General features: G+C 42.2%; 3 protein-coding genes and 1 pseudogene across 23 annotated transcripts in view; 3 read left to right on the top strand and 1 right to left on the bottom strand.

Moving 5' to 3' along the window:
• Positions 1-1,050: 1,050 nt before the first annotated feature.
• Positions 1,051-66,263, top strand: CREM (cAMP responsive element modulator). 21 transcript variants are annotated; one of them, XM_030837027.3, is made up of 10 exons: positions 1,051-1,313; positions 8,721-8,818; positions 18,825-18,945; positions 35,017-35,163; positions 37,473-37,570; positions 37,710-37,852; positions 45,713-45,901; positions 57,016-57,051; positions 60,992-61,148; positions 64,371-64,670. In XM_030837027.3, the coding sequence occupies exons 2-10, from the start codon at positions 8,775-8,777 to the stop codon at positions 64,522-64,524; spliced, it is 1,089 nt and encodes a 362-aa protein (XP_030692887.1). In that variant the 5' UTR covers positions 1,051-1,313; positions 8,721-8,774; the 3' UTR covers positions 64,525-64,670. The 21 variants fall into 21 exon arrangements, with proteins under 21 accessions (XP_030692887.1, XP_060149155.1, XP_060149158.1 ...); XM_060293171.2 differs by lacking the exon at positions 64,371-64,670 and adding an exon at positions 64,687-65,240 and having other exon boundaries at positions 1,057-1,313; XM_030837030.3 differs by lacking the exon at positions 64,371-64,670 and adding an exon at positions 65,098-66,263 and having other exon boundaries at positions 1,058-1,313.
• Positions 66,264-70,853: 4,590 nt separating this feature from the next.
• LOC115842261 (heterogeneous nuclear ribonucleoprotein K pseudogene) lies at positions 70,854-72,252 on the top strand (annotated as a pseudogene).
• Positions 72,253-99,619: 27,367 nt separating this feature from the next.
• LOC132595187 (endogenous retrovirus group V member 1 Env polyprotein-like) lies at positions 99,620-106,146 on the bottom strand. Its single transcript, XM_060293199.1, is given in 1 exon segment — positions 99,620-106,146. A coding segment is annotated over 1 exon segment (1,059 nt). The 5' UTR covers positions 103,050-106,146; the 3' UTR covers positions 99,620-101,990.
• Positions 106,147-107,861: 1,715 nt separating this feature from the next.
• Positions 107,862-144,179, top strand: part of CCNY (cyclin Y) — a 127,930-nt gene continuing 91,612 nt past the window's right edge. The window contains exon 1 of the mRNA XM_030837024.3: positions 107,862-108,103. Coding sequence (XP_030692884.1) covers positions 107,950-108,103 — 154 coding nt within the window. The 5' untranslated portion in view covers positions 107,862-107,949. The remainder of the gene's footprint in view (positions 108,104-144,179) is intronic.

Raw genomic sequence — 144,179 nt, forward strand, 5'->3', positions numbered from 1 at the left:
CGGAAGGAAGAATTTCAAAACTCTGCCAATGTGGAAAGGAGGACGTGAATTTACCAGGTGTTTATCCTCTTATCTCCGCTAGTACGCATTACAGCTGCCAGTAGTTCGGACTGGCCGTAATCTAGCACTGAAGAGTTCAGGATTTTCCCCTCAACTCCACTGGGACTCTAGTATTTCACAAAGCTGCCCTTCTTCACCTGCACTACGTGGATTATGCTTTTATTTTCTTTACTCAGCAACTTTTCAAGTAGTGTCCTTGACGGCGGTTCTCGGCGTGACCCACTCCTGAGAACCGAAGGTCGGGCGTTGGGTCACCGTTATAACCGGCTTCCTGGTGTAAAACAGGTGACCGTTCTACCGGCCGGGGCCGCCCCTCTTACTGGAAAGCCCCGGGTTTCCAGCTGGACGAAAACGAAACTCTTCCCTCTTCCAGGCGGGGGCTTTTGCTTGTTACCAAAAAGCCTTTCTGTCCTCTGTCACATCACCAAGTGGGGACCCCGCTGTATCTCCGTGACACTGACGCACAGACAGGGTCGTCGGAAGTTGGCAGCGGGCGCGGCCTCCGGCCCTTGCGGCCGGCGGCGTTGAGGTGGGGTCCGCAGGATGCGCTCGCGGGCCTCGGCTGGCAGCTGGCGACTCCCCTAGGTGAACCGACTTCCACGCAGGACACCGCCGCAACCTCGGCTCTTTTCCCAATCGATTGGCTTCCGGGAGTGGAGGCCGAAGGACAGCTTCCGGTTTCTCCGCCCGCCCCTTAGGCCCCGCCCCCGACGCGGTCTTCCTCCCCAACCAGCCTACTTCCTCCTCCCGGCCTCGCCCCTGGCCCCTCCTCCCTCGTTCTCAGACCCAACTCCTTCTAGTCCCGCACCCTCAGGCCCCGCCTCCAGCCACGCTCCTCTTCATCCTCGGGCCCCACCTCCTCCTCCCCCACCTCAGACCCCGCCCCCAGTCCACCCTCAGCTCCGCCCCTCAACCCCCCTCTCCCGCCCCGTTCCATTCAATTGTTGGATTGTCGGCGCCGCACTCCCTCCGGCGGCCGGTAGGGGGCGGGGTTCGAGCGTGGATTCACGCGGCGTCCCCCGGGCAGGGGCAGGTGCGGCGCGGAGCTGGGCCGGCGGGTGGGCGGACTCGAGGCCGCGGGCTGGCGGCTGCGACGCCGCGTTGGGTCGCGCTCGGCGGGTAGGCCGCGGTGGCCGCATCAGTGCTGACGTGGGGCGACGTGGGCCGGCGCCGGTCCCGGTGGGGCTTGTCGTCCCACCTCCTCGCGTCCGTAAGCAGTGACGAGGCCCGCTACGTAAATCGCTTCGCGGCGGGTAAGTGGCGCGCCGGCCGGCGGGGCCGGCGGAGCCTAAGGCGGGGGCGCCGGAGCGGGGGCAGGGCGGAGCGGTTAGCCCCGGCCGCCCCCGCTGTTTGCCCCGCGCACCCGGCGGGCGCTTTCCGAGGGGCCACCTCTCCGGCTCCGAGGGAGCGGAGGCCGCCGGACAGGCGGGCGACGTGGCTCCGTCCTCTCCCGTCACTCGCCAGAGCCGCCGCCTCCCGGTCCTCGCGGCCCGAGACCGAGCGAGCGGGGCGCTGCCACGGCGCTGCTGGAAGGCGCGCCGCCCTTGTTCCCCGCGTCCCCTTTGCGCCGGGACCAGCCAGCCCGGCAAGGCCCCCGGAGCCGGAGCGCGAACTGAGAGGGACGCGCGTCCTCGGACGTCTTCCCCGCGGTCCCCGCCGGGGCCCGGACCCGGTCCCGAGTGTGAGCCTCTCACGCTCCCTGCGCGGCTCGGGAAGGGGCGGCCGGCCGGCCGGGGTCAGAGCGATGCTGACCCGCGGGACCAGCGTCGGTCCGCACTGGAGGCCTTGTAACCGGGCGGCTCACCGGAGCGGCTTCCGAACAACTTTTCCTTTCCTGCCTAATTCGCCGGGCTGCTGGGAGTGCAGCCACCCTCCCTGGAAACAAACACAAACCGAGATGCGCAGGGCTAGAGGTCCAGTGTGAAGATTAGATTACATGAATAATTCGTGTTCTCTAGTTTTTTCCCCGTGGGTTCCATATTTTTCTCCTAGTCTTGATACTGCTTTTGGATAACAAGCTGCTTTCCCTTCAAAGTCGTAGTCTTTGAAACTTTGAACTTAAAGGAACTTTTTTCCCCCAAAGAAAGGCAAATTGCAAACAATGTGTTTTGGCCAACTTATGCTAAGTATTAAGATACTGATGTTTAAAAAGCTGCTTATTGATCCAAACGCAGCTTTTCAATGGATTTGATCCTGGATGAGTAAACACTGAAAGCATTGTCATGTTAAGTGTTGGTAATGACACAAACATTTTTGGTGCATCTGTAAATAGTTCAGTGTAAGCAAATGCTTGCCCAGTGACTGTTCAACCTGGAGTCGCTTTGGTGAGTGTGAAGTTGTAATTACACGGATGTTTTGTGTACACATTTTATGAGTGTATGAATAAATTTTTATTGAACGTGTAAACACAAAGGAGCTCTTTAGTCTTTTTGTTTTCACATTGTTCCAGCAGTTTACTGAAATTGGGTGAGTTTAACAAACTCCAGACTCCATAGACTACTCTAGTTTCCTATTGGGGCAAATCACTACATGATTAAAATATGAAATCATGTTTAAAATTACGCACATTTCATGAAAAGTAAGGAAGAGTTTCAGGTTGTTAACATACGTAAGGAACACTGACTGAATCTTTACCAGTATAGACGTATATTCCTGATCCTGTTTTCCCCAACCTGGTATTCTCTACGGGTTAATATTCGGCCAGAAAAGTAAGTCAGGTTTATTGTTGAAGTGGGTAGTCTATTGGAAAGTGCTTAAATGTCTTGTCCCATTTAGGTAGACTTTTAAACATAAAACTGAACAATGCAAACACTTAACAGTTGAACCATTGATGTTTTGACATGCAATCAGTATTGGTCATTAAGGAAATAAACCTGAAATGTCTTTGAATTCTGTTAAGTATTTCTACTTTATTGAACTGATGTCGACATATATAAAAGTCAACTTTGATAATAGCAGTGTGTGCATTGAATACAATTTCAATATTATCAGTACAAGTATATATATATTGTAAAAGTATAGATTTCAAGGAAAGTGTTTCTCATTCATTATACATATGTAGAAGTAAACATTTAAAATCATTTTGTTAATTTCATTTTAAAGAGCACAGGGTGTTTAAAATACTTTTTACCATGGGAATCACACAATAAAGAGTGCCCTGTTCTTAAAAGTAAATCTCTCATTCATGGGTTTTCTTTTAATGATGCTGTAGGATATCCAGTAGCCAATAAGGGAGAATGAAGAGGAAAACCTAAGGATGACATTAGCTGGGATTTATCTTAATATTACTCATGAAGACAAGCCAAGTCTTATTGGTATAATAACAGTTATAGCAATTTTTTAAAATATCTAGTTTGCAAATCTTGACTGACCTTCCCAGGAGTGTTATGGGAAATTACTGGCAAGGTATATGTGAAACAATTTTGAGTGAAGGCATGAGCTAGTAGGTTATTTAGCACTGTTTAAATAACTATCTCACTGGTGAAGAAGGACGCTTGCCTCCAAGAAAACCTTACTAGCAACTTTTTGTGAGGCTCTTTTGAAGTCTCTCAGTTCTCCCCAAATGGGAAGCATCTTCATGCATACTTTCTGAACAGAAAAGTACAACCAGACCAATCAAATGTCAAAATGAAACCCTGTGAAATTTTAACAGTGGGGTTCATGTGATTCTGACATTGTTTACTTTTGAGAATTCCAGAAAACAAACTCAGTTTCTTCAAGGTTATCTTAGTGAAGTTTTTGTTTTTGTTTTTTTAACTCAGCAGATTTAAAATTAGACCATCCTAACTCAGAATGTCAAATGTCATAGAGTTGTGTTCATATTCTCAAACAGCCTCTTTTTTTTCATTGGTAGCACAAAAATTATTTTTTTGCCTAGAAATGCTTAGGAATTTATATCCTAGCATTGATTATGATGAAAGCTTCCAGCTCTGGAATTGGGGCAACTATATATCACGCATAAAGACACTTGGGATGCTTTTGCACCTCTTAAAATTGATGGAGGAGTTAAATTGAACTTATTTAGGTATGTTTCTACACTTAGGTACTAGTTTTGTTCATATACACAAGATAGGACCAACCTAGGTAAGTATAATAATGTTGAAATTCGTTTCTGTGAACCTTAGCTAATTCCAGTGTCTTATATACTCTTTCCCAGATTTTCTAGTTAGTAGTCGATGCAGTTGTACTTTATGTGTAAATAAATGTTTTGAAATGTACTTAAAGTGCGGTAATGAAGTGTTCTGTTGAAAGAAAAGCCCTACAATGATTAGCCAAGCAAATAACTTCCCCAATAGATTGAAAGTTATGTTTCCCTTCATGAAATGGGGCCGGGGCTCGGCCTGGCGGGGTGTGCTTGGAAAAGTGGAGATAGGCCATGACTATTTGAATTTCATTTTTCATTTCCTCCTTAGCAGTGGATTCTGCTCTTCATTGACTGAAATAGACGAAAGCAGGCACCAGGTGGGGAATGAACCGAAAAAGGGATGCTTGAATAGTTAATCCTTTGGTGATTTTAGTAAAGAGTTTAGATTTCTTAAATAATAATGGGTATCTGAAGCAATTAAACTGGAGTGACCTTGAATCTGTATTAGAATGCTGCCTGATTTTCTGTATGATTCATATTCAAAATAGTAAAGACAATATTTACAAGTGTTTCAAATAATTATTTAGAAGAACTGTTCCTGGCCACTTCTGTTTTTACACAAAAGTGTAAAACTTGTTATTTGAAAGTTATTCTAACTACTTCACAAAGATTACAAAACTTTGAAAGTGGCATAATTTCCTTATACTACTGTATTGCTTTGTTTTTCCTGTACTAATCTCCTTCCCCTAAAATGCATAATAACCATAGGCGCGTCCCTGTCAACTTCACATACGTGACGTTTTGTAATTACAGTTGACTCTTGAGCAGCGTGGGAGTTAGGGGCGCCGACTGCTGCTCAGTTGAATATCCCTGTATAACTTTTGACTCCCCCAAAACTTAACTACTAATATAGCCTGCTGTTGACCAGAAAACCTTACCAATAATGTAAACAGTTAAAACATGTTTTCTATGTTGTATGTATTATATACTGTATTCTCACACTAAAGTAAGCGAGAGAAAAGAAAATGTTAAGAAAATCATAAGGAAGAGAAATACATTTACAGTACTGTACTGTATTTATCAATACCATAAGTTTATGAGATGAATCATTTGTCTGTACCTACATCAGTATTGTCATATGATACAAAACACTGCAGATGTAATATGTATTACTGACACTTGACATCAAAAATGAAAAGATAATGTGAAAAAGAAATCTGTATTTATTTATAGGTAACGATTCATACATTAATAGCGCAGAAGCAGCAATATGATTGCCTAGTGTAATTGATACGATTGCTTCACGGTAGCCTAGCCCAAACACTAATGAATGAATCATTGTAGAAATTTATGGCATACAGTATTACAGTCATATTCATATTACAGTATTGGAAACATTGTTACTTTTTTAAAAAAAACCACTTACCTATGACGATAGCTGATTTGCAGTTCCTCCAACTATGAGAGAGAGGAATACTGTACAGTAATGTAGTTCTTTGAAAGCAAAGTTATAAAACAGTAAGAAAACTAACACATTATTTTTATTAAATATCACCTTATGCCTGTGTAAGGATAGACTAGTATCTACATATATTTTACACTTTCATGACATACCTTTTTCTTGTTTCAATAATTATAGGCTATGAGTTTCATCTGTGAGTTTTTCAACTTATTGCAAATCTCCAAAAATTTTTCCAATATATTTTAATTAATTTATTTATTTGTTTTTATTTATTTTTGCTGCGTCGGGTCTTAGTTGCGACACGCAGGACATTTGTTGAGCTGTGCTGGATCTATCGTTGTGACGCGTGGGCTTCTCTCTAGTTGCGGCACGTGGGTTTTCTCTCTCTAGTTGTGGTGTGTGGGCTTAGTTGCCCCCAATGACACGTGGTATCTTAGTTCCCTGACCAGGGATCGAACTCGTGTCCCCTGCATTGGAAGGCGGATGCTTTACCACTGGACTACCAGGGAAGTCCCTCCAATATATTTATTGAAAAGAATTTGCATATAAGTGGACCCATACTGTTTCAAACCTGTGTTGTTCAAGGGTCAACGGTACTTCTCTCTCCTAGCTAGCCTCCCTTTTCCCAGTTTCTTAATTGACTTGGTTGAGGAGGACCAGCTTTACAATGTAAGCTTCATATTCTTCTCCTACTTTCTTTCAAACCTTACTTGCTTTGCTACTTAAATCATAGTTAACTGCTGAGGATCTTCTACTTTCCCAAAAGGCTAAAACCTTTCTTCATCCAGAACTCAAGAAACAGATCATACTTTTCTGTGTTCTTTCTCTTCCTGCTTCCGTTAGAGGTGTACTTCCCTTTATTCCACGTTCTGTTCTTTTTGTTTTGACCGTGCTAATTGCAGTGGGATCTTTATTTTGCCTTTCTTGCAAAAACCATAGCTAATAAGGGGTAGAACTCAAGTTAACACCCAGATCAACCTCCAGTGCCACACTGTTTATATTGCACACTGCTATGCTACGACCACTAGACCGTGTTGCCACCTCAGGAATTGGGGACAAGGGAAGTGGGGAATGAAGAGAGAGGACTCCTGGATAGGGTGGCTGTGCCGATGGTGATGTCACTCCCCAATCGAGATAAAAGTACAGCAAGAGGTGAGATGCAGAGCAAGGGAGTTGAGGTTAGTTTTAAACATATTAGACTTGAGGATCTCTGAAGAAACCGTTAAGAGATGTCAAATAGGCAGATACATACAGGCTAGAGCTCAGGAGAGAGAGGTCCAGGCTGGAGGTGAGATTTGAGACACATCAAGAGGAGATGAGGCAGCCTAGGGGGAGAGTGTGGAGGTGTTTGTGACTGAAAGCCTGGGAATACCAGTACTTAAAGAGTGGGCCAAAGGAGACTAAGGCGAAGGACTGGATAACTTGGAAGGGAAACATGAACGTGGTGTCCTGAAGAGTTCAAGGAGGGCGAAATTTGGGGAGTAGGAAATGCTGTAGGCATGTTGAGGATAGGGACTAAAGATCATTCTTGAAGATTTGGCAAGCAGGTGATCAATCAGTGATGACTTCTTAGAGAGTAGTTGGAATGAAATAATTCTCTGATGAGCCTGAGTCAGGATCAGGTTTATCTGATGGTCATTATTCTGTTGTGAGGCTAGTCATTTGCTCTCTTGATGTCTTGTGATGGGGTGGCAGGAAGCTGAGACTGTCTTCAATGCTGGCAGCCTCTGGGAAGAGGAAATGGGTGGCTGTTCCCAGACTTCACCAAATACCTTTTTCTACTTTTTGAGTTCTGAATCATAATGTATTACTTACTCAGAAATTAAACCAAAGAATATGGTATTTCCAGGAGAAATTGGGAGTTACTTCTCTCTTCTTATATGGTGCCGTACTCATCATTATTATTCAGATAATATTATCATTATTCCTTGTTTAAACATCTGTCTCCCTCATTAGAACCGAAGCTGCTGGAGATCAGGGACATCTTGTTACCTGTGTCTTGGTGCCAAGCACAAGGGCTGGGGTATCTTGGGTGCCAATCACTGTTTAATAAATCAGTAGCCCCTGCCCTCATGGTTACACAGTTGTTATGGAAGATAAGATGTCCCCACATAAAATGCCAGTGTAATATAACACAGAATAAGGTTTAATCTGAATGAATGTCACCATCCTTGTTTCTTGTTCATGTTGTAGGTTGCCTGGTTCAAGTGCCTTACCTTTCCACATTGTCGCTATGGTTGTGTGGGGGCAGGTGGTAACAGTAACCATTGTCCTGGTGCCCGTAGTAAGTTGCAGCACACTTGCCTGCTGACTCAGTTTCCAAATTGGGTGGGATGGTGTGACATCATTTTAGAGAGACCACTTAGGAGGGAACCCCGGAAATAGCATGTTTGTTGCCAAGCATCTCTGTTGCTGGCATAGACGCCTGGAAGGAACTTAGGGATGCGGGTGTTGGTCCTTTCAAATCTAAAACAAATTGAGGGCTCACTGCTCTCCTTTTGTCTTTTTCTTTGCCAACTTTACTTCATTCAGCATGTCAAATGTGTATTTTAAAGAGATATTAGTAAAAAAAAAAAAGGGGGGTTTAATTGCTAGAGTGTCTAAAACAGCTTTTTTAATGGATTAAAGGCTATCAGAGGAGATTTTAAAGGAACGGTTACTATTTTGTTTGCAGTTAAAATTCTTTGACAAAACCCAGTTTTGAAGTTAAGGTAAATGAAAAATAGTTGACAAATTTGTTTCAGTGGAATGAAATTTGAGAAAATGATAGATTCATTCAGTTTATTAAGTGATTATTATTTTAAAATAGAGCTGATACTTAATGAGCGATTTGTAGTGTGTGTGAAATGATTTAGGCAGCACTGCACTCTCTTCAGTGGAAAATGATAAGTAGCACATGATTTAATTTTTTGGAATTTTTTCCTAAGAAAATAAGGCAATTGAATAGTAGTAAGTTTGAAAAAAATACGGAGTTGTTTTCACCTCTCTATGCTGTTTTTTTGTTTTATGGAAATTAGGGTATTCTGGGGTATTCTGGTGTAGTTTTGAGAGATTTTAATTTTTTTAAAATAAAATCTTATGATCTGCCAACTCGACATTATAATTTTACTGCAGGATAAATAAAGAAGAAAACGAAGGAGCAAAGCATTGACTACAAATGTCTTAATAATGAGCAAGTGTGGCAGGAAAAAATATATTAAAACAAATCTAAGGTAGGTGGATATATTATTTTTCTATTCTTTTGAAAGTTCTACTTAGAGAGCTTAAAGTTAAAATGATGGATAAATTAATGGTGTATATCTATGTACCATACATATATATGTGTATGTGTGTACATATATATACACATTATAATAAAAAATATAATAATATGTACCCAAATTGCTCAGCTACTCAATTAGGGAGTTTCTCTTCCACCATGTGCTGTGTGAGGCAATGCAGAGGATAGGTGGATATTCACGGGCAGCTCATTCTAAGCGCTGGCCTTTCCAGTCAGAAAGGAGATTGCACTTAAGGATGTGGACAGAGTTTTCGTTTTTCTGCTTACACTTGTACCTGAAGTTGTAAAACAGAGGGAAGTCTCTACCAAGCGTTTTACAGAAATCCAAATATTACTTTTCAGGTTTTCTTTTAGTTACTTTCAGAGATATTCTGGTTCATCCATTGGGTCTAGCATCAAAAAGAAAATGAATTTTCTTTGACAGTTTTGGTAAAACTATTTAAAAATAGATAATAGAAACAACTTTAATAATTTTTCCTTTTGCTGCTGGATCTTATTTTTAAAAGAGATGAAAATTTTTACAAGGGTAAATATAGTTGCTCTGCAGTGTAATTTGTCTTTGCAAATTGGATACAACTAAGTAAGATTTTAGAAGTTATTAGTTCACTATACACTTTAATTATAATTAGGAAACTGCCTTTGTCTTATTTTTCATTTAGATATTTTTGGTCTGTATTCCTTTTCTCTTCTTTGTTCCTATCTTTTACGAACACTTTCCTGGGTACTTATGATAGCATTTCTTTAAAATGTTTTTCCTTTTTCTTCTGGTTTTTCCTTCCATTTAAATATCTTGTGTGTTCTTGAAACATAGGTATGCTGAAATAACTTTGGTCATTAATTACCTCAATATTTCTATAATTGTAAATATCATTTTTACAGATATATTCCTTTGTATTCATTTCTTGAATGTATATTATACAAATCATATACAGACAGTACTGTACTGTTTGTTGTAGTTCAGTATTTTGGGGAGTTTTTGCAGTATGACATAGATGTTCTACTAAAGGCCTAGAAAATAACAGTAAGCAAACATACAATTCTACCCCCAACCCCTAAAAGTAGTTCACCCTGGAAGTCTTTGAAAATTGTGCTACTGGATGGATCCTATTCTTTTAAAACATTAGTTATATTAACACTTACTGAGCTGAATCCCAATATATTAAGAAGATATTGGGATAACATTTACTTTTCTGTTGAAGAAGAAAATGGTTTGCCAATAATATAAAAAAGATTTCAGAAGAAATATTTAGCTTTCATAAGAAAAGAATGTTACTACTTCCATTAATCATTTATAAATTTAAATATGCCCATTTTAGCAAATCCTTATCTGTTCTTTAGAATTGTGGAACTGAATGTTTGCCAGTATTTTGCTTACTGTTAGCTTATGGTGCTTAATGGACTTTTTAATTTGTTTTAGTGTTTTTATTGTTTTATCTCATATGTTTTTATTTTTAAATATTTTGTAATTTATATTTCCTAATTGGTCTTTTTCTGTCTAATTTGGATTTGTTTAAGATTAAAATATTACATAATTAATTAATTTATAGATTACTCTATTAATACTAGTATAACTATGATTAAAATTTGTTACAAAAAGTGAGATTTGGGGGAAAATATTGTATGTACACCTCTTTAATTTTCACTATAAAGTATGTAAGTGAATATACTTTAAAGTATGAAATCTTTCAAATCTTTCATACTCAAATCTTCACTCATACTTAAAGTATGAATCTTTCATACTTTAAAGTACGAAAGATTAAGATGGAGCTTTCTCTTACACTTTTTAAATAAATTCCATCAGGACTACTGAGGCTGACTTACAGATGTTAGTGTTGATGTACATCAGTTCCAGCTGAGGTCTGGGTCCTGTATTTCCTGCTGAGTTAGTGTTTGAAAATACCCAGTACAGTGCCTGACCCATGTTGAGCACTTAAATGTTAGTTGAATCTTCAGCCCTGAGTCCTGGCCTGGGTTGGTTTTTAGTGGGTTTAGGCGGTGGTACTGGAGAACAGTTGGATATAGATCAGCAGAATGAACTTAGTTGAAAATGACAGAGTGTGTAAATTGGTAGTGCTGACCTTACTCTTCTGTAGATGATTTTTACCTTCAAATAAATTGATTTAGTATCAAACTTTTACTGAATGACATGTACTGGGCACTGTACGAGGCACTCCAGGAGAATAAAATGGGATAAGATTAGAGTCTCTACATCCTAGTGGGAAAGACAAAGCATATCTAAATGAAGATTGTGACAACAGTTGCAGCATACTCAAAAGCACAGCATTGGTTAAGATGTATCTAAACGGGACTACTGCTCAGGGCACTGGCTGTGGAAGGACCCCTGAGGTCACAGTCACAAGACCTCTTGTTCACCCTCTATCATGCAGTCTGTTGTGTCCTCTGTAGAAAGTCACTTAATCTCTCTGAACCTTATTTTTATCATTTTAGTAACACCTAACAGTTGCATAGTCTTCCAGAATAGTTGATTAATTGGCTTATTTAATGATTATGGTAGATTCTGTACTAGGCACTGGGAATACATTGAAATCTAAGATGTGGTCTCTGTTGCACACACTGTGCTAGTACTTTGTGGACAGATGTGATATATGCTAGACAAGTGCTGAAATGGAGGGGATTGCACAAGATGCTTTGGGAACTCAGAACAGCGTAATTGTGCCCAAGGCTATTAGAATAGGCTTTGAAAGATGGTGTCCTTGAGCCAGGCTTTGAAGAACAAGTAGAAATGCGCCTGTTGGACGGAGAAGGAGTGAAGGGCATCCCAGGAACAGGGAAGAGCAGATATAAAAGATTAGAATTGGGGGAATAAGATGTGTATTTGACCAAAAAATGGCTCATAAGGAGGCTGGAATGCAGAGTGTGGGAAGGAATGGGGTGACTGGAGATGAGGCTGTAAAGATAAAATGAGGTCACATTGTGAAAGAAATTGAATGGCAGTTTGGTTTGGTAATTGAGAATATGAACTTTGGAAAAAGGCCTTAGTTCGAAACCTGGCTTTGCCACTCAATACCTTTGTGGTAAAATCAGATTCTTAACCTCTTTATGTCTCCTTTTCCTCACCTCTAAAAGAAGAACTAGCTATATTGCCCTTATAAAGTTGTTAAGAATGAAAACTAGTAGGCATTTACCACATGGTAAGCACTTGACAAACGGTAGTTGTAGTTAGGATTACTGTGAGAAGTTTGGGTTTTATCCTGTAGTCAATAGGAAGCTCCTGAAGAGTTTTAAGCAGAAATATGTTTCAGAAAGATAACTGTCGGCAGCACAGTGGTGGCAGAGAAGAGGACTGAATTGTTCTTTGCAAGGTAGAATCATCCCACCTGCTGATGGCACTGTAGGGAATGAAAGGGAGAGGGTTTCAGGATGACACTCAGGTTTCCACTGGAGCAGATGGATTGAAGTGGGGCCCCATTTCCTGAGGTGCAAAACTCAGAGAAGGAACATATTTGTGGAGGAAGAAAAGGAGTTAGTTTTGGACCCATTGAGTTTGAGGTACCTGCAGGACATCTATTTGGAGATGTTAAGTAGGCACTTGGATATGATTCTGGAATTCAAGAGAGACCTCTGGGCCAGAGATCTAGATTTGAGAGTCATAAGCTTAAAGCTGGTGCTTGAATCTAGAGAAATGGATGATATTACACAGGGAGAGATTTGAGAGTGAGGCCAGAAGGCTAACCAGAGTCCTAAAGAATGCAGTGTTGAAGGTTAACACCAAGTAGGAGAAGGAATTGGCAAAGGAGCTTGTGGAGAAATTGTCAGAGAATCAGATGGGAGCAGAAAATCAGTATCGTGACCTCAAGATACCCAAGAAGGGAGATGTCAGAGGTTTTGAGTGCTGCTGAGGGATCAAACAAGATAGGACTTAAAATGAACATTGGATTCAGTGACTGAGATAGATTACCCCTACTAGAGAAGTCTTCGTGGGGCAGAAGCCAGTTAGGGGTTGTCTGGGAGTAGGTGGGAGGTGAAGAAATGGAGATAGTGTTGGCAGTTCTTTAAAGTAGCTTAGCAGTGAGAGGAAGAAGAGAGGTTTGAGAGAGCAGCTAGAGAATGACTTCTGGTTCAGTGGTTGTGTGTGTGTGTGTGTGTGTGTGTGTGTGTGTGGGGTTGGGGAGACTTGAACAAGCTTAAACCTTGGCAGGAGGAAGCCATTGGGGAGGGCAGAGGGTAATTGTTAGTGTAATGCCCCCATAGCCTAATGAAGAGGGATCCCAAGGACAGACAGGAATTTAAGTCTGGGGAGTTGGAAGCAAGGGAAAATGCAGGTGTAGATGTAAGTGGATTTGTTGATTTGGTGGCAGGAAGTTGAGGGGGTTCTCATCTGAAACAGGAGGCAAGGTCTCATGTGGAATGTGATAGTAGGTGAGCTCAGGGATTTGAGAAGAGGGAGACTTGAAACAGTAGCAGAGAATGGGAGAGTAAGCTTCCAAGGAAGCAGTAAGATTGCTGCTTATTTGAGGTTGAAAACTGGATTCAGTAGCCTTAATAATATTCTCTTTTAAAATTTTGTTCAGTATTGTTCATTGGTGCATGCATAGAGGAGACAGAACAGGTTTTATCTGAGATTGGTATTTACTAAGCAGATAAAACAGAAGGAAAAGGGACAAGGGAATTTAGGGTATTGGGAAACAGCAGTTAAAATGAGAAACTATGGATTCTAAGCTGAGTAGGACGGGATGTGAAGAAAGGAGGAGGCTGATTGAAAGGGAGAAAGTAGTGGTCTAGAGATCAGTGTGGTGGAAATACAGGCGTGATGGGAGTAATTGAGGGTGGGTGTGAGCTGGGAGGATAGAATATTGGTAGAGTGGGATGTCAGAATTAATTATTTCAGAAGTGGAGCAGTTTTGGACACTGACAAGGTCCAGTGTACGGCCAGCCCCTCAGGTAGAAGGCTGTAGGGGAGGGAAGAAAGTCATTAAACTGAGGCATCAGGGTGAGGGATGGGTCCTTTGTTTTGAGGGTGGAACATAACACAGAATGGTGGAGAGGAAAGCTTTTTTAAGTCAGGTGCCAAAGTCTTCAGTGTCAATCCTTGAAAGCAGAAGCTGATGATTATCATATGGATGAGTCGTATCGGATGGTACACCCAATTACCTTGAGGCTCTGTGAACAAGAGTTTTTATGAAGGAGCAGAGGAAGCACAGCTGGGAAATAGTGGGGATCAGTGAGGATGCCAAGTCAACATTGGGATCTTGATTCAGTGTGGGAAGACAAACAGCTCCCTCTTGAGGGGGCGTGTGGGGGGTTTTGGGAGTTCCAGACAGCACATCGCAAAGGCTTCGGAGGAGAACAGGAGCGAGCAACTGTATTATGGGGGGAAAGGAAGCACTGGTTATGAGAGTGAAAATGAAATGTGGGAGGAGCTTGTATCTTTGACAGTGGCTGGGGAAACCAGAATGTGAGATGTTAATGGATACGATTCTGGCATAGGTGAAGGGGCATTGCAGTTTAGTCATGGCTTACAGGGGACCTTACTGTGATGTGTGAGTGGACGGTAGCAGTTGTGAGGAGCAGCAATGCAGCTGCTTGGTCCAGTGCTGGGATAGGAGGTTAGTGGATGATGCCAAGTGTGGCAGGGAGGATGAACGGGGGTGGCGGGGAGGGTGGTGCTGCTAACCTTCCATTTCTGCCTTTCCTCACTAGGAGGCTCAGGGCCTCATGGCATCCTGATCTGGCTGGTATTTAGCTATATGGATTTTTTGGTAGTTGGTGTGGTACTGACTCACATACAGACACATGATTCTAACTTTGGAGTTTGAATGGATAGTGATGCTCTTGACTGAAAGAAGGAATATAAGAGAAGGGATAGGTGTCTGTGAAAACTCCAGGTTAAGTTGCTCACTGTGGGGGGGAAGCACAAATACAGATTTGGGAGTCAAATGCATCTAGGATTAAGGAAGCCATAGTATGTAGACTGAAAAAAGTAAAAGGGCAAAGGATTGAACTCTGGGGAATACCCAGGAAAAAAAGGGAACAGTGAACGTGAGTGCATGAAATAGTGTGTATAAAACACTTTCATGTGTAAAAGAGTTTGAAATGTTTAATAACTTATGAAGTCTTTCATTATATCTCAAAAAACAACTCCTGAATAGCTTAGGTTTACCTTTTTAAGCATTAGTGCTTTTTTTGGTGGGAGTCTTCCTAGATTCTATTATGTATACTCCTCTTTCCTTAAATTATACAAAGTATAATTATTTTCTTAATGACTCAGGATAGTTATTGTAAATATCAGTTATTGAATTTTAACTCATAAATTCTTCAATTTCCTGAATATAAAGAACTAGGAGACTTTACCCTGTATGGGCCCAAATTGCTACACACTTGGAATTCCTTTTTTAAAAAATAATTTAAAAAAATTTTATTAAAGTATAGTTGATATACAATATTATATAAGTTACAGGTGTACTAATACAGTGATTCACAATCTTTAAAGGTTCTACTCCATTTTTACTTATTATAAAATATTGGCTATATTTCTTGTGTTGTACAGTATATCATTGTAGCTTATTTTAAACCTAATAGTTTGTACCTCTTAATCCCCTACACCTATTCTGTCCCTCCGGCTTCCCTCTTCCCACTGGTAACCACTAGTTTGTTTAATATATCTGTGAGTCTGTTTCTTTTTTGTTATATTCAGTAGTTTGTTGTATTTTTTAGATTCCACATATAAGTGATATCATGGAGTATTTGTCCTTCTCTGTCTGACTGATTTCACTTAACATAATACCCTCCAAGTCCATCCACGTTATTGCAAATGGCAAAATTCCATTTTTTATAGCTGAGTAGCATTCCCCTGTGTATACAGACCACATCTTGTTTATCCAGTCATCTGTTGATGGACACTTAGGTTGCTTCCATATCTTGGCAGTTGTAAACAGTGCTGCTGTGAACATTGGGGGTGCATGTGTCTTTTCAAATTAGTGCAGGGGGTTGGATATACACCCAGTAGAGGGATTGCTGGGTCGTGTGGCAGCTCTCTTTTGAGTGTTCTGAGGACCCTCCACGCTGTTTTCACGATGGCTGCACCAACTTACATTCCCACCCACAGCCACACTTGGAATTCTTGACCTGTTTATTATATTCTGTATATTTTCTCCTCCCCTTACCCTATCTCCAGCTGTCACTTCTTATATCCAGTATGTTTAGAAACCAGATAAATGAGAATTGTATTTAAAATTAAATTGAATGGGCTTAGAGTACCAACTAGGTACTCCTCATTTTAGAAGTTTCAGTTTACGAACTTTGGGCCATTTGTTTTGCCTGTTAACAGGTAACTCTTGGTTATTGTCTCGTTCTTGACTGAATTCTAAGATATCAAACAGTTGAAACGTTGTACAGTGTAGACGCTGAAGGACCTAGAGTAAAGGAGCGTCTGAGTGATGTGGACATTTCTTCTCTCCAGAGTATTAAAAGCAGTTCTTAATCTGGATCCCCCCTGCCTTTCTGGCCATACTTTCACCTGTCTGCTCTGCCTCTTCCCCGCTAGATGTAGATAGGCTCCCCCGAGGGCTCCCCCACGCCTCACCACATTCCCTACTACAGTCGGCTACTCTATTTTCCAGACATTCTCCGTATTTTCCTTCCTCTCATGGTCCTCCTGTCCTTTTCTACCTGGTGAAATTCTTCTCATCCTTCAGTAAACAACTCACATGGCCCCATCCTCAGGCCCACTTCAACATTCCTTCCTATGTTTTCCAAAGCATTTCGTACATAACATCCTTCACACAGTTTAAGAAGTGTTCATTACTGGTCTAACTGATAGAATTTACCAATAAGCTAAGTTTTTCTCAAATTTTAATATATATCAGAATCTCTTGGATGTAAAAAATTAGACCCCTCAGAAAGTTTGAATCAGTAGATTTGGGGTTGAGTCTGGGAATCTGCCTTTTTTTTGTCTTTACAAGTGTATTTGTTAATTCTGATACAGGTTGTGCGAGGACTATACTTTGAGAAACCAGGGCCCAAGTGGTGAATGATTTCCTTCAGGGCAAGGACTGTGACTTAACTTTTGTATTCTCAGGGCCTGTCATGTATTGTAGATGGTGCTAAAGGAATGTTCCCGAAGTGGGGAAGGCCTTTCAGCGTGTAATGTTTGAGTGGAGACTCAAGTTCTTGGCAGAGCCTAAAGAGAGCTTTTTTTTTTTTTTTTTTTTGGCGGTACGCGGGCCTCTCACTGTTGTGGCCTCTCCCGTTGCGGAGCACAGGCTCCAGACGCACAGGCTCAGTGGCCATGGCTCACGGGCCCAGCCGCTCCGCGGCATGTGGGATCTTCCCGGACCGGCTCGCAAACCTGTGTCCCCTGCATCGGCAGGCGGACTCAACCACTGCGCCGCCAGGGAAGCCCCTAAAGAGAGCTTTTAATAATGGTGTAAGAAATAGCATAAGACAACATTTCTCAAGTTCTTCCCAAAACACTTCTGCTAGGACTTGCTTTGTGGGAAGAGGATCTAGGGGAGTCAGATACTTCTGGAAAATGCTGCCTATTGGATCTGCACCCTCCACCCTTCTCAAGTCATACTGAAATATTCAAGCTTCTGAGAAAATTCTGCAGCAAAGAAACCCTTTTAATCCCGGATATTTCGACCTCTAACTAAGCGTTTCCCCCTTACCCTCTTTTCTCAGATAATACCTTTTCATATCTTGCAGAATTAAGTGTTCTAGGTATTCTCTTTGGGAACTGCTCACAGCAAAAGTAGAACCGCAGGAATTGGCAGTTTTTGCAGGGGCATGGCCTCTACTTACCTAGAATTGGGCAGTCCATGTTGGGAAATAATAAGAAAAGAGATAAAGGAATTGGGGAATGTTGAGGGAAAGACATTTTTTCATAGTAGACTCTAGATTTTTATTTTTATAATTGCTCTAAATTGTCATGTTCAGTTGTAAGTATTAAAATGTCTTAATAGGGAGAAGTAATTCTAGGTGTAGTATAGACTACAGCAGACAGCTTTGAGAACAGAAGACTTGAATTCAGGTAATGTTTGTTGAAATGCAAAAGAAGGTATTAAGTAGATGAAGGATCTGTAGGGTCTGGTTACTAATCAAATCTGGGAAAAAAGATCTGGACATGTCAATTCAAAGTTCTGATTTACCTGCATACTTTCTGCATATATGTTTAGTCTACTAAGGTGAAAAAAACACACTATATTATTGACAACTGAAAAGATATACAATAGCAGGGAGTAGTTCCTATAAGTTTTTGGAATTTGATTTTGCTTATTTTTTGTTTGCATTTTATATTTTCTAGTAGTAGGGTAACATTATAATATGGTTTACCATCTATCTAGAAAGAGTCTATATAGAAATAATTAAATTGAAATTATAGGCAAAAAGATTATTGCATAAGTTTTTCCTGGAAAAATTAGATTCTCCTCTTTAAGTAAAGGGAGAGCTGCAGGACAAATGGTCAACTCTGAGTGATTCAATTTGACAGGCTTTTTTATCAGAAACTACTTAGTGCTAACAAAGCAGATACATCTTTATATTGTAACACATTTAATTTAGACAATGTGGAAGTTCTTTCATATTACATCATAATGTAAAGCAGGTTTATTAGGCCATGAGAGTCATAGAATATTTAAACTTCATGTAAAATATAAAACCTAACTTTATCACTAATTTATGCAAGAGGGCTTAAAATAACTATCAAGGAGGCTTTATTATAAGATTAAATTTTTTTTTAAATAAACTAATTCCATGGAACATTTTGTAGTGCTCCCTTGGTAATGTTCATACCCAGTGAGCAGAGAAGGTGCCTTTAAGTTTGGAGAGTTAGGACTCTGCCACTGAGTCTATTTCTTGAAAATATAAAGTAGTACGATTGGATGATAGAAATGAATATCAATCAGAAAGCCAAGTGAAAACAGATATTTCAGATATTCAGATAGGGCCTTAATACTTCTTCCTTTTTATTGTCTTTCCAGACAAATGACCATGGAAATTGACTCTCAGCAGGATGGAAGTATACCAGATTCTGTGGCAGAGAGCGAATCTGCTCACATGCAGATGCAGACTGGTCAAAATTCAATCCCCACTTTAGCTCAGGTAAACTTAATGTAGGCAACAGGCAGGCACCAATGAAAATTAGCCTGTATGGGAATGAGAATTGTGTGCAGATTCTGTTTTCTTGCGGTTGGTCTTAAGTTTCCCCTATTTCCCGGTTATCAGCCATTCTTACTGATTTGACTTGGAAGAGAAGATACGTGTTTGAATTACTTTTGCATTGTAACAGACACTATGTAAAGGAAAAACAAAATCCCCTCCATAGTATGTGTGTAATCCTAGTATCCATAGTATGTAATCCTCAATTTATTATTCGAGAAGTTCAGTAATTCCACATTGAATTCAATTCAGTAGTTTTATATTCTTAGCTATAAAGATGGCAGAAATCTTGCCATTTGTCCAGTGTATATTTGGTTTAATCTTTACTTTCTTTTTAGTTAGGTCTTAAACTTTGAATTAGTTTCATTTAGAGACCACTGATATGAGTTAGTGTTTGTTTTTCAGCTCTTATTTTTGGATATCTATAAAAATATGTAGTAAAAACAATCACATTTATTTAGTTCATCAAATACTTACTGAATCCTTCCTGTATCTAGGCACTATTCTAGATGTGTGGGGTATGTATTTCCTGGCCTTGACATCTCACGGTTTAGTGGGGTAGAGGTGTTTGAGGGGTAATTCTCGCTGTGTAAGAAGTATTGTGGGGAGGGAGGAAGATGCAAGAGGGAAGAGATATGGGGATATATGTATTCATAGAGCTGATTCACTTTGTTATACAGCAGAAACTTACACAACATTGTAAAGCAATTATACTCCAATAAAGATGTTAAAAAAAAAAAAAAAAGAAGAAGTACTGTGAGATGTTACATAGGAATGATTGAGGCGTGCAGCGGGGGAGCAGCCGGTTGACCAGGAGTGCTTTGTAGAGGATTTTACTTTTGAGCTGGACACAAAGCGTGAGTAGAGGTTGACGGGTGGAGGAGAGGGAAGCGTATTCTAGGCCAGGGAAGAATGTACAAAGGCAGAGGATGGGGGTGGGAGCTGCAGCGTTGAGGCCAAGTGGAGCCGCGTGTCTGGCCTGGGAAGTTGAGCTGGTCAGGGTAAGCAGAGGGTGGTAAACATTTGGGAGCGTGGACCATCCTGTGTTCTAAATGTTCCTGAGACATTTTTCAGTGTTCACTGTGTTTAAGACACCAGCGACTGTGTGCGGGTTGGATGGGGACCTCAGCGAGCTGGGAGCGGGTTGGGGGGTTGGGGGGTGGACATCATTTGAGTGGCATCATGGTGATGTGGGGTGCGAGCAGTGGAGAGACTCCTGCAGTATCTTGAAGGGAGAATAGAAACGACCGGATGGCTGCCTGGAGAGCCCTCGGGAGCGCCAGGCACCTCCTGGGTTGTCTCCGGCCAGACTGGCTCCTGTGAGGCCTCTATTTTCCCAAGACACCCACGCACCCAGCCTGCTTTTCTTTCCTCTTTCAAGTTCCCGACACCCACTTGCTCCCTGGGGTTTTCTCCTCACAAGTGCTTTGTGGAGCTACATCTCCATGGCAACACCCTTCTTTGTTACCCCGGAAAACAAGCATTCAGACCTTTGCTATTTTTTAAGAAAGCAGCCTTTTTCTTATTAAAAAAATGCATGTTCATTGTACAGAATTGATAAAATGTGTATTATTAGAAGAAAATTAAAGCTAACTATAGTCTTAACATCCAGAAATTTAATTGTTGTTAGCATTTTGGTGTTTATCCTTTAGTCTTTTTGTCTGTGAAAATAGAAGAGAATGCACATATATCTTTTGGTGAATTGGGGGTGTTCTAGAGTTTTTATAACTATGATTCTTGGTCTATAATTCTGCCTTTTTGCTGAAGTGGTAGTTGAAAGCAAATCTTCCTTCTGCCGCCACTTCTCTCCCTTTAGGTACTGGTTTCCTGTCCTCCACACATGCAGTTTCCTCCGGCCTTCTGGGCCTGCACAGTCAAAACAACAGATCTCCATTGTCTAACAGTGATAGTTGGCAGTTCTGAGGACCTTCAGCCGGGGTGACACCCAGCCCTGTGAGCCTCAGTCAGAAGTTGCTAAAGAGGTCAAGTAATATGAAGTCCAAAAAATAACCTTGGATTTATGAGGTTTTGGAATTGAATAGGTCCAGTGAACAGAAACCTAGCTTTAGTAGGTTAGAGAATAAATAAGAGGGAGAGGAAATTGGAAGTATAGATTCTTCAAGAAGTTTTTCTGTGAAATAATAGATAAAGATGGGTCTGTGAAACAAAGGAGTGAGAACTGGGGTGTGAGAAAGCTGGGAGTGTTAAATAAAATAGAAGGGGGGAATAGAGGCTTGTGAGAAGGCTGAATCACAGAACTAGAAAAAGGCTGTGGTTTACATTTACAATGTTTATTACTTCCTTAAAAACCTCAAATATATCAAATGTGGATAGTCATTAAATCTGGATAGCGAGTTCATAGACCTGCTATGTTATTCTGTTTTCTCTATATTTAAAATAGTTGATCAAAAAATAAATTATGGTTTTTGTCTTTCACATACTAGGAATGTTAAGAGATTAAGAAGAAATCTGTATGCTGAGTCATTGATTCTTTTGGTTAACTAAGAGTTATCCTCCATGGATATGAGGCCATAAATCCTCTATGGATCATGATATTTTGCAGAATTAGGACACAGTTCTTAGCAGTCAGAATTTTCTAAACGTAATTATTAGTTTAGATTCTTGTGATGCCTGAAGCAGTTTATTTATGAGTATTCATTATTATTATGCAGTATTATATAATAGAAGGATTAGAAAATCAAACTGAAATTTTATTAAGCCTATAATGTATGCTAAAAGTGACTGACTCTTCTGAATAATTCGCAATGTCATTGTATGTACTTGCCACTTACTTCATTTAAACTAGAGGACTGTGAATTCTCAGATGTTTTAGACTTAAGTTCAGGTTTGTGTAAAGAGGAATTTATAACAGTTACTTTCCTTTTTACATGGTCTAATTATCATTAAGTAGTGTCGGAACGAAGGGTGTAACCAGAAGGTTCAGGGTGTAACCAGAAGGTTCAGCGGGTTTGATCATTTGCCTCTGGTCATTTGATAGTGGTAGTTTTGAGTATCCTGGCCTTTCCAGAGCTTCTGTTAATCAAGTTAACACTGAAAATTGTCCCAGTTACGAAGATCTGAAAACTTGAGCTTGCTCTTGGCCCTCACACCTCTGCTCTGCTGACTGATTGAGGGAGGCTGGAGTTCTCAGTTTTCAGTTTTTCTGTTTTATAACTTCCCAGGTATCAGTGGAGCCTTTCGCTTCTAACTGTATCCAATAGTGAATAGAAGTCACGTGGTGACAGTGTCAAAGGGCTAGAGGCTGGAGTGGCAGATCATCGAGGTTGAGTACTGTGACTTGGATTTCTTCTTGCCTGAGTTAGTTTTTAAAGTAGATTTGTTTGTTTGTTTATTTAATTGAAGCTGGAATCTTGTCTGGTAAGTGTGTGTGTTGATACATATATAAGACTAGATTCTACCCCCATCCCCACCCTTCCCCCCTGGAAAAACTCTTGGTGGTAAATGGAAGAGTCTATTTTATATAACCAAGCCAGGAGGAAACCCTTTCCTAAAGCTAAAACGGTGAAAAGCAAAATTACTGTATATACAGGTAGTTTTTAAAATAATACAGCCTTTGGAAATAATATAATCCTTAAATGGGTAATGGGAAGTTATCATTTCTTTTGTGATGAAAGATTTCAAACATACACAAGAGTAGAATAATTCTCCCGCATATATATGTAGAAACTTAAAAATTACTAAGATTTGGTAGCACTTGCTTCATTTATCTTCTTTTTTTTCTTTTTGTCGAAGAATTTTAAGCAGCTCTGCAGATCTCAAACATCACGTCATGTCATTCCTACTTTCTTCTGGGTATGCAGCTCTTAAGAGGTTACGAACATTTTCCTATATAACCAAATGTCATGATCATACCTAACAAAATCGAGCATAATTCCTTGGTATAATATGCAGTCCATGCTCGCATTTCCCCATTCATCTCACAAATGTGTAATCTACTCTGAAGGCAACAGTGGTAGCACCTTGAACTTTTCTTGTTCCACGTCTCTTGGGAATTAATAATGCTGCCATGAAACTCAGGGTGAGCGCGGTAATCCAGATGGAGCCTCAGGAGACGATGTGCTATCTGGAGCTTCATGCCTTATAGCTGCTGATGCAGCCTGTGGCCTGAGTATGACACCTCGAGTTGGAAAGATAAATAACCCTATTTTGTAAATGGCCAATTCTCGAAGTTTCAGCACAGATAGGAAAGGAAAGGTGAAAGGAGCAGAATCACAGGGGTCATAGAGCTGGAAGGAAACTCGAGATATCAGGGTCAGCGTAGTGCTTCGAGAGAGTTAGTTCTAATATAAAATTTAACCTTTCCGAGAACCTCTGTATTTTTGGAAACAAGGAGACTCTGTGGAGCAGAGGAAGCCACTAGGGAATGTTGTTCAGAGATTATACTCTGCTAACCTCCTTTCTTTTTTTTTTTTTTTTTGCGGTACGCGGGCCTCTCACTGTTGTGGCCTCTCCCGTTGCGGAGCACAGGCTCCGGACGCGCAGCCTCAGCGGCCATGGCTCACGGGCCCAGCAGCTCCGCGGCACGTGGGATCTTCCCAAACCGCGGCACGAACCCGCGTCCCCTGCATCGGCAGGCGGACTCTCAACCACTGCGCCACCAGGGGAGCCCTAACCTCCTTTCTTATCCTCTCTGCTGTAAATGCAAACAGTACGTAAAGAAGCATCTTAGAAGAAAGCAGGCCTGGCGTGCAGTGAGGGATTGGAGTAGGAATGATTTAACAAGGGATAGGTTTCAGTGTATGACTTGTGTGTTTTCTGTTTCAAACTGGTGGAAAATTGGAATGGCATTTCTCATTATTTTGGCCAGCTGTGCCAAAAATCCATGTTCTTGGTCCTAAGTAGGACCAGGAAGAATATGGATGGCTATCGAAAAAAAAAGCAACATGCAAGCAACATTTGCTATTGATAATTGGTCAGCAACATCATATTTGTATATTAAAGTTGGTCTGTATCATGTTAGGTTGATTTGGTATACTTACTGTCGGCTGAGTACATCTAGTTCAAGCTCAGTGTTTTGTCCTGGTTCTTTATTGGCTGCATTGGACCTTCATTGCTGCGCGCGGGCTTTCTCTAGTTGTGGTGTGTGGGGGCTACTCTTCGTTGCGGTGCTCGGGCTTCTCACTGTGGTGGCTTCTGTTGTGGAGCGCGGGCTCTAGGCGCATGGGCTTCAGTAGTTGCAGCACGCGGCCTCAGTAGCTGCGGCTCGTGGGCTCTGGAGCACAGGCCTAGCAGTTGTGGCACACAGGCTTAGTTGCTCCATGGCATGTGGGATCTCCCCGGACAAGGGATTGAACCCGTGTCCCCCGCATTGGCAGGCAGATTCTTAACCACTACGCCACCAGGGAAGTCCAAGCTCAGTGTTTAATTGAATCTTGTTTTTTAAACCTCAATATGCTGATTCCCTGACTTGAGGGGCTCTTAACTGAAAGAGAAGAAGTTCCTCTTAAGATTTTGAAATAAAAATTTTCATTTTATTGTTGACTTTCTATTGCTTCTTAATTTTATGTATTCCTTCCCCTGGTTATTTTTAATTGCCCTAATTAAAATTTTTTGAACATAACATTTGTATTCACTTAGAATTAGTTCTAAAAATTAACAAAAGTTAGGAGGAAAAAAATAGAACAGTGAATTTTTTTCAGTAAATGCTAAATCTTTGTTGTTGCTTAGTCAACTAATGCAAGAAAATATACTGCTTTGAAATGTAACTCATTCTTGAAGGTAATTCAAGGTTAAAGGGATATAAGTAAAAATAATTTGTGAACTGTTAATATTAGTCACCATTTTATTCAATTTGAATAAGAATTTGTTATATAATCTGTACTCATATTTTGATAACTTTGTGTATAATAGCTAACAGATTTCTTTAAAGGTTGGCTTTTGGCTTTAGAATATACTCTGTGTTTTCATCCCAGTGTGTTAAATGATACTTTTCTTTTAATGAAAATCGGTGTTTCAAAGGTAATTTCAGTAGGTATAAAGCAGTCAAAGTCAAATTTCAGAAAAAGGTTTTGTTTTTATACACCTTATAATCAGAAAAAAAATGCGTACAAATCTGTTTTGGTGTTTGAGAGACTGTTAGAGATTTTCTGTCATTTGTAATGATTTTCTATGAGAGTTGGGTACTTTTTGTTTGATGTTCAAGTCTTCCTTCTTAGTTTTAGTAACAGGTAGTTTGTCGCTAGTGGTAATGGCAAAATAACTGAGAATAAACAGTTATTCTCTTTATCCTTTTCTCTGACTTTTTTCTAGTTAAAGAGTAGGTTGGGGGGAGGAGATACAAGGGAGCTGTTGTTTAAGGGGTATAGTTTCAGATTTGCAGGATGAAAATGTTCTGGAGATCTGTTTCACAACAGTGTGAATATACTTACTACTGAAGGGTACACTTAAAAATGGTTAAGATGGTAAATTTTATATTATGTATTTTTTACCACAATAAAAAAAACAAGGGCTTCCCTGGTGGCACAGTGGTTGGGAGTCCGCCTGCCGATGCAGGGGACGCGGGTTCGTGCCCCGGTCTGGGAGGATCCCACATGCCGCGGAGCGGCTGGACCCGTGAGCCATGGCCACTGGGCCTGCGCGTCCGGAGCCTGTGCTCCGCAACGGGAGAGGCCACAGCAGTGAGAGGCCTGCGTACCGCAAAAAAAAAAAAAAAAAAAATATCGTATCAGGACTTCCCTGGTGGTACAGTGGTTAAGAATCCGCCTGCCAGTGCAGGGGACATGGGTTCGAGTCCTGGTCCGGGAAGATCCCACATGCCGTGGAGCAACTAAGCCCGTGCGCCCCAGCTACTGAGCCTGTGCTCTAGAGCCCGCAAGCCACAACTACTGAGCCTGCGTGCCACAACTACTGAAGCCCTCGCGCCTAGAGCCCGTGCCGCACAATAAAAGCCACCGCGATGAGTCGCCTGCGCACCGCAACAAAGAGTAGACCCCGCTCACCACAACTAGAGAAAGCCCGCGCGCAGCAACGAAGACCCAACACAGCCAAAAATAAATAAATTTATAAGAATATATTGTATCAAAAATTCATTCTAAAGTAATATAAATCTATTTATGCTTAAATAGGCCTCCAGTGGGTATAGAGAAGAAAAGCTGATATGTAGTTGTTTTATAAGCAAAGTTCTGATAAATTGGTATATTTTATTTTACTAAATTTTATTTATACTAAATTTTTGTACTTCAGATTTATTTTAGAAATTTTAAAACGTTGCAAGCATTCCTTCGCAACATTTTGGCTCTGAAAATCTAAACTAAAATTTATTACTAGATTTTTGATTTCATGGTGAGACCAAGTTTCATTATACTGTTTTTTTAGGAGCTAAATTCTTAGACTTTTCTATTTATAAACTCTAATCTTTGGACTAAAACTGAAAAAACTTAAGGATGCAATTTGGTCTGGCCATGTTTTGTCACTGATTCAGATTTTGACTTCTACTTTCATGCAAATCCTTGATTCTTCTTTCTCCACCTTAATTTTGAGGAATATTTTTAAAAATATTTTAATCTTTCCAAATCAAAGGATTAATATCAATACATGTAAATTAAGCTCTACATACTTGACCAAATTATTTAAATGAAATGTAACAATAATAAAAATAACAAGAGTGAGCGTTTATTGAATATTCAATATGTGCCAGACGCTGTTCCATGCTTTACACATATAGCTCAGCTCTCACAACAGCTCTGTAGAAAGGTACTGTTTTTTTTCATTCTCTTTTGCACTTGAGGAAACTAAGGTACAGAGAGGGTGAATAACTTGTCATAGGTCACACAGTTAATAAAAGGCAGAACCCAGGCACCTGGCTTTAGATTTCATTAAGCATTTCTATTACTTGTAATACGTAGGTACTCAGTGTTGAACCAGACCATTTCAGATAGCATTACCTGGGAAAATGCATAGTTAGCAAAGAGTAATCATAAGTATATGCTACATCTAGCTACTGTATATATAATACTATATATATATGCACAGTACTATGCAGTAACTATTGTATGTATACATATATACTGTATACTGTTACTCCTTCATTATTTAGTGGCAGATAAGATAGTATCATATTTAGATCCCAACTCAGCTTCTGACCTTGGATATATGAAGAGCATAGAAAAGTTAAATTTTATCCATTTTGATGTATTAGTAACTGGTCCATATAAATCCTGGCACCAATAGCTAGTCTGTGTCTTGAGCAGTAATTCTGGGGCCAAGAGTACAGGAACACCCAGAGCTTTAGAATTATGTCTTATAAACTGATGGGGAAGTCAGTCTCATTGCCTTTGGTAAAATCAATTTATTGAGTATCTTCCTGGCAATAAGTCAGTTAATTATCATATCCACCAAATGTGGGGCAATAGTTATTGCTATTTTTTATGTGTGGAAAAAAAGTACATAAAATCTGCAGTCTTAAGTTCAGGTGTACAGTTCAGTAGTGTTAGGCATATTCACATTGTTGTGAAACAGATCGCTAGAACTTCTTCATCTTGCAAATCTAAAACCCTATACCCATTAAATAGCAACTCCCGTTTTACTCCTCCCCTCAGCCCCTGGTAACCGCGATTCTACTTTCTGTTTCTATGATTTGACTACTTTTAGATCCCTCAGATAAGTGGAATCATCAATATTTGTCTTTTTGTGACTGGCTTATTTCACTTAGCATAATGTCCTGAAGGTTCAGCTATACAGTATGTGATAGGAATTCCTTCGTCCTTTGCGTGTATATACCACATTTTGTTTATTGTTACTATTTTTTAAGGTTGCTTTTGCTTAGTCAGTACTCTTTAGGACTTATACCAAGTGATTGGTAGAAGAATTAAGGTAGAATAATTCAAGTGAATTGCAGTTTTCTGCATAGACATTCCTGAGTTGATTTTGGTCAGAAATAGATTAATATGTAGTTTGGAGAATAAGTGGTTTTAGGCATTCATTCTGTAGCTTCTGGCTTTTGGCACGTGCATTTCCTATTCATTACTAGAAATGATGTGTATCATTGTTAAGAGTCCAGTGTTTGCCCTTGTAAGACATCTGCTGGGTAAATGCCATTTTTGGCTCAGGATCTCACTGCAACTTACTTCACTATGTACATTTACTACTTTGTAATGCAATTGGCTAGAAAATTATGATCAGTTTTAGTTTCAGTCTTACGGAAACCAAGATATAAGATTGATTTTTAAACAACTAGAGCTAAAGGATTTTTGACTTCTATAAAGGTCATGTACGTGTTCATAGTCTTTATAAATACAAGTAAAACATCTAGTATTGGTTAGAATATAAAATGACGCTCCAAGTACTATAAATAGGAAATTATAAGGATTAGCTAGGGAAAAATTTCACTAGGACATTGTTTTTCAAAGCATAGGAACCCCTAATTTTGTCATCACTGATCATCACAGTGATCACCACTGCTTATTGGAAGTATTATCAGACTATATAATTAAGAATGAGTTGATTCCGACATTTGCTTTGCTTTCAAGAGGGGAATTTTTTTAAAGAGACATAATATTTGGCCATTTATAATTACAGTACCAGAAACAGAATCCACTTCTCCCTTTTTAAATTCAGGTTATAGATTTCAGATAGTATTTCTTCATGCCTTATACACAAAGGATTCAAAGATCATATTATAGTTCTAACAATTTTAACATAGTAAATATAAAAATATCCGTCTTACGTGGCCAACTCTGTTATCAGTGTTTTCAGTTGATATTCACAAGGTAAAATTTAACTCCATTGATTTTGGCAATTTGTTAGCTACACTGTTTAAAAAAAAAAAAGAAGAACCTCAATATGGGAAAGAAAAACACTAAAGACACTAAAATGATACCAATTCTACATTTTTCTTTTTGTGTTTGTCTTCACTTAGCACAAGTAAATACAACTTTTTTTTTTAAAATGAAGTGTTTTGCGTCTTCATTAAAGTGTTCACATTTAAAATATTATTTTCCTGTTTTCAGCCTTAAAATATTTGAAATATTCTTTAAATACTTCTTTTTTCCATAGAAGAAACAGACTGTTGAGAATCCTGTCTTAATACACAGAAATCAGTATAGTTTTCCAGCTTCTCACATAGAGTGTTAATTGGGTTTTCATTGTAGTCCTTGGAATTAAAATAGGTAATATATAGATCTGACTTTTCAGGCAGCAGAGTTGATAGCGAAGTCTGCTATACCATGAATTCACATTTTTTCATCCTTTATTAACTGTCTTAAATGCAGGCTCAGTGGCTCTGTGACATCATAAACCCCATCATAAGGGAACCTAGCTACAGATTGGAGCAAGTCCACTAGGTGCTAATCAAATGCTGTGTTACAACATTGTGAGGTTTTCCCAGTTATGTGTCATTAGAGTTTTTTAAATTGCAAAGCCAAGTAAGGCTGTCAATTGCATCATCTTAATTTATTTCTTCAGATTAACTATTGTCTATAGTGGGGTTTTCTGTAGATGTGGTGGCATCAGCACAATCTATGTTTCAGGCATCCTATAGAAGAGGATTATTCTTCAGGGGATCAGGAAGAAAAGGTAAACTATGTCTACTATGAGTTCATTATACTCACTTTTAGAGCCTCATAAAAAGAGGTATAAAAATTATGAAATATAAAATACATCCATTTTATGTGCTTGTTTTTTGAGCAGTTGCCTGCTTGGTTGTTGGAATGTGATGAATATAGATCTTCCCATGGCTTCCTTTCCCACTTTTCTTTATACAGTAGGTATACCTTAAGTAGCTTCCTTCCACCCTCCCGCCACCTCATCAGTTACCCTTCTTTGTTTTTCTTTTGAGAATTTAGCACCACCCCAAATTATGTTTTTGTCTCTTCATCTGTTTTCTGTCTCCTGATTGAGGAGAGCAGACTTTTCGTGTTCACTGCTATATCCCTGCTGTGTAGACTGGTCCACAAGGCAGGCTTCCAATAAACATTTGTTAAGTGAACAAAAGAATGAGTTAATTCATAAGTATGACTTGTTTCTGTGAGATTTACTTCTTAAAAAGTTTTGGAATGAGTATATGATGTTTATAAGAAAGATCTGTTTCTACGTGAAGTATGCATATTTTAGTTGAAGTGAACTAAAATTTGTGTCTCTATCAGTAGTGTCCTTTAAGAGAGACTTAATTCCCTTCTCTTTCCAGAGCTTCTTTAGAATTCTATTTGCACATTGTGAATAAAGTATAGTAGTCTTTATAGGTTGCTTTTTGTCAGTGTATCTCACATCTTTATTTCCTGAGCTCTAACCCAAGCATCAGTCCCATGATTCTCCTTGCCCACTAAACATTTGCAACTGGTTTCCTCCCATTGCTTTCACCCTAGCCTGCCTAAAACTGAATCTGCCACCTTGCACAAAAACAAAAAGATGCTTCTTTATTTACCCATTTTTGGCTTTGGGGCCACCATGCATGTTCTTGAATCATTGCCTGAGTTCCTTCTGTGCCATCTGTGGACCACATCCTACTTCAAGGGCGCCCTGTATTTACTTGTGGCTCATGTGATCAATAGAATAATAATAATGATAAGATGTTAAAGGTAGGGAGCCACATGAATTTTTTTCCTATGAATGATGATGTTTATCCTGTTAACTCTACCAGTACAGTTAGTTACAAGCTTAATGCTAGTCACAGATCAGTTTTGGCAAAACCAGTAAGAATGTAGAATGCCTGACAGGTTCTCTAGATCTAAGAGTGTTGTTGTTGTTTTTTAAGGATACATTGGAATTGTGACTCTAGGGTATGTCACTTGTGCTGCTTCTCAGCCTCTATTTCAACAGTTTAACTAAAGAGTTGTCTCATGAGCTTTTTGTACTACCCAGAGTTCAGACGTAAGAGTTTTCACTGTAGTTACAGATTTGTATAACTCATCTCCAGAATTCTAGGAATACAGTTTTGTACTAGTGGGTACAGCTCCCTTTCTACAGCAGGTTTTCTTCTCACTAAGCCTTTTTGATAGAGCGTTGTTTAATAATTTGAAGTCCTGAAAATTACACCCGAAAGACAATTAGAGCAACTTAAAGCATGATTTATACTTATCAAAACCCCATAAATCTTTCTTGAGTTGTTCTTCAATTCTTCAAAATATCTAATTTCTTTGAAGCTGGTCATTTCCCCATGAAAGTGAATGTGGCACTGTCTGCCATCTCAAGCCACAGGTCCAGTCTGCAGGAATACTAGTAATACTCTTGGGTATAATGTATATTCTGTTTTGCTCAATCTCTGCGATACGAATGCTCTATCAGCGTTACTATATACGGTGGTTTTGGCTGTGCTGCTGTGGTGGAGCTGAAATTGCCGCCTGCTTCAGCACTCTGCGCTCTGAGCTGTGAGCAGGGCTTACCTAGGGGCTGCGTGAGGATAGAGCAGTAGTTTTCAAAATGTGGTACAGGGAGGCCTGGAGGAGACTCCAAGGACCCAGTATTTTCCAAATAACTCCCACATGGTGTTACACAATCATGCCTGGAGGTTTGGGATGACAAACCTATTTTCACGGTAATACTAAGATTTATTTTCTTTTTTTCTCTGTATTGGCATTTGCCCTGATGGTGCAAAAACAGTTGGGGGGTAAAACTGTTGGCACCTTAGCACGATCAAGTCAGTGGCAGTGGTGCCGAACTGTCATTGTGGTCTTCACTACATTAACTTGCAGTTTTTTAAAAAAATGTCAGTTTCACTTAAGACTGTCCCTGATGAATCAGCAGACATTACCAATTGTATTAAATCTTGACCCTCGAGTACATGTTGTTTTAATATTCTGTGCTGTGGAAGTGGGACATTCACTGAAAGCATTTCTGCTGCGTACTGAAGACCAATGGTGATCTTGAGAAAAAAACACTTGAGTTATTGAATGAGAGGCAAGAAGAACTAGCTGCATTCCCCCACCCCCCCAAACAGAACATCATTTTTCTTGCAATAATGGCAAATAGCCAAACTATGACTGTTCAGACTTGAGTATTTGAAAAACATTTTCTCAAAAGAAAATGAGTGGATGAATCTAGAGACTGTCATACAGAGTGAAGTAAGTCAGAAAGAGAAAAACAAATATCGTATATTAACGCATGTATGTGAAACCTAGAAAAATGGTACAGATGAACCGGTTTGCAGGGCAGAAACAGAGACACAGGTGTAGAAAACAAACGTATGGACACCGAGGGGGGAAAGTGGCAGGGGGTAAGGCGGGAGGGGGGTGGTGTGATGAATTGGGCGATTGGGAATGACATGTATACACTGATGTGTATAGAATGGATAACTAATAAGAACCTGCTGTATAAAGAAATAAATAAAATGAAATTCAAAAATTCAAAAAAAAATGAAGTAAGCTTGTCACGTCAAGGAAAACAATTAACAGTATTTATTGCCAATGATGCAATTCAGGCTTTTAAGCAGCAGTTTTGAATTTTGGAAAATCTCCATCTGCCATTTTGAGCTTGATAGCTTCCCAGTATTTATAGTTTTCTGAAGAAGTTGATGTTGATTTTAATGAATGTGATTTTCTGATAGTGTCTCATGAAATGTGTCAGCGTTTGGGAGATCTACTTAACTCAGTGAGCCAGTATTTTCCAAATAACTACCACATAACGTTACAAAATCATGCCTGGCTAAAGAGTATAAGATAGATCAATGTATAAGTATAAGGTAGATGAATGGATTTTAACGTAACTAAGTTTTCAGATTCCACATGGCCACTAACCTTTAAGAAACAACCACTTGCTGAATTTTGGTGTAGTATCAAAGAAGAATACCCACATTTCTCTGAAAAAGCCATTGAAATACTCCTCCTTTTCTATTTATACATGTGTAAGAGGCATATTTTATTCACATACCAATTAAAATAACATATTGCAACAGATTCAGTGCAGAAATAGGTATGAAAATCCAGCTGTTTTAAGTTAAACCAGACATTAAAAGAATTTGTAAAAATGTAAAACATTGACACTCTTGTCATTAATTATTTTGTCTTGGAAAGTAGTCTTCATAAAATGTTATTTATGTTAGCATGTAATGGCATTATTGTTATTTTTAAGTGAGTTACTAAGTATTTTAAACATTTCTCAGTTTTAATTTCTAATGTGGTAAATATCAGTACATATAACCAACAGTGGGCTGAGCTGGCTTGTGAGAGCCGATTGTGTACATCTTTTTCCAGCTTTGTGTTCAGTGTCACCCATTGGTAGCTTGAAATCTGCCGTAGTAGGAGTATTGAAATTACAGAAATCTGCAAAAGTTATCCATAGCATTCTCCCTTCCCAGGAGCTGCTTGTGCGTTTACAGCGTCCTGCTGGATATAAATCACATAAACAAAAGTTATTTGAGGTCATCAGTAATTTTTAAGAGTGGAAAGGTGTCCTGAGACTAAAAAGTTTGAGAATTGGTCATTTGGCAAAGGAGTACCCTTTGGCAGTTGGTTCACAAAGAGATGGATCCTTTTTTATAATTCATACAGGGAACATTTGTAGAGTAAATCTAGTGGTTTTTAAACTTCTGGTTGTTAAATCTGCTGGCTCCATTGTGGAATGCCCTTTTTCTTTCCCCTGAAATCTAAAGTAGGCAATAAAACTCCAGGAGCAGGTGGGCTGAATTTGCCCCTTGGGCTACATGTTGGGTGTCTCCGGCCCGGTTTCTCGCTTTTCTGTCCAGCTATTACCCAGGCCACAGCAAGGCCCAGCTCAGTCGGCAGCTTCTACACAAGGCCTCCACTTGTTGTTCAGGCCTATACTGGTCTTTCGGTTCTGTGCTCCTGTGGTTTTCATGACCTGGACAATGGAGCAATTAGTTCTGTACTGTTTGTGTGCTGTTGTTTCTTAGGTGTTGGTTTTAGCAATTCTGCTTTCCACCCTAGGGCACCTAGTTCAATGCTCTCCGCATAGGTTCTCTTGCATGGATAGAAGAGTTTTTACTTTTGGATTGCCGAAGAAGTTTAACTTCCAAGAGAATGATGTTGTAAATAAATCTAATTATTTGTTATAAACCCAGTTTTTAATCATTCTTTTTAAAGTATTAGAGTAAGTAGATTGGAAATGATTGGTTTTCCTTAAAGTGAGGTCCAACGGAAGCTTTCTTCAAAATTTGTTTTAGATTCTGTGGTCTGCCACCACTCATGATAGAAACTAGTAGCTTCTTTCATGTCCAAAGTCTTCGGTGTTCTGAGTTAAGTCATAATGAATAGTGAAACTTAGTAAAATGAGGCAAAGTTTGTAAGATTACACTGGCCTCTAGGACAGTTGTGTACTAATTAGAAACTTGGCAGGTTTTGAGTCCAGAGAAGTGAAGGTTTTATTGTGTTTTACTGGTAGGGATCTTTGTCCAAAGCACCCCAAGGTAGCTGGTAAACGGCTGTTCTCTCCTGTCTGTGCAAGCCAAGTGATGGTTCTGGCCCCCCTGGATGCTCGAGTTGGGGGGAAAGAAGTGTGCCAGGGCCACATAGGCTCCAAGTCATGAGCTTTCTCTGGTTCAGAGGTGCGAGGGGCATGAGAGGTCCTGGAATTTCTTTGGCCTGTGCCCTTTTTGTGACTGTTGGGGCATAAAAGTAACCGCAGTTTTCATCAGTATAGAGACAAGGCATTAGCTTGTGTCTGGAGTAATATGATAATATCATATGTCAGAAGTTTCATTTATTAAAAAATAATTTACCATCTTTAAGTTCTGTCTCCGATTTCTCTTAAGAAGTTAAGGAGGGTGGTTTATACTCTGGCCTAAAGAAGGCTTCACTGTTAGCAGTTGTGAGGTCGCAGTGAGGTAGTTTAACTGCTTTAGAACTTTGTGCTTGGAACATTCTTAGCCACCAAAGCATGGGAACCGACAGTGAGGAGCATGGGTTCTTTAATATCTGTCACATCAGAGAATGACTGTTCCAGGACAGTAACCATCTCCTAATGGTACGTACCCCAGCTTGCTTGTCATTTCTTAGAAGCAGGAAAAATAGGCCAGTCATAATAGTGAATGGTATTTCTTTAAGAAAAACGTAAAGAACCAAGAAAAGGTCCAGCCTTAATCCTCAATGATGATCATTTTTGCAGGTTTCTGTAGCTGGGTCAGGCACCGGAAGAGGCTCCCCAGCTGTAACTCTAGTACAGTTACCTTCAGGCCAAACTGTACATGTCCAGGGAGTATTTCAGACACCACAGCCATCGGTTATTCAGTCACCACAATTACAGACTGTTCAGGTTAGCTTCCTTCCCAGATGATTTGTCTTGGACTTTCTTGAGCTTTTTTTTTTTTTTCTTTCACTAATTCATTTATCCTCATTTTCTTTGTGTAGCTTTGATGCTCAGATCTTGTTATTTAACATTTAGACGAATTTCCTTTTTATGTGTGAAGTGCATTGTGCCCTGCTAGATACATAGATTTGACTCGAGTTGTTTTATTGTCAGCTCTTAATTTACAGATTGAGTCATTCTCCTTTAAGTTGTTGCTCTCTGCTCACACTTAGATTTGTTTAGCAATGCTCTCCAAAGATGCTTAAAAGTATTTTGAGGATTCTTTGGAGATGTCTGATAAACATGGTAATGTAAATATTGTACTACTGATGCTGTTTTCACCAGTACTCACATTAGAGTGTAGAAATTTAGGTTTATTGTTAATTCAATATGTGTGACATGATATTATTGTTACTTGGTGTTACATTTATACATCAGATTAAACTTTGGGTTTTTTTAGACGTGGTTAGTGTTGTGGTTGCGATCCAGAGATGTGTTTTGTTATTTATTGTCATCAAAGTTGGTCATAAATTCTTAACATTTCTCAAAGCTAAAACATTTCTTTGCATCAACAGATGTAAATTATTAAGTATGCATTTTTAAAAGCATACTTTTCTCTTCTACTGAATTTATGTTTGTTCCTTTTTAAGGTCAGTTTGTTTTTGTCCTTTAAATGTTGAAATTATTTGAACCTAATTGATGACAAAAAGATCTCTGAGGAAAATGTAGTTTCTTATACTTAATCAGTCTTACCTTTTTCTGCATATTTGAATCCAGTTTGTTGCAGAATAAGGATGAGAGTTGCAACATGACACTTGAAGTAATAATAAAGCCACATGCGTTAAAAGCTTGGTTATCTTTTCAGCACAGGTGTCTCTCCTGTCTTTCAAAAATGTAAGAGTGATTCTCAGTATTGTCTTTTTTTTTAATTTATTTCCTGCAATGAACTTTGATTCCAGGACTTTCTGACTCTTTCTGACCCTAATTATAAAGCAAGAAAGTTTTTCCACTCTCCTTATTGTATTATGACTTTTATTGGGGTGCAGATATCAATATTTCTACTTAGTTTTAACCTTGCTGGTACTGGAAGAAAATGTCTCATATTCAGTAGGCTCTTTTGGATTTTGTTAAATGGATGATATGGTTATCTTTGTAGAGATAGGTGTCTGTGGATCTTGTGTTAGAATTCCTACCTGTCGAATGATGAACTTCAGTTTTCACTTTCTAAAATAATAGCTTATCTTGCATAAGGGAGTTGTTATGATTGTACAAGAGATGTGTGGAAGCCCACTTTACAGTGATAAATATTTGGTGATGATATATGGTTGTCTGATTTGCAGCGGCAGTTTCTCTAATAAGTTCTCCTCATGGATGAGTGTGCTTATGTGTAGGGTGTTCATCACCAGAGATGCAAGGTCATACGTGTAGGTGAACAAATATGTACATCCATGTGCCTTGGGAAGTATATATTCCTGCCTGCATTGTTGGTATTTTAATAAGCCTTTTTGATTGTGCCCAAATCAAATTCCCATATAATTGTAATATTAAGTAAAGTGAGTTTTGCAAACTCAGAACTATCCTAGCCCCTATGATAGATGGCTGAATATATTGAGAGCAGTCATGTTGTAGAGAGATTCATTATTTTAGTTTCCTGACTTTCTTTACTATTTGTTATTATACTATTACTTGAAAAAATGAAATTGTATTTAAAAATCTGATCTTTCTTTTAAGGAGAAATTCCTTATTTTGACCTTCAAGACCTACTGCCATCAAGCCCACCCCACCTACTTCTTGTAACTTTAACCAGGCTTGTTACCCACGTGTTTACCTGCTTAAATATTCTTTCTTCTTTGGACCTATCTAATGTCTAATTTAAAGACCCAGCAGCATAAGTCAGCAGTGGTATTGTTTTCTGCCTCTGTCACTCCCTGGCTCACCCACTGCTGGATTTATGAGATATTTTCAGGGTTGGATCTTAGGTCTTGTGTATCTTACAATGAGTGCTTTCCTGAAGGCTGCCTGACACTCATTTGCATTTCTGCAGTATATGTTATCTGTGCCATCCTTTGCACACAGGCTGGTTCTACAGCTAAGTGTTGTTGTCTGCGCTTCCTCTTCCTCTGCGCCAGGTTGTGAGTGTGGTTAGTGCGTCTCAGTGTGTTCTGTCCCCAGCTCCCGGCTTAGTGCTGCACACAGAGAGACCCTTAAGCACCGTGTTGTGAATGAAGGAGATACCATGGATTTTATGATGCATTTCAGGAACTCTTGTGTTATAGGTAGCAACAATTGCAGAGACAGATGAGTCTGCAGAATCAGAAAGTGTAATTGATTTTCATAAACGCAGAGAAATCCTTTCACGAAGACCCTCTTACAGGTAAGTTAAGTTTCCTACTGTAATGATACTTTTTCCAAAAAAAGAGAATAATTATATATCAGATTCTCCCATTATAGCTGTTCTGTTTTAAATCTCATTCATGTATCTTAATTATTTATATTGTTAAATTATATTTTAGAAAAATACTGAATGAACTTTCCTCTGATGTGCCTGGTGTTCCCAAGATTGAAGAAGAAAAGTCCGAGGAAGAAGGGACGTCACCTAATATCGCTGCAATGGCAGTGCCGACTAGCATATATCAGACTAGCACGGGGCAATACAGTATGTATGCTGCAATTCCATATGACGTACTGCTAACTTTAAGTCTCTCTAGTTTCCTTGAAGCATCTCGGGTTTTGACACTAAACTGACCCATTTTAAAATGCGTCATGATACCTAAACTGTGTATCATAGTGTGAAAAGTACATGTTAAAGAAGTGAGAGATTTGTACTGACAGTTGTCATATACTTTTGAAAAGTAAAAAAATTTTTTACTGAAAATAGAAGAAAACTTTGGGGTAAAAATAAAGAGAGGGTTTTTCTTATTTATATGTGTATATTCATATCTAGTAAAAGTTTAAAACTTACTGTTTTTGTCTCTATGATACATGTGAACATAATAAGATATAAATGTCTGTATTTCATTCTTGTTGGCTTTTGTCACCAACAATTACATTTTATACTTACTAATCTAAAAGAGGTGCATATGTTTTCTAAACTATGTTTTAAATGTAATTCTGTTTTCACTACTCTCTACTGTGTTAATTTGTGCTGCAGCTTTTTCTAGAAGAGAATGGAAAAATGATTTATTTTTTTAAACTAAAGCAATTGGACAGATCACTTAATTTGAAATTTTAAGTACCGAAAGCTGTAAATAAACAGATACATTCACATTTAGTCTTGTGCATTTTAATGGGCTGTTAATTCTGTGCTTTTTGCTTCAGTTAAAGTACTAGTCTTTTCCCAAATCAAGAATGTTTTATATATAAAAATACTTTAGTTTAAAATGAGAGCTAGAAAGAAAAGTTGGAAGGAAAAGAGAGAAAAAGGACAGAAGCAAAGTTTTTTTTTTTTAAACAAGCTAGTTAGGTACAGGAATATGTGTGACGTTAATTACTGTGTTGATCCAAGTACAGTGTTAAGATTTTAGGTGTATTTTCTGTTTTCCCTTTAAAAAGTAACAATACCTACAAAAGATCTCAAGTCTTAACTTATGACCTGGATGCTAAAGCAAGCTATAATATATGGGGAAGCCTTAGTCATTAGTTTTTTAGAGTTTTTCTTTTAATGGTGGTAGATTTGCAGTATTAAACAAATTCTGCTATGGTGATTTCTGTTCTTTGGGTAACTCCTACGCTGATACCTGACAGAACTGGTGTATAATTTGTCCACACCCTGTACAGGGCACTGAATGAATATGTCCAAAGTTGACATTAGGAAAAGAAAACTCCCCATAGTCTGTCAAAACTAGGCCTTGAGGTTTTCATCTTCATTTCTCTTTTATTACTGCACTGATTTCTGTGCCTTTTTTGTCTGACCCACTGGGAGTAGATGGTAGGAGTTTTAGAACTGGTATGGCTGGGCAGGGCTTGGAGCTGCTGGAACCTCCTGGCTGGTCAGCTCTGGCCTTGAGCAGTGGGCTGTACACCTATTATCATTTTCTGTTTTGTGTCATGAAAAGGTTGGAAATTACTGCTGAAATAATGCTAAGACATCTTAAAGTTTGGAGGGTGACCTAAGATGCTGTCTGTCGTCTGAAACATTTCTCTGGCATATCCTGATGCTGCTTAGGAATTGATCTCTTTATAAGTGACATGGGCGAGGATGCTGTGGTGAATTTGCCTACATTATTAGCTGAGAATTTGGAGAGGATGTTGAAGCTGGAGATGACGTGGGGAAGGTGGCACCTGGTCCTGCCAGTTACTACCTGGATCACAGTGAGATAGTTTCGAATCTCAGGTTTTTAGTCTTTGAAGTGTGAATGATACTAGATTGCCAAACTCGGAGGTTAATGTGAGGACAAAAGAAGATAACAGATTTTACCTGTTGGGGAAGAGAGGCATGCTACTTTTGACATGAAACAGAGAAATGTAAGCCAGCTGTGGCAGTGTCTCACTCCCAGTCATTAAACTGTTTCCCCCGGCCAGCATCAAAGCCTTTATTTCTTGTGCTCTTAGCACGTGCTTGCAGCTGGGGGCTCGATGTAAGTGTCACTACCTTGGGTGTGGGGTACGTGGGTGTGCAGGAGTGGAGTCAGGAATTCTGGTTGAGAACTAGAAAATCGAATGTTTAGAAGTTAGACATTTCTCTATTTGCCACATCAGAAGTCATGGACAGTTTCTTACTTCGCTTTCTTAATTTGGACCCATACAGTATGATCCTGGCAGTTATTTTAATAAAAAGTTGTGGTTGTCCTACCTGTGCTGTCCGCAGGTTAAAAATTGCCATTTTATTGGTTCAAAAGAAGGGATATTGCCTATGTTAAAAATGATAATTAGTGACACTTGTTTATGTTGATAATTCTTTCATTTGAAAAGTGCATACTAACATTTAAACTTTTCTTTAGAAGACATTTGCTTTAAATGTATATTTATACATACAAGATCCATTTTCATCAACCATTTCTTACTAGCAATAACTTAACAGAAATTAATATTCTTAAATATCTAGAAATAGAAACAGTTACTGGTGTCCTTTGATTTTTAGAATAGAGTTTATTTTACTAGAATTTCTGGAGATTTTTCTGTGTATTTGCATGTACCTATTTTTGAGACCCTTTTATAGCCTTTTATTGTAAAAAAATTTAAAATTTTCTTCAACTTTTATCCATGGATGACTTTCTCCCAAACTTTACTTTGTTTCTTTTTTTCAAAAATTATTGTTTTAGATCTTTTATTTTTAATTTGCTATAATGAGTTAGCTGGAGTTAAAAACAAAAGAACTGTAAAAGGAGTGTTCAACTTTGTGAGTCAAAGTTGAAGTAAAATAAAAATTCAGGTTTTCTCATATACAGGTAGTCACATTTTTAGTAGTTGAAAGTGAGATATTTGATGGAAGTTGGCCTTATTATTTCAACTTATTTTTTTTAATCACAAAGATAAGAAGTGAAAGTTAGAACAGGCTATTTCCCGGAGTAGGGAAAATAACTTAAAATAGGCAGGAATTCATTATTGTAACACCAAGAAAGTGACCTCGGCTTGAGAAACTTTGCTGGAAGTACAGATCTTAGTGATAGGTTTGCTGTATGCCAATTAAGTCGTTCTGGTCAAAGAAAACCTGTTTTGTCTCAAGAGAATATTTCTGAATGATAGTGGTTCAGATAGTCTTAGAATTAGCAAAGAATGTTACTTGCTGCATGACATTCAAGACATGCATTAAACGGGAGTGAATTCACAAACAGTAGTAGTTGTGGTTCTTCTATGTGTGCTGTTGCAGGTAAAGAAATTTAAATGTTTGAAGTTTCTTAATTCATTAAATTTTCTCTAATGACGGCTTTTTGGGTTTTTTTTTTAATCCCCCGTCTACTTTACCCTACTTCTTCCCTTACCAATTAAGGACTGTCACCTAAGACTTCAAATTATTTTTTCCTAAATATCCCTGTCTCTTTGCTTGCTCCTACTTTATTTTACTAGGAATCTTGTTAGAGTGAATCTCTATTAATTCATCTTTCCTGGCATCTTATACACTATAGGTAAGTGGGTCAGTCCTAAATCCACCATATGAAGAAAGGTATCTGTGAACTTTGTGGATTGCTTGAAGAATTCAGAATTCTCAGGAGACTCAAATGAATAAGCACCGATTCCATTTCTTTGTAAGAAGAATTTGCGCGATAGGCTTGCACATTCTAAAGTAAATGCAGTTGCATTTACTGCTCTTAGGAGTGACTTTTCTTACATGCTCCCAAGGTACCTTTCAAAGCAAACTTAGGACGGTATCTACTTGATGTAAATCTGGCTCTTTAACCTTGGTGTTGCTGTTCTTGTTACAGCAGGAGGCTGTTTTAGTCTTTATGCTTCTTTAGCATTTATTCTTTAGTCTTTATTCAAGAGGAAGGCACCTCTTGGCTTTAAGGCACAGGTACTCACAGCTTCTGTTTTGTGCTCACTTTTTGAATTTCAATCTAAGAATTCACTGGAATAAGGTCTGCTGTTCCTTTTTAAAGTTCATTCGATGAAGTTTTATTTATGAATCCTTTTATTGCAATGTGGAATAAAGATGGTTTTAAATCGTAAGTAATTAAACATTTACATGTTTATGTGTTTGGATTAGCTCATATATTACAGGTTTAGGGTTAAAAAGATGTTAGCATCACATGAAAAGAGGTCAGATAAAATCTTAATTTAAATAAATTCTGCTCCTTCCTCATTTGGTCATGAACTTTTTTTTTTTTTTCAGTTTTCCACTCTTATTTTTCTCTTCTTCCTTCTTTATTGATTATACAAGACTTTAAAATATTTTTTAATTAAAAAATTTTTTAATCAAAACTCTTGAATTTTCATCCTATAAGTAGTATTTTCCTTGCTTCAGTGATATTAATCGCTCTAGGAGAGAAGTGCTCAGTGGCGATGAGTAGTAGAAGTAGCAGATTATTTTAAACACAATTTTTTATACCAGGAATTTTTAAAGAATTTATTGCCTAGACTAGTTGATATGATAGCATCCTGGTTACCGTTGTATGTGGTAAGTTGGGCATGGGGAGACCATACTTGGGTTAATTCTGATTTGAGGCTAAATATCATAACTATATAAGAATGTGTATGAAGACATTTGTGTAACCACTAAAACTAACTTAGTAGAAAAATACTTAGTTAATTAACGAATTATACTCTCTCTAGACAAACTCTTTTTTAACGTAAGGTCAGTGTGTTCAACATTCAATCTGTGCACAGAGCGCGACCTACTTAATAATGGCGTACAGCTCACCCGAGACATTACGGGACGAAAAGTTAGGTACGTCCCAGAGCAACTAGGGCAACAGAGCTCAACTTCTACCCATCACTACTATGAGCAGATAACATACTGTCAGGCTTGAATCAGTTAATAATGGACATTGAAGTAGAATTTAATTGACTATATAATCTATTTGTTCAGTTTTAATTCAATTTAGATTATTTCATCAAACTGTAATGTTATTAGGATTATTTAAAAGAGGAACATAAATGTGCATATACTCTAAAATAATAAACCACTTTTACTTCTGCTTGAATCCTGATCAGTATTCATAGACTTGTGTGGACTCTTCATTACAAACAACAAAGTGGCCATATGTGTAAGCTTTTATGCCTCAGTTGCATGCATCAGTCCAAGAAAGCATTAATAAAACCTAGGTTCCCAAGGTAAAATTAGTAGGAAATACAGAGGTGTTTTATTTTCAGTGGCTGCTAATGGCCTTGATATGGGCCAGTGATTTTACTTTAAAATGATTTGCCAGATATGATGTCTGAGATTTGTTTTAAAATACTCCAGACACAGAAAAAGGTTTGGAATGAGTGGGTAGGGAAAATAAATGACACAAAATTCTTTCACCTTTTATGTTTGCTAGAAAAGTTCCATAAGTTAAAAAAAATAATAATTAGCTAAAACAAGACATGACTAAACTCATTCAGTTAATTTCAGTTTAGTTTTTCCTACTAGTTAATTTATATTGATGTGTATTTATTAAAAAAATTATGCTATCCTTGAATATTTCGTAACCTAAAAAGTTTCCTCCTCAAATCTTTTGAATACACACACACACACACACACACACACACACACACACACACACACACACACACACACACAGCCTATTTCTCGTATCCTGAAGCATTGGGAAATCTTCACGCGTTGGGAATATTGTCAACTGAGAGGCTACATTTTTACATGGGAGGGTCCACTGTCATTTGATAGTGCCAAAATCAAGAGTGCCTTTGGTATAAAAAAAGTTAGGCTAAACGACAAGACTCATCAGTAGAAACATTTTCCCCCTAGAGCCAGCTTCTGTGTGTGTGTGTTTGCCTTTTGTTTTCCACACCTAATTATATGATGACCAGAAAATAAAATGATAAGAGGAGCAGATTCTTGGTATATCAGCTTTGCACAGTATGAAAGCAAAGAAGTTTGGGTGGAACTATGGGGAAACAATGAAAAAAAATGAAAAGAATGAAGTATGAAAAGAAGAAAGTAAGGATTTTTATCTACCTATTTCATGGTTCTTATCCTTTGAAGCAATTACTCAGATTTTTTACTAGTTCAAAAACTCGGTAATTGTATTGTCAATATGGAAAATTAAGTTCTATCATTATAATTTGAAACAATACTTCATTTAACTCTTATGGATTCACACATGGCTTAAGTCATTTTTATATATTCTGTCTTGAAATGATAGCCATTCATTCATCATATTTATTGACTGCCTGCTGTGTGCTAGGCTTTGTGCTTCTTAGCATTGTGGTTACACTGCCTATGCCTGTTCTTTCTAAAGCACTGTTTCTTTGGCAACAAACTATCAACTGAAAATATTCATTCAAATATATGATAACATATGAAATTCATTCATGTCCAGCCATGAAGATCCAAGGAAGCAATATCTCTTCTTTTTCAGACTTCTTTCAAACCCTTTTATTATTAAGGGGTGAGTCCTGAGAGCTTGAAATCTTTGGAGAGTCATGGTGAAATCTTGTTTTTAAAATGTGTACGGAATATAATGCTCTAGATGAGCCAGACAAATAAAGTGAGGTTACTTCAGAGTTTCTCAACCACAGCGCTGTTGACATTTTGGTAACTGATTCTTTAGTTTCTGTCAATCGTATAGCAGCCTGCCAACAAACTAAAACCAGACAGCGCCTCTGTGTTGAAATCTTTTTAAAATGTTAACCCATCTTTCTGTGTTGGCCCTAGAACTGAAGATTTGTTGTGGTGGTGGTTGTTAATCTTACCAATAGTTCTGAAAGTTTTATTCGATCAGATTGTCACCTTTGCTTCAATGCCGTTACAAAGTTAGGGAATGACTCAGAAATATTCAGACTATATTTTAGACACTACTACAGCATTCCTGTAAGACATTTACATTGAATTATAGGTGTTGCGTTATTCTGATTATGTGTCATTTTTATCTTCATTGTAAAGTCTAACTAGCTGGTTTATATGTGATTTTTTTTTAAAGAATAGCCCTTGTTCCACTTAACCTTTAGTGTTTAAATTAAATCATGGAGTTGTCATCTTTATGTTAAAATATATAGGACTCTCATATTTTAAATAGTACTTATTTGTCCATTAGAGTGAAATTTAAAAACATAACATTTGATCAATTATTCTTTTGAAACTTTCTGTTAATAAGTTAATTTTTAAACATGGCCTGCAAGTCTCAGTATTTAAAGGAAGTCTACCTCATATCTGTTGCCATTAGCTACAGTTCAAGACACTTGGTAGAGGTAAATGTAGCACGAAGTCTTTCAATACAGTTACCTTTTAAGGTTCTTTCCAACTTAACATTTTATGTTTCAGGATTCTCCTGACATAGTCAAAATGGCAAAGGTTACAGTTTGTAGACTTGAGCTTTAAAACCTCAAGTCTAAAAATATATATAGGTTTTAATAAGTATAGAAATATATAGAAATGTATATTTTAATAAATATATGTTTTAAAGCTATATACTGTATATATATATATTTCATTAAAAGCTACTTTCTTTCGATGATAAATTAGACAAGTAGTTACCTGAACAAATTATAAATTCATTGTACTCATAATGCTCAATGGAATTTAACTGACCATTTCTTAAATGTTAGAAGAATGTTGTTTATCTATAACTGAAAATATATGAAAGACTGGAGAAAATCAAAACCTGGACTTTCTCCCCGTCTGATCTCCACTCTTCCTCTTAAATAATTTAGTTGGATGGATGCCAGAGAGGAGGACAACTCCATGAGTTCTGTGTATTTCAAACAGTTCTGAATATAAGATATTTTCAAGTGTTTTGAGCTTTTTCAGAGTGTTGCCCCATGAAGGAGGAGCCCCTTACCAATTCAGCATAGAGAATTAAGGATAACTTGAGAATGAGAAGCTTTGGTAATAAATAGATCCAGAGTATATTCTTCCTATATGGGATTATTAAAAATGAATCTTGAAATTCTCTAATTTTTCTTTTCTTTTTCTGTTAAGTTGCTATAGCCCAAGGTGAAGCAATCCAGATTTCTAACCCAGGATCTGATGGTGTTCAGGGACTGCAGGCATTAACAATGACAAATTCAGGAGCTCCTCCGCCAGGTGCTACAATTGTACAGTACGCAACACAGTCAGCAGATGGCACACAGCAGTTCTTTGTCCCAGGCAGCCAGGTGGTGGTTCAAGGTATATGTCATTCATCTAATACATTTAGAATACCCATGGGTTACTATAGCACTCCATTTAGTGATGATTTCATAGTTTTCTGAAATATACAGGAGGTAGATTTTCGGGGGAGGGAGGACTTAAAAAGGCTTGGAGAAGAAATATTTTAGTATATTAAACAATAAGTTAAATAAATTATACAGTTTTCAATTTTTAGCAGATTTTATTGGCTCTAAAGAAAAGTTAAATTCAGAGTAGCATAATGGAAAAAAGGAGTTGAAAATATGAATGAAGTTTTTAATTAAGTAAATATTCTTCATTTGGGGGTTAGAAATGTACTGAGTATGTTTTTAGTACCTAGTGTAGGAAGATTTAAGTATCCAGTCCTTGAGGCACTGAATTTGGGTTTTTCCCCAGTTGTTATACTCAAGTCTGCTTTCTAGACATCTCATTTCAAAACAAATGCTGACTTTGTTCTTTCTTTAGACCATTCTTAGTATATTTGAATTCTGAGGTACCTGTTCTACCTCTTAATGAAAGCTGAGTAGTGAAATAAAGCAGTTGGGATGTAGCCCTAAGTTTTTAGGGTAACCTAAGATTTCAGTTAAAATTGAATTATACATTATTTTAATTTCATTCAGTTGTGCTCAAATAACTATAATGTGTTCAATACAACTTTCAAAAATCCTGTGTTTTAGTTTAATTCTATTCCCCTTGGTCTATTTGCACTAATTTCAAAGGAAGTAATATCAGTTCTTTTAGTTTGAAAGTCTTGCAAGTATAGAAAAAAGCAGATTATAATTGATGAATCTCTTGATAATTAGCTTTACTCTTAGGTATTTGGGGAGCTTTACTCTTAGGTATTATATGGACTATAATAAAAGTGTATGAAGAGCCAAAGTGGTGACATCTATGGAGTAAAAAAAAAAAATCCATAGTACTTACCCAGTGCTTTAATGTTTTCTTTTAAATATAAATTTAAAGTACCCATTCTTTTTCCCCAGTACTCATGAACCCTATATGTCTAAATATGAAATACATCTTTTGTGAAAAATCATAAAGAATGCTCATTTCTTCCAATTTTATTTTTTTTTATATGGAAAATCTACTAAAAACTACTGATACTTTAAGAAGGAGAGTTTTTTAAAATGTTTTGTGTTTTGCATCGTTAATACATACATAAGTTTTATACTTTGGGGGTTTTAAGAACTCTTTTTCTTCCCTAAGTAACAAAGATATTTTTCTGCATTGATTCTGTTAGCTTTACGGTGTTACCTCTCACATTATGTCCTTAATCTACCTGCGGTCCACCTCTGTGTATAGTGTCGAGTGGGAACCCATTTTTATTGTTTCCCCGCATATGGCACCAGTTTTCCCTGCTAACGGTTTGTCCTTTCCCCGCTGACTTATGGGCATTATTAACTGTGCAGTAAGTAGGCCTCGTGCAGCCCCGATCTGTCTCAGCATTCTCTGTTCTGCGTGCCAGCACCACTCTAGTTTTGTTGTCACAGAACAAGTGCCCCTTTTTTGTCTTTTTAACTTTTTTTTAGCGCTGTTTTAGCTTTTGTGAACTGTTGTTCTCTCATATGCATTTGGAACAAGTTTGAGTTCCCAAATAATAATAACGTAATATAATAATAAAACCAATGATGAAATTACATTGAATTTATACGTTAATTTAGGGAGAACTGAAGTCTTTTTTCATTGTGGTGTAATTGACACATAACGTTTTATTAGTTTCAGGTGTACAACATAATGACTTGACATTTGTATAGTCACAATAAGTGATCACCACAATAAGTCTAGTTAACATCCTTAACCATATATAGTTACAAATTTTTTTTTCTTATGATGAGGACTTTTAAGGTTTACTCTTGGGGCTTCCCTGGTGGCGCAGTGGTTGGGAGTCCGCCTGCCAATGCAGGGGACGCGGGTTCGCACCCAGGTCCGGGAAGATCCCACATGCTGCGGAGCGGCTGGGCCCGTGAGCCATGGCCGCTGACCCTGTGTGTCCGGAGCCTGTGCTCCGCAACAGGAGAGGCCACAACAGTGAGAGGCCCGCGTACCGCAAAAAAAAAAAAAAAAAAAAAAAAAAGATTTACTCTTAGCACCTTTCAAATATGCAACACAGTATTGTTTACTGTGGTCGCCATGCTATACATTATTACATCCCTGGGACTTATTTATTTTATATCTGGCAGTTTGTACCTTTTGACACCCCTTTCACCCTTTTTGCTCACCCCTCATTCCCAACCTTTGGCAACCACCAATCTGTTCTCTGTGTCTATGAGTTTGGGATTTTTTTGTTTGTTTGTTTGTTTATATTCCACATATAAGTGATATCATACAGTATTTGTCTTTCTCTGACAGATTTCATTTAACATAATGCTGCTCTCAGGGTCCATCTATGTTGTCACATACGGCAGAATTTCCTTCTTTTTTATAGCCGATTAAAATTGCATTGTATAATATATACACCACATCTTTATCCATTCATCTGTCGATAGACACACTTAGATTGTTTCCACGTTTTGGCTATTGTAAATATTGCTGCAGTGAACGTGGAGGTGTAGATATCTTTTTGAATTGGTGTTTTTATTTTCTTCAGATAAATACCCGGAAGTGGGATTGCCGGATCATATGGTAGTTCTATTTTTAATTTTGAGGACCCTCCATAGTGTTTTCCACAGTGGCTGCACCAATTTACATTCCCACCAACAGAGCACAGAATGTCTTCACTTATCCAGATCTTAACTTCTTTTAACAGTTTGAAATTTTCTCCATACTTTTTGTTCAGTTAGTTTTTAAATGTTTAACCCATTAGGGTTTTGCTTTTTTGGGTTTTTTGTTTGTTTGTTTGTTTTGCTATTATGAGTGGTAGCTTTCTGTTACATTTTCTGGTTGTTCCTGGTATAGAGAAATATTGATCTCTTTAAGTTTACCTTTTATCTATGAACCTTTCTGAACTCTGATTACTTCTAATAATATGCTGAATCTTGGTGAATCTCCCTGTGATACTACATGAATGTTTGTATCAAATACAAGTAAGATGTTTCTTTTTTCCTTTCCAATCTTTATTCCTCTTGTTCTTTCTCCTTGCCTTTTCTTTTCCTTTTCTTTTCTCTTCACCTTCTCCATCTTAAAAATAATGGTGGCCAGGGGTTCTAGTTTTTTGTTAAACATAGGGGGGTCCACGAGTGTTCTTTCTTACTCTGTCCACCTTCCACCCTGTCATCTCCTTGAAAGGTCACAGCAGTTTTTCTGTGAGTCTCTGCCCTCATCTTGATTGATCCCTCCACAGCATTTAGCACTACCGACCTCTGCTTCCTTCACTTCCTGGATGCTTGTACCCCTTCTTCCAGTCGCCTCTGCCCAGCTTGTAGGTGCTGGTGGTGGTACTCGGGCTGCATCCCGCGCCCTCTTCCACCTGACTTGATTGCCCTCCCTGGATGACCTCATCCCTGCCCATGGCACACATCTCTGACGCCTGAAGTCCAAAACCCCACATCCATTTTTCCCACCCCAGTTCTCCTTTTGTTACCCTATTTCAGTAACTCTCCATCCTGTTGCTTCATGCAGAAACCTGGGTGTCACCCATCACTCTCCCACCCCTTCTCCATCCATTCTTCTTCCTGTAGCACACGTCTCTTCAGTCCTCTCCACCCCTACCGTCATAGTCCTCGTTCCGGCTGCCATGCCCTCTGACCTGTGTTACCATGATCCCTAGTCCCTGCCAGGTGGCTGCCTGGAAGCTGGTAGCTGTAGAACAGCATCCTGATTTTCCTAATCATGCCAGAGACAGCAGCTCCCTTTTTGGCCTGGTTTTTTGGGAGTTGCTTCTGAAAGTTTAGCTAGGCTCCCTTTGTTGATGCCTCCCAATGATTCTGGGAGCTACTAGTATTTCTTAAAAACAAAGTCTCTGCCTCCAGCATTTCCCTTTCCCCACTGTGTGCTCACTTCTACACTTAGGGGTGGGGCTTCTAAAATTCATATGCATGTAATTGCGTCAGCTTCCTGCTCAAAATCCTTCAGTGAATGCCTGTTACTTGTTAGACAAAGTCAGAATCCCTAACAAAGACCATACCTCTGTTTAATCCGTTACTAGGTTACTAGGCTTCTCCCTCAACTTCTCCCTCTTTTGTGCAGAATTTCTTTCATTTCCTGTGACATGCCATGGCCCCTCTCCACTCTAGGGGCCTCATGCAGAGCCTTGTACCCTGACAGGAACACCTCCACAATCATGTACATTATCCAGGTTTCATGTGGGATAGCACTTCTTTAGGAAACCTTCCTCTACCTTCCAAATCTGTCTGGTGTGACCCCTGTACCTTCTTAGGGCATGTATCCCACCATATTGTGACTCTCTGTGTCCTGCCCACATGGTGACTTCTGTTTGGACAGGTATCTTTAGTCCCTAGCACAGTCCCTGGCGTATGATAAATGTTCAATAACCATTTAGTGAATGACAGTGAAATACACTCCCTCTGTGAAAATGTTACTATTCCTGTGTGTTGATTAACAGAGTTTATCTGGTCCAGGGGATTTATTAAAACCGTACCAATAGCAGTAGTCAGCCAAGCAACCAACCCCCCTTCTTCCTTTCCTTCCTTTACCCTTTTTTACCACTATTAGTTATTGAGCACTTAAGAGCCAATTTAAAGAAATGTGGTTTTTTTATTTATTTGTTTTTTGCTGCATTGGGTCTTCGTTGCTGTGCGCAGGCTTTCTTTAGTTGCGGTGAGCGGGGGCTACTCTTTGTTGCAGTGCGTGGGCTTCTCATTGCGGTGGCTTCTCTTGTTGTGGAGCATGGGCTCTAGGCGCACGAGCTTCAGTAGTTGCAGCATGCGGACTCAGCAGTTGTGGTATGCAGGCCCTAGAGCATGCGGGCTTCAGTAGTTGTGGCCCGTGGGCTCTAGAGCGCAGGTTCAGTAGTTGTGGTGCACGGACTTAGCTGCTCCGCGGCATGTGGGATCTTCCTGGACAAGGGCTTGAACCCGTGTCCCCTGCATTGGCAGGTGGATTCTTAACCACTGTGCCACCAGGGAAGTCCGTAAAGAAATGTTGAGATTAAAATCAATTTGAACTTTCTCAAATTTGAAATAAAGTTGACTAGTAGTCTTGGAACCAAGCCCTTAGGTGTGGCTGGGATGGAAAAGAATCCTTCATGGACTCTCCATTGGTCCCCAGACTTTTTTACTTAGCCAGGATGTCTTCAGTTTATGTGCCCTGGAGAATTACTGTAAACATGGATCCTCCCTCATGTTTCGCCTCCTAAGCCTCTGAATGTGAAGTCCCTGCCTTACTAGAGGTACTTCATTGAATAAGGCAAGAATGTGGTGGAATGCCCTTTCACTGACATAAGAATGGTTTGGATCCTAATCATACAGGGAATGGGCTTTGTAAACCCATTGATCAAGATACAAGATCAGTGACATGTCACTTCTTTTTGTGAGTAGAGATGCAGATCATTTTTTCCCCTGGGCTGTGGTCTGTTTTACTGTTGAACATGTGCCACTCTTTGGCCTAACTTTGTAATTGTTAAATTTCCAATAGTGATCCAGCTCTTCATGTGCTGAACCTTCATTAAGTGATCCAAATGAAACTGGATATATTTTTTAAATTTTATGAATAGTAACTGTGATTTATTTATGAATTTTTTTAAATCACAAAATTCTTTCAAAGGATTTTAATTGAGCAAAATAGTGCATTAGATTGAGCCACATGAAATTACTGTTTTTGTGGCCCCCAAATGTTAAATATCAGCAAATTCATGTGGTTCCATAATGTTTATGGAGGAATGCTATATAATACTTACTGCTTTTGGCACAGTGAATTTTAAAAATTTCAGTATGTATGCCCTTCAAGTGAAATTAGCAAATTCTATGTCATCTTATAAACAGCTGGATTTTATGTCATTGTAGCAAATAAAAATGTGTCAAGTAAACTAAGGTGGCTGGGTATTTCTTGGTGAATTTAGAAGTGTCTGAAATACACTTCTGTGTGTTTCACAGCGTTTTTCTGGGTTGATTGTCAGTTGTTTTTAAATCTGTGTTTTTTCTCCTATGAGTTACGAAAAATATATAAGCTATATGCCTACTTTGGTTACTTAGAAACCTTGGACAGAACAATAATTTAAAAGTAGCCCCATAAGAAATAGCCATGTAACTTTTAATGCTAATGAGATGTATTTTTTGCCAGAGCCCAACTCGATTTTTATGTAAAAATAAGAAACAAGAACATTGAGATGATTTATTACAGGAAGGGTTTTTATAGGGTTTGGTTTCAGTGAGCTCGTCTGTGACAAAGCAAATTGATGGCAGTGATAGCTAGTGAGGTCACTGTGATGTCAGTACTCCTACTTACCCTGCACATGCTTGCTGGTTTGGAACACTTTATGTGGTCCTGTGATAGGGGAAGCAAGACAGTTCTGTATGCAGAAGCCCATCATGGCTGTAACTGGAGACGAAACAGGTAAGAATTTTAAAGGGATTGAAATTCCGCAAGATTGTTTTTGAAGTTTAGAAAAATTATTTAGGAACCTCTGAGTGTTTCAAAAAGTATTAACTTTCTAGTAGCTCAGGAGTAAGATGTTCCTTCTAATCTGTAACCGAATATACTCGGCACTCTGTGAAGGCATCTGAGTGTAACCGCTTCTTTGCTCAGTACTGTGCTGCTTCCCCTTTCTCTCTCTCTCTCTCTCTCTCTCTCTCTCTCTCTCTCTCTCTCTCTCTCCCCCTCTCTCCCTCTCCCTCCCTCCCTCCCTCCTCCCCCCTCTCTCTCTCTCCCTCCCCCCCCCGTCTCCATTTGCTCTACTAAAATAAGCTGTTGATTCATCTGCAACCTGTTGCAGATCCAGTGCAGCTGCAAGTCAAACACATTTTGTTCAAGTTGTAAAAAAAAAAAAAAAAGTCAGCTTCCGATTTTCTTGCTGTGTTCAAATGTAGTTGCAAGACAGAATAGGAAACACAGCGCGTCAGGGGTGTTTGTGAGCCTGCCGTTCCTTCCGTCCTGTTTAAAATGGTCTGCTTCTCAGCTAACCGGGTTCAAAGGGCCGACGTCATTACATTTCCTGGAATCGGTGCGGCGGGCAGTGGAAAGTTAAACTGCAGGCAGGCAGCACGCTGACGTCAGCCCGAGTCACGCTGTGATTGACTCAGTTCTTTCCGCCCGGCCGCACGCAGGTGGGGGCTGCCACCCTCTCCGCCGGCGCCCGTAGACCCCTAGCAGGTCCCGTGAGCCTCTCCTTAACGTTCCGCTCGAGGTAAGTGTGTGCCTGGCGGGGCCGAGCGGCCTGCGCAGGCGCCTGGCGGGGCCGGAGTGCCCGCTAGCGCCGGGTCCGGGGAGTGCGCATCTTTCAGTGCCGACCCGCACCCACCCGCCCCACCTGCAGTTCTTCCCGGGGGTGGTGCCCTCAGTTACAGGTAATGCTGGTGACTTAGTTACCGGCAGTTGAGTGCCAGCCTGGTGTTAAGCTCGCAGTTGAATTCCTGAAGAGTGAGTGACTGTAAACAGCTTCACCACACCTTATCTCTTCACTTAGTGGGTCTCGGCTCTCTTCCGGATGGGAACATTCCATTGTCTTGAGCAAGTAAAGCCTGTGTTAAATTGTTTTTCTCAAAGAAGTTTTCGTGAGGTTTTAGAGGGGCTATAGAATGCAGAAGCCCTCACATAACAGATTTATTGTAAGATATAGATGGACTTAAAATAATCTCAGATACTGCATGTCATATGATTCTTAGAACCAAAAGGCATTTTTATGCATACATGTATTTTCTAAAAATTATTAGTTGGTTTATATCTTTTTTATTTTTTTTAAACATCTTTATTGGAGTATAATTGCTGTACAATGGTGTGTTAGTTTCTGCTTTATAGCAAATTGAATCAGTTATACATATATATATGTCCCCATATCTCTTCCCTCTTGTGTCTCCCTCCCTCCCACCCTTATATCTTTCTTTACTAAGCCTTTAATTCCAATTTTCATGTCCAAACATGAGAGAGAATTATAACAAAAAATAAATGATTTGAGAATACCCAGAATATATTTAAATATTAAATTTTAAGGTAAAAATTTACATAAATGTTTAACCATTGCTTGAAAATAAATGAACATTTTTATGCGTTTATGTTTACAGAGTGAACATACCACTATCCTTGAAAATATTTTTTTTCACAGTTTTACCCATAATGCTTATACATGATTTACCCATTCTAGTTTAAATTTTTCAGAATGCTGAAATTTTTTAAATGTCACTTTTTTCGCAAGACCTCTTTGTGCCTTTGGAAATCATTATTTTTGGAAATCTGGTCAGTTCTCACAGAATCAGTTCTATTGAAAATGCTATTTGAAAATGAAAAGCATATTTTATTTGCTTTTTCGAGGAGCCCAAAGAGCACAGGATTTAAGGGGCCTTTTCAAGGTGTAGTAGAGCAGCTTTGGGGCCCACCTTTGGAGTCCCAGTTCCGCCCCCTCCCCGTGTGGATTGCAACCAAGTGGACCGAGCTAGATATTTGACTTGCAAACTTTTTGACTATGACCCACATTTTACAGCATGATGCCATAGACCTTGTGTGTGTGTGTGTGTGTGTGTGTGTGTGTGTGTGTATTTATATAAAACAAGTACATTTATATAAAACAAGTTTCAAAAATAGTGCTTATCCTTACTCTCTGTGATGTACTCATACTTGTCTTTTCCATTCTTTTTTTAATGCTATTCTTGACCCATGAAATTAATTACTGAATTACTCATGGTCTACAACTTATAGTTTGAAAAGCTGATCTGGACCAAACTCAGGCTCCAAAATAATGACTGGCCTGGTAAAGGTTTTAGGAGCATTTGCTTACAGGATCATAGAATCGAATGTGAAAGTGAATATCTTTGGTTTATAGAATTATATTATTGATTCTGTTGGGTATAGTTTAAAGTTTTATTAGAAATAGTTCTTGGCTTTGTTCATAAGCTGATTATGTTTAGGAGCCTAATTCCATACCCTTTAGTCTCCAAGTCTAAAAAACTCTGATGAATTGTATTCAGCCTGGATTTCTGAATTGTTAAAAAACAAATATTACAACTTATTCAAATTTGGAAAACAGTATCTTAGTGAATAAGGATGCGTTTTACCTTTGTGAAAAGAGGCTGCTGGAAAAGGTTTTTATTTGGAAATTCTCACGTAAAGGAATGTTTTGGATCAAGTTATAACAGCTTCTTGAAGTTGGTAGCGAAGCAAGTTATAATCATGTTAGAAATGAAAACAAGAAGTCACTCATCTACCTTAAGTTTCCATAAAACTCCAAACCTGTGTGGAAGGTATACTGAAATTGCCTCTGTGTTATTTCCTCACTGTTCCTGAAAAATTTTTAATGAAATATAGTTTAGGATAATTGTTTCACTTTGTCCAGTTTTATATGCCTATATGAATACGTTGCCTAATAAAATAATTATGATGATGCTTTGCATTTACATAAACTTTAAAATTAAAAAAATCACTTATGGGGTGAGTGCTATCCAAGAAGCTGTCAGATCACGAGAGACCCACAGGAAGCAGTGATATGGGTTAAAGGATCAGGGCAAGCCTCTGAAGAAACCATGTTTAAATACCGGAGAGGAGAAGCACTTTCCATGCATTCTCACTGAGGCACTTAGCGCAGATATTGTTACACTCATTTGCATGTAACTGAACAGGGATCGGATCGGAGTGGGTAAAGGCTCTCCTAGCTCACAAAGCTAGCAAGTGGTGAACGCGTTTGGGTTTTCAGACTCCCTGTCTGGTTCTGTTCACACCATATTACATTGCTGCTCAAAATCCACCTGACATTGGTAAATTAATGCTACGGTTAGATGAGTTATAATAGCATACTACACACTGCTTATAAAACATGCAAAATGAAGTTAGCATCATGTTAAGTAGTCAAAATGGATTTTTTCTAGAATATTTATTATTACTCTCATAGGACAATAGAGCATATATTTGCTATTATAGAGAACCTTAAATTTCAATATTCATAATTTCATCTTTTTACACAGACTTTTTTTGTCACTTTAAGAGTTTCACTTAATAAACAACTCAGGAAGGTCCCTTATATGTGTAACTTAAAATAAAAAATAGTACTGGCTTAATTCCACATGGTCTGTCTGTTATAGTAATTGTAGCAAATTTGAAAATGATCAGTACTTAGTTACACTTATATAGGATTTCATTTTCCTGGAAAAAGTGGAGCAATGGAGGAGGGAAAGTTTTTGACAGTGTGAGACACCAGGCGAGGACAAGCCTGATTTGGGCATTTTGAGTACTGGTGTAGTGGTGGGGAGGAGAGGATCAAAAGGAAAAGTGAAGATGTCCTTGGTTCGCTGGAGCCAGGGAAAGAAGCCCCTGCTAACAAGTACGGCTCCTAAGTCACCTCCATTGCGTGTTACTTCAGTGTGTTTGGGATTAGTGACGCAGAGCAAAATGACATATGAAGGGAGGAGCTGCACATAGAAAAATGTTTCTATTCAGCTGATGTGCTCAGAGATCTCAATAAACCAATAAGCAAGTAATATCACCATCATTTGGGGTGTTGATAAACTGTTTCACTTTGGAAGCTATCAAGATAGGCATTTGGCTGAGTTTCTTGTTTCTTTCTTGGTTAGAAAGAAACAAACACCTTTTACTTGTGAGGTTTTCAGTTTTCTTATTACCAGTCTGATGAGATTGTATCGTGTTTCTTTGTGATCCTCCATCTTCGAGGTTCTCTTTTAGGTGATTATGCACATTAAAAAGGACATTTTATATTATCTTTTAATGATTTATTCTCTAAAGGGATATAATAAAATATAGTAGAAATTTTAAAAGCTTTTTAAGGGGCATATTTTTTAAACAAAATAAGGAATAAGAGCCATACGTTTCAGTCATTCTATTACCTAGGTTTGTTAGAAGGGAAACTCCAGGGGAAAATATGGTTGTTATATGTCTTTTAATTATACAGTATAAGCATAATTTGGAACATTGTCTTTCAGAACTTAAGGAAGGGAAGAGGAAGGGAACTAACATTTGATGAAAGCCTACCATGTGCCAGGCACTGTGCTAGACACTTTGACATACATTATAGGGTTTATTGTGAGTATTAAATGAGAACATGTATCCCCATTTTACAGATGAGGAAACTGAACTTGCCCCAAGTCACATATCTGGTAAGTGGCACAGCTGGACTAGAACCCAGACTCCAAATCCCATGCTTTTTCTGCTGTACCGTGTTTAAAGCTTGCAAAGAGAGGTATGAAGTTACTGACCAGAGTTGAGAGTCCTAGGAATTTTCTTTCCCATGAAATATTGACACTAAACCTAAACTTTTTTTTCATGTCAGGAGTTAGATGGTTGGAACCACACTGTAATTACAACTCCTCTGTTTCTAAAATGCCAGGGTAGATAAGTAATATTTAAGGGAAGACTTAAGAAATAATGCCTTTTATCAAGAAAGGTCAGTTTGAATAAATATATGGCATCTTATCGGGCTTTCCATGGCTTAGTGTTAAAGACTTAGCTATAATAACAATAGCTAATTATAGTCTTATAATAATAAGATTGCTTATTTTAAACATTCTGAATGGCAGTGGGCTTTTGCAAAACCTTGAGAAGTTCAAAATTTACTTTGTGGTGCACATGTAAACTCACAAAGCACCCATTGTATGCGTGCTGAGTGCTCACCCGAGCTTGTCATCCCCAGGATGACTCCCTGGCACCTCCATAGGGAGTGTCCTGTGGGCCAGGACCTGTGGGGGCCCAGCCCTTCCCTGGGAGTGGGGTCGGGGGTCCGTGTCCCACTGATGGCCCATTTATTTTCAGAAATAATTTATACAGTGAAATTCTAGCATAAAAAATAATTTGGACACTTTCAGTAGTTAAGATGGAACAGGAATTGGCCTTCATAAGAGTACAGGGATCAGAATGTGTCATCGAAGAATGTAGTATGGTTCTCTGAACTGTGATCCTCAACAGCTAACCTGCTTTAAATCACCACTGCATCCACAACACTGGAAACGAAAGCTAAGATAAAAACTTTTGGATAACTTGTTTCAAAAACAAAACTTTTTGACATTTGGATTTCCTCAAAACAAGAGATTCTCTTTGCCCATATCTTATTAACATGCTTGCTAATGTGATCATATTTGAATATATGGAATTCATCCACTGATACTTATTCAGTGACCATTAGAATAGTACTGTCATATAGATTCGTTGGGATATTACAGAAATTTATACAAATTCCTACTAATTTATACTAATTCCTGTTTCTGGCTTGAACTGATGAGCTGCAAACTGATTTTTGTTGAAGGAGATAAAATGAATATACACTATGTCTGAAAAATTGTAATAAAACCCAGTTTGTTAGCTAACATCCAGAACTAATACATCCAAATATATCATTCCCTTCCAAGTTATCATTTTAAAGCGATATGTTTTCCTGAGCTGTTGCTCAAAATGTTTTAAGAATACTTCTTTTGAAAGTGGCATTGTTCTTCCTGGTGCCAAGTTTGGTCCTTGGAGGGTAGTTTCAGCTTTTGGAAATAGGCACAATTTTAGAACCATTTCTGGTTTTAAGACCAGTGAATGAACTTTACTTTTCGCCTGCAAAGTATTCCTGCCCACCCCGACTTTTTCCTTTTTTGAAAAAATGGTTACTCAAGCATTCTGCTTTAACTTACAGTACAAAAAGTACACACAAAACTCGAACAAGCACAGCAAACCCCTCTGTACCTTTCTATTCATTGTATTGCACTCTTTGTCAGCAGTGTTTGGCAAGAGCAACCCTAGACCAAGGTCTGCATCCCTGCTGCCTGCAAATGTCAGCATAATGACACATGGACTTCTTCTTCGTTGCTGGCCATTGTTCCAATTTTAGAAAGCCTCTGTTGCCTCCAGCGGGTTCCATTGTTTAACCTTTATTATCCCATAGCCACCTTCCCTTGATGTGGATAAAGAGAAAAGGAGAGAACCATGTTGTTCTGTGCACCGTTCTAGCTCCTCTGGCAATATGATTAAAATATTAAAAAAAAAATCTTTAGTAAGTTTACAACTGATTTTTAAAGTTATCTTCTTCAATATTTCAAAAATTTCTATGACACCTAATGAGACATATGTGTGTACAGTATTTTAAATAGTCATGAAAACAAATTTAGGATTTTTCCCAAGTTTATTAATAGAGAGTCTGCTGGTGATCATTATATCTATCACAGTTACTGTTTATTCACCATTGTTTATTAAATTATATATAGAAGGAAGAACCTTATAAATGATATTTTTGTAAACCTTATGAAGAATTGAGTGATCTTCACCCAAAGCCCTTTTTTTTTTTTTTTTGCGTTACGCGGGCCTCTCACTGTTGTGGCCTCTCCCGTTGCGGAGCACAGGCTCTGGACGCACAGGCTCAGCGGCCATGGCTCATGGGCCCAGCTGCTACGCGGCATGTGGGATCTTCCCGGACCGGGGCACGAACCTGTGTCCCCTGCATCAGCAGGCGGATTCTCAACCACTGCGCCACCAGGGAAGCCCCCAAAGCCATATTTTTATTCTTTCACCTAACTCTTGAGCCCTAGAGGGAAGACACCTGGCATTTACCCAAAAGAAGCACATAGATCAGTTTTCGATTAACATTTTAAACTGCTTGGCTATTTTCAGTGATAATATTCTACTTAAGTGAAAAAAGTCTCTGTCTCCCTTTGGGTAAAATTTTGTTTCTTACTCAATAGGTATAATACATTTTAATGACATACAGCAGTGATGCATTTCATATTTTGATTGGGATTTAGATCAGACCAATTTTTATAGGATTTTATAGGATTTTTTAACCTTTTTCTTGCATTTAGCTTTGAGAGAGCATGTATTTTGTAATATCTCATCAAAACGTCAAATTAATTCTGGACCATACATTCTCAAAGTTGACACATTGGTGGTAGAAACATTTTTAATCACTTAAATCCATCTGTCCTTTCTAGGAACCTGTGTTTATTGCAGTAGATAGACAAATTTTGAAATTAAATTATTACACTTTGGGACTTTTAGTATTCAATCTGAATACTAAATAAATATTTAAATCTGTCATTTAACTGTGATTATACTATAATTAGAAAATGCGTTTTAAAAAATGAATACTTAGAAATGTATTATTATCCCAAGAAATCTAAGAAAGACAAAAATTATCCTTCCCTAGAGAAACCAGGTTTAAGTAGAGCTTTCCTGTTTCTTATTTTGTCCTTGTTTTTAAGCTGAAAATACAGTAAGCTAGTATTTTCCTTCCAGTACCAGTACCAGTACCAGTCATCACCTGTTAATAAGACTTGCACTTAAAGACATTCAGGAACTGTTTCAGGCATGCTGCAGGGTTTAGGAAAATCTCTTAGCTGGGGTATTCAGAGGATGGAGATGTTCTTCTTAATTAAAATGTTTGCAGTGGTGTGCTAGGGCCAGCTCCCACTCATTTGCTGGAGCCAATTATTAAGTTTTCAGGATTTTTATGAACTGGTTGCAAAAACAGATATTATTAAAAACTAAAGACATAAATACATATATATTTAACAAATTACATTAAAAACAACATTAATAAATACTTAGAACTCATCATTTCTAATAATTGTATCTATGCTCTTGAGGTTATTTACATCTATTTTGTCTGTATGGTGTGCCACTTATTGTTGTATGTCTTTCCAACTCTACATTTAGTGAAGTCTTATCGGTAGCTTGAAATCGGCCATGGTGAAAGCATTTACATCATGGGAATGATAAACACTACGGACCAGGGCTTTTTTTTCCCCCTTAGAGAGCTGGTGGTTAAATATTTATCAGCACACCACTGATTTTAGGCTAAATGAACTATCAGTTGAAAAGCCTGTCTACTTTAGCCTTTGATAAAAACCTTTCAATTAAATGTATAGAGCATGCTGAGTATCATTGTTCCAAATGCTGAAGGGATCTTTGATACCTAAAATTTCTATAATGCTTAGAATAATCATCTTAAACATTAGCAAGCTCACCTCTTAAAACATGTAAAAAGAAGTATGTTATTTCCAGGTCAATTTTACGTAAAATATCAAGTCATAAGTTGTTTATATAACGTGATATTTTGTTTCATTGCAGCCACCACTGGTGACATGCCGACTTACCAGATCCGAGCTCCAACTACTGCTTTGCCACAGGGAGTAGTGATGGCTGCCTCGCCGGGAAGCCTGCACAGTCCCCAGCAACTAGCAGAGGAAGCAACACGCAAACGAGAGCTGAGGCTAATGAAAAATAGGTAAGATGTTTCACTAGAAACCGCAACCACTTAGGGGACATATCATTTATTACTGTGGGGCTTTTAAAAAATTAACTTTTCCTCAGCTATTTCTCCCAAGTTACATGTTGTGTGGCATTTTATGTGGGCTTGTGCTCTGAATGTTCTAAGTAAGTCTTCTAGTCAGAGTTCCAGGCATGAAACTGTTTCATCAGCAGGCCGTACATCCTCATGTGTTTTAGGGTAATGTCTAAAAGGTACATTCATTTTTTTTTTTTTTTTTTTTTTGCGGTACGCGGGCCCCTCACTGTTGTGGTGTCTCCCGCTGCGGAGCACAGGCTCCGGACGCTCAGGCTCCAGACGCACAGGCTCAGCAGCCATGGCTTACGGGCCCAGCTGCTCCACGGCACGCGGGATCCTCCCGGACCGGGGCACGAACCCGTGTCCCCTGCATCGGCAGGCGGACTCTCAACCACTGCGCCACCAGGGAAGCCCGATACATTCATTTTTTAACTGATAATGGAAGGACTTTATTACAAATAAAGATTCATTTTGTACTTGGTATTTACTTTGTGAAGTAGGTGATATGTATAATTTTTAGCTTCTTTGTGAGCAAAATAAATCTGAGTGTGAGTTCAGAATTTTCTAAGTCTTTTACATGTAGTTTTCTTTTATCTATTTTGTAACTTTGTTTTTTCTCTATTATACCCAAGTACAATCTATTCTGAAAAATTCTAGCTGGGGACAAGTACAAAGCAAGAGGAAGAGTTAAAATTACCCACAGCCCCACCGCATAGAGATGCCTCCTATCGTACATACGCTTCCAGTTCCCTCTCTCATTTTCTCACGTGTTCTTGCACATTTCATTGGCTAGAAATAAACAAGAGAGCCCCTAGGTGCACGGGATTCTGAGAAGGGTCTATTTTAGCTTCCAAATTTCAGTTTCAGAGCAGGACAAGAGAAAAGCAGATGATAAATGGCTCTTCGGTTGCTCAGTGTGTGCTGAGCAAGTTTTCAGTGCTTGTTTCTACCGTTTTTTTGTGGGTTTTTTTGCGATACGTGGGCCTCTCACTGTTGTGGCCTCTCCCGTTGCGGAGCACAGGCTCCGGACGCACAGGCTCAGTAGCCATGGCTCACGGGCCCAGCCGCTTCGCGGCATGTGGGATCTTCCCGGACCGGGGCACAAACCCGTGTCCCCTGCATCAGCAGGCGGACTCTCAACCACTGCGCCACCAGGGAAGCCCTCTACCATTTTTTTTTTTTAACTCACACATAGCTTTCACATGAGAGTAGGTCTGGTTATTCTCCCTTACTTTACAGATGAGAAACTGAGGTTCAGAGAGGTCAGGTAACAAGCTGATTAAGATCACACAGCCCAAACTGGACAGAACCTGGAACTGCAGTCAGGCCGTCTTTCCCCAGAGCCCACCCTGCACTAACACCAGGTCACCTCATAGAGACCCCGGTGTCAGCTGCAGATTTAGCTCTATGGAGAGTATGTAGGATTTACTTATTAATGTCAAAGACCTCTTACACATTCTCTCAGCTAAATTCCTTGGCTGGCATTCATAATAGATACTTAATTGTATTTCTGCCAATCCAGCTACAGTTGTTATTTCTTTAATAACCTTGTCAGCTTTTCCTCTTTGCCATGTACTTCCTCTCCATGCTAAGGGTATATCCAGACCAATGCAAGGCCTGAAAATGGAGCTAACTATTAATAGAAGAAACAGGTGTCTTCCTTAGCCGAGACTACTTAGGAATGTACCACCTACTGGTGTGGCCATCCAGAGCTTTGTGCCTGGAATATTTTGACTCTGGTAACATGCATGCAGGCGCATGAGACACGAAGTATCCATACTCACGAGAAATAGCACAGCTTGGTAAATTACACTTGAAACATTAGACATCCCACAACACAGCTATTCGACATTTAAAATTTCATTCAGTAGTAACTTGTTTTGTAAAATGACCATCTATCTTCCTTCCAGACCTAGAATTTAATATAATGATTTAATCACAAAAACCTTGGTGTTCAGAAATGTATTTTTGTTTCTTTGTGGAAGAGTTGAATTGTGTTCCCAAACTGGCAAACGTATAAGTGTGCTTGGATTTATTCTTGGCATTGCCGTGTGCATGATTTAGATTAAATTCATCTGTGTTTATCAGAGTGTGTTCACTTTTACACTGTTAATGTTTCTGTTAACCAGTTAAGAAGTCTGAGAACCTTTCACGTTCACAGGGTGATGGCTTTGTTCTTGTCTGGGGAGTAGGGCTCGATCTTTTCCTGCAGTTCATTGGGATTTCAAGGGCTCTCTTCTGCTGACCCTTGCTTCCCACAGAGAAAACACAGATAACCAGTTGTTAGTGAGCATCAACTATCCTAAAAATAAAACAGAATTGGCCACATGTGTTGCATGTGTCACTCCTAGTCCAGAATTGCAGCAGTGCTAACTGGCATTACAGTAACTGGCGATTAGACGTTCAACACAACTTTTGCTTATACATATTTGAATTACCTGTTTCAATGTAGGCTTTTTGATATGATGGGTACGCCAAAGGCAGTTATTCTCAAAGGAACACTCCAAAATAAAGCTGTTATCAGAGGGTATATTCTCTAGAGGAGTTCAATGATGTAGTAGCCACCCCCTCCCACCCTGAAAAGAAGGAGAAAGAAAGAAAATGTTGGCCATGTCCATTGTATTTTGGCAGGGTTATGTGTGAAAATGACTAACTCAGCTCCTCTGTTTGTTTGTGTGTGTTGCTTTGGCTGCTGGTCTGGCCTTTCTCCGGGCGTGTCTGCAGTGCTTTAAATCCTGGTTAGCAGATGCATCTCTCGCGTCCTTTCCATGACTTCAGTTGTGGTGTTCTCACATTTCTGGATTTAAGTTATCTGAATTATTGAGGGTTGTATTCTGTACCCTCTCTTCTCTCCTTCCTTAGTTTTCAGAAGCAGAGTCCCTTCTATTTTGGTTTATGAAAATGTGCATGATTTGTTTATTGTTATTCTTATCCATGTTGTTTTCTAGCCGACAAACTGTTGGCTTGCAGTCATGATTGATCTTGTTTTACTGAGATTTAGTCTTGAAGAATTAAAATCTCCAGTGCTGACACTGGTTTCTAAGGATTAATTTTTCTAATCATTTTTGATCAAATAAAGTTAACTCATTGTGATGGAATATGTGGCTTTTGGTGGACAAAAATAATTAAGAGAATTGAAAAGATCTGTAAATGTTTTTGTAGAAATTCCACTTGGGGATGTGGTCCTATCGTTTCGGTTACTGAAAATCTTGCTGGTCACTGTGACCATGGGACGTGTGCCCTAAGAAAACACCATTTACAACGGATGCCGGGCGAATTGTTGTGCTCTGCCGTCGTTCCTGCTGTCTTAGGGTAACCTCCCAATGAGGCATGTGCTCGGTTACGACTGTTGTGCGGCTCCGTGCGGACATCCCCAAGGACTGACTGGCAGTTGAGTCTGGGGGGCAGAGACTCACAAGCCGCTCTGGATTGTGCTGAGAGGTTGTTCCTGTTGTCATTTGCCTTGTGTTGGTTCCAGGGAAGCTGCCCGGGAGTGTCGCAGGAAGAAGAAAGAATATGTCAAATGTCTTGAAAACCGTGTGGCTGTGCTTGAAAACCAGAACAAGACTCTCATTGAGGAACTCAAGGCCCTCAAAGATCTTTACTGCCGTAAAGCAGAGTGACTTTGACTTGGGCCTTGTTTGCCCAGAGCTCTAATCAAGGCAGGAGATGCAGCAGTCTTACTAATTGCCATGTGGACTTGTGGAAGGGATGCTTGTGACCCTTCAGAACCCAGTTTGGCTTAGGGTTTGGAATCGCATTGGGAATGTTGTCCCAGGATTTGGAACACCACGATCACATTTACCAAGCTTACTTCAACCTCCCTGTCAGTAGCATGCATGTGAAAAAAAAGTTTTGTTTTTGCCCTTTTGCTTCTACTCTCTTATAGGGAAGCTGCTAAAGAATGTCGACGTCGAAAGAAAGAATATGTCAAATGTCTGGAGAGTCGAGTTGCAGTGCTGGAAGTTCAGAACAAGAAGCTCATAGAGGAACTGGAAACCTTGAAAGACATTTACTCTCCTAAAACAGATTAGTAGAAATATTAAACTATGAACTGATTGCAATATGTACAGTTGCTTTTGAAGGCAATACAATATAAAGCCAGCAAGAATTATGGCTTTTTTTTTCCCTTTATCATTCATCGTATTTTCTAATCTCTAACATTCCCAAACTGCTTCACTGTACGTAGTTAACTCTTAGCTGTAACTTCAATTTTTTAAGAGAGGCAAACTGTAAAAAAAAAAAATTCTTAAAATGCAACATTTGTAAGGCTTGTTCCAGTGCCACATATTTGCAGTTCCCGATCTCTGTGTCATGAACAGTGTCCTATGCAATAAAAATTTTTTGCAGGTCTTTAAAAATCATTTTAGGAAAGGATGATCAAAGATAATGCATCCAGCAGTACAATAAAAGTAAACCACAAAAAATACCTCAGGAAAGAACTGAAAGAAAGAAAGAATTGAAAGAATCTAATGACATGCCTATGTGAAAATAATAGCCTATAAATGAATTTATGGCATTTGCAGATTTTTATATTGGTTGCTTTGTAAAGAAAATATTGTATTGCTGTCCTTGAATGCCATAGTTGAAGAGAGTTTTTAATAGAACCATGTTGGTTACACTTTGTAGTGTTTGGTGCTCATTTAACTATCTGAACATATACTACAGTTTTTACTCTTGTGTAACATAAAAGATCTTGCAGAAGTTTTTAGTGTCGGTTTGCTATTACATGATGAACATTAACGCAAATTTTAATATCTGTCCTGATTTAAAGGTTTAAGTTAGAATTGTATTTGCATACCGTCAAGGGGGGGGTCCACTGCCGATTTCCACAGTGGGTCGTGATCTCCGCAGTGTTCTTTCTGCCATCTAATCAGAAGCTCGGCCCCAGGGCTTTTACACAGAAGAGCAGCTATGAGAGGTTCAGCTGGTATGATGGAGTAGGCCTTTCTGCAGATGGTCTGGAAATCTCCTGCTGGTGGCCCTCTATTTTGAGTTTTGGCTAACAACCATAGGAGTTTTGTTTTTTGTGTTTTATAAATTTATTTATTTATTTTTGGCTGCGTTGGTCTTCGTTGCTGCGCGCGGGCTTTCTCTAGTTGCAGCGAGCGGGGGCTACTCTTCATTGCGGTGCACGGGCTTCTCACTGCGGTGGCTTCTCTTGTTGTGGAGCACAGGCTCTAGGCACGTGGGCTTCAGTAGTTGTGGCTCACAGGCTTAGTTGCTCTGATACATGTGGGATCTTCCCAGACCAGGGCTCGAACCCGTGTCCCCTGCATTGGCAGGCAGATTCTTAACTACTGCGCCACCAGGGAAGTCCCAACCATAGGAGTTTTAAAGTAAAAACTAAAACAACCCAAAATTTTATTTTCCACTTCAAAACAGCTACTTTTAGGTCAAACATTTTTAGTCTGCACATTCAGATGAAATTCATTACATGGGGTGATTACTGGTATCCACATTTCATCCTGCTTTTATAATAAAAAACTTCAAGGTATAAGCCCAAAGCCCTAACCACAAGATGCTCTGTCATCTCATTCTCCGGTGGGACATATGTTGAAGGCCTCCTGTGGGCTCGACTTGCTGCATTTTCTGCTGTGACTCCTGACCTGTTAAGGCCGCCCCTCCCCTAGTTTCAGTAGTGGAGCTGGTCATTGTGTGGAGCTGTGTGTTGCGGGGTAGAGAGCAGGAGGCCGTCGTGCAGAGTCTAAGTGCTATCCCCACACCGTCATCCCCTTCCCTTATCTGCAACTCCCAGGAGGTCGGGCGGGCATGCCGTTTGGGGCTTTCTCTAGAAATACTTATTCATCCTACAGAGTCTGAGCTCTGAATATCTTATATCTCAATTTTTGTCTTTTGTTCTACAGAGAAGTAAGATGAGGAAAGAAGACAAGAAAGAAAAGAGGAAAGGAAAACCCCAGGTTTCAGGTGAAGGAAAATGGTGCTTTGTACTCACACATTCATCGTTCACACAGTTCACTCATCCTTTCATTCAGTTTATCAGTCAGTCAGTCACTGTAAATGACGTGTGCTCAGAATGTGGACACCGAGAGGGCAACCCAGGGATGTCGAGGCAGGAGACGCTCTGTGTTAGAACTGGAGGAAGCTGTAGGCAAGGTCAGATGAACTCTTCCTGCAGGAGGCAGACTTGGAAGTGAGTGGTACTGCTGGGGGGTGGGGGCAGAGTGGTGCATCCAGATGGGGTACAGAGCAGGCACGCCCCAAAAGGAGCTGGAGTCAAGGAGATGGGGGAGGTGAAGTTAGGACTCACCAGGGGTTGGTTTGGTGTAACAGAGAGCGTGCGTGCATATGTGTACCCCACTCTGTCGTCTCAGGGGAAGGAGATTGCATCTGACTACTTGGGGCCCTACATAGCTGATGTCCCCCCTTCTCCACGGTGGCTTAAACAGTGAGGAAATGTTATCACCTCACAAAACCCCAGGCGCAGAGGTGGGAGATTCAGTGTCTCAACCCGGCCTCGCGACCGTTGGCTCCCTGTGCAGCTGGTCCCCCGATCCGGATATTGCTGCCCGGGTGCAGGCACCAGGGGGGCAGCTGGCAGCTCCTCTTCCGTTTGTCCTGTCTTAAGAGCAAAGGGAAACCTGCACAGAAGACCTTCAGCAGTAGACGCCCATCATACTCCTTCTGTAACTGCTCGCTGGCAAGGAGAGTGGAATTAAAAGCTCTGGATTACTAGTGAGGATTCAACCCCTGGGGTGGGGAGGGTTCCAGGCTTCTGCGAAGCATATGGCCAATCGGTGCAGAATAGAACTGGGTTCTGCAAGACCAGGGTGTGGGCAGCTGGCGGCGTCTGCCATACGGATGATGTTTGAGGCCGCGGCTGGTGGGGAGCTGGGAAAAGCTGTGTGACTCGGGGCTGGAGCCAGGCTGTCGGAGCCGCACGGGACTCCTCCAGATTCCGGCTCATCTGATTTGTCCCTGGAAGCAGACCTTTTGCTGCTAGATTAGCATGATTCACTAGGTCTCCACCCAGCCTTAGCAGATGCTGCCTACAGCCTCCTGGTGGCCAGAGCGAGCCGTATGTTGGAAGCCGTGTGAACATGGCTCATCTTGTGCAACAGTGTTGCGCAGAGTCCAGAGCTGTCACTGCATCTGTGGCTTTTTTTTAATCCTAAGAGTTTCCGCATCTGGACTTCTGGAGATAGAAGTTACTGATCCTGGGTCAGGGGATTAGACCACTTCTGCCCACAGCCCTGCAGTTATGGGGTGCACGGGGTAGGCACGTGAAGCTCGCCTTTCAGCTCACCAGCTCCCCGGAGGGAAGGTGTAACCTTTTAAAAATACAAATTGTGGACTTGCATGGCGGTCCAGTGGTTAGGGCTCTGCGCTTCCATTGCGGGGGGCATGGGTTCCCTCCCTGGTTAGGGAACTAAGATCCCACGTGCTGCGGGGAGCGGCCATAAATAAATAAAAATACAAATTGTCTCTTTTTAGTTTTCAAAAATCAACATGTTAAAAAATAGTTTAATTTTTAATATTGGTAAGATGTACTTGAGGTTCAAAATTCAAAGTAAAAAGTCTGTCTCCCATCCCTGGCTCCAAGCCACCCGGGAGGCAACCACTGTCACCAGTTTCCTTTTTGTGAAAGAGATTCACCTGCTTCCTTAGATTCCTGTCCCATCTTCAGGGCTGTGGGATGAGGAGTTTCTGGGAAGAGACACAGGGAGTCAGCGTGTTCATTCCTTCAAGTCTACAAGTGACAAGGGGTCCAGGAGGAGGGGACCAGGGGCCCTGGCAACACTGGCCCTTTGCTGGCACTTCCTAGACTCTTCCGTTACGTCCTGAGTCCTGTGGATGCTCTAACCACGCAGTTGTCATCATCAGAAGTAATCGCTGCCGTTCACTGAATGCTTTCCCTGTGCCAGGCACCAAACCGTGCACCCTACGGGGCTTATCACACCTAATTCTCGTCAGTGTTGGTGCTTTTATCATCATCCCCATCTTGCAGATGAGGAAGCAGGCTTGGAGAAGGTAAGTAACTTGCCCAAGGTCACAAAGCTGTTAAGGCTCAGGGCCAAGAGCAAAGCCGGCAGGGAGCGAGGGAGCCGGGACCCAAAGCAGGAAGGTGGCCGGAGGGGGTGTGTGCTGGCCAGGTAGGTGGTTGGTGGAGACAGTTCTGTGGTCCAAGCGGGTGGACTTAAGAGCACCCGAACGTTTCCTGTTCTAACGGAAAAAAGCAGGCATCCTTTCTCTCTGCTGTTTAAAATCCATGACGCCGATCAGGAGAAAATGATCCTGCAGTTTTAAGGACTAGCTGTTGGGATATCAATCAAAGCTACAGATGTACACATTGAAATAGAATCCTCAAGCTAAAAGAGGTCATAAAGGTATAACTTACTCCTTTAATTTTATAGGCAAGGAAACCAGATTTTAGGTTGATTTACTTAAATGTTTATAGTTATTGGGAATGGAGAGACTCAGAACTCTTAACTAGTGTAGTCATCTTTATATCCCCATGATGCCTCTCTTTTTCTATAAACTGGGTTTTCGATCAGCTTTTGGTGAAAGCATAGCTTTCTAGAAAACATTAGCTCTTGTTGTCCCTGAAACAACGGGAGGACGCTGGACCCAATGGGAGGATGCAGGACCCTGCTGGACCCATCGATTGCTGACACACGGCACAATGTCTCTAGAACAGCTGGCTCTTAATGAGGCTCGTGATGGGTCCTGTTTTTACTGTCTGGTGAGCTCTGGGAAGCACTGACATGGCAGACTAGTGTCGGGCTTGACTTGAGAATAAATTTTTAAATTCTTACCTTTTATTTATTCATTCATTCATTCATTTGTGGCTGTGCCGCTTGGCTGGTGGGATCTTAGTTCCCCAACCATGGATCAAACTGGGGCCCAAGGCAGTGAAAGCACTGAGTCCTAACCACTGGGGAATTCCCAAATTCTTCCCTTTCAAAACACAGTAACTATTGGTACACTTTTGAGGAAGTAAGTAGCCCAGATAAGGAGGCTCTTAATGAAAATATGATTTTTATTTATTTTATAATTTTTGGGCCATGCAGTTCCCTGACCAGGTATTGAACATGGAACCGCATCAGTGGAGGCGTGGAGTCCTAACCACTGGACCGCCAGGGAGTTCCCTGAAAGTGGGCTTTTTAGATAGAGGACAACATGAGTGTGCCCATGTGTCTATTTGTGTTTATCATTCCCTGTGTTGAGATTTGGTTCAGCAGCTCTGGACGTTCCTATCTCTGGCCAGTACCATGCCTGTTTCTGCAGACACTCATTTTGGAGAACACTGACCACGTGTTCTGGGTCAGGCCTTACCCCATCTCCCTCTAAGCCATGGTTGCCCTTGAGTGGCTGTTCCTAGCCTGCATTTATTGAGCACACAAGATGGTTTAATGCCACAGCCCTACATAGTGTATGTGCTGTTTCTGTAGTTCCTTTTCTTTGAAATATTCTTAGTCTATGAAGACTCCAAAAACTCGTGGGTGGGCTCGTTCTCTGTCTAGCTGTGACCCGCCGAGGCAGCGCGGCGGCATGGGAACGGGAGCCTTGCCCTGCTACTGCAGCACTAGGGTGTCAGTTGGTCCCGCCCAGAACACTTCAGTTCTGCCCTGCAAGGATAGATATATTTAATAACTGATTGGTGTGTCCCTTTAATGTAAGAAAATGGAAACTGAACAGCCAGAGGAAACCTTTCCCAGCACTGAAATCAATGGGGAATTTGGTAAGCGCCCTGCTGAAGATATGGAAGAGGAACAAACTTTTGAAAGATCTAGAAACACTGATGAGATGGTTGAGTTAGGCATTCTGCTTCAGAGCAAGAATGCTGGGGCAGTGATTGGAAAAGGAGGCAAGAATATTAAGACTCTCCATACAGACTACAATGCCAGTGTTTCAGTCCCAGACAGCAGTGGCCCCGAGTGCATATTGAGTATCAGTTCTGATACTGAAACAGTTGGAGAAATTCTGAAGAAAATCATCCCTACCTTGGAAGAGGGCCTGCAGTTGCCATCACCCACTGCAACCAGCCAGCTCCCGCTCAAATCTGATGCTGTGGAATGCTTGAATTACCACCACTATAAAGGAAGTGACTTTGACTGCGAATTGAGACTGTTGATTCATCAGAGTCTGGCTGGAGGAATTATGGGGCTCGAAGGCGCTAAAATCAAAGAACTTCGAGGAACACTCAGACAACAATCAAGCTTTTCCAGGAACGTTGTCCTCAATCCACTGACAGAGCTGTTCTTATTGGAGGAAAGCCTGATAAGGTTGTAGAGTGCATAAAGATCATCTTTGATTTTATATCCGAGTCTCCCATCAAAGGACGTGCTCAGCCTTAGGATCCCAATTTTTACGACGAAACCTATGATTATGGTGGTTTTACAATGATGTTTGATGACGGCCGTGAACGTCCCGTGGGATTTCCCATGCCGGGTAGAGGCGGTTTTGACAGAATGCCTCCTGGCCGGGGTGGGCGTCCCATGCCTCCATCCAGAAGAGATTGTGATGATAAGAGCCCTGCCGAGGACCTCCTCCACCTCCTCCTGGACGAGGGGGCCGGGGTGGTGGCAGAGCTCGGAATCTTCTTCTTCCTCCACCACCACCACCTAGAGGAGGAGAGCTAATGGCCTATGACAGAAGAGGGAGACGTGGAGACCGTTATGATGGCATGGTTGGTTTCAGTGCTGATGAGACCGGCGACTCTGAAGTAGATACCTGGAGCCCATCAGAGCGGCAGATGGCTTATAAACCACAGGGTGGCTCTGGATATGATTATCCCTATGCAGGGGGTCGTGGCTCATATGGTGATCTTGGTGGACCTATTATTGCTACACAAGTAACTATTCCCAAAGACCTGGCTGGATCTATTATTGGCAAAGGTGGTCAGTGGATTAAACAGATCTGTCATGAGTCAGGAGCTTCGATCAAAATTGATGAGCCTTTAGAAGGATCCAAAGATCGGATCGTTACCATTACAGGAAAGAACACGGGACTAGATACAGAATGCACAGTATTTGCTGAGCAGAACAGTGTGAAACAGTATGCAGATGTTGAAGCATTCTAATGCAAGATATTTTTTCTTTTTTATAGTGTGAAGCAGTATTCTGGAAAGTTTTTCTAAGACTAGTGAAGAACTGAAGGAGTCCTGCATTTTTTTTTTTTATCAGCTTCTGTTTAAAAAGCCAACATTCCTCTGCTTCATAGGTGTTCTGCATTTGAGGTGTAGTGAAATCTTTGCTGTTCACCAGATGTCATGTTTTAGTTCCTTACGAACAGCGTTGGGGGTTGGGGGCGGGTGTGCAAAAACATTGAAATTTTGAAACAGCAGCGGAGTGAGTGAATTTTAATTTTTGTTCATTGTTGGTGGTTTTAAAAAAAAATCCCCCCATGTAATTATTGTGAACGCTTTGCTTTGTGGACACTGTAACATTTCGGGGGTGGGATAGGGAGGAAAAGTAACAATAGTCCGTATGTCCCTGGCATCTATTCAGAGCAGTGTGCAGAATGTAATGCTCTTTTGTAAGAAACGTTTTATGATTTTTTTTTTTTTTTTCTGTGCAGTACGCGGGCCTCTCACTCTTGTGGCCTCTCCCGTTGCGGAGCACAGGCTCCAGACGCGCAGGCTCAGTGGCCATGGCTCATGGGCCCAGCCGTTCTGCGGCATGTGGGATCTTCCCGGACCGGGGCACGAACCCGTCTCCCCTGCATCGGCAGGCGGACTCTCAACCACTGCGCCACCAGGGAAGCCCCCGTTTTATGATTTTTAAAGTAAATTTAGCGAACGTAAAAACAAAAACAAAACCTCATGGGTGATATTTTCTGCCATGGACTCTCCAAGTCCAAAGCCCGAGGAAGGTAGGGGGGATAAAAGGAGTTTTCTCTGATCTAGTTGAGTAAATTATGTGCATAGTAACTCTGGGAGGTCTTGGGTAAACTATTATGAGGGAGGGGCAATAATTTGACAAGATTTGGAACCCTATGACTATAGGTTTTCCCCAGGAGTATACAGGTACACAGTTACTTGCAAATACAACGAGCTATTTGGTATAGGAACCTTATAAATTAGTTCTAAGTCGTATATTTTTAGCAAATAAATGACTAAGATGAATCAACCACGTATCGGTAAATTGCCAATTTTGCTTATAATTAGTTACTTTAGGTGGTTAAAATATAATGGAAAATGAGACCAAGGTCAAAGAATTCTGCTCACCGTCCTACCTATGGGTGTCACTCAGCCCTGGCGGTGGATGGCATTTTATCAATAGTTCTCATCTTAACCTGTTATCAGACTGTCGGCCTCGTGAGGATCAGCTGAGCATGATCACGTCACTGAAGTTATTGACAATACTGGGAAAATAAGTGTTTCATTCACTGAGGGAGAGCAGTGATGTTTCAGTAGTTAAAATACTAAATATCATATGATATCGCTTATATGTGGAATCTAAAAAAAATGGTACAAATGAACTTATTTACAAAACAGAAATAGAGTCACAGATGTAGAAAACAAACTTATGGTTACTGGGGGGAAAGGGGAGGAGGGATAAACTGGGAGATTGGGATTGACATATACACACTACCATATATAAAAGAGGGCTTCCCTGGTGGTACAATGGTTAAGAATCCGCCTGCCAATGCAGGGGACATGGGTTCAAGCCCTGGTCCAGGAAGGTCCCACATGCTGCGGAGCAACTAAGCTCGTGCACCACAACTACTGAGCCTGCACTCTAGAGCCCATGAGCCACAACTACTGAGCCCGCATGGCACAACTACTGAAGCCCACGTGCCTAGAGCCTGTGCTCCGCAACAAGAGAAGCCACCGCAATGAGAAGCCCGTGCACTGCAACGAAGAGTAGCCCCCGCTCGCCGCAACTAGAGAAAGCCCGCGCAAGCAAGGAAGACCTAACACAGCCAAAAATAATAAATAAATAAATTTATTTAAAAAAATAAAAAGTAAAAAAAATAAAATAATCAACAAGGACCTACTGTGTAGCACAGGGAACTATATTCAATATCTTATAATAACCTATAGTAGAAGAGAATCTGAAAAGTATATATATAAAACTGAATCACTTTGCTGTACAGCAGAAATTAACACAACATTGTAAATTACTATACTCCAATAAAAATTAAAAACAAACAAACAAAAAAATACTATATCCTGTTAGATGCTGAGGTCAGCATTTGTCTTGTTATCTTAACTTGAAAGATGAAGAAAATGTGACTGGAGATGGAGGCACTGATGATATTTGGGATCTCTTAGAGGTTAGATTAGTGACACGAAGTAATGATATTGAAGTTGTCTGCCTTTGAACGGTTTCAATTCAGGGACTCTGATATATGAAATTATGAGTAATAAGAGAATGTTAGAAATCACAAATTTTAGAACATTAATCCATTTCATTGTTTGTTTAAGAATGCACATTTTACTATCCTTTTCATCACTTAACCAGCCAGTGTTAAAACACATTTGATTTTCCACAGAGGTTGCAGCTTTTAGACAGTGTGATTTTTTTGCAGGCATGTATAGCTCTGTATTATTTACAAGCTTTCTTTTATCCTTTTATTGAGATGCCTGAATTGGTATTTCCCAGCTGGACTTCGCTGGAGTTTAGACCTTGAAGGGCAGAACGCAAATCTACTTTATCAAGGGTACATAACCTGCCTAACTCGTTCATTTTTGCAGTCAAGAAACATGGCTTACTTCATTAAACGCTGGTGCTCTTGCTCCAGAAATACTCATAGGATTGCAGCAGTTTGGTGGGGGGACAAGGGGGGCAGTCCGCAGACCAGTGTGGGTTCCCAGAGCACCCAGCATGGTGATGAAGGGCGAGGAAGCCTGGGCTGCAGTGTGGACTCTGCAGAGCGGCCGGGTCACCTCCCACCCACCCGGGCAGGCCTCAGCCACCAGAGCACAGGAGGACTTATGTGCAGCGTTTTAGACAGAAGGCTTTTTTTTTTTTAATATTTATTTTTTTATTTTTGGCTGCGTTGGGTCTTTGTTGCTGTGCACAGCTTTTTCTAGTTGCAGCAAATGGGGGCTACTCTTGTTGCGGTGCGCGGGCTCTAGGCATGCGGGCTTCAGTAGTTGTGGTGCGCGGGCTCAGTAGTTGTGGCTCACGGGCTCTAGAGCGCAGGCTCAATAGTTGTGGTGCACGGGCTTAGTTGCTCTGCGGCATGTGGGATCTTCCCGGACCAGGGCTCGAACCCGTGTCTCCTGCATTGGCAGGCGGCTTCTTAACCACTGCACCACCAGGGAAGCCCCAGACAGAAGGCATTTTCACTGTAACTCATCACTCGAATACTTTCTGCACTGCGCTTTCACTGCCGAGGGCGAGGGTTCAATCCCTGGTTGGGGAAATAGGATACCACAAGCCGCACGGTGCAGCCAAAAAAAAAAAAGAATTCTCTCCTAGTTTTTATGAAATTCTCAAATTACAAATGATACTTTACCATTCTTTATATCACAGGAAGCAAAATAAAACCAAATCAGTTAACTGTAAATGGGCATGAACCATCTTAGTGGAGTGGTGGAAGTGTTCTAAATCTAGATTGTGGTGATAATTGCACAACTAGGTAAATTTGCTAAAAATCATTGAATTGTACACTTATAGGAACTGTGGTATGTGAATTACATCTCAGTAAAGTTACTCACAGAGCCCAAATTAGTTGCAGTGCATCATATGACCACAGAATGTCAGCAAAGATTTTTCCATAAACCTATCTCCAAGGGGGACATAATCAACCACGGCTGTGGCTGCTGCCCTTCACCACAGAAATTCCTCTGTCCTGGGTCTCAGGGGCTTGAAGTTACCAAACACCAGAGTCAGGTATTAGGAATAAGGAAATATTTTCAAATATTGACTTATGCAAATCTACAATGATCGGAGCTATCAAATCGTTTAATCCATGATATATACAATTAAGTAAAACTCACACCACAATAATCTTCAATAAGCAAACTAGAAATTCAGTCCTATTGGAAATATTAAAGTCCTTTAAAACTAGTTTTGGACTAATTATACGTTCTAGTAAATATTATACAAACTTTAAAAAATTTTTTTTCATTTTTTTGTTTTGTTTTATTTATTTATTTTAATTGGGCCATGTATCTTTTTTTTTTTTTTCCCCGTCCGCATGGCATGCAGGATCTTAGTTCCCCGACCAGGGATTGAACCCGTGCCCTCAGAGCATTTAGTATCCCAGACCTCACTGTCTCATGACTTTGATTTCAAAGCTTTCAAGTCAGGCAGTGGTTATTTTTAACAATTCATCCTGGGGGGAATTCCCTGGCCACCCAGTGGTTAGGACTCCATGCTGTCACTGCTGAGGGCCCGCGCTCCACCCCTGGTCGGGGAAATAACATCCCACAGGCCTTGTGGAGCGGCCAAAAATAAAAATAAATAAAAAGAAAAAAAAAATTCATCCTGACTAAAAGAACTACAGCAACAAAACCAAAAGCAATGTTACAGATGATACAGCGTGTAGAATGAATAATGGCTGTCTGTTGTAATGGAGGACTCATGGCTGATACAGCTCTTCCACTAACTCCCTGGGTCACTTAACCAGCCCAACCTCTGTTCCTCTGCTTTGACCTTGGCATTTAGTGATACTGTGAAGAAAACGGCTGACCCTCAAATTTCTGAGAAGAGTAAATACAAGTAATATTTCATCAGACCCTATAGTTTCTTATCCCTGTGAGCACAGTTTCTACATTCTTGGTACTGAAGTCATTAACCCAAGAAAGCATCGTTCAGATTGCCTGTAACCGGAGTTCACGAGCGAAATGGCCGTAATGAAGGCAGAGGCATCTACTTTGATCTGGTTCACCTAGGTTAAGATTTTGACACATTAAGACTTTATTTAGATGAATGTTACTTCACTTACACTTATTTATAAGTATGCTCAAAATGTGACTGACTGAAAATTTTCCAGCTCACAAGTCTCCTCCCTTCTTCATCTTAACATAGCTGCACTAAGAGGAAGTATTGGCAGCCTAGAAGTGGCTGTGGTTTTCAGTGTTTTAGGAGGTTTACCTTCCCATAATCCGATTTACTGTTTTTACGTTCTTGAAAGATATAAATTAGTAATGAGAGAGAGAGAGACTGTACTCCTTTTAGAAGATTTCTCCATGTTAATTAGTTATTTGAAAGGTTTTATTGATTACTTTCTTTAACTGAAAAGGAGTTCGATGGAAATTTTTTAAATTGTACTTTTTAAATTTACATTTTTAATGTAAAATATAATAGCCATAAAAATCAAAGTTTAGTGACTTCCCTGGTGGTCCAATGGTTAAGACTCCAGGTTTCTACTGCAGGGGGCACAGGTTCAATCCCTGGTCAGGGAGCTAAGATCCTGTATGCCATGCAGCACGGGCAAAAAAAAAAAAAGGATACATGGCTCAACTTAAATAAATAAAACAATGAAAAAAAGAAAAAAAACATTTTTTTAAAGTTTGTATAATGTTTACTAGAACGTATAATTAGTCCAAAACTAGTTTTAAAGGACTTTAATATTTCCAGTAGGACTGAATTTCTAGTTTGATTATTGAATATTATTGTGGTGTGAGATTTTTTACTTAATTGTATATATCATGGATTAAACGATTTGATAGCTCCGATCATTATAGATTTGCATAAGCCAATATTTGAAAATATTTCCTTATTCCTAATACCTGACTCTGGTGTTTGGTAACTTCAAGCCCCTGAGACCCAGGGCAGAGGAATTTCTGTGGTGAAGGGCAGCAGCCACAGCCGTGGTTGATTATGTCCCCCTTGGAGATAGGTTTATGGAAAAATCTTTGCTGACATTCTGTGGTCATATGATGCACTGCAACTAATTTGGGCTCTGTGAGTAACTTTACTGAGATGTAATTCACATACCACAGTTCTTCTTAAGTGTACAATTCAATGATTTTTAGCAAATTTACCTAGTTGTGCAATCATCACCACAATCTAGATTTAGAACACTTCCACCACTCCACTAAGATGGTTCATGCCCATTTATAGTTAACTAGTTTGGTTTTATTTTGCTTCCTGTGATATAAAGAATGGTAAAGTATCATTTGTAATTTGAGAATTTCATAAAAACTAGAATTCTTTTTTTTTTTGGCTGCACCGCGCGGCTTGCAATATCTTAGTTCCCCAACCAGGGATTGAACCCTCGCCCCCAGCAGTGAAAGTGCAGGGCAGAGTCCTAACCACTGGACGGCCAGGGAGGTCCCAGAGAGAATTCTATTTTTTTTTTTAACCTGTGTTAGGTCTTCGTTGCTGCGCGTGGGATTTCTCTAGTTGCAGAGAGCGGGGCTGCTCTTCGTTGCGGTACGTGGGCTTCTCATCCCGGTGGCTGCTCTTGTTGTGGAGCACGGGCTCTAGACACGTGGGCTTCAGTAGCTGTGGCGCATGGGCTTAGTTGCTTCATGGCATGTGGGATCTTCCCTGACCAGGGCTCGAACCCATGTCCCCTGCATTGCAGGCGGATTTTTAACCACTAAGCCACCAGGGAAGTCCTGTTTTTTTCCCCCCCATTTTTATCGCAGTACAATTGCTTTAAAATGTTGTGTTGGCTGTACAACAAAGTGAATCAGCTCTATATATACATATATCCCCATATCCCCTCCCCCTTGAGCCTCCCTCTCACCCGCCCTATCCCACCCCTCTAGGTGGTCACAAAGCACCGAGCTGATCTCCCTGTGCTATGCAGCAGCTTCCCACTAGCTATCTATTTTACATTTGGTAGTGTATATATGTCAGTGCTACTGTCTCACTTCGTCCCAGCTTCCCCTTCCCCCACCCCCCCGTCCTCAAGTCCGTTCTCTATGTCTGCATCTTTATTCCTGCCCTGTCACTAGGTTCATCAGTACCGCTTTTTTAGATTCCATATATGTGTGTTAGCATACGGTATTTGTTTTTCTCTTTCTGACTTACTTCACTCTGTATGACAGACTCTAGGTCCATCCACCTCACTACAAATAACTCAATTTCATTCCTTTTTATGGTGGAGTAATATTCCATCGTATATATGTGCCACATCTTCTTTATCCATTCATCTGTCTATGGACATTTAGGTTGCTTCCATGACCTGGCTATTGTAAATAGTGCTGCAATGAACATTGGGGTGCATGTGTCTTTTTGAATTATGGTTTTCTCTGGGTATATGCCCAGTAGTGGGATTGCTGGGTCATATGGTAGTTCTATTTTTAGTTTTTTAAGGAACCTCCATACTGTTCTCCATAGTGGCTGTATCAATTTACATTGCCACCAACAGTGCAGGAGGATTCCCTTTTCTCCACACCCTCTCCAGCGTTTATTGTTTCTAGATTTTTTGGTGATGGCCATTCTGACTGGCGTGAGGTGGTACCTCATTGTGCTTTTGATTTGCATTTCTCTAATTATTAGTGATGTTGAGCATTTTGTCATGTATTTGTTGGCCATCTGTATGTCTTCTTTAGAGAAATGTCTATTTAGGTCTTCTGCCCATTTCTGGATTGGGCTGTTTGTTTTTTTGATATTGAGCTGCATGAGCTGCTTGTATAGTTTGGAGATTAATCCTTCGTCAGTTGCTTTGAAAAAAAAATCAGAACTATTGAATCTTTGGTTGAGTACATTTGACATAATCATATGCTTGGGAATGAAGAGCATACTCAGAAATTAAAAGACCCATTGTTATTAAGTCTATTTGGGGATCAAAGAGGTATTTTAAAAAAGCATTATGATTCTCTTCATATCATATTTGCTACTCAAGGATTTGCGTGTGCGTGAAGGCTTGTCTAAACCAAAGAGTCTGGGGACGTCCCTGGTGGCACAGCGATTAAGAATCAGTGCTTCCAATCCAGGGGCTCCGGGTTTGATCCCTGGTCAGGAAACTAGATCCCACATACATGCCACAACTAAGAGTTCGAATGCCACAACTAAGAAGCCTGCCTGCCGCAACTAAGACCTGGCACAACCAAATAAATAAAAGTTTAAAATAACTAAAATAAATAAATAAAATAAACCAAAGGGCCTGATGCCCTTTCCAAGCTGGTGGGGATCCAGGGGAGAAACAGTGCAAAGCTTATTTGTCCCTTCTATTGATCTGGTCCTGAGAAGCTTGGTTTCTATCAATATTAAACTAAAAATCCAACAACAACCCTCACCCCACAATGGACTCTAAAGTACCTTAACACATTGTTGGGTTAAAAAAAAAAAATAGAAGAAATGGAATAACTATTGGGACTTAAGGCAAAATCTTCATTGTTTAAATTATATGAATATTTTAATGGAGATGTTTTGTCCCTTATTTGAGTAACTGCTAACTCTGCTGCTTAATTCACGTATTTGGAGAATAGCACCAAGAAGCTGGGCCAGTGTGGGTTGGGCTACACCTACATGTACTTCATTGCCCTTTGTTCTTGCTTTTAATCCAGGTCTTTTCTTTCCCTGGACCATCCATCAGATGTGGAGATAAAGCCCTTCTGTGAATCTACAGTGGGAATTGGGGTCTTTGTGCAGAAAGCAGTCAGAGCCTGATAATCCTGAGCTGAAAACCCTTCCTTCTCCCTCTCTGCCCTCCCATGGCTTCTGCCCACAGCCCTGCAGTTATGGGGTGCACGGGGGAGGCACGTGAAGCTCGCCTTTCAGCTCACCAACTCCCCGGAAGGTGTAACTTTTGAAAAATCCGAATTGTCTCTTTTTACTTTTCAAAAATTAACATGTTTAAAAATACTTTTAATATTGGTAAGACGTACTTGAGGTTCAAAATTCAGAGGATACAGAGGTGTACAGTGAAAAGTCTGTCTCCCATCCCTGGCACCAAGCCACCCGGGAGGCAACCACCGTCACCAGTTAAGTGACAATTTGGAGTCGCAGGAGAGAGTCTGAGGCAGTATGTGGTCGGGCTGGGTTTCGTGATAAAGACTGGGGTGGTTAATAGTACACGCCAAGCTCTTCGTCTATTCTGTCCATTGCATTCTACACTAGAGACTGTGTGTGCATCAGTGCAGTAATCCCATGTGAACCGGAGACGCCGAGAGCTGGCAGGGACCCCTCTGGACGCAGGGCAAATGCCTTTAAGATCTGAGTGGATTGATGAATTATTTATGCCCTACGTTGCAGTCTGAGAAGGGGCCTTCAGACTCACCTGGCAGGGCAGCGGCCGAGGTGCTCTGAGTGTTCTCCACCCAAGTGGTGTCAGTGGTCAGGAAGAATCCCCACCCTGCGGTCACGACACCGACGGGCAGCTGTGCGAGCTTCAGGACGTGTCTGCGGGTGTCCTGATTAACTGTCTGGATGCTGTTTATGTACCTCTGGGGTCCTCTGAAAAGGGTGTAGAATGGGTGCCCAGGTCTTCGTGCATCTGGAAATCCCTCTAGGTGCCAGGATGGCCCCCTGAGCAGAGGGAGGTGTGCATCTCAGGCTGCTTGACCCTATTTGGGAAAAGGATCCTCCTAAAAAAAAAAGCCTCTGTGTGTGAGTGTGTGCATTCGCATGCACGCACGTGTCCAAACCCTGGGAACTTAGCCCAACTAATGTTCCTTGTGTTCTGTTTCTGTATTTAAGGTGGCATCCTGTCCATTTCTTCTAGGCCCTCATGCTGCAGGCCCTCACGTCTTTTAACAGTACCCAAATGGTTAAATAACATATGGTGCACCCAGGGTATTAAATACTATTATAATATTAAAAGTATATAAGCATGATACATACCAACAAGGAATGCTTTCCAAGACATGCTTGCAGGAAAACAAAAATGACAGCACAATTCAAACATATGATCTAGTAGTTTTACAAAAATTATACCCATATGCATCTATGTGTATACATTTATAAAAAATGGTGTGGACTTCACTTCCACTAGGTGCTCTGAGACCCCCCCCCCCACTGCCATCCATCTAAGCACTGGAGCTCTCTACCCCACCCTCTGCAAGGGCCACCTCCTGACAACACAAGCCGGGTCGGAGCAGGTGGCACGCTGAGGGGTAAGGCTGCCTTGAGTGGGGGTGGGTGGCCGCAGCGGTGTCGCTCTGGGGGCACCTGCCCTTGGCCTGGTGGTGGGCTGGGCGGATGCTGGCCTTGGGCTCTGGGTGGAAAAGGGCAGTAAGGTAGAGCTCCAGTGGAAAGCACAGCTTGAGGAAAGCTTCCCTAATTTAGACCTGTAGGGCTGAGGATCCACGATCCATAAAGGTCACCAATGCACGAACAGATGAGCCACTAGGAGAGCAGAACCGGCTCCGCACTCCAGGCTGCAGGGTGAGTTCCAATCAGGGAGGCGGGGGGGCTTGCTTCATGGGGGTGCTGGGTGACCAGGGGCTGACGACTGCCCCACTTGGGAGTGGGAGAAGAGGGGCAGGGAATGCTGCCTTCAACACACAAACGGACTGATCATGAGAGAAAAGATGGATTTGACTAAATAATTTCTCTTTTTAAGTGAAAAATCTAAAACATGAAAGGGGTGCTCATTTTTGCAATATATGTCATTATGAGCAATATCCAACATATAGAAATAATTCCGATCTAGCAAAGAAAAGTTAATGCAAAGAAAGAAGAACAGGAGACATTAGTATCTTATAGAAGAGCAACGTGTCTGGCCAGCAAACACAGGAAACGCTGTTTCATCTCATCAGTAATGAAGGAACTACAGCTGCAGACCAGGAGCTAGCATTCTGCAACCAGGAGACTGGTGAATTCAGAAGTCCGGCAGCACAGATGTTAAAGAGGATACAGGAGAGGTGCCTTCTGACCAGGACGGAGCAGCGGGAACCAGATCAATCTGCCTGCCTGACACAGCAGCTCAGCACAGGGCTCCCTGAGGGAAGGGACGTTCTCTGTGACCCTGTGGTTGCCCCAGCCCAAGGTCTGGGAGGAGTCCAAGGCCCCCAGGCAGGGAGGGGAATCCAACAGCCAGCCAGCAATCTCCCTATGTTGAGGAGACAGCTGAGGGTTGGGTGATGCCAAGGTAGCAGCATCCAGAGAAGAGGGAGCTGCAGAGGAGCCCAGACCCCAGAGGCCCCCTATCAAGTCAGACCAGCCAAGGAAAGGACCACAGAAAGGAGCTCAGTGGAGTTGGGAATGGTTGTGTCTCCAATGGCCAAAGCGGAAAACACTCCTCCTTGGTGGGGCAGCAGGTAGAGTCCTCAGAAAAGCACTGCCTCTGCAAGTGAGCCTGGAAGCCGCTCTTTCCAGGCAGGTGACTCCGCCCAAGGGAGACTGAGCTCCAGGACCCAGGTAAGCCGGGGCCAGATTCCTGATGTGCAGAAACTGTAACAAAGGTTGCTTTCAGCCACTAAGTTTTGGGGTTATTTGTTATGCAGCAATAGATAACTAATACACCCACTGGCCAGGACTGATCTAGTAACCTGTACAACAAAATATCTAATCTGCTGATGGTAGAGACAGGCACCGTGTCCCCTGATTGGTGCTATCTCCTGAGGAGACCACATGGGACCCTCTTCCATTCTGCAGGGGACAGAGGTCCATCCCAATGGGCACAGACACATGGTCCAGATATTGGTTTGACCTTTCTGTTGGGAGGCATCAGCACCCACATCCCAGGCCCGGGAACGTGTGTGGGGATGGACTTGTGCTGACCCAGGAATCTCCCCTTTGTGAAGCAGAGAGCATCATTTCAAGATCCTGTAGGGGAGTAGAAATTCTCCTTCCTACTAGCCGCCTGGGTCATCTGGCTGGGCTCCTTTGAGCTGACCAGACAGGATACAGATTAACCACAGAAAAGCACAGAGGTTCATTAGCTTGTGCATCCGACCCACGGGGGCACTCAGAGACAAACGACTCAAAGGGAGCTTAGAACTGGGCTTACAGAGCATGTTGGCAAAGCAACACTAAAAAATTTAGGGAAGTGACAAGACAAAGGAAAAGGACCTTGAGTCTCTAGGGGTGGCAAATTGTGGGAAGGCAGATATCTGGGAACCAATAGTAGATCCAGGCTAATTAGTAAAGCTTGTCATGTTGCTTCCTCTGGTGCTGTCTGATTCCAGACTAAGAGTCTAAAGTTGTCTCATTAACGTCTGTCCTTCCTGGCAGAGAGTGGAGAGGGACACCTTTGTAAATTTATGTCCTGATTTTAGGCAAATGGGGGAGCAGCTGCTGCTTCTCAACCGCCTTCAGCTCAAAATAATCCTTATGCCAAAGTGCCCTATTGTGGGGTGGCATATTCTGTGACCCTGCAATACCTAATACCTTAACCATTTCCCATAAGCCAGAATGATTCATCCATTTCTTTTGAAAGCTTGGAAAGCATGGTAAAAGTAATTAAAAATCTAAATTTTTAGCAGTTTCAAATTCACCTTTTGTCTCAAATGTCATAAATTTTGTTTAGGGCTGAAGAGTTAATCTATTTTTAGAGGAAAAAAATATTACTGCTTGAAAGGAGGAGATGTGACCTGTCAATATACAGGTATTAGAAGAAGAAAACCCCCCAAATCCCAGGCAGATTTCTCCATGTTTCCTTGCCACACCTTCCTCTGGGCACCATGCAGGTGAGAACACTCAGTGAGGTGCCCAGGACTCAAATGCGACCACAGTTACTGCTCCTTCGTGGGGGATGAGCACATATGTAACTCCAAAGTAGAACTCGGGGATGAGTTCCTGGTGTCACAAAGGCAAGTGGATTTCTCTTTATAGCTATTGTGCCCAGATTACCGCCCAGTTAAGAGGAAAACTCGTAATGGATTATCTGGTAAAAGAACTATTTTGTTGAAATGGTACACTAATTTTATGCTAATTCATAGATACAAGGTAATAATACCAATTTGTTTTTAAAAAGAACTCCCAAAGGATATAAGCCAGTTACTTACATAAAAGCCCTGTATTGCACCGTGGAAAGACAAAACATTGGACTTGATAAATCACAGCATCTGTCATACGAATTACTCTACCAAGAAGAATGAAAGGAAATGTCCTGTTACCAAGTCCAAGCTCGTATTGCTTGCTGCACGACAGGCCAGTAAACTGAGAGACGATTTGTCAGGGCAAGGAATAGCGACTTTATTCAGAAAGCCAGCAAACTGAAAAGATGGTGGACTTGTGTCCCAAAGAACCAGCTTGCCTGAGTTAGAATTCAGGCTTTTATACTGAAAGGGGAGGGCGTAAAGTCAAACACTTCCTGATTCCCATCAGCCTCCTGGGGGGAGGTGTTAATTTCTTCCTCCCTGCAGTCATTCACAGGTGGGCCTGGTCAGCATGCTTCCTGGGAGCTAAACAAAGGTACTTTAGCTTAATGCTCATTACCTGGGAGGCAGGGTTCCCAGAGATGGGCCATTGTGTATAATTTAAGCTTGTAGGCAACATCCCCTCAGTGATTAACTTGTAACAGAATACGAAGGCTCTTCCCTATCACAGTCCTACCAGAGGAAGCTGGGGAGACAAAAGATGAGTAACTTGGTACAAAACAGGTGGTGGGCAGGGTTTGACCTACAGACTTAGTTGGCGATTCCTACTCTAGAGCTAAGAATGGTGTTTACATGTTAAAATGATGGAGAAAAATTAAAGGAATGAAAATTATTTGGAATTCAAGGTTTCCTGGAACTCAGCAGAACCTGCTTGTCCATGTGTCTTCCGTGGCTGCTTTTGCTGAGCGCTTCTGACAGAGACCCATTCCCTGCAAAGCCTGAGCCATTTGCCATCTGCTTCTTTACGGAAAACGTTGCCATTCCCTGCCCTACAGCAGTGCTTCTCAGTTCTGGAACTGTGTGGGAAGGTTTAATGTTATGGATCTAATTGGCCACCTGCTGAACCCTGCTCCACCCCATGACCCTAAGACCCTAAGACACAGCCAAGGTTGAGAAGTTCTGCTTTGAAACCAGACCTGAGAGCTGCATGTGGGATCTTAGTTCCCCGACCAGGGAGCAAACGCATGTCCCCTGCATTGGAAGCGCCGAGTCTGGACCGCCAGGGAAGTCCTCAGACCTCAGAGTTTTTTAAAACACCAAGGCTGGGCTCCCCCTCCGTCCAGTTAATTAGAAAGGGGGATGTGGTGAGGGGGTGAGGGGTGGGTGTCACCTGGGTGATTCCCGCCGCAGAGCTGAGAACTGGGGGCCTCTCTGAGTTAAATCCCTGCCCCCACTTAGTAGCCCTGTCCTCGACAAGTGACTGGAACCGGCAGGTGAGCCCCAGGGGCCAAGTGGGGAGGGGTCAGGGAGAGGTCGAGGGTTCCCTGGGGCCTTGCACGGAGATCATTTCACCTGGTCAAGTTAAAGATATTTCAGGACCCTTGGAGCTTAAACTCAAGTGTTATCTGATCACACCTCTGATCTGATTTCTTTTGGGAACTTTGAGGAAAATTTCGAATGAAAAAACAAGGACAAGCCGTAGTAAAATGGGAAAAATGCTTTGAAGTCGGAAGTTTTGATCCTCAGAATCCTCATTTGCTAAACGAGACGTAAAATACAATACAAATCTATAGATTCCTAGATTCATGTATTTGGAGCATACTTATACTAAAAAAAAATATTTTTAAATCTGAAATTTAAATTTTATTGAGTACCCTGTATTTCTATTCGCTAAATCTGTCAACCCTATATAGAAACCTTAGTAATTCTTCAAAAAAATGACTAAGTATGACTAAGTATCATATTTGCTAAAAAGGTATATATTCTCTTAATTTCAATCATTTACCCCCAAACCTTCCTAAGAAAAATGACTCTGCTTTGTGGTTTAAAAGGGGTTTTAAGGAATATGAGAACCTACTAAAATTTTCAAACTGGCCACTAGAGGGAGCCAAATTGATAAATGACAGCCTATCTCCTGCGCTGATGAGTCAGTCAAGGCACAGTGTCAAAATGAGTCCTACGTGAGAATTAATCACTTTTCTAAAAGATATGGTTTTTTAAAAACATCCTTGAAATAACATAACTAACACATTCAATGTCTTAAAAAGGTAGCAAACAACATATGGTTTTCAACAAGCGTATTCACATTAAACCTTTCCCATTTGCCATGGATGGAGATGGGGACCAGCAGGGAGTAGGTGCAGACTCACAGGAAATACTGAAATAACAAGCCCCTAAGATTGATGATGTAATGCATTGAACCTAAAACTGTAAACCAGAATCGAATTTGATAGATGACTTAGTGAGTCTTTGAGGAAAATACCAGAAAAATAGGGTAGGAAATCTCCAAGATCTCTCCTCTCCACACATGAGATGTCACCCTCCCGTAGTTCTCTGACTAGAGGGGTACCAACTAGGACTCACTCGTTTTGCTGCTGCTTCCTCTTCCCAGACCTGGAAGAGATGGGATTTTTCTCTATTCCTTTCCTGTTTCAAGGACTCACTTACACTCTGGTTTAAAGTAAAATTCTGTTTTACATTTTTCAAATGATCATCAGAGTTAAAATTTATGCCCTTGTAATAATCTACGAGCCAGCCCTATTTGCTCCTGGAAATACAAAGATGGAGCATTTGGGATTTAGAAAGTCCTGTCTCTTTGAAAGCCTGTTTGGCAAGTTTGTGATCTTAACAATTCTCAAAAGCAAAGGCTAGACTGCAAAAACATAACGTATTTTCTTTGCCTTCCTTCCATAAGAATCATAATCCTGCCTGAGACAAATGGATGCCGCCAACAGGATAGGGGGAGGTCATATACGTGGAGGTACAGGGAGAAAAGTACATCACCTATTTAAAAAATAATACCCATTACGATTCTTCATCATGACAGTCAAGCCAGGTTTATCAAGTACTTTTTTTTTTTTAAGGTTTTTTTGGATGTGGACCATTTTTAAAGTCTTTACTGAATTTGTTACAATATTGCTTTCTGTTTTATGTTTTGGTTTTCTGGCCACGAGGCATATGGGATCTTAGCTCCCCGACTTGGGATTGAACCTGCACCCTCTGCATTGGAAGGCAAAGACCCTAACCATTGGACTACCAGGGAAGTCTCTTTATCAAGTACTTTCTAACGCCTGATGTTTAGCCAGTAGTTAGATCCAAGCAAACAGAAATAGCTCCTAACCTGTGTAATAGGGAAGAAACTTTGTGTTCTATTACAAGTTAATCACTAAAGGGGTGTTGCCTATAAGCTTAAATTATACATAATGGCCTGTCCCTGGGAACCCTGCCTCCCAGGTAATGAGCATTAAGCTCAAGTACCTTTGTTTAGCTCCCAGGAAGCATGCTGGCCAGGCCCACCTGTGAATGACTGAAGGGAGGAAAAACGTAACACCTCCCCTCTGGAGGCTGACCTAATATGTAGTAGGCACAAAAGAAATATTTATTGAATTTACCAAACCAGGAAGTGTCTAACTTTACTCCCTCCCCTTTTAGTATAAGAGAAGCCTGAATTCTAACTCAGAAAAGCTGTTCTTTGGGACACCACTCCACCATCTTCCCTGTCTGCTGGCTTTCTGAATAAAGTAGTTATTCCTTGCCCCGACAACTCGTCTCAATGTATTAGCCTGTCGTGCAGCAAGCAGTACGAACACATGTACTTTCTTAAGTAGGATGTATAAACATCCCTACTATTTGGGGGTTATCTACTGGGGCCATTCCACCTGTCCACAAACATTAGAACAAACAGATGTTTTCTGTTTCTCAGTGACTGTAGTAAGTACAGTAGAAGAATCTAAATGGCCAAAGAATTGTTCTAAAAGAATTTTTCAAATGATTACCCATTGTTAACAATTTCAGCACTGTAATAATGAAAGAACTATTTGATCGAGGGCAGGCACGTGGTGATTATGGCACATGCTGGATGGCTGGTTCATGTCGTGGCAACCATGGCAACCGGTGTGAGAGGTAATGGGTGAGTTTGGTGATCTTGCTAGGTACCTAGGGTGTAACAGTTACGTTTTGGTAGTTATTAAGTGCTGCAAAAGGTTGAATAGCGTTTTGCATTTATACAGTAAACATCTGCAGAAATAATCGAAGACCAATGAAATGAGAAAAGCAAAAGCCATTTTTCTGGGTTTGCTATAGTAAGGGAGCTAGCCACTATCACTTGCGTTTTGGTGGAGACCCAAAGGTGGGCAGAGGAGTGGGAATGCCTTATAAGGTGCAGAAAGGGAAGGCTTCCGGTGTGCCTGGCTGGTGGCAGGGGGCAGCTGAGGGTGGATAAACTGGAATCGGGCATCCTAAGTGATTGGTCAGGGGGGCAGATTTGGCTTTCTTTGGTTGGTTTTAAGTTGGAAGCAGGAACAAAACTTAGGGAGGGCTGTCAGTTGTTAATCAAGCCCTGGCCGTTTGGGGCCAATTGTTACAAAAGTTATTATTTAGCTTCCTGGTTTGCTGCTAGAGACAGCAATCTTGCTTCCTGCAAGTCTGATTTACAGGAGGCTGGCTTCCTGGGCTGGTTACTGTGGAAGAGCGGTTGGTGTCCCGGGCAGGTGGCTGCAGGTTGTGGGGCAGAGCTCTATTGCTATGGATGGCCTGGCCATCGTCTGTGTGTACATTCAGTCTCTCCCATCCCATTCCTTAACCGAGAACAGAAAGAAAAACTAAGCAGACACACCCAAAAGATGTTGGCGAGAGGTTAATTAAAAGTTTTAGTCATAATGGGAATTCCCTAGGGGTCCAGTGGTTAGGACTGCGCGCTTCCACTGCAGGGGGCACGGGTTTGATCCCTGGTTGGGGAACTAAGATGCCGCATGCCTTGCGGTGCGGCCAAAAAAAAAAAAAAAAAACATTATGCTCTTTTCGAATTAATATATTTAAATTTCAAATATAGTCTTCATCCAAATAGGTCAGGTTGCAGACATTCTGGGTAAATCATTTATTTTATGAAAACCAGTGTCCTACAGTTGTGCACTTTATTAGGTGGACCGCAAAGGTGCATGTGCTCTTATATACTATACACTGGAATGGAAACGCTGGAAGGCCCCTTAGCCCTGGCATCAAGAACAGGCCTGATATGTAGTAGGCACAAAAGAAATGTTTATTGAATGAATTAATGCATGTTTCTACCTCTTTTTTTAAAGTTTATTTTTAACTGTGCTAAAATACATATAACATAAAATTTACCATTTTAACCATTTTTCAGTGTACAGTTGAGTAGTGTTAATTACTTTCACATTGTTGTGTAATCATCTCCGGAACTCATCTTGCAGAATTGAAACTCTGTACCCAGCTCCCCATTTGCCCCTCTCCCCACCCCATGGCAACCAATACCCCCACCCAAGCCCCGTCTCTATGAGTTTGACTTCCCAGGTGCCTCATATACGTGGAATCATACGGTATTTGTCTTTTTGTGACTGGCTTATTTTACTTGGTACAATGTCCTCAAGGTTCATTCATGTGTAGCATGTGTCAGAATTTCCTTCCTTACTTTTTTTTTAACCTTCCCCCACCTGTCCCTCCCCACCCGTAAAAAAAATTAGGAAGGATATAATCTGAGAATAGTGAACTCACAACGGTGTCTTTGTTTCTCTTACTTCACTCATTTTTGGCATTTGGAAATGGGCCTCATTTCCCTCATCTGTAAAATGGGGTCATAATATATACACATGCACATGACCACTGACCTAGCTGTCCTGCCTGGCACAAACGAGGGGATGGGGGGCTGTTAGCCCTCCCCTGCTTGTCCCCTTGAGCTGGTTTTTCCTCTTACTCCATCTCCCACTACTAAATACCCTTCTCTCTTCTTCTGACCGTTCCGGGAGCAGAGAGAGGGAGGGGCCAGGGTGAGGGGTGGGTCATGACACGCACAGGTCATGACCAAGAGGGAAGAAAACTCACTCTTTCCAGGACAATGTAGGGACTCTGAGGGAAAATTCAGCCTTTTTAAAGCTGAATAATATTCCATTGTAGGTGTACACCACATTTTGTTTACCCATTCATTTGCTGATGAACCCTTAGGTTGCTTCCACCTTTTGGCTATTGTGAATAATGCTGCTGTGAACAGGAGTGTACAAAAGTCTCTTTGAGACCCTGCTTTCAATTTTTGGGGGGTATATCCCCAGAAGTGGGATTGCTGAATCATATGATAATTCTATTTTTATTCTGGGGGGAACCACCATACTAGTTTCTATAGCAGCTGCACCATTTTACATTCCCACCAGCAGTGCCCAAACACGTTTCTGACTCCTAAGTTTGATTTCCCGGTGTGCTGGTCTGGAGCAGATTAGAAGCAATGAATTAGAAGGGACCAGCAGGTAAAACAGTAGCATGAAGTGTTGTCTGGCAATCTAACGTTGAGTGACAAGAATTACAAGAAGCAAAACTAGCACTGGATTATTACAATATTCAATAATGGATACTCTTAATGGTGATCTGGAATATAATGAAAAAGTTAAATTATGTTCGATTTCCATTGTATAAGGAGGCAGGCATCCTTAAACCATTGGTAATTATGTAAGAAAAAATCCATTGATAATTATGTAAGTATTGAAGTGTTTAATTTTAGAATGATTTCCAAAACAAAGAGTTCCATTAAAAATTGTGAAATTTTTCCAAGGGCTTGGTCCTTAAGGAGGTCATTTTCATTTATCCAGGAAGTTCACTTTTATGGCCTTGACCCCTTCCTATAATGCCACATTAGTGAGATGTCGCTGTTTCCATGTATAATAATCATACAGAGGCCTTTTCAAATTTAAATCATGATGTAATGACGTATACTAAACCAAAATAATAATTTCAGCTAATGGTGTTTGTATGGTCATGAAATGTTTATTGATTAAGGAAAGAGGGAATCCACTGAGCTAGGAAAACATTCTCCAAACCACTGGAAAATGACAGGTCTAACAAATAATTACCATTTGGTGGTGTATATTGAACTGTCTTACATACAGAGCACCAGGGATCTGAAAGAAGTGAGGAGGTGACATATGGCCTGAGGAGGGTCATGACCTAGTTATGACTCACAAGGGGCATTATTACAGTGTGTGGGTTGCACACGGGAGGAAGGGGGGGTCAGGGAGAGATGTGCCCTTCAACCCCGGGCAAGAACCAGTGGGCCATCCCGCTGATAGCTGGCGGGCTGGCAGGCTTGTCCAGAGGCGGGCTGCAGACGCATGGTGGTGAGTCTGTGCAAGCCACGCCAGGGCGCTGGGGATGGAGGTGAGCTGGGAGGCAGGAGAAATGTCTGTCGGAAAGCTGGGTCGGGGTTCACCACCAGAGACCAAAGCTGAGGTTAGGGAACCCAAAGGGATCTGAACAGAAGGTGCTGAGACTGAGAATAAATAAGTAACTGATAGTTAAAATGGCAGAGGGTCACTGAAAGGTGCGTGGGGACATCACACACGATGAAGTTATGCTTTCCCATTTTTTTTTTTTAATCTTTATTGGAGTATAGTTACTTTATGCTTTCCCATCTTGAATTGGGAAAATGCTGCTGTCACTTTGTTCGTCCCACATCCTGGCTCCTTTGTGAAGTTGGGTGTGTTGTCATTCCAGGTTCATGGTGAGGACATTGGATGGTGAACCCAAGCCCCCTTCAGTCACATCCACGTCAGGAGTTGAGCTGGGACTGGAATTTCCTGCCCTGGAGCTTTTCGCTACCAGGTGAGCCTTGGTCCTGTCATTGTCCAGTCTAAAAATCTTCCCCTTCCTAGAAAAAGCTTTTGTTTATAATAAATGTCTTACGTCTTAATGGGCAGTGGGCTGTGGGGTGTGGAGGGTAGCTTGTGTAACATATTCAGTCAAAATCACAGGTTAATACCCTGGTTTCCTCAGCAATGTTAACTTAGGAAGTGGCCTGAACTTAAGGTGACTTGGTTTTTGAAAGTCTTTTTTAGAGACACTAGGTTTTTGGCACCTGGCACTGAGACTTTTTTTCAGTAGTACAGATTCTATACTAACCATGAAGCCTGTGCTGGACTACTGACTTTTATCTAAAATGAAAATATTTATCGGTTTTGCAGGCAATGAAGCAAGGGCTTTTGCATGTATGTTTGAACCTGCGGTGAATATTTCAGAAAATCACTAAAATCTAAGACTACTGAGATTGTTTATGTTATTTAAAGCTTTTTAAAAATTAACTAGATTGATAGAGAATGAACCTTGGCCATATTTTCTTTTTTAACTGGAAGTTCTCTTGTTTAGTAGTTGTATCTTTAAACCTGAATTACTGCTAGTTGGTTACAAATGAAATAGCTCAAGGCACTGCTGTATTCTAGAATATTCTGCAAACAAGTGCAGTTTAGGATTTATAGTAACAATGAATTCTAAGGTAGAGAGGGCTCCCTTTCTCCCTAACTCATGGTGGGGATCTCTTATAGAGAAGATTGCCTTGGAGCTTTGTGAAGGATCCTCTTGGGGTCTAAAGCAAAGGCCAGAACAAAGCTGTGACTATAGGAACCATCAACGCATGCTTCTCTTTGGGAGAAAAGTTTGGGAGGCTGAATGTGAAACCCTTCTGGGTGGTTCAGTGCATATTAAGTTTAAGAGCCCTGCATTTGAAGAGGGAAGACCCGACTTCTGTCCAGGTCTGCTCTGCCTGATACAGCCTCTTCTGGACACTCCACTGTTTCCATGACATGGATGTCTTAAGTCAAAGCATGATGCACAAATAGGGTACAAACAAAACTGTAAAACTAACAAAAATTCAAACTGGCAATGTTGATGTGAGACAGATGGTGTTCTTTGCTGAAACTAAATTGTACAGTGTTAGGTTTATAGCAGATAAATGTAGCTTCAAGTCCAATTCTATTTTTTAAATTTTTTACTTTTGGCCATGAGCAACATGTGGGATATTAATTCCACAATCAGGGATCGAACCTGCACCCCCTGCAGTGAAAGCTCGGAGTCTTCACCACTGGACTGCCAGGGAAGTCCCCAATTCTGTTTTGATTAAATAATGTAACTGTAGATGGGCTTTGTTTGCTAAATCGGACTAATCAGACTTCACACGTAAGCAAACTTTCCCCAGCCAGCAGTCCTTCAGCGCCACTTTTAAGGAGGTTTCCTAGCAAATTTCAGAACATCCACAGTCTTCTAGATTAGGAGCTTTTCTTTTTTTTGGTAAAGGGCCAGATATTAAATCTTTAGGCTTTGTAGGCTGAGAGGCAAGATTGAGGATATTATGTAGGTACTCACATAATAAGAAAATGTCTTTTCACACTTAAGAAGTGTTTTGAGATTAACAGTCTTTTTATTGAAAATATGTTACTTTTCCTCTTACACAGTTTTCAGTGGAAAGCTAAACTAGGTAATGAGTTCTTGATAGTAATCGCTGTTATTTTCTTTCAGAGACTATGAAAAGTATGTTCTCAAGGAAGGAATGAATGACATATTTGAAGTGAATAACTGGCAGATTTAGACAGAGCTTCTCAACCTTGGCACTACTGCCATTGTGGGCTGTACGGTTCTTGCCGTGGAGGCTGTCTTGCACACTGTAGGATGTTTAGCTGCATCTCTGGCTTCTACCCACTAGATGCAGTGCAGTCCCTCCCCAGTGGGAATAATAAGAAGTATCTCCAGGAAACGCCCTGGGGTCCAGTGGTTAGGACTCGGCACTTTCACTGCTGAGGGCCCATGTTCAATCCCTGGTCCGGGAATTAAGATACCACAAGCCGTGCGGTGTGGCCACCCCCCAAAAAAAGTATCTCTAGACAGGGGCAAACCACTGTTTGGGACAAACTGGCAAAAGTGGTCAACTGAAGAAATATGGCTTATTAGTACATATGTGCCACTTGCAAGCACACACACACACACACACACGCAGGTGGGCGCGCGCACGCACACATGCACACGGCATACACATTTTTCTTCTGGAGGATCTGGGTGCTTTCAGGTTTAAAAGAAAAAAAGAAGACATAAGGCATGGCAACCTGAGCCGTGGAATTCTGATTTCTGCCTTTGAAGTAGACAACTTAATGAATTATACTTTCACTCTGATGTTTTTCTTCCTAATGCAGTCAGAGCTAGGCTCTGAGAAGTACAACTCCATGTCACAGGGGCCCTTTTCCTGGTTAATTACATTCCAGAGAAAACATTAAAGGTAAAAAACACTATTTATTTCCAAAAGATCTCTATAAATATCAGAAGCTTCATAATGCAGAGAATGAGAAAAATATTTTCTCAAAAATTTCAACATATAATCAAAGGGAATTATCCATGACAACTCTAGCTTTTTACAGTCATCGCTAGTAACCTCCCCTGTCCCCAAATAATTCCCTGTCCTTCTGTTGCTGAGAATAAAGGAGAGAAAGAAGAGTACCAGGAGACTGAGGGGGTGAAAAAGGAGCCTGTTTTCGTTCTTGTCTAACCTCCTACAGGTAACATATAGTCCTGGGGTGCCTCTTAGATGCCAGGCACCTGGTGAGCACATCGAAGAGTCTGGGAAGCATGGGTACCCTTTAGAAGCTTACAGTTCAGTAGGCAGGATCAAGCAAATGAATGCACAAAAAAACCCATAAAAAAGTAGGAAAAGTGGTTTTAGATGAAATCTATGTGAGTTTATGATCTCCAGCATCATGAGGGCTTGAGAAAAAACAGTGTTTGTGCTGGGCCTGAAGGATTATAAACATGTGGAGCTGGGGCAGGGGAGGAGGAAGAGGGTTTTGGGGGATGCGGTCATGAGTAAAGTGAGAGGTGGGAATGGCAGGCAATGAGTGAGTTCTGAGAAGTTCTGATGGACTGGAGGGAGGGTGGGCTTGAAGGTCAGGGGGAGTGGAGTTTTTATTCTAAAACCAGTGAGAGGCCGTTGACAGATTTTAAGCAGGGTGGTGACAAGACTGCCCACTTCAGCAGCATCCACCTCGCTGCTCCTGGGGACCCCAGGCCTATTTGAATGTCGAACTACACCTGCAGGGTGTTTTGAGTTTCTTGGAGGCTAAAAATGTGAGGTAGAGACAATAAGTTTACACAACTCATCAACTATCCTTGTTTTACTTTAAAAATGCTGCTGGGGGGCTTCCCTGGTGGCACAGTGGTTAAGAATCCGCCTGCCAATGCAGGGGACACGGGTTCCAGCCTGGTCTGCGAAGATCCCACATACCGTGAAGCAATTAAGCCCGTGCACCACAACTACTGAGCCTGTGCTCTAGAGCCCGTGTGCCACAACTACTGAAGCCTGCGAGCCACAACTACTGAAGCCCATGTGCCTAGAGCCCGTGCTCCGCCACAAGAGAAGCCACCGCAATGAGAAGCCCGCGCACCGCAACCAAGAGTAGCCCCCACTCACCGCAACTGGAGAAAGCCTGCGCATAGCAATGAAGACCCAACGCAGCCAAAAATAAATTAATTAATTAAAAGAAAATGCTGCTGGGTTTTCGGTGTTGGAATAGGGTCTGAACTGAGGCCAGTTAACCAAGATAAAGGTATGTGGAAGTACCCAGCTACTGGGAGACAGTCAGTGAATCCCCTGCCAACACCCCAAGGCCAGCCACATGGGACTAAAGAGCCTTCTGGCCTGTGCTGGGAGGAGTACAAAGTGGCAGAAATGATCTTCAGACTCCCTTCCCAAGTAGTTAGTAGGGGAGTCATGAAGGGAGGTCCAAAAAGAAAAAAAGGTTTTGAACGGGAAAGAATCAATTTCCTGGACCAGGTGGCTCTTGAGCATATATACCAGGGTCTATTCATGGAGTTTCCTACTCACAGGAACCCTCGGCTCTAGTTCTGCGGATGCTGAAGGAGTGCTATATTAAAATAATGTATCAGCTATTTAATTCTTTTAATTTCTCTGGGGACTAATCTGCCTTTTAGAGGAATAAGTTCCTTTTGCTGGGAATTCCCTGGTAGTCCAGTGGTTGGGACTCAGCACTTTCACTGCCTGGGCCCGGGTTCAATCCCTGGTCAGGGAACCAAGATCCCACAAGCTGCAGGGCGCAGCTGAAAAAAAAAATTCCCTTTGCCACCAAAATCCTACCTTGGCTCCAGAGCCTGCCTACTGCATCTTCCCACTCCAACCAGGATTCTACTATGGGGAGCCAAGCATATAAGACTACCCCACAGTTCTAGGTCAGAGTCCCTTATTATCTGGGGACCAATCAGTGAAAATTGTCAACATGAATACATGGAACTCCAATCAAAGAGTAATATCAAATCCTGGCCATATCAGGATTAGGTTTAGCTGCATATAACTTATACTATATCTCTTTTATTTTTTTAAAAAATAAATTTATTTATTTATTTATTTTTGGCTCCCTTGGGTCTTCGTTGCTGTGCGCAGGCTTTCTGTAGTTGTGGTGAGTGGGGGCTACTCTTTATTGTGGTGCGCAGGCTTCTCATTACGGTGGCTTCTCGTTGCGGAGCACGGGCTCTAGGCATGCGGGCTTCAGTAGTTGTGGCGCATGGGTTCACTGGTTGTGGCGCATGGGCTCACTGGTTTGTCCAGAGGAAATCTGCCTTGTCCAGAGGACATCCTAATTCTCAGAGATCCACATACACTTACCATTTTTATTCTTGGTGAGTAGGAGGGATAAAGAAGATAGTTTGGCAAGAGAGAGACTGGACTCAAGGCTGGTTAGCCTGGGGACAGATGAATTTTCAGTGGTGAGGAAGATAGATGAATCAGTTCCCACGTGGGCCTTCGCCCAGATACCCAGCAACTATGGCTGTCCCTGCTTCGTTATTTATCCCATAAACACAGGTTTTGCTCATGGATAGGAACTGTGTGGCACGGTGCTGTCTCCTCCCCCTCCTTTCCTCACTGCAGCATTCTTCTCTGCTGAGTGGGAGCACGACCTCAGAATCTGGCAGGTATTTCTGGTCCGAAAGGCTTGGCATTAGTGTTTCAGTCTACTAGCCATCTTTAATTGCTTATGGGGGTTTTCACTCTGACAGGATCTCTGGATATAATTCTTTACTTCATAGGAATAAATCTCTCATAGTGGAATTTAGGTGTATCCACACGCAATGAAAGTATTCAGACTTTACCACTAAGTGACTGCAATCACTTGACATGTTCTAAACCTGTTCTTTTGACTGTTTACCTTACTGGACTATGAGTTTCTCTAGGGTGAGAGCTCTATTTTATCCATTTTTGCATCCCCAAGTTCCCTGGCTTGGTACGTACAAGAAATGTTCTATTGATAAATGAATCACTTATGTTGGTCAAAGTCAAGTTGCTATCAGTCAATACTTCCCCATAGCTGGTTACCACTGAGTATTCTGGGGGCCTAATTTGGGGGGGGGGTCATTGGAGAATAAGAAGGTGACAGGAAGAGCACTGGTGGCACAACAAAGGGTCTTGGTTACTCCACATCTGCCTTACAAATGCCAGAGTGACTGACACAGGAAACTGGCTACCAGGTGATAAAGAAAGAGCAGATATAGTCTAAGCAGGTATTTGGTCCAAGCTTTTAGCCATTTTCCTTCTTTTGACCAAAGGTCCATTTCCTGAGTTAACTTGGCTCAGCGTTTTCTGTCTTCTAGGAGGTGATTCAGCGAGTTGTGCAAGTGATTGGTTCATATTTCAAGGATACGAGTATGGCTGAAGAGACTGTAATTACACTCTCCCTGATTCAATCAAGCTAGGCTATTCTCAATGATTTGTTTCTATAAGTAGATATTTATAAATTGTTTAAGCTAATAGTGATATTGCTAATGTTTTAAATACTGTGATTCCTTTCAAAACCTTGTTAAAAAAAAAAGCTGCCATAGCTAAAAAGTTTGAAGAGCACTGACTTAGCTATTCACCCGAGTTCCAAATGCACCTCTCTACAACCAAAACCTTATATAGCGATTATGGAGGAGATGAAGAAACATAATTCCCCAATGCTTCTTTCTGCTCGAAGAGCAGAGTGTGATTGAGTCGATCCAGCTGGATGTTTTCTAAGGCTGAGTGTTCGAGGATGGGGTCTCAGGCCGCAGTGCTCACCTTCCCTCTCCCCTTCCAGCCCCAAACCTCGGCTCGATCCATACGGAGGAAGTGTCCCTGCATTCAGAATCCCAAGTGATACATCATGGTAGATACTGTGGCTAAAGGCACAAGTTTTTTCTGAATAATGCTTCTCTTCAACCTTGTTGCCGTTGGTCGGGAGGGCTGGACCCACAGAAATAACAAGGCTCCCCTCTCTTCAAGTCTAGAACTAGTCCTAAGCAGTCACTCCCAAACTCCTTCAAAAAGAAAGAAGACAAGCTAGACTCACTAGAGTGAGTCTCTTTTCTACTCAAAACGTCTGCAGATTCCTTCCCTCATTATTCCAGTCTGCTTCCCTGCTCTCCTCCGGTTCAGTGATTCCTGGAGGGGGGGCAGCAGGGGAGTGGGGTGGATGCAGCTAAGAGGGGACCTCATGGACTAGATCCCCACTTAGGCCATTTCTCAGTAGTCTGACCTTCCACAGGTTTAATTATCAGAATTCAAGTGTCTTTATTTGTAAAATGGGGAATAATAGGGTGGGCTTGCTTGTGAAAAAAAATTAGTATTTGGAAGGTGTTCAAGAAATGACACCTTTCATTACCATCTTGGCATCCCACTGCTTCTGCAGCCTTTCCTAAAGTGTCACTGTGTGTCAAGCAGGAGGCATCTCTGCCTGGAGGATTTTGACGTGTGTGTGTGTGTGTGTGTGTGTGTGTGTGTGTTTTGGCAGGGGTGGGGTGGGGTTGACACCCTGGTAAATTACTGGCAAGGCTTTCGTACTTATCTTTCTTCTCCAGGCGTGCTGACCAGAAGTCATATTCCTGAATAAGCCCAACAGGTGCATTCCTAAGGGGAATAAGGTGGGAACATCAAAGGTGGGGGGAGTGCACAAAAGTCCCTGCAGACCAGTAGCTATCCATCCTTTGGCAACAGTCTGTGGCTACCCTGCCCCCTCCTCCAGATGCTTTTCTCGGTTAACTCTGCCATCTAGTTCTGCCAATGACCTGTCAGCATGAGAAGCTTGCAGACAGTCATGCTGTCTCCTAAGTGCCATTCTGTGTATCCTTGTAAGCCCTTCAAACTGTATCATTAATATAATTGTTATGATTAAATAAAAATTTAATGTGCCTGCATGGATCTGCTGCACACGTATGGTAATGACTGGATGCTTCCTTTCATACGACACTCAAATCACAAAACAGCAATCAGAACAGACAATACGGTAACCCCCTCCCAATTTTCAGCCATCTTACCCATGCACTGTAGCCCTGAAAATCTGAATATTCACTGACTTACAATTATGTCACAAGCTTTCCTGGGAAGCAAGAGGGTCAGAACTGCCTTAATAAAGAGAATCATTTCATATTCTTGCTACCTACCCACCTCTTTGGGGCTGCAGTTCTTTAGAACTTTCCTTCCTCATCTCCTCAGCATCAGCATTTTGCTATCATTTATATTCCAAGTGTTACCAACCAGCACCCGTGGACTCTTTAATCAATAGAAATTGACAAGGGGCCAGATGAGAATTTCAGACATGGCTTTATGGGGGCTTGTGCTACAGCATAAGGAAGTGAAAGCAAGCACCAGGTGTCCTTGCCCACTCCTTCACAAAGAGCTCCCTGGGTCCTCTGATGGGGTGACAGTGGGGGTGGATCTGCAGGCCAGACAGGGGGCATGGCTTAGGCAGTTTGTCCATCCTTCTCGGCAGTGCCATATACAGAGATCATGTGCAGTTTCCCACTTTCTGTGCTGGCACCTCAAAATGCCAGACTTGCTCATTACCGCCACCAGGAAGGTTGTGTAGCGGTCAACATTGTCCCTGCTGCACAGGCATGAGGTTGTTTTTAATCACTTGTGGTTGATTCACGGCCTTCAGCATCCCTTTGCTTAAGGAAGCTTTACCCCTTGGTCCGTTTATGGTTGCCAGCTTCCTGTTGTTCAAGGAGGCGCTGTCCAGGTGCAAGTGTCCTGGTAGATGACTCTAGGTCCCAGCCAATCTCATTCTCTCTTGAGGGATTCTACACCCATTATTCTTTTTTTAAAAAAATTTACTTATTTTATTTATTTATTTTTGGCTGCGTTGGGTCTTCGTTGCTGCACACAGGCTTTCTCTAGTTGCAGTGAGTGGGGGCTACTCTCTGTTGTGGTGTGCGGGCTTCTCATTGCAGTGGCTTGTCTTGTTGTGGAGCACAGGCTCTAGGCACATAGGCTTCAGTAGTTGTGACACATGGGCTCAGTAGTTGTGGCTTGCGGGCTCTAGAGCGCAGGCTCAGTAGTCGTGGTGCATGGGCTTAGTTGCTCCATGGCATGTGAGACCTTCCCAGACCAGGGCTCAAACCTGTGTCCTCTGCGTTGGCAGGCGGATTCTTAACCACTATGCCACCAGGGAAGCCCTACACCCATTATTCTTAAGGGTCAAGGGGCCAAACATCTCTTCTTCTGGAGCCACTTCCTGCTGAACAGGGGCCACAGACCCTAGCCTACCCTAGAGGTGTAGAAGTCCCTTGATGACTGTTCCAAGGACCTAAAGGGACATGGGTCACCTTCTAATGGAACGGGTTGAAATCCCTGGGCCACCATGAACCTCACTTGGAACTGCTGAAGCCTGGAAGACACAAATCTAACTAAAAGATTAAACAGGCAGGGTCTGAACAACAACAAAAGAACTACTGCCATGAGAGGGCCCAGGAGACGCAGGAACCAAGTAATGCTAGGGATGTAACCTTTAATTGAGTCCCATATAGTTTGGGCAGTGGGGTAGCTGAACCCAAGTAACCACTTAGCTTGTTCATAAATTTCCTGAATATTTAGTTCAACTTCCCCCAAGTTGTTGATGTATGTACTGCAAGTTTTGTTAATTACTGCATAGACACCCTCTTGTTCAGCCAGAAGATAATCCAGGGTTAACCTACTGTCAAACACAACATTGTCTAAGGAATCTAGGGACTCCTGGAGGCCCCTTAAAGGTATCACCATTTTTTTTTTTTTTGGGCTGCGCCGAGTGAGGTTTTCGGGACGTTAGTTCCGTGACCAGGGATTGAACCCGTGCCCTCGGCAATGAAATCACTGAGTCCTAACCACTAGGGAATTCCCATCACCAGTTTTTGAGGCCAGGTTCTCCATGGCCTGTGTGGGTTTCTTAAGGTTGTTTTGTGATAGGGAAAAACGCCCCAGGGGCGGCCACTCCTATGGCCACCCCAATTCCTGCCAGGATTAGTCTGAGTACCCAGCTATGTCTGTTTTGAGAGGTGGCATTATTACATATGGTGGCACCTTGTCCTTTAGGGCCCAGTCGTCCCAAAGTGCATTCTCCCCGGAAGTGAACATTGTCTAAGCATGGATAGGCCATTGCTCGGAGAGGCCAGGAGAAGGAGGAATTTGGGTTCCCTTCGAAGGGTAGTTTATTTTGGGGTGGACCACAGAGGAACAGATGTCCAGTGGGGGTGCAAGCTTGGCGGGGTGAAGTGGAATTAAACTATCGACGTAAAAGGGAACCCCAGCTAGGTGCATTATTGCATCTGGGGGACAGGGGCCCTCCGTCTAGTGGTCCTCCATCTAGTTCTGAGTTTTCCTCTATTCCCTCCTCGTCACTGAAGGCAGATGGGGTCTGACAGGTGAGCCTCCAGGAAGGGGCTGCTGTTCCCTTCCAGTGCATACAAGAGGTGTTGGGTTGGGTCCCTGGGGAGAGCAGAGATGGGTCTACACACCAATGAGTCTGGTTAGGAGTGCATGAGGAGCTTGAAGTGGAAAATGACATAGGATAAATAGAGAGCGAGCGTCCCGTATCAGTAAGGCAGGTATCTGTCTGGCAGGGGCAACAGGGTTTTCCTTGCCCTGTGCAGAGAAGGGGCCGCTTGATCCAGAGACCGGTTTGGTTCCAAGGGTCTGTAAGCTCTACACACCCGATATCATCATGATCTTCGAGTTCCACTATTAGAAGCGGCGTGCTCCTAATGGGTTCAGAAGTCAGGATGAGATTAATGTCCTCATCTACAGAAACAATCCGGAACCGAGAAACCCCCTCTTGTGTGAGAGGATGACAGATCCAACAATTAAAGAGATTTTTTCCTGAGGCCAAAATGCTGGAATAGTTGACGACTGAGTTTTCTCTCCAGGTTCCCCTTCCCTTATTATTTTCTCCCCAGCCCCTCTTTAGGAGAAGGGCCAAGAGAAGTGCCCATGTTTTCCACTCCGTCATTGGTTCTGGTCTTCTAGACCCAGGAGGGACAAAAGAGTTGCTTTTTCAGTGGGGGTGGTTGAGCAAACCAGTAAGATGTGAGCAAAACTATAACAAAGTAAGCAAATAGAAGTCCAGCCTACCACATCCCCCTTTACTCATCTGTTAGTGGTGTTCGGTTTTTGAGTAAGTATCTCAGGCCTTCTACTGGCTCACAGGTGTATTCTTCTGTTGTGGCCTGTGGGGTTTTGGGAGGCAAGAGTTTTAATCTAGATAAATGTACCTAACTAGGTATTCCTTGTAGTTTAATGGCAGTGGGGGTGGCTAAAATTACTCTACAGGGGCCCTTTCATTTTGGTAACAGTTGATCTCCAGGGGATCCCTCCTTCCAAGTTTTAAGAAGAACCTGGACCCTGAAGTTAAGTTGTGGAGGGGCTGCCCCTTCTGTTTTATCCCTAGTGGGACCTGGCAGTGCCTTCTTGGCTTAGTCCAAGATTGCCTTTTGCACCTGTCCCAGGTTAATAACACACTGTAGCCTCTGGCTCACTTCCTCATACCAGTGGTAAGGAAGGGCATCTCATAGGTCACTTCAAATGGTCTAAGCTTCAGGAGACTCCTGGGGGCTATGTGAACCCTGAGGAGTGCAATAAGAAGCAGGTTGGTCCAAGGCTCATGAATCTCTTGGCAAAGTTTTGTTAAGGTTTTCTTTAAAGTATGGTTCATTTTGTCTACTTTTCCTGAAGATTGGAGGTGCCAAAAGGTGTGCAGATTGTAGCTAATTCCAAGGCGGTCGATAGGCCTTGGGTGACGTTCGCTATGAGGGAGGGCCGATTATTGCTCTGGAGGGATTTTAGAAGCCCAAACCGAGGAATCGTTTCTTATTTAAGAGGGACTTACAGACTTCAGTGGTCTTTTCAGATTGAGTGGGGAAGGCTTCCACCCATCCTATAAAAGTACTGACAGGCACAGGAATATATTTATATCCTGAATGTGGGGGCATTTGGGTGAAGTTTAATTGTCAGTCTTCCCCCAGGTATGTCCCACGGGGTTGAAGTGGCTTGAGTAATGAAGGAGGGATTGGATGGGCCTGCGGATTATTATGGGCACACAAATCACAGGCAAGGGTCACTCATTTTATTGTTCCTTTGAGCCCCTTTCCTGAAAAGGTCCTTTGTATCAAGTCCCACAGTGTATTCCCCCCACAGTACATGGCACCATGTAAACCCTTAATGAGCCTCCTTTCTTGGGCCCCAGGGATAAGAAACTTGTCATCCTTTATATACCAGCCTGTGCTTTCTTTCTTATAGCCCCATTTTTCAGCATTCTCTTGTTCCTGTGGGGAATACTGGGGCAGGCCAGGGAGTTCAGGGGGGCCAATCATTAGGGCCATGATTTGGTCAGGCTCTTGCAACGGAACTGCCTGTTTTGTGGCCTGATCAGCTTTGTTATTTCCTTGGCTTATAAAGGACCCGTCCTTCTGATGGCCCTTACAGTGAATTACTGCCACCTGGGTCGGGAGCTGCACTGCTTCTGAAAGAGCCAAGATTAAATCTTTAGGTTTTATGGAAGAATTTCTAGCAGTTAACATTCCTCTCTCTCTCTCCAAATGGCAGCATGAGCGTGTAGTACATGGAATCCATATTTAGAATCAGTAAAAATATTTTTCTGGGCTGAAGTCTGGGGTGGTGGGGCCTTGGCTTCTATGATTTCATTTAAGCTAACTATAGCATCCTGCCATTCGGGTTCCCATCTCTATAAAACTACTCCCATCAGTGAACCGTTCAGCCTCAGGGTTGTCAAGGGGTTCATCTAGGAGACTGGATCTGCTGGAATAAGTTTGTTCTATTGTCTCTGTACACTGATGCAATAAATCTCCATTTTCGACAGCTGTGAGAGGAGTTGCTGGGTTTAAGGCTTGGCACACCTTTAAAGTAGTATCAGGGGTATCCATCAGGAGAGCCTGATATTTTGCTAACTTTCCCCTGGTTAACCAATGGTGTCCTTTGGCTTCTAACACAGATTGCACCTGATGAAGAGTTGATGCATCTAGGTGTTGTCCCACGGTGAGCTCAGAAGGCTTACTGACCAGTAGGGCCGTGGCTGCCACCACCTGTAGGCAGCTGGGGCATCTCGGGGCTGAGTCCAGTTGTTTTGAAAAGTAAACCACTGGCCTTTGATCTGCTCCCAGCTTTTGGGTCAGGACTCCTAGTGCTATCCCTGACCTCTCATCGATAGGGTGAAGGGTTTGTCTAAATTTGGAAGCCCTAGTGCTGGTGCCCTACTCAACTCAATCTTTAGGGTCTCAAAGTCCCACTGGTGGTCCCTACTCCATTAGAGGGGTTCCCTTTCTTCTCCCTTTAGAGCTTCCTGTAGGGCTTTGATTATAAGGCCATAATCTGGAATTCAGATACGGCAGAACCCAGCCATTCTGAGAAAGCCTCCGAGCTGTCTCTTTGTGGTTGGCAATGGTAATGCATTAATGGCTGTTTTCTGATTTATGGCCAGGGCTCATGCGATGGGGGTCAAAACAAACCCTAAATATTGAACCTCTTGCTGTGAAATCTGAGTCTTTGTTGGGGAGACTTTATATCCCCTTTCTGCCAGGAAATTTAGGACCTTAACAGTATTCTGATCTGAACCTTGCTTCACCTTTTTTAGGTAAAGGACCTTAGGACCTTATTAATAGGTCATCAACATACTGTAACAGAGTTCCATTTTTCAGGCTCAGTTCCCTCAGTTCTTTTCCTATCGCATTTCCAAAAAGACAGCAGCTGTCCCGAAGGCCCTGTGGAAGCACTGTCCAAGTGTAGTGAATAGCTTCCCGGGTGTCAAGTTCCTTCCATTCAAAGGCAAAAAGGTACTGGGAGTCTGGATGTAGGGGGATACAGAAAAATACATCCTTGAGGTCTAACACAGAGAAGTATTGAGCACCCCCTGGCATTTGAGTACGGTGTACAGGTTTGGCACCATTGGGTGAATGGGATGGATGACTGCCTCATGCACTGCTTGTAAGTCTTGCACCAACCAGTATCACCGTATCCCCGGGAGGCTTTTGGATGGGGAGAATTAGAGAAGTGGACTAGCAGGGCCAAATGAGCCCAGGTTTTAGGAATTTGGTGAGCAGCAGTTGGCCCCCATCCCCACCCCTTCCCCTGCCTCAAGACCTCAGGCTTTAAAGGATAGTACCTCTGCGAAGGGTATTTTCCCCCAGGCTTTTCCTCTATTTCTATTGGGGGAACATGCTTTGCCTTTCCTGGTACCAATATGTCCCAAACCACACGATCTACCTGTTGCCTAATTTCTTGGGGACTATTTTTATGACCAAAAGGCGGGTCATCTGGGGCTACTAACAGATGCAATCTCTGTTCCTTCTGGGACCGCACCCTGTTCTAAGAGTACTAGCTCCCAGTTTATTCAGCAAATCTCTTCTGAGGAGGGGGAGGCCATTCCGGCACATACAAAAAGGAAAGAGTGATGATACCAGAATCGACCTCACAGGTAAGGGGGTGGGATGTAAACTGTCTTACCTTTGGCCGCCCATCAATCCCCATTACAGTACAGTCATGGTTGCAGAGGGGACCAGCAGGCCAACTCAGGACAAGGACACCCACCACTTAACCCAACAAATGGCAATAATACAGTTCAGAGCATGGAACTTTTAAAAATACGGACTAATAAATGTAATAAACATTACTGAGAGACCGGGGGGAGCACAAGTTAAAAAAAGGTTAAAGTCGTCCAGAATTAGACAAAATCATGCTTACACTGCCTTTGGCAAGATGTACACACATTGCTGATGCTGGGTATTAGTTCCCTTACTTTTCTTCCCAGTTAGTACCTGCGTCCGTCACTAACACTTCGTGTCTCTGTACCTCAGTTTCCTCATATGGAAAATGGGTTGCGCCAGGTTTCTCCTGTTCAAAGCATTCTGTCCCCGCGTCTCCCCTCAGCACGCCTGCCCTGCCCACCTGGAAAAGGTGGGAGGGTTGTTTCTGCCGCCTTACTTTGTCCCCCCGACAGGCGAAGGTGCAGCGATGCACTGGGGGTGGAGGGGCGGGGACCACCCTCCAGAGTCCCCACACGCAAGGCCCACGAGATCGGGGGAACAGGAGAGCAGGCACTACTGAACGGATCTGACGGTAACCTGCGGGGAGCGCGGCGCCGCCCGGGCCCAAGGTGCATTCCGGGCAGACCACAGGCGGCTCAGGACAGGAGAGCGCCCCCACCCTGCCCAGCTGCCTCTCAGCGCATAAAAGAGAAAAAAAGCCCCTCACTCCGCTCCACCCCACCGCCCCCGCTCAGCCCTGAGCCGCCCCGCGGCCCCTACCCCGAGGCCCAGGCGCCGCACGAACCTCTCTTCCCCGCACCGGTCCCTCGCGACGCCGCCGCGCTTCCCGGGCCCGCGGGAGGGCCCCCTCCTCGGTAGCGCATCCGCTTCCAGGGCAGAGGGCGGGGCGGTGCCGGGGGACGGGGCGCTGAGGGCGCGGGGGGCGGGGCGAGAAACGGCGCGGAGGGCGGGGCCGGGAGAGCCGGGCCCAGAGTCCCCGCGGCCGCCCACGCCCAGGCCCGGCGCTGCTCCTCCCCGCTGCCAGCGTTCCCGCCGTCCACGGCTGTCCGCGTTCCCGCCGCTCGCGTTCGCCCCGCGTCCCCGCGTCCGGAGCGGCCGCGCCCCCTGAACCGGAACCGCTTGCGGCCGCCGGCGCGGAGCCGGGCCGACCGGGAAGCGGAGGCGGCTGCGCGGCGCCCGCCATGGCGGCGGCGGGGTGAGCCGGGCCGGGCGGCCGCAGTCGCGCGGGCGCGGGCGCTCCTCCGCCGCGGACAGGCCGCCGGGCCGGGCGAGGGGAGCCGGGCCGCCCATGGCGAGGCCGCGCCGCCGCCGCCGCTGCTGACCCGGGGCCGCGCCGGGGCCGGGGCGCCCGCCATGGGGAACACCGCCTCGTGCTGCGTGTCGTCCAGCCCCAAGCTCCGCAGGAATGCCCACTCGCGGCTGGAGTCCTGCCGGCCCGACGCCGACTTGAGCCGCGAGGACACGGGCTGCAACCTGCAGCACATCAGCGACCGGGAGAACATCGACGGTGAGGCGGGCGGGCGGGGGTCCCTCCGATTCCTCCGACGCCCCGCGCCGCCTGAGCGCGCGCCCCGCATCCCGCCCGGCGGCCGTTGCTCTCGGTTCTTCCCCGCGAGCGGGCCAGGGTCTTCGCCCCCGAGAGCGGGCCTGGGCGGGGTCCAGGCCGGGCTCCGGCCGTCTGTCCGGCGGAGCCGCCTGTCTAGTTGCGCGCAGAAGGGTGAGGTCGTCCGTCCTCCGAAAGGCGAAGGGTATGGGGACCCTGGGCAGGCCGAGGACTGGGTGCCTGGGTCAGCTGCCCGGAAACTCGCCAGTTGATCCCACTTGCTGGCCTTCAGCCCATTTCCATGAAAAACTAACCTCCCCAAAACACCACCAACAAAAAGCTTTTTTGGGGGGGGGGCGGTTTAAGAGACTGCAGTCAGATAGCTTCACCAGAATTTTTTAAAATTTTTTCTTTACGGTATTATCACAGTGATTTGCAGAGAGCTTTGGAATAAGTCCCCTCGTTTTTGCTTGGGGCTGAATTACAGTCCCGTGAATTTCTGATTGATTTGAATGACTTTTGATTTGGATTAGTGTTTGTAAAGGAAGTTAAAGGATTGATCGCTGCGCCTAGTAATGGTTGTTTATTTTATTGGTCTTACAGTACCTTTATTAGTACCATCTTATCAATAAGCGACGTGGTTTAATATCTACAGATGGGTAGTTTATGCATCATACAGTTTATAAGTTTTCACCTTAAAAATTGGAAATATATTTTTATGACAACTTGACTTTTTTTTTAACCATTGAATCTTTTCACAGTTGATGTGGTTGAACTAATCTGAAAAAATTTCTTGTGTGAATGAATTGGCACAAGCCTATCGTAATTTATTCTTGTCGCTTTTAGGATGGCACATTCCATGTAGTGTGCAAAGCCAAATTTAAACTCTACCAAAGGGAAGAATTTTCTTATTGTTTGGCCTCATTTAATTTCTTCTAAATAGTAAATTCTTCTTTTTAGGACAACAACTTTATTAAATGAGTACCATATGTAAAAGAGACTAAAACAATGTCTGGTTTATAGTAGGCACTTAGTAAATTAGGGCTCAGTATGACATTTCTAGTGGTGTTATTTCAGACTTCCATTATGTTGACCTACTCTTTAGTTGCCTTTGAACTATAACCGTACTTTATTTTTAAATTTATGCGTTTAAAAGCATCTAGCAGGATATTAAGTTCGGTCTGTCATGATCATTCCTATGGTCTCAAGCACCTGAAAGAAGTGGCCAGCATGTAATAAACACTAAATATTGTGTTTTAAAGGAATGAATGAATGATTTTGTTGTAGGAAATCATCACTTAGTCCTATATAATGTTGGAGCATTGAAGATAATTTCTCCCTTATGTTGTGCCCTAATATCAGGTAGAGGCATTGTGTTTTAAATAATGGATTAAAATAATACAAACAAAAGGAAGACTCTCATTTCTTAGACCCAGGCTGCGTGTTATTATTGCCTATAGTAAGGAAACAGGAAAATAAAAGTAATTGTAATCAGCTATTCGGCAGTAAGGCTTAGAAGGATTTTGCCAGAAAAAAATAGAGTAGTGTTGTGTTCTTTCATTTGGAAGAAATCTAAGTTTTGGTCATCATTCGCTTTTGAGAAAACATTTGGAAGAGCAGCAGCTCTTGTTTTGGAGGTTTGGGGAGGTTTGAGAGACTATAGAGCAGGTTAAGAGGATTTCTAATCTGGGCTGTAGACGATTTCTAATCTGGGCTGTAGTGGCTTCTCACCCCAGAACCCAGTTGGTATGAGGCTAGTTTAAACCCAGAAATACTAATTCACTATTTCAACAATGTTCTCTCTGTCTGCCACATTCAGTCAATAATACTTGTAGTATTTACCTATTTGGCCATTCTCAACAGTTTCAATTAGAGCAGAAATCTAGGACTGGGCTTTGGCATTAGTATGTGTAAAGCGCTCCAGGTGATTCTAAGATGCAGCTGGGTTGAAAATCGCTGGCTGGGTGAGCCTTGGAAGTGTCATTGTTGTTCAGGGGCATTTTCCGTGGAAATTCATTCTGTCCGAGGCTGGGAGAAGAGAATAGGTTTGCTTAAGTTGTAGTGTATAGATATACATATATATCTGTATTTTAACTTCTGATTATTAGGTGATTAGTAAACATGTAAAAACTGCATCTCAGGAGTTCTTGATTTTAGTAGGTAACAAAAGCTGAAGTGCCTAAGTACCATATTTCTTATACCCTGAAAGATCTTCCAGACAGCTAGTCTTGGAAGGTTCAGAGAAGTTCATGGAGCTGGGTTAGGTTAGTTTCTTTAGAGCACAAAGATATGAGGTTCATGTTTTCCCTGCCCAAACACAGCAGGTAATGTTTGTAGAATTTCAGTGACTGTGTTAGGCTTCCATGATGCCCACAGGCAACTTGCCTGCCTTTGTATTTAGTGTACCTTAGTGTTAGGTTATTCCTGTTTTAGAAATTTATATTAGACTCATCAGTTACCCAGGTATTACTCCTGGTAAAATTACTGTGAGATTGAGAAAAAACAAAAACACTTAGCAACAGTGATGGTAATAAGTACAACCCTTACATATTGCTTACTCTGTGATGGATGCTGCTTTAATGCTTGACATCAGCTCATTCATTCAGTCATCGCAGTAACCCTGGGGGTAATATTATCCTTACTTTAAGACCAAGAAATGAGGCAGAGAGGAGAAATGACTTGCCCAAAGTTATGGAGCCAATAAATGACTAGTGGAAACTTTCCATTGTTGCTTGACTAGCCATCAAATATTAACTAAATATTAACTAGTGTGGGGTTGCCTTCTGGGGTAGGCTCTGTGTCACTGTGTCGTATCCATGGTTTCTCTGGGAAGGACTTCCTCCATCTGTAACATGCTGGATTTACCAGATTAGATTATTTTTGTGGGAGGAGAAGAAGAGGAATGGACTGAAGAGAATTTAAAATTCGGTGAGACTAAATAAATCAGGATAATTGTTAACATCTGTACTAGAGTGTCAGTTTGGGTTGACAAACTCAAACCTCAAAATGATTGGGAGCCACTTCATCCAAGGATCAGCTGTCATCCTTGACAATCCAATAGCTCCCTCATCTCATATCCAGTCTGCTAGGAAGGCATGACTCTCTATCTTCAAAATATATCCAGAGTCTGACTCCTTCTTAAAACCTCTCCTGCTGTTGCAATCTAAGCAGCCTGACTGGTCTCCCTGCTTCTCTCCTTACCCACCACGGTCTGTTCTCAACACTGCAGCTGTGCTGAGATCCTTTTCAGAACTTTAACACATCACTCCTCTGCTCAAAAAACTGCAGCGACTCCTTATGTCACATGGAGTAAAAGCCTTACAGTGAACTTGACAGTGGAGTCCTTCCAGTGGACTCCAAGGCCCTTTGTGATCTGCCTGCCTTCCTCAATCACTAGCTCTTTCTAGCCACACTGGCCTCCTTCAGTGCTGTTCCCTGAACACACCAGACATGCTGTCACTCCAGGACCTCTGCTCTGTCGCTCTGCCTGGAATGCTCTTCTCCATGTGTTCTCTTGGCCAGCCCCGCCTCAGCCCCTTCAGTCTTAGTTCAAGCCTCACTTTTTCAGTGAGGCCTTCCCAATCACCCCACTTTAACATTCCTCTGGTCACCCCATCAGCAATCCTAATATACATTTTGTGCACTATGATTTCTTAACTGCATGTCACCTGTAGTACATTGTATACACATATGTACGTATTGTAATAATATTTCTACTCTAGCGTATAAGTTCTGCTAGAACTTTTTTGTTCATTGATGTAACCTTAGTGCTTACAGTAGTGCCTGATACCTTGAAGAACCGCTTTAAATATTTGTTGAATGAATGAGTGAAGCCAGCCACTGAAGGACATCAGAGTCAGAGCATCAGTGTGTGTATTTATTGAGTGAGAGGAAGCAGAAGGAAGTAGAGAATGAATAAGACTTGTAATAATGAAAGCAGAGTGGATGTGAAACTTTTTGGTTGGTTTGTGTTTTAACCTGAGAGGTAAGCAGATAAGGTGATATCCTGAAAATGAAACTGAAGAAAGATTTCAAAGCATGACAAAAGAAAAAAACACACCCAAACTGAAAGGAAACCAATGGCTGGTGGAAATCTGTTTAACAGCGTGATATGTTTAATCTTATTTCAGATGTCTCTTCAGATGAATGGCTTTAGCTGTGGTCTCACGTCCTTAAGGATCAAAGTGAGACTAAGATGATTATAAATCAAAAAACGCTAGATAAACAAATGTGATTATGAACATAGCCATTCATGTGACTTTCTTGGATTAAATGTGAAATGTGTTCTGGGATATATGGCACTGGTATCTGAACCTCCCACGGCCAGGGAAGCTGGAAGCTTGAGGCGCTCCCCCAGGCACCGCAGGGTAGCTGGGGAAGCCAACTGCTGTAAGGCTGGGGCGACAAGAGAGCTGGTAACAGACCTAAGTGCCTGTTTGGAGCAGGAGCTTGGACTCCTGCCCTTGGTTTCTGCGCTGTCTGCAGCCTATGGAAATTGATCCCTTCTGCGTTCTTTTTCTCGAGTCTCGGTCCCACTTTAACCTTTCCAGCCTGACGGGCAAAACCATGCCTGTAGACTTTGCTTCCAGGCTAAAATTTATTAGCAATGCTGCCTGTGAGGTTTGTGAAGATGTTCCGACCGAGTGTGGGCTAACTGCATATGGTGGTGGCTCCATGGAGCAATGATTGTGGCCCCCTGACCTCCATTCCACTCACTTATTTTCCTTCCTAATTTAGAATCAGGGAGTCATTTGCCCCTCACTTTATGGATGAGGAAGCTGAATCTTGGAAGGTGCAGTCTCTTGCGCAGGTCATGCAGATCCTGGAAGAGGGTAGTGAATCTCTTCACATCTTTCTCCTCATTTTACAGGAGAGGTAATCGAGCCTTAAATGTTAAGAAATTTGCTCAAGTTTCCACAGCTAGTTAGTAGCAGAGTTGGGGTCCAATTTATCCTTACTTGCTAGAGCGTCACACCTCAACTACCCTGTGATAGCTACTTAGGAAGGGAGTGATCTGTGCCTGGCCCACGCCTGTCTTGTTTTCAGAGTTTCAGTTGTTGCCTGTGTGCTTTTGGCTAACAGTACTTTGCGAATAGGATTTTTACTTTTCTGCTCCTTTTAGGGAGGAGTGAAGATTAAATAATTTTTTGGAATTGTAGATTTTCTCACCCTTTTCTACGAAGCTGATTGTTTCTATCATCTTAAGGAGATGAATTGCTTTCACATTTCTGGCTAGATGAAACTAACAACAGAAAGATTAAATCCAGGGCTTCCCTGGTGGCGCAGTGGTTAAGAATCCTCCTGCCAGTGCAGGGGACAAGGGTTCAAGCCCTGATCCAGGAAGATCCCACATGCCTTAGAGCAACTAAACCCGTGCCCCAGAACTACTGAGCGTGCGCTCTAGCGCCCGCGAGCCACAGCTGCTGAAGCCCGCGTGCCTAGAGCCCATGCTCTGCAGCAAGAGAAGCCACCGCAATGAAGCCCATGCACCGCAACGAAGAGTAGCCCCTACTCACCACAACTGGAGAAAGCCCGCACACAGCAATGAAGATCCAACGCAGCCAAAAATAAATAAATAAATAAAATAAATTAAAAAAAAAGATTAAATCCATTCCTATCCAGAAAAGGGCAGAACCAAAAGGAAAACTATAATGAGAGGCAAGCCACGTGAGCAGCTTTGAAATCCTGTTTTAATCACGCAGGGTCAGAGATTTAGCTCCAGGCATATAGTGTTGGACTTACCTTTAAGGAAGCAGTGTTTGGTATTTTTCACAAGAGAGCAATTCACAGTATCATGCTTGTCATACTTCAAAATACAGATCCTTTAACGATTCAACATCTAGGCACCCAGGGTAAGTCTGTGGCACCAACATTTGATGTTAGAGCCTCTCGTGCTTTCAGTATCATTTTCAGCTGGTAGCTGGAAGGAGGGAGAGAGCTCGCTCTCCCTGCAGCCTTTCGCGTCATCATGAAATGTTGAGTTTGTTGCTGGGAGTCTTGGGTAGGAGATCATTTCCTCTCTGTGCTCCAAGAACCACTGTTGTCCTATCCTGCCTTTCCTGAAGAATGAGAGAAGGCTCTTCCCAGGGGGTTTACAGAATGTGCCTCTGGGTCTGTGAAGTTGATGGAGGGCAAGGAGCAGGAGCCCAGTAATCAGGAGGTCTGTGCCCCGGACATGACTCTGCCTTTGCTGTGGGGCCTCTGCCCTAGTGAGCCACTTTCCTCTCTGCTTAAAAAAGCGTGCTTAAAAATACTGCCTTGAGGGCTTCCCTGGTGGCGCAGTGGTTAAGAATCTGCCTGCCAGTGCAGGGAACATGGGTTCGAGCCCTGGTCTGGGAATATCCCACATGCCGCGGAGCAACTAGGCCCGTGCGCCACAACTACTGGGCCTGAGCTCTAGAGCCCGCGAGCCACAATTACTGAAGCCTCTGCGCCTAGAGCCCGTGCCCTGAAACAAGAGAAGCCACTGCAGTGAGAAGCCCACGCACTGCAACAGAGAGCAGCCCCTGCTCATCGCAACTAGAGAAAGCCCGCGCGCAGCAACGAAGACCCAACGCAGCCCTAAATAAATAAGTAAATTTATTAAAAAAAAATACTGCCTTGACATATGACCCAAGGGACCTAAAATGAGACTAAAATGCTTAATAAACCAGAAAGTACTAGATGCACGTATGTCATTATGAACATGGCTCTCATGTTGATTTTCTTGGATTAAATATGCAGTGTGCTGCAAGAGCTACAGCAACCTGTGTTTGAACTTTCCATAGCCAGAGAAGGCAGAAGCCAAGGGGCTCATCCTACCAACATATCAAGCGTTCAGGGTAGTACCGGAAGGATAAGTGGAATTTTAGAGCTGGGTGGGATGAGGTTTTGCAGAGCTCTGTGACCTTTGAGTGGGAGCTTGGTGGCAGTAGAATTTGGAATAGAAATCATCCTCTTTCTAGCATTTATTGCCCTTCTGGGTTGCATCTTTCCAAAGTCATACCATGATGCCATGCAGTGAAAGTGGGATGAGTATTTGAGACAGCTTCTCCAACTCCTGGGGATACCCGGCCCCTCCAGCCAGCCGGCCGGTTGGCTGGCTGCCCGTGGAACTGGGTTCCTGGGAACGTCAGCCTGTGCCCTGACAGAGAGGGTAAGGCCAGGGATTTAAAAAACAAAATTCTTCAAAGAATAAGGTTTTTGAGGCATGCATACAGGTGCTTTATTATATTAAAATACTGCTTTAAATAAAGAGGAATTGATGGGCTGAAAAATAAGCACAGGAAGCCCTGAGCGAGTTTTTTGGGGCGGTTTGTGCCAATCTTTTTCATGGAAGAATCTGACTGGCTGGGTCCACAGCTGCAGAGAGGTCAGGGAGACCTCGCCCTCTGTTCCCTTTCTCAGCTGCTTGTGCTGCTGATAGCTGTTTCGTATGGCTCCCTTCCTTTACTTCTTCTGGGGCTTCTTTTGCTCTCTGCCAGCTTGGAAAAAGGGGTGTGCTGAAGCTAAAATCGAGTGTGGTTGGTCTGATAGCTGACAAATTGGCAGGCTCCTCAGTCAGCAAGAGTTTGCCTAGAAAGTCTCTTGGTGACTCTGAGAAGAGAGATCATCTCAGGGACGGTCAGTTCCAAATTGCTACATTTTGGGCCTCTCTGTTGCCTTGCTGGGGAGGTTACACTTAAATACTGGAGTGGAAAACCTTGAAATCCTTTATTCTTCACCTTTGTCAGAATATTGACATTCTGTACAACAGTTTTGACTTTGTAAAGAAACTTTGTTTTTTTATTTGTTTTTCATATGGCTCAAAAATTGTACTGAAAGGGAGTTCTAAAATATTTGGTCAATGGTAACATCTCTGGGATAAGTGTCTAGTCTCCTCTGGTTATCCTACTTTGATTAAAAAAAATTCAACCTGATTTCATTATTTGATAGACACATTACCTAACATATGTAATTTTAATTCCTGGGTCATTCTTTTGTGGTCTTTGTCCCCTACTTGGGCTGTATAGTGGGGGCTCATTGGGTGTGATAGATGTGAGTGCCATGCTCAGCAGAGATGTACCAGCCTCCGCAGACATGTCAGCTGGCTCCTGGTACTGAGAGAAGTACAGCTGGAGTACACTAAAGATAATTGTTAGCAACTGCAATTACATCCTTGCCAGATTGCTTCGTGAGCTTTACAGAAATCTCAGTTGGATGGTGAAATGCAAGTCACTTCTATTTTGGACACCTCCGATTATAGACCTTGTGTCTCTGAGGAGGATAAATAGGAAGTACTCGGCATGGGAGTTCACATGTAATATAGCTGTGTGTTGCAACAGTGTGTAGTGTTTGAAACATTTTGTAAGCACGTTTTCTTGTGGATGGATGATTCTGTTCCTGGTGGGGAAAGAGAAGCTATTAAAGATATTGTGATCATATTTGATAAACTCTTGTCTCACTCTGCAAATTTAGCATTAATCAGGGGAATTAGTGCATGGATGGATAGGTTAAGAGGTCTGTCCTTCACCTCAAGAAAAGGTTTCACCCCACATTTAGGATTCTGTCCAGGAATGAACCTTGACTTAGGATACTAGTTGATGACAGCTATTGAATTAAGTGTAATCGCAGTTGTCCTTTGAACTATCTCTGGTTTTTAGATGTGGATCTAGATTTTGTACAGTTGCTTACGAGTCCAGGTTTTAGGGCTCCCTGTGTGTCCTGCTGAAATCTAGGATGAGAGTTGAAGTTGTGATGCTGTGTTTAAATTCAGCTTCAAAAATTTCGAACTCACACATTCATCAAGCAGTTCCTTCATTTATAGTGAGCAATTATTTTTGTCAGTTTATGCGGATAATCTTTTTTTTCCCCTCAAGCTGTGTGTAAGTGATGGGCCGTTATTTTAATGTGTAGTTCTTGTTACTCCTTTGCTTGAAAGACATTGGTAAACAGGGTCTCTACAGAATTGGAGATTGCCTTCTGTCTTCGAGAGCTAAAGGCAATGAAGAGGGACGTTTACGTTAATGTTAGCATACATTTGACTCTTTTCTGTAGGTAAATCTAATGTCTAATTTTCTGTGTCTTGCATTTTGTCGGAAGTCTGGAGGAAGCATAACAAAGCTGCCTTTCAGAAGTGTGACTTGAAGTATGAACTGCACAGCTCTGAACTGGAGGAGGAGAGCATGGGTCCTTGCTGTGCACGCCGTTCTCTTCCGTGGAGGCTGGTGGTTCTGTCTGAGCCCTGCACCCGGGTGCAGACCCCGTGCACTATGTAGTGTCTCCTCCGCAGCGGGAGGGACACTGCTTAGTCGCTGGCTTTGCAGCTGTTGGTGGCCCCTGGGTTTGGGGAGTGCAGGACTTGAACAGAGCGTGTGCGGAGGGGCTGCGGCGGCCTCGAGGAGGTGGGGGTGGGTGGGGACGACCCTGTGCAAGACCCCCGGGCGGGCACGGCCCCACGAGTGGTCAGTGCCTTTGCTCCTGGGCCACGTTGGGTGCCTTGTGCCCTTGAGAATGACTGGGGTTGGACGGCGCGCGGGGCTGTGGTTTTCAGGGTCAGTGGGGGTGGCCTGTTGGGGAGAGGCCCTGTGGGCTTCTGGTGTGGAACCAGGAGACACTGGACGACTGGACCTCATCGTCATCTCTCATTTAACCAAGAATGTTCTGGAAGGAGCCTTTGTTGAAGCCTAAGTTGGGTTTTTCGAAAATGGAAGTTATTCTTGTGTCTGGGGTAAAAAGGCACTGTGACAGGAACAGAGGGAAGGATGGAGGGAGTTGAGGATGGAGTGTGAGGACAAGACAAGAGTGGGTGGAGCCGGGTGAGCATGGGCTGCAGCCTGCGAGGGGACAGCGCTATCTCCCCTTTGTCTCGGTTCTGCACGTTTGTCACTGTCACACATCCGAGGCCACGGGCAGGCATGCCGGGCTCCAGGGGCACTGTGTGAACAACCCCGCTGTTTCCCCACAGGGCTGCTTTCTGTGCTCATTTGGACTCCTTAGGACGGGCACGTGCTCTGAGGTGGGGCTCCTCGTGGTACTGTGGACAGAAACATGTGCCCTTGACTCTGAGCTGATGGGGCCGTGGTGTTCTGGGTGCACCTGGAAGGTGTGTGATTCCTTTGTTCAAATTAAAAAGTCATGCGTTTATCTTCCGTATGCCTTCTCTTTTTTTTTTCCCCTTTCTTTTTTCCCTTTTTAGTGCAATACTGAGAGGCGTGGTACATTTTTCTTCTTTTAGCCAGCAGTTTTATTTTTTACTTCAACTTTAATATCAGCTAGTTTTTTGTGTGGGTTTTTCATATTTTCTTAGTACTCACAGTGGGCTTTCCTTTGAGAGTCTGTTTTGAGGAGGAATATAAAGATGGTCTCTTTGAGTTGGTAAAGCTCTGATGTGTTTTCTGACGTCGCTTTTGCTGGGTTTGAGTGCTCAGTGAAGTTTTGTATTTTTGTGGACCTTTTCAAATCTCATCACTGCAGCTGGGTGACCTGGCTTCCTGAGGCAGGTGGTGGGTGAACAGAAATGGTGTTTGATTCAGGGTCTGGTATTCAAGGTCATGCTTAATAGAAAACTTGGGGGGAAACCCTTCTGGGTGTCGTATCTGTGTTGCACTGTTACACTCTTGAGGAAAAAGTTTGGGGATGAACAGGTCATTTGATTTCAAGACTTGATTTGATTTGAGGTTTAGAAATTCAAGTCTTGATTTGTAGCTTGCCTAGGTGAAGAAAGCTCCAAAAAATGTGGTGATGCTGTATTCCTGACAGTTAAACCTTGCCTCTATGAATATTTGAACCCCAAATGTCAGTCGCTTAGTTGTGAAGTTACCTGTAAAGATAGAATGGAAGTGGCTCCTGAAGCCGAAGATGTTCCTCCAGAGCCTGAGGGTTGAAGGTGCGTAGTCAGCGCCTGCGGCGCCCGTGTAGCACAGATCGCTGGTTAGGAAGCGTCCCCGTTGTCAAGGTGCAGCCTTGGATTAGCAAGGGGGTCAGCAGCCTTGCTGCAGAGCTCAGAGGGAAGCCGGCTGCCTGGGCCTTGACGGCAGGATTAAAAAGGCTCCCGGCAGAAAGATGGGAGAACGGAGCGGTTGGGACTGGCACTGCTTCTGGGGCTGCCCGTCCACGTGCTCTCAGAGCCCTGTAGCAGCACTGCTTGGAGTTACAAGGATGAGCCCCTCCTGGTCCGCATAGCACATCTGGATGTGACATGGAGATGAGCCATGCAGAGGCAGCCAGACCTTGGTCATTTTCTCTCTGTTCCTTCTGTATTCTGAGGCCCTCTGAAGTGACGTTCAGCATTGTTTTTAGAGTGAATCTGAAGTTTTACGAGGCCCAGTATATGCCCGTGTGCATGAAATAAGAGGTCTTTCAGGGAAGGAAGGTCTGGCCTTACCCAAGCGAAGTGTGTCATAGTTCTTTCAGCTGCTTTCGTGGGCAGGCTGTCTAGAGAATTTGTTTGCACAAGAAGAAATACGGCAAAATGTCTTCTGTACCACTTAAGGTAGGGGTAATTAGCAGTTCGTGGGGACCAGGAATGTAACTTGAGACAGAAGATGATGATTGTAGAATATTTTAAGTACTTTTATTTTAAGCATATAAAACAAAAGCGTGGGACACGATGAACAGAAGTGCTTCTTATTAGGTGCCCTTACGAGACCTCTTTTGGTGAACAGGTGACCAGTATATAAAGGGGTATCCAATATGAATTTGAATCCTATTCTCTTAGTAAACAGCAGTGCTCCTCTTGAATGTCTTCAGCCCAACAGTTTTTAGGGCCATTGCTCGTTATACGCTTTGGCCAGGTAGGCGTGATCACTGATACCTGCGTTGGCCATGTTGTTTGGTTTGCTCCTGAGGGTGTACGTAATTTCCCTGATTTTCAGGTATTATTATAAGACACTTGGGGTGTGATGTCTTGGCCTTCATTTCACTTGTTTTGTTCCAGGAAGTCTACCTAGAATATAGCGTTCCCAGTACCGTTTTTATTTGAAATGCCGGTTATTGCTGAGGGTGGGATCAGTTTGTAGGATGACTGTGGCTGCAAAACTAATCACAAAGCTTTTTTTTTTTTCTTTTTTCCTTTTTTTCCCCAGAGTTCAGAAGTGGTGACAGTTGTTTAGTTTGGAATTCTCATTATAGGTAAAAGAGGCCACATAAGCAGAATGCTAATGCTGTGAGGAACTAGACAAGCTGAGAAGTTGGGGGGGGGGCTTCCTTTCCTTTTAAACTAACATGTCTAGCAAGTGGTAAATTCCTTGTGAGAAGTATTTCTAGAATGTGTTGTCTTCAGCCACGGAGAAGCAGGAGTTGGAGAGAAAATGGAATTCAGCAGCAAGTGTTGGCCGAGAGACGTCTGTTTTCCATCACTTAAAGGGGGAACTCATGGTGCCTGTGATGACTGGGCTCAGAGCCCTGGCTATCTTGGGCAGTGCTATGCTGGCATTTTGCATACGAGCGAGAATTTGATGTCCCCTGTTGGAGGTTAAGGTCCAGTTCTTCTACCGGTCAACAGATATTGGTCAATCCAAGTACTAATCAGTTCTAGGCTCCCCACTGGATGCTGGGAATGCAAAGATCAATGTAGCTCGGACTTTGCCCTTAAAGACCTAATGATCCTTTAAGGGAGACAGATACGCAGATAAGTGATTACAATACCATATACAGAGGTAGAAGGGAGGCTGAAATGATGATCTCTGTCCTAGGTGGTGAGGGGATGTGGTCAGGGAAGACTTTGCCAAGACAGCCTGGTGTCGAGGGCAAGAGGAGTGGGAGTGGGGAAGGGGCAGGAAAGGGTGCAGGGAAACTGTTTTAGAAAGATCCTGCGTGCATTGGGGCATAACTTCGTTTTGAAGTCAGTAGGTAATGTTGAACTTATCGGTGGCTTAGTCCCCAAACATCTTATTTAATGAATTATGCTCCTCAGGGGGACATTTGTTCTAAAAGATTTCATAATGGATGGATGTGCATTGGAGAGCAGTTTCTTGAGTATTTTGCATATACTTTGGATTCTGGGAAATGATTACTCAAAGTTGTAACGTGGAAGACAGAATAATGTCTTGAGAACTGTAAAAGCAATGTGCTGTTTTTGTTGGGTATGAGACATGAGCCTTCATAGAATCACGGAGCGTTCATACCATCAAGTACCACCGAGATCCTCACGCTTCAGGTCAGGCAGCCAAGCTGCTGGGAGGGCTGCTCCCCAGCATCACACGGCTCGTTCCGGGTGGCGTGCAGGCAGGAAAGTCTCCTGATGGGAGATAGGGTCTTTCACACTGGTTTTCGCCAGAAGATTAAATATTCCCCAAAGGAGATTAACCTTTTTTTTTTTTTTTTTTTGGCTGCGCTGGCTCTTCGTTGTGGCACGTGGGCTAATCAGGCTGTGTAACAAACTACCCCCAAATTTAGTAGCTTAGAACAACAGTATTCATCATCTCTCAGTGTCTGTGAGTTGGGACACGGGCACACCTTAGCTCAAGGTCTCTGGTAGAATTGCAGTCGAGCTGTCAGCTGAGGCCATGGTCCTCTTAGGGCTCAACCAGGAGAAGAGAATCTCCTTCCAAGGCCTCAGGTGCTCGTTGGCTGCTGGCTTCAGACATCAGTTCCTTGCCTTGCCAGCCTCTCCAGGGGCAGCTCCCACCATGGCAGCTGGCTTCCCCTAGAGCAAGTGATCTGGGAGGGCAAGAGAGACCCCTAGGGTAGGAGCCGCCGCCTTTCTGTACCTGAGTTAGAAATGGCATTCCGTCATTGCTCAAGTCTGGCCCACACCCAAGGGGACAGTGTTACATAAGAGTGTGAAAACCTAGAGGTGTTTGGGGGGGCTATATTGGAGGCTGCTTACCGCAGACACTAAACAGGATTCTGTTGCTTGTATGTAAGGGTTGTCCACTAAAACTGCTTGAGCAAAATGGGTGGGAAGTGCAGGAGGGAAGAGTTATTGCAAGTACGTGAAGATATTTCATGGAAAGCAAGGGCCAGGAGCATACCTGAGTCTCATAGGGAACTGGAGTTGGGAGTTGGACAGCCTGTAGGAACAGAGGCAGCTGTCTCTTCAGTTTACTGTTAAATTCTCTTGTCAGGCTTAGTTGGTCTTATCTTTCTCCATGTCTCAAATTTATTTTTCTGTCAATTTTTATTCTCTCTGTAAAATTCCTTCCTTCCTCCCTCGCTGCCTCCCTCCCTCCCTCTCTCCCTCAATTCTAAGACCACAAAAGACTGACTAGAATCTCAGTGTTCCAGTTTCCCAGGAGAAAGGATTGCATGCACTCTACCCAGCTAATGAGGTGGCTTCCCCTGTGAGAAGTGTCCAGTCAGCTGTGGTGGGTGAAGGTCAAGGTGGGGGTCTGGACATGATTACAGAAGCTTTACCTCTGTTGTTATGGAAGTGGATCAAAGGGTGAGGTTGCAGGGGGTGGTGATGGTTGGGGGAAGCACATTTCAGAGAAGGGCATTTGGAAATAATTTTATCAGATATGTATTTTTAAAATCCATGTTTCAGTTTTCCCTAGTAGGAAAAGGAATTCCCTAGTAGACCTAAAATGAATGAATTTGGGTAAAACTCAAGTTAGGGATAAGTTTTGCAAATAGTTTGGAAAAGAGGGACCTTAGCAGAAAAGTATGGTTATCTCTATTAAGAAATTTAAAAAACAGTCTTTGAGACATCTATTAATTTGAAAGCTGGGAGACTTATTGGTTACTAAAATTGCTGTTTCTCTTTCTTGCTCTTTCTGAGCTTGCCCCTTATAAATTCCAGGTTTATCCACTTAAAAAAAATGCTCTTACACTGTGAACATCTGTCAGCTTTCCTATCTTAGATTTTTTTTTTTAGCAGTTTATGTAACTTGAATTGAAATAAGCATTTTTGTTCTGTTCTAAAACTGCCCACTTAAGTGTCTTCATAACACTGTTTTTGGCTTTAATTGATTTCAATAAATTATAAAGGTGCACAGAAGGTTTTTATTGACATTTTTGCACACTTTGACTTAGCCGTAAGAAATTTTGTGTTATAAAGATAGAAACTGAAAGCCTTTCTCAGAGGTATCTTTCGTTTTGCTTTGTAGACAAGTTGGTTGGCTGGTTTTGAGCTTTGTTTTGGAGTTTGATTTGAACAGTCCAATAGCGGCAGCAATTAAAGCAGATTAATATGCAGTGAATACTTAAGCTTGTACATTTTAGGATGTTGCTCTGTTGGTTAAAAATTGAAACTGGCAGAATGGTCTCTGGGAATGCTAAGCCCTTACAGGTCCCTGGGTGGGGGGAGCCGGCAAGTGGCGTTGGCACAGGTGGGTGTGGAGACCCAGAGGGTGTTCTGAGCGTTTCAGAGTCTGCTGGTTTTTGCGAGGTTTGCCAGTTGGTGCTCCTTTGGAAAAGTCAGCTCCCACTATTTACCCTAATACATTCCTCACACAGTACTCCATTATTGTAGATGTAGATTTGGTAATGACGCTGCTATTTCCTGTTAGAATCTCGTAGGGAAAAAGACTGTCGACTGCAGTTGCAGAATCTCTGGGACGATGCAGCAAGTTTCTCCAGCTTCTTCATGCTAGTTGCTTCTTATGATCCATTCTCTTCAATCTGTTATTTCTTATAATCCAGTCTCTCTCCCCTTTACACACGTGGAGTTGATCTTGTCCCTCTGCTTACAGCCCCACTTGGCCTTAGTTGGGTTCGCTCAGACACAATCTCCTTCCCGCGCCCCTGCCTGTGCACAGACCTCTTTCCTCATCTAGCGACTCCTCGGTGCTTCTCAAACTGCCAAGCCTGCCCCTGTCTCAGGGCTGTGCATCCTTTATTCCTCCTGCCTTGCGTGCTCTTCCCAGGCTCGCTCCGGGGCAGGAGTGCACGCAGAGAGGGGAGCCTTCTGCCACCACCCAGCCCCAGCCCTAGGCCCATTGCTCTCTGTCACTTTACCTTGTTTGCCTATTTGTTATGTGCCCTCCTGCCATCCTCCGCCTGCCAGAATGTAAACTCCAGGAGGGTAGGGACTCTGTCCATCTTGATCCCCATTACCTAGAACAGCACTTGGCACATAGAAGGTGCTCAGTAAGTATTAGAACAGTAGAGATAGTGCATTCATTTCACATCTAATAAACGTTTTGTGGTTCTTGACCTTGGTATTTTTAAAGAGCACAGGCCAGTTATTTTAAAATTACCCCTTAGTTTGGGTTTATCTGATGTTTTCTCTTGATTTGCTTCAGGTTCTGCATTTTCAGCGGGAGTACCGCAGAGGTGGTGCATCACAGACAGGGGCACACGTGTCCTGTTCATCCCAGGGCTGCTGATGTTGACTTTATACTCGGTTAAGGGGTGGTACCATCTGGGTTTCTTCAGCATGATGTAGCTTTAATTAATAGTAGTAATTTGTGGGGAGATTGAGACTATGTAAATGCCCTGTTTCTGATCAGTTTTTTCTCGTGAGCTTCAGTGTCCATTGGTGACTTAGGTCCTCCCGTGTTTTGGGTGGGCATCTGATGTGCGGGCGAGCTCTTCTCATTTATAGATTTGCCAGTTTGGAGTCATGGATTCTTATTTTATTCAGTGAGTTGCAATATGTTCTTCTTATTTTTTGTTGTTGCTCAGATTGTCCCAGATTTGGTTGGTGGGAGCCTCTTCAAACTGCAAACGGGTTTCTTTATCAGCTCTGTCCTTTTGATATGTCCTCCTCATTCCTTGAACACTTCCTTAATTTCTCACAGGATATTTGCCTTTTAGAAATAATTTTTCTCTTGGTTTGGAAAACGTTTTCTCCCTTAAGAAATATGGATGCAATATTTTCCTTTACAGAACATCACAGTAACGTCAGTAGCCAATCTTGGTGCCTGAAGATGTGGCCTTAAGCAAGTCTCTCTTTTTGTAAACTCACATGATTTTGCTTGCTGGTTCTGTGAAATCAGAGAGCTGGCAGGTTATCTGCCGGTAGCTCAGGGACAAGATAGTTGAGTGAGATGTTGACAGTATTTATTGAGTACTGCCAACGTGTAAAGCCTTCTACCTGGAGCTGGAAAAACTGAAGACAAGCGCCCGCTCTGCTCCCTGGGGTGGAGGGTTTAGTGGAGGAAGATGAGACTGTCTGTGCATAAGAACAAGTGAGGTCGGAAAGGTGAACTTTGGTAACGAACTGTCCTCTTCACCGGCTCACACACAGAGGACAAGGCAAGGCCAAGGCCTGACCCGTTTGACCTATAAAGATATGACAAATCACTTTCAGATTTAGATGATAGATTACCTATACAGACAAAGGAGCCGGCGTCCCCAAATGCTTGTGAACCACACACTAGAAAGGGTGACACTGAAATAAAAGGGACCAGTGACTGTGAGTTGCAGGCACCCTGCTGCTGTGAACCCAAGTCTGTGTGGGTTTATGTTCTGGACATCTACTCAGAGCAGGGTGGCGTGTGTGGAAGGCCCCATACTTCATCAGAACCTGGGAGGCAATCAGAGAGGGCGGGAGGCCGATGGGAGTTGGCCTCTGCCATGGTCTGAGAGTTTGTGTCTCCCCAGAATCCACATGTTGGAATCCTCATGGCCATTGTGTTGGTGTTCAAGTAGGGCCTTTGGGAGTGCTTGAGTTGTGAGGGTGGAGCCTTATAAAAGAGAGTTCAGAGCACTCCCTTGCCCCTTCCACTAGGAGAGGGTACGGTCAGAAGCCTGCACGCCGGAAGAGGGCCCTCACCCCTCCGTGCTGGCACCCTGATCTTGGACTTCCAGCCTCCAAAAGTGAGAAATCAATTTCTGGTGTCTGTAAGCCATCTGGGCTGTGGTATTCTGTTACAGCAGCCGGAACAGACTAAGACAGCCTCCTGGTGCTCCTCAGGCCCTCCTCTCGTGCTCCGGGAGGGGCGTGAGGTGCTCCTCCAGGACACATCTGCTTCCGGGGCTGTGTAGGGGAGGGTGAGGTTGCTGGGGCACCGTGGCGGAGCCGTTCTGCACTTTTCCACTTGTAATATGGTTGACACCTCCACGCGGAGATGTCATATGGCCTCTGACGGTCGCTGACCTGGTTGTTGCACTCCTTCCTTGTCCTGATCCACTTGGCTACACATCTGTTCTGTGATTAGCTCTTGTGTGCATCAGGCTGTTCCTGGGACCTTTTTTTCTGTCCAGTGTACTCTTTATATCCAACCTAAACCCCTAGATGGCATTTGTTTGAGAATCCTAGGTCAGGCTGTTCTGAGTGCCGCGTTTTGGAGCATCTGGTTTTGGGTAGTAGGCTCAGCTGGTCAGAGTGGCCCAGGAAGATTAATATGTTGGAGCTATGGGAACTAGATGTGAACAGGAAACGACTGGAGCCAGTGGGAAGTCTGAGGTGGGATGGGGGTCTTGGAAAGAAAGTTATGGACGCACCCTGCTGCCACACCCCCCAGCCCCAGACAGACTTTGAGTCCCTCAGAGCACCCACCCCGCCCACCGGAGAGAATGAATGGAGCAGCCTTGGAATTCAGGATCCTTGGAGACGGCAGGATGCTGTGTTGGTGAATGGAAACTGGAGAAGGAGGAGGAAGAATTGGCTTTGAGGAAGGAGAGGGTAAACTTTGGGGGCATAGACAGGTTTTACACAGTCTCCCTCAGTGTTAAGTGATAATTAGTTTTTACAAAATTCATTTTAATATATTCCTGTTAAGAATGTAATTTTCTAGGTCTAGTAATGTGAAAGGATCTGAATGTTCTCATCCTCAAAGAAATGATGAAAGGATCCAGACTTATAGTCATTTTACTTGATGAAAATGTGTGTTTACAGCAGCTCTTGGTGATTTGGGATTCTTTGATCTCGTTTCTCATATGACTTCTGGTCTTTTAGCCCTTCACCCATAATTCAAAACAGAGGAGGCAAGTAGGGGTGAAATTCAAGTATTTAGATTTAAGTAAAGGTTCTTTTGATTATTCCTTTAAGTTATTCAAGCTAGCATGACACAAAGTTGACTGAATTTTACGTCCTGTTTGTTCCACATATAATTAGATATACCAAAAGATTGCTTTCTGACCACCAGACATAAGTTTTTTTTTTTTTTTTTTTCAGACATAAGTTTTTAAGTTGGTTCAATATAACTAATTTAAAAATACGATGTGGTGGAGTGGTCAGATGTACCATTAGGGTGATTTTTTAAATTAAAGTATAATTGACTGGACTTTCCCGCTGGGACAGTGGTTAAGAATCAGCCTGCCGATGCAGGGGACATGGGTTCGATCCCTGGTCCAGGAAGGTCCCACATGCTGCAGAGCAGCTAAGCCTGTGTGTCACAACTACTGAGCCCGCACTCTAGACCCCGCCAGCCACAACTACTGAGCCCGCACTCTAGAGCCCACGTGCCACAACTACTGAAGCCCATGCGCCTGGAGCCCGTGCTCCGCAACAAGAGAAGCCCCCGCAATGAGAAGCATGCGCACCACAACGAAGAGTAGCTCCCGCTCACCGCAACTAGAGAAAGCCCGCATGCAGCAACGAAGACCCAACACAGCCAAAAAAAAAAAGTATAATTGACTTGCAATATTATATTAGTTTCAGGTGTACAGCATAGTGATTCAATATTTCTATATATCATAAAACAATCACCACAATAAGTGTAGTTACCATCTGTTACCATACAGAGATATTCCAATAATATTGAGTATATTCTCTATGCTGTGTATTACATCCTTATGACTTATTTTATAACTGGAAGTTGTATTTCTTAATCTTCCTCACCTATTTCACTCATCCCCCCACTCCCCTCCCTCTGACAATCACCGGTTTATTCTCTGTATCTATGAGTCTGTTTCTGTTTTGTTTTATGTGTTCATTTGTTTTGTTTTTTGATTCCCCATAGAAGTGAAATCATACGGTACTTTCTCTGTCTGATCATTTCACTTAGCATAATCCCCTCAAGGTCCATCCATCAAATGGCAAGATTTCATTCTTCTTTATGGCTAATACTCTATTGTATAAAAATACCACATCTTCTTTATCCATTCATCTGTTGATGGACACATAGGTTGTTTCCATGTCTCGGCTATTGTAAATAATCCTGCTATGAATATGGGAGTGCAGACAGACACAGTGTTTTTGTTTTCTCTGGTATATACCCGGAAGTAGAATTGCTGGACATGTGGTAGTTCTATTTTTACTTTTTTGAGGAACCTCCATGCTGTTTTTCATGGTGGCTGCAACAATTTACATTTCCACCAACAGTATACCAAGGGTTTCCTTTTCTCCACACATTAGGATCATGTTTGAATGTGTGTTCATAGTAGTGTAGAATATCAAGAGACGACATATTTCTAAAGTTTTGAATTCTTATGTGAAAGTCAGCTTTAATAGCACTACCTACATTAATATGCTTACTAGACATTTTACCTCTGAGAATTGTGTGTTTTTATGCTTCATTTTTTCCAGCTACTGTTTGTGTTTTTTTCAAAACTTCGGGTTATTTATATGATTTGCCTGTTAACTCTTTTAACTTTTGAACTTTTAAAAGCCATCTTCTTTTACACATTGAGGACTTTACCAAAGCAAAAGCTGTATAAATCTGATTTGGGGAGTGGTCCTAAGTTAGAATTGGGCCCTAATTGTCAAAATGTGGACATTTTCTGAGCTCTCCTAGTGCTCATTTAAGTTCAAGACCACCTTGTATATACTTTTGAAACGAGCCAGTTAGCATATGTTTAACAATCAGTCAGTTTAAACAAATGTGTTTTGTAACATGTTGATCTTTGAACATTAGTGCTCTGGGAGGTGGAAAATTCTAAGTGCACATGAAAGATTTTTATCACTGGGTTACATACTTAACAGCCAGTTCTATCTCAAACTTGCCTAGTAGTGTTTGTTGAGCTCGTGAGGTTTATGGAATATAAGTGAGACAGGTAATCTTTTTCCCTGGAGGACATTTGAGAGCAAGAATAGCATAAATTTGATACTCAGCTAGAAAAGAAAAGAAAAAAATATATACATATGCTTATGTTTAAATGGTCCTCGTGATAAAAAGACTTGTGTGGCAAAGAGTGGTTGCCTTATTTTTACTGCAGCCTTATATCTTAAAACCAAACCAAAACCTAGATTTATTTCTTTTATGCTTATCAAGTGAGGAGACATTTCTGTGCTTCCTACCACCAGTTGAAGAATATTGAACTTCAAAAATAAAAAGTCACAGATGAATTCTCCCTCATTTGTATGCTGTTACTGTCAAGATATTTAATTCCCTAATACAAATCAAGATTTTTTGGTTAACTTCTCTGCATTTGAGGTTGTCAGTTCTCTTTTGCCCCTACTAATCTTTGTATGCTTAGAAACGACCAGTTAAGGGGTCTTCCCTGGTGGCGCAGTGGTTAAGAATCCGCCTGCCAATGCAGGGGACACGGGTTCGATCCCTGGTCCAGGAAGATCCCACATGCCTTGGAGCAACTAAGTCCATGTGCCACAACTACTGAGCCTGCGCTGTAGAGCCTGTGAGCCACAACTACTGAAGCCTGCGTGCCTAGAGCCAGAACTCCACAACAAGAGAAGCCACCGCAATGAGAAGCCCGCGCATCGCAACAAGGAGTAGCCCCAACTACTACTCTAGTTTCTTGCCGCAACTAGAGAAAGCCCACGCACAGCAATGAAGACCCAACGCAGCCAAAAATAAATAAATTAATTAATTAATGGAAAAAAAAAGACCAGTTAAGTATATATAATACTAGGTAAAAAAATAAAAAAGATTATTAATCTAAATAATATCTTTAATTGAAAGTATTGTAGCAATGTTAATTTCTTAGTTTTTAAAACTGTGTATATAAGGTGTTGTAACTTCGGGGGAAGCTGGACAAAGGGTATATAGGAACTCTGAACGATTTTTATAATTCTTCTGTAATCTGAAAATAATTTCAAAATAAAATGTTAAAAAATGACTAATTTATCAGCAAAATTATTAGTGTATTCCAAAACCAGATAGAAGTCGTTTGTCTGCTGAGGGTTGATTCCTTGTTTATGTTCATTAACCTGAAAAATTGAGAGTTGAACTATCTCAGGAGGATGAAAATGCTGTGCTCGTGTGTTCAGTGAGTGCAGACTTGTTCCTTCTTCTCTTCTGTGTTATGTATCTATATGCGTAGATGCACAGATATCAGTTTGCGTACACATATGCAGTAAGTGCATCTAAAGAAGACACTGGCTTTACAAAAAGATTATAGAATTTCATTTTAGCTTGTTACACCTTTGTTTTCTTGGTGGGATGGGGCTTTTTTGCAAAAAGCAGCATATGATTTGGGGCATCATGTGTAAGTTGAGTGATCAAGCAGTTTAATAATGATTTGGATCTAAATTTAAGAAATGAGATTTCTTTTTGAAATGAACTGGTTCTGAATTGATTTCTAAGGAACAGCGTGAAGTTTCTTTGTGCAGTGGTCTTATCTTTGGACTAAGTTTAATTTGTAGATTTCAGCTTCAAAGGTTGTCACTTAGATATATACCATTATAAATTGTTGGTGACATCCCTATTAATAGATGAAAGGACCAATGGTTTTTCAGCAGTTGCTGTGTGGGCCGTGCTGTTGCTTAGTGTGAATGCTAACCTGGAAGCTTGGGCTGTGCTTTCATTCTTTATTAGTCAAGCCCCAATTTATCCTCTTTGCCTACCCTTTTCCTTTTGATCTAAAGCTTTCTCTGGTGATGGAAAGGTTCCATATCTGTGCTGTCCAGTATGGTGGTCACCAGACACATGTGGCTACTGAGCGCCTGAAATGTGGCTAGTGTGACTGAGGGACTGAATTTTACATTTTATCTAATTGTAAAGAGTTTTACTGTGGATAGCCACTTGTGGCTGGTAGCTGCCGTTGCTCGTTCCTTAATACTACTTTGAATGCCAATTTAAGTGTAAAGGGACTGGATGCAGACATTCAGTTCTCCATTGTTCAATATAAAATCTCCATTAAAGCAACACAGAAACCATGTTGACTCTGCTTTTGCTTTAGGGCTACCTTAGTGAGAGGCACCTTTTGGGTACCTTTTTTGCGTGCGAGATCTTAGTTCCCCGATCAGGGATGGAACCCTGGCCTGGCAGTGAAAGCTCTGAGTCCTAACCACTGAACTGCCAGGCATACCCCTTGGGTACCATTTTAAAACATAATTTTTTTCACATAAACTTTTCTATGTCAGTAAGGATACTTTTATCTCGTCATTTTTAATCACTATTGTAGTGTTCTGTTTTATGGCTCTGCCATCATTTACTTATATCCTACTTATCCTTTTAAAATATTGCATACAATTTTTATGTTACATGCAATTCTTAGAAGACTAATTAATGTACATTCTTTTGTGGGGGTACATCTTTGCTTTGGTCCTCAGGAAATTCCAAGGAGTAGAATTTCGCAGTCAAAGCGTAGGTGTATATTAGAGTTTTGTTTTGTTTGGTATTTACTGCCAAAGTGCCCCTGATGCCGCCGCTTCTCCTCGCCAACGCCCCCTCCCCCGCCCAACAAGTTTGCACCCAGTTTACTCTCTAAACTGGCATTTGTGGAAGGTTGTTCATCAGAGTGAAACACATTTTAGGGGTTGTGTGTTGACACAAAGGCAGCTTTGAGGGGGCATCTGCACATTCCTAAATCTTCTGTTTGTCTTTTCTTTCTGCGCTGTTCAGGGCAAAGATACAGTGACCTTGAACGTGGTGTGGTGTTAGACACTTGGCTTTCTGGGTTGACCTTGTGGGTGATGCTTAAACGGCACCTCCTGGGGCACGGTTGGGGCTCGTTCGGCAGGTCCGTGGGGAGCTCTTGCCACTTGTTATGCGGTCCTGCGCTGTCGGGTCGCTCAGTAAGAGAAGCTGGTCCCTGGACGTCGAGCCTGGAGCCTTCAGCCCTCTCTCCACAGGCCTGCTGCCCCAGGATGGTGGCCCCGGCTGAGCACAGGCGTGCCATGTTCACGGCCCGTGTGTCTCCTGCTGGACTGAGTGAGCCGTCTGCGGTCAGGTCAGTGCTGCCAGTCTGGCGCTGAAAATAGGTGTTATTTTACATTTGGGACAAAAGGGGGCCTTTTTCTTTCACACTTTTCTTAGGATGCTATCTAATCTGTTGAAAATGGTCTCAAGTTCAGAGGCTTCTTGAAAGAAAGTAGCCTGCCTTATTCTTAATTTATTTTTATTTTTAAAGACAACTTTTTAAAGAGCAGTTTTCACAGCAAAATAGAGAGGTAAGCAGACTTCTCATCTGTGTCGTGACCCCACACCTGCAGAGCCTCCTCACCACCAACATCGCCTACCAGGATGGAACTTGCTACAGTTGATGGCCCTACACTGACACGTCATCATCACCCAAAGTCCATGTTTACATTAGGGTTCACTCTTGGTGCTGTACATTCTTTGGGTTTGGACAAATACATAATGACATGTATCCACCATTACTGTGTCGGATGGAGTATTTTCACTGCCCTAAAAATCCTCTGTGCTCCACCTGTTCATCCCTTCTTCCTCCCAACTCCTGGCAACCACTGATCTTTTTTTTACTGTTTCCATAGTTTCTCCTTTTCCAGAATTGCATGTAGTTGTAATCAGACAGTCTGTAACCTTTTCAGACTGCCTTCTGTCACTTAGTAATATTCATTTAAGGTTCCTCTATGTCTTGTCGTGGCTTAATAACTCATTTCTTTTTAGCACTGAATAATATCCCATTGTCTGAATGTGCCACGTTTGTTTATCCATTCACCTACTGAAGGACATCTTGATTGCTTCTGAGTTTGGGCAATTCTAGATAAAGCTGCTATAAACATCTGTGTTCAGGTTTTTGTGTGGGCTTAAGTTTTCACCTCCTTTGGGTAAGTACCAAGGAGAGTCATTACTGGATTGTATGGTGTGAGTACCTTTAGTTCAGTGAGAAGTTGCCAGACTTTCTTCCAAAGTAGCTGTACCATTTTGAATTCCCACCAGAAATGAATGAGAGTCCTTGTTGCTCCATGTCTCACCAGCGTTTGGTGGTGGTGGTGTTAGATTTGGGCCACTCTAATAGGTATGGAGTAATATCTTGTTTTAATTTGCATTACCCTGATGACACATGCTTATTTGCCTGCATTTTAGAGAAAGTGATAATTTAAAAATTCTGGTGGGAACTGAGCTCTACTAGAATTGACCCTGAGGCAGTGCAGCACTATTAGCACGGAGATGAAATCCCCAAACTTTAGAATGGATGGTGAAAAGCTTTCTCTCTGAACAGGCATTGAACGTGTAAAATGTGTCGGGCTGTACGTGGATGGGAATAACTCAACACTTGCTTATCAGACAGTAGAGGAGTTATGTGGGAAATAAGATACACAATGAAAAGTCACAGAACAAGAAGGCTTTATTAGATCTATAAGAAGGTGAAAGAGGCAAATGTGTTAATGTTCGTGGAGCACCTGCTGCGAGTGCCTGGGCCTGTTTCATCACTTCCCTCAGCCTCAGTTTCCTCTTCTGTGAAATGGGATAATAAAAAAATCTACCTCAGAGACTTGTGTGGGGGATAAAAATGGGTAAAAAGATCAAGATCACTTACTTTGGTACAAAATAAGCACTCAAGAAATACTAATTTATTAATAATATTACTAGGTAAAGGTCATTTCTTGTGAGGTGACATGGGCTCAAATCTCATGGATCTTATTGAATAAAACAAACACCTTAAAACTTGGGACAATTTAGGCATCTCTGGATTCAGAGTCCAGAGTGGTGACCATGGAACCTTGGAACCAGCGAGTCAGGCATCTGTGGAATGCAGCTCTCCACGAGGCTGACTCCCCGGCGGCCTATTCTGTGGGAGTCACGCTGTTTGTTGGTGGAGTTGGGCAGGGTTGTCAGGGCACGCCTGTACCTGTGTTTTTTCCCTGGACACCTTCACAGGTTTGCAGTCTGAAAGTGATTTTCCTAAACCAGAAAAAGGCACGTCTGAATGACCAGAAGTAAAAGATTTCATTTAACAAAACCTCCTCTCAGAGGACCTCTCATTTTGCCCAGTCTCCTGAGTAATGGGATACAAAGAACAGTCACACACAGATTCCCCGCTTCCATCCCTCTGTAAAACTTTGGAGTATAGTTGCTGGTTTAAAGAGTTTGGTTACTACCTAGATGGAAGGCCATTTTTTATCAACATGAGGAAATGGGTAAAATTATCAGAAGAGCGATTTAGGTGCACATGCCAAGGAAACTCTTGAAAATAAGAAAGGTTAGAGCTGGAATTGATTACAGGCGAGGCAACAAAGTCTTCTTGCCTGGAGGGCAGTACAACAGAGGTGAGAACTGCTCCTTTTGGAAGGCAGCTGTGTAGTGGGAAACACCTACCCAGAAATCAGGAGACCTGCTATAATGTTTACTCGGTTCACGGACCTGTCACTGTTGTGGCCTCTCAGGCGCAGGCCCAGCGGCCATGGCTCACGGGCCCAGCCGCTCCTCGGCATGTGGGATCCTCCCGGACCGGGGCACGAACCCGTGTCCCCTGCATCGGCAGACGGACTCTCAACCACTGCACCACCAGGGAAGCCCCGAGGCTTCACGTTTTTAATCCTCATCTTTAGGATTGATTTGCAGATTGTGTCCCAGTATTTTTCATTTGCAGAAACTGCGCTACCACAAAAATGGAAAAATCGTAGTCTTCTCCTAATTGCAAAAAGAAAAAAAATTTTTACAATGCATTGATAAGCTTTCCTTTGTTCTGAGTTTTTCTTATATAAAATTGTCTTAAACTTTTTTGCTTCTTTTCATCTGCAAATGAGTATTCATAGATAATACATGGACTTGTTATTTTCACAGATGTGGTTGTCATTGTATACTCTGCTAGGCTGTCAGAGGCATCTCTGTACTGGTGAAACCATTCCCACTTTGCAGTGGAGCCATCTGCATCCCCGCCCAGAGACCGGAGGGCTGCCCTGGAGCACTGACTGCCCTTCAGGGCCCTTCCCAGTGGGATTAAAGACAGAATTTTGAAGGAAAGAGTCATAAAATCCTAGATTTTAGAACCTCAGAGGGGCCTCAGAGATCATCTTACTGTCTCCTTAACTGAGGCTCCGAGTTATATCCCAGGTCACAAGGCTGCTGAAAGGCTGATCAGTGGGGCTGGCCAGCAGCTCTCCAGACTCCAATCTGGTGTACTTTCCACCACTGAATTCTGAGATCTCATCGCTCTATTGAGAAACCCTTCAGTGTTTTCCACTTTCCTGGTGTATAGGAAGGAGTGGCAGTATCCTGCCTGTTATCTTGAGGAACTTCCTGCTGGTCTGACTTCATGGACACCGCCCAACTTGCTTTGTGGAAGTAGTCCAGTGCCAAATGCACAAAAAGCGTTCTGGACTAAATTCATCATCAGGCAGAAACTGCCTTGCACTGTGATATGGACAGGGTTAGTTAAGAGTGTCTGAGGTGCTGGTGACTGTGTGGGCACTGACTTGCCCCTGCGGGTGTCAGTGGGACAGAGGAACAGAGCAGGACAGATGAGCTTTGACAGAGATCCCGCCTGGGACCTTGGACCCATTCGCACCATACTGCATCCCGCCAGAGGCTTCAGCCAAACTGTTAAGGGCATGAACATTGTCTGGTTTCAGGGGTAGATTTGTCATTCATCACATTCGGAAAGCCAAGGATGAAAGGCTCAACAGAGTCCAGGGAGGTTGTGGTCTCTGGCAAGTCCTAAACGGAACTGTTTCTGTGATCCCTGAAAACTTGGATTCTTTTTTCTTTTTTTTTTTTGCAGTACGCGGGCCTCTCACTGCTGTGGCCTCTCCCGTTGCGGAGCACACGCTCCGGACGCGCAGGCCCAGCTGCTCCGCGGCATGTGGGATCTTCCCAGACCGGGGCACGAACCCGTGTCCCCTGCATTGGCAGGCGGACTCTCAACCACTGTGCCACCAGGGAAGCCCTGGATTCTTGCTTTCAGAAAACACAGAAGAAATTCCAATCAATTTTTTTATGGGAAAGAGTTATGAAAATATAAGAGAATAAATTCTTGGCTTTGTTGACTTGAAAAAGAAAAACGCACAGCGTTAGGGCTGTGAGTTTCAGTTTGATTGGGGGGGTGGTCCCATTAAGGACTGCAGCCTGGCAGACAGCCTCTTGGATAGCTCTGAGGGCTTGCTCCACCGAGACACGCATGTGTGTGATTTTGGTGAAGGGTGTGTGTAATCAGGCACGCCTCTCAGTAGAAGTTGCTGCTAGTCACGAGCAACAGATATCTATGTTAATGATTTTGGTGCTTTTCTAAGTATGGGAAGATGCCAGCATCTGTGTTCATAAAATTTTCTCCTAAAAATACCTGTGTGAGGGCCTGTTGTGCCTGTTTTCCCAGAACATGGAGTGCCTCATTCCTGATCTTCACCCTGAATTCCTTTCATGGTGTACTATAGGTAGAACTGGATGGTGGACAGCATTCTTTGTTTTATAGCTTAATATACCCATTTGAGAAAACTGCTCCATTGGGCCTTCCTCTATTAAATTTTTCTTCCCTGAGATTTTCACAGGATTTTTATTAGTGTTCTGAACCGACTTAGGTGAGCTGAACATATATAAAAATTTGCAATTGAGGTGTGTTCCTGAGATGAAGCCTACTAATGTGTGATGGAGTATTTTTCTGCTTCTGCACGTTATCACATTCGTGAGTTTCACAAATTGGACCCCAGAGAAATCAATATTTTTACTAGATTAGAGGTGACCAAATATCTTAATAAAGTGCATATGAATTCTGACTTGTGTTACTCTAGGCTTGGCAGACCACTTCTGAGAGCATTTAAAAGGGTGACTGGTACACTGTTCTGGATCAGAATTCCCCGGATGGCTATTTGAAAACACAGATTTCTAAATCAGAATTTGCAAGGATGGAACTGTGGAATATGTGTTTTCAGTAAATTGCTCAGATGATTTGCCCTAAAGCCTTAGCTCCTACAAGCCTCACTACAACCCCGAGATTTCACTGTTGAGGGCATATGCTCATAGAGGGGAGGTGAATTCTGTCTTTCACCCTACCCATATTCTTTGGGCATTTATGTGTATTTGGTGTGTGCCTAGAAGTGGGCTGGTTATGAAGCCTCAGTTGAACGTTGTTCTAACTTAGCTAGTTATAGACATTGCATGATAATGATCAGGGATCTTCTGTTTCTATTGCTGTGTGGTTGGTTATCTGGAGACTTGGCCAGATAGTGTTACTACTTTGGATAGAAGCTCTTAAGCTCTGTTCATTGTTGATTGCCTCTCAGATAGCTTATTTCACTTTTTGTTCTGTGAGGTTTTTTTTTTTAAAAAGGCTGGACATCTTTTCTTGTCATCCCCACCTAGCCTGTGTGTCCCTTCACAGCAGGGACTGTATGTGGATGATGTCGGTAACAGCACTGCCCAGCGTTGCCGAGGAGACGCAGGAGGAAACATGGTACCTGGTTAGTGATGGCGGACTGGTGAGAGGGGACCTCCTCTTCCTTTCTGTTGCCACTGTTGCCACAGTCGCTCCTGCTCTCATTTCTTAAGGCTGGACTCAGTGGTCTCCTTGGGCCCCTCTGCTTTCAAGACCCATCCTTCACCACCCTGCCAGGCTAACCTGCAAATGCCAGTTTGAAGAGTCCCTCCCTCCTCAGTGACCTTCGCTGACCCTCCCTGACCTGGGAGGCTTTCCACAATTTCACTTCTGCCTGCTTTTCTAAACATCTCACCTTGCCCTGTCAAACTAAGTCTGTCCCAGTTGGGACCTGTTTTTTCATCCTCCACACAGTTTTAAATGTGGGGCTCGAGCTGAGGAGGGTAAGGACAGGGCAGAGATGTTGTAAGTGTTCCCATGGCATAGACTGCAGGGCCCAGGACGGGACGTGGGGATGCAGCACCCACCTGGTTTGGAATTCGAGTGGAAAAGGGTGGTCAGAGTTAGGACAAGAACCAGAAGAGGCAGCCACAGAGGTCCAAGGAAGAAACAACTTCAAGACAAAGAGGATGATCAGCAATACTGAGTGTTAAGGCGAGTGGGTTCCATTGCATTTGATGAGCGAAGGATGGCAGTTTGGTGTGTTCTGTAAAGATTTCGGTGGGAACAGAAGTTAAATTGCCCAGCAGTGGGGGGCCAGACCACTTATTTGTGAGATTTGAAAATGAAAAGGCAGGTTTTATTTATCCCACCCCCCCCACCCCACCCCCCCCACCCCACCCCCGGCAAATGACAGATTCTTAGGTGTTTTGAAGGCCTAGAGGTTGGAGCTGGTATAGAGGGGAAGAAGATTCAGAATAATTTAAAGAGCGATCGTAGAGGAGGAGGAGGAGGAGGGTAGGGATGGGGTTCCCCCAGGAACTCCGTTGCCTCTGACAGTCAGGAAGGAGGAGAGGGCGGAGGCAGGCGGCAGCGCTGGGTTCTGTCGGTAGGAGAGGAGTCTCACTGGTAGCAGCGTGCGTGGGATAGCTTGCACTGATTCTGCAGAGATTAGTCTTGGAAAGGTCTGTCTTGTGTTATCCTCTTCTCTTCACAAAGCTTAGGTGACTCACTGTCTCAGGCGTGAGCCCGGTGCCTTCCGTGGTGCCCAGGCCATCGCTTGTCTGCCTTCGAGGACCCCCTGTCCTGTGTGTCATTCTCTCGACAGGCCCGGCTGTTTGCCGATGACGTGCCTTTGCTCATGCTGGCTCAGGCCTTGGCCGGAATGACCCTTTCCTGCTCCGCCTTCCTCCTCTGCTCATTAGGTGTTGGTTAACTGTAGATCTCACCCCATAGAGAATGGAAACACATTTCTTAAAATTATGGTTATTTTTAGTCATGCTTTTATTTCCTCTGCTAGCTTATAACTGAAAGGATTTTTAAATCCAGGAATAATTTTAACTGTAATAAAATGTAATAAGAAAATGTATGTAAATATCAGAGGATAAGCCTGAGTTGGGCTGACTTAAGTTTGAATCCTGGCTCTGCGTCTCCCTGGGTGTGGCGTGGGGTGGTTACATCCTGTCACCTTATTAACCTACAAAGTGGGGATCATGAAACCTACCTTTTAGGAATGGGGGACCCAGGCCTGGCACACAGTAAGTGCTCTGTAGTCCACACTACAGTGTAACAGATTCCTTGCTTCCCGACAGCATTTGGCTGAACCTCGGGAGGGATGACGAGGTAGAGGAGAGCGGGTGAGTGTGCCCCCTTCTCCTCAGTGCAGTGCGGGCAAGGATGCGGGATTCTGCTCTGAACTTCCAGTCCCACGGCTGTGCACGTCGTGTAGTAAAGAGGTGGTGGATGCTCTTTATGACTGTGTTAACTTGTTTCGTGAAGTGCCCTATGCAAATAGTGGTTTCGTTGTTTTCCTGGTGATTGCATAGAAGGAAGCATATATTTATTCTAGCAAAGTAGTGTACACATAGTGTTGATATCATTTTTACAGGTTTTTTTTTTGGATTGGCAACTAGTTGGGAGTAGCACATAATTAGATATTTATCACGTTTATGGCAAGAGATGCAGCTTATAAGATTAATTTTTCCCCCATTAAAGTTGCTCTGCTTTGTCTTTGCCCATAGAACCCTGGGCATCTTGAAATGATTTATTTTCGGCCCTTTCCTTTTCAGAACAAATGCTGAGGCTTAGACATTTAGTAGGGCAGCTGTGTGAAGTATACATATTATATAGCTTATGAAACCAGAGAAGGAATATTACCGTGGGGTTAATTTTTTCTTGTTAATTTTTAATGTATTTGACATTGTTGCTGGATAGCTGATCCTTCCATTTTCTCTGTAGGAATACAGATGTTTCCTAACAGAGAAACAGGAAAAGAAGCTTTTTCTATGAGAACTCGACAAACCAATATAAATATTTTAAAAGAGTATTCTATTCTGTTCATCCCCATAGCCAGTCACACTGGGTTTTAGCTCTCATCCGTCTTTGTGACGAATGAGTGCACATTCAGTTTTAGTGCTGAAAATATGTCTCATGACATAGAGCCTGGTGATAAATGACACTTGTAACCTAGAGATTGTGTTGAAATGTTTTGCAGGTGCAGATGGGGCGGTGTTTCATAATTGAGCCAGTGGGAAGCCCCTCATTGAATGGTGATGCAACTTTGATCTTTGTGAAGTGTTTCTTGGTTTGTCAGATATGCATTCTGAAACAGTTTATGTTCATAGCATACTAGAAGTCTAACTAGAGGTCTCATATATGTGTCTCTGGAAAATAGGTAAATATGCCAAAGAGAATGCTGACAAAAAAGGGAGAAAATGAAGTCATTGTCCATGGAAGAGATTTGGATTGTTAAAACCAGGATGCAAAGGAGACAAAAGCGAATTGTCAGCACTTGTTACAAAGTGGTGCTGAGCAGGTACTCTGATGCTTGTCATTTGACAGAAAAGAATAAGGGTTAAGAATGAGGGTTCAGATTTTAAGAAAGGAAGTGGAAAAGCTCCAGGGAAAGACTGTGGATAGGTCAGTGCCCCTCCCTCCCTCCTTCCCTCCCTTCCTCCCTCCGTCCCTCCCTTCCTTCCTTCCTTCCGAGTGTTCATAGAAGCTTTATTTGGAAGAGCCCCAAACTGGAAACCACCCAGACGTCTTTAAACAGGTCAGTGAGTACGTCATGGAATGCTACACAGCAATCAAAAGGAACGAACTACCTGCACATGTAACACCCTGGGTGCATCTCCAGAGTACTGGGCTAAGTGAAAGAAGCCAGTCCCCAGTGATGACATTGTGTGCAATCCCAAGTGTGGGGCCCTTCTCCTTTCATTTCCTGTGGTTCCTGCCCACTTTTCCACTCTTTCATCTCTCCTTCACTTTCATCCATAGTGTCTCTCTTTCTTCTGTTGTCTCTTCTGTGCTTCTTGGTTTCCCATAAAAGACTGCCTGTGACAGGCACCAGCAGGCAGACAGAGTGCTGCACTTCCTGTGCTTATTAAGCTCCTCTCCGTGCATCTGTCATAGCACAGACTTGGAGAGACGGATTCAAAAGTCACCCTTTAGAGTTTCAGAGGTACAGTAAAAGTAGCATAATTGCCCTTGTGGTCTTTCCATGCTGTAGCAAAAGGCAGGACTTCCTTCCTTTTTCTGGTAGTATTTCATTTTATATATGTCACAGCTTCTTTATCTATTCATCTGTCAGTGGACACTTGGTTTGTTTCCATGTCTTGGTTATTGTAAATAGTGCTGCTATGAACATTGGGTTGCAGGTATCTCTTCAACAGTGTGTTCTCTTTTTCTCTGGATGTATATCCAGAAGTAGAATTTCTGGATCATATGGTAGTTCTATTTTTAATATTTTGAGGAACCTCCATACTGTCTTCCATAGTAGCTGTACCAATTTACAATCCCACCAACAGTGCACAAGGGTTCCCTTTTCTCCGCATTCTCACCAGCATGTGTTATCTCTTATCTTTTTGATGATAGCCATTCTAACAGGCAGAGGTGATATCTCATTGTGGTTTTAGTTTGCATTTCTCTGATGTGTAATGATGTTGAACACCTTTTTGTGTACCTATTGGCCATCTGTATGTCTTCATTGGAAAAATGTCTATTTAGGTCCTTTGCCAATTTTTAATTGGGGTATTTTCTTGTTGTTGTTACTGAATTCTTTTATATGTTTTGGATATTAACCCCTTATCAGATGTATCATTTGCAAGTATCTTCTCCTATTCTGTAGGTTGTCTTTCATGTTTGATGGTTTCCTTTGCTGTGCAGAATCTTTTAGTTTGATGTAGTTCCACTTGTTTATTTTTTATTTTGTTGCTTGTGCTTTAGGTGTTATATCCAAAAAATCATTGCCAAAAACCATGTCAGGGAGCTTTATTTCTATGTTTTCTTCTAGGAGTTTTATGGTTTCAGGTCTTACATTAAGTCTTTAATCCATTTAGAGTTTATGTTTGTGAGTGATGTAAGATAGGGGTCTCGTTTCATTCTTCTACTTATGAATATCCAGCTTTTCAGCATCATTTATTGAAGAAACTGTCCTTTCTCCATTGTTTATGCTTGAATCCCTTGAGAAATATTAGTTGACTGTATATGCAGGGGTTTATTTTTGGGCTCTTGATTCTGTTCCATTACTGTATGCACATGGTTTTATGTCAGTACGTACTGTTTTGATTACTATAGCTTTATAATATAGCTTGAAATCAGGAAGTGAGATGCCTCCCACTTTGTTCTTCTTTCTCAGCATTGCTTTGGTTATTTGGGATATTTTGTGGTTTCACATACATTTTAGGCATTTTTTCTGTTTCTGTAAAAAATGCCTTTGGAATCTTGAATAGGGATTGAATTGAATCTATAGATGGCTTTTGGTAGTATGGACATTTTAACAATATTAATTCTTCCAGTCCATGAACATGGAACACCCTTTTATTTATTTGTGTCTTCTAGATTTCTTTCATCAATGTCCTGTAGTTTTCAGTGTAGAAGATTTTCACCTACTTGGTTAAATTTATTTCTAGGAATTTTATTCTTCTTGATGCTATTGAAAATGGGTTTTCTTTATTTCTTTTTCAGATAATTCATTGTTAGTATAGAAAATGCTGCTGATTTTTGTGTGTCAACTTTGTATCCTGCAACTTTACTGAATTTGTTGATTATATCTAATGGTTTTTTGGTGGACTCTTTAGGACTTTCTATATATAAAAATCATGTAATCTGCAAATAGAGCCAGTTTTACTTCTTCCTTTTCAAGTTTGATGCCTTTTCTTTTTCTTGCCTGATTGCTCTGCCTAGGACTTCCAGGACTGTGTTGAATAGGAATGTTGAGAGTAGGCACCCTTGTCTTGTTCCTGATTATAGAGGAAAAGCTTTCAACCTTTCACCGTGGAGTATGATGTTAATGGTGAGACTGTATTTTTCCTATAGCCATTTTTTTAATGTAATATGGATATTCTTTGATACTATACCAAAACTTGACAGGTGGTAGTTTACTGCAGGTTAGTTGCAATGTGGAATCTGAAACCATTTATTCTGTTACATTAAAATGTATTGATCTAGCTTGTACTTTGAATGGATCTTTTACCCATCCAAAGTTTTGTAACATCATGCTTTGATCATCTGGAAAACATTGGTTTACCAAGTTATGCAGATCTTTTAAATATTGTCATATTTCATCCATCCATCTCTCTGTCTGTCTACCTAAAATTACACTTCCACTCACCTCTATCAATCTGTCTATCTAAAATTACACTTGACTCAGGACTTACCTGGTGGCACAGTGGTTAAGAAACTGCCTGCCAATGCAGGGGACATGGGTTTGAGCCCTGGTCTGGAAAGATCCCACATGCCACGGAGCAGCTAAGCCTGTGCGCCACAACTACTGAGCCTGCGCTCTAGAGCCCCTGAACCACAACTACTGAAGCCCACACACCTAGAGCCCGTGCTCTGCAACAAGAGAAGCCACTGCAATGAGAAGCCTGTGCACCGCAATGAAGAGTAGGCCCCGCTCGCCGCAATTAGAGAAAGCCTGCGTGCAGCAACGAAGACCCAACACAGCCAAAAATAAATAAATTAATTAAAAAAAAAAAAATAAAATTACACTTGACTCACCTGTGATCTCACCAGAAAAGTCTTGACGATTAGAAATCATCAAGGTTACGGTGGCAGACATGAGTTTCTAGAGTTCTGACTTCTAAGTGAAAGCTCAAATTTTATACCATTATCAATGCAGATTTGAAGTTAACAGGCTCTCTTCAAATATTAACAGATAGGCAAGTCTGAATAACTATAGTTTGTCATTTTTTTTTCAGGTAAAAATGATATTCTATGAAAAATGGCTAGTTTAACTTACAACTCAGTTGCCACATGCTTAAGAGCTTTTTCTCAAGGTGACCATTGAAATACGTGCCATTTCATCACATAGAATATTAAAAAGATATTTACTCAAGGGTAGAGATCTAGTAAAATTGATTATCTTTACTGTTTCATCAAGGGCATTCTTAAGTGAAACTGGCCTTTATTTTTTCTTTCCCTCCTTTCTGTGAGTGCGTGAGGGGAAGAATACAAGAATTACTGGTACAGTTTGGTGTCACTACCTTGATTTGTGCCAGGGCGTCAGCAGTTTTAACCAACATTGCATTTGCACCATTACTGCAAAAGTCAATACAATGAAAAGGCAAAAAATTCTTTGTATTACAATACAGATGGTTTCAGACCCCCTGAAAGCTTCTTGGGGGCTTCAGGGACCACATTTTGAGGCCTGCTGGACTAGCACATAGTAGGTGTTAAGTACATACATCAACTG

Source organism: Globicephala melas, chromosome 2 (assembly GCF_963455315.2).
Source record: "Globicephala melas chromosome 2, mGloMel1.2, whole genome shotgun sequence".
NCBI classification, from domain to species: domain Eukaryota; kingdom Metazoa; phylum Chordata; class Mammalia; order Artiodactyla; family Delphinidae; genus Globicephala; species Globicephala melas.

Excerpts from the sequence above, each read along its gene's own strand:
- CREM (XM_030837027.3), top strand. The coding sequence starts at position 8,775 with ATGAGCAAGTGTGGCAGGAAAAAATATATTAAAACAAATCTAAG. Across the intron at positions 18,946-35,016 it reads CAATCCCCACTTTAGCTCAG|GTTTCTGTAGCTGGGTCAGG; the intron begins GTAAACTTAATG and ends TCATTTTTGCAG. Across the intron at positions 61,149-64,370 it reads CTGAGGCTAATGAAAAATAG|AAATTCCACTTGGGGATGTG; the intron begins GTAAGATGTTTC and ends ATGTTTTTGTAG.